The 144,179-nt window shown below is 50.2% G+C and overlaps 1 protein-coding gene across 1 annotated transcript; it reads right to left on the bottom strand.

The window, feature by feature from the left end:
* Positions 1 to 51,771: 51,771 nt before the first annotated feature.
* Positions 51,772 to 122,371, bottom strand: LOC121293399 (NACHT, LRR and PYD domains-containing protein 3-like). The gene is given in 14 exon segments (XM_041216449.1): positions 51,772 to 52,119; positions 52,930 to 53,063; positions 65,405 to 65,569; positions 71,447 to 71,617; positions 74,546 to 74,597; positions 81,231 to 81,399; positions 81,401 to 81,449; positions 81,814 to 81,967; positions 83,739 to 84,776; positions 89,907 to 89,972; positions 90,078 to 90,249; positions 96,246 to 96,412; positions 99,737 to 99,832; positions 122,250 to 122,371. Coding segments are annotated over 12 exon segments (2,376 nt in total). The 5' UTR covers positions 99,801 to 99,832; positions 122,250 to 122,371; the 3' UTR covers positions 51,772 to 52,119; positions 52,930 to 52,954.
* Between the last annotated feature and the right edge of the window lie 21,808 nt (positions 122,372 to 144,179).

Raw genomic sequence — 144,179 nt, 5'->3', positions numbered from 1 at the left:
GCTGCACTGTCAGATGTTAAGGACTGAGGGAGCGCTGCACTGTCAGATGTTAAGGACTGAGGGAGCGCTGCACTGTCAGATGTTAAGGACTGAGGGAGCGCTGCACTGTCAGATGTTAAGGACTGAGGGAGCGCTGCACTGTCAGATGTTAAGGACTGAGGGAGCGCTGCACTGTCAGATGTTAAGGACTGAGGGAGCGCTGCACTGTCAGATGTTAAGGACTGAGGGAGCGCTGCACTGTCAGATGTTAAGGACTGAGGGAGCGCTGCACTGTCAGATGTTAAGGACTGAGGGAGCGCTGCACTGTCAGATGTTAAGGACTGAGGGAGCGCTGCACTGTCAGATGTTAAGGACTGAGGGAGCGCTGCACTGTCAGATGTTAAGGACTGAGGGAGCGCTGCACTGTCAGATGTTAAGGACTGAGGGAGCGCTGCACTGTCAGATGTTAAGGACTGAGGGAGCGCTGCACTGTCAGATGTTAAGGACTGAGGGAGCGCTGCACTGTCAGATGTTAAGGACTGAGGGAGCGCTGCACTGTCAGATGTTAAGGACTGAGGGAGCGCTGCACTGTCAGATGTTAAGGACTGAGGGAGCGCTGCACTGTCAGATGTTAAGGACTGAGGGAGCGCTGCACTGTCAGATGTTAAGGACTGAGGGAGCGCTGCACTGTCAGATGTTAAGGACTGAGGGAGCGCTGCACTGTCAGATGTTAAGGACTGAGGGAGCGCTGCACTGTCAGATGTTAAGGACTGAGGGAGCGCTGCACTGTCAGATGTTAAGGACTGAGGGAGCGCTGCACTGTCAGATGTTAAGGACTGAGGGAGCGCTGCACTGTCAGATGTTAAGGACTGAGGGAGCGCTGCACTGTCAGATGTTAAGGACTGAGGGAGCGCTGCACTGTCAGATGTTAAGGACTGAGGGAGCGCTGCACTGTCAGATGTTAAGGACTGAGGGAGCGCTGCACTGTCAGATGTTAAGGACTGAGGGAGCGCTGCACTGTCAGATGTTAAGGACTGAGGGAGCGCTGCACTGTCAGATGTTAAGGACTGAGGGAGCGCTGCACTGTCAGATGTTAAGGACTGAGGGAGCGCTGCACTGTCAGATGTTAAGGACTGAGGGAGCGCTGCACTGTCAGATGTTAAGGACTGAGGGAGCGCTGCACTGTCAGATGTTAAGGACTGAGGGAGCGCTGCACTGTCAGATGTTAAGGACTGAGGGAGCGCTGCACTGTCAGATGTTAAGGACTGAGGGAGCGCTGCACTGTCAGATGTTAAGGACTGAGGGAGCGCTGCACTGTCAGATGTTAAGGACTGAGGGAGCGCTGCACTGTCAGATGTTAAGGACTGAGGGAGCGCTGCACTGTCAGATGTTAAGGACTGAGGGAGCGCTGCACTGTCAGATGTTAAGGACTGAGGGAGCGCTGCACTGTCAGATGTTAAGGACTGAGGGAGCGCTGCACTGTCAGATGTTAAGGACTGAGGGAGCGCTGCACTGTCAGATGTTAAGGACTGAGGGAGCGCTGCACTGTCAGATGTTAAGGACTGAGGGAGCGCTGCACTGTCAGATGTTAAGGACTGAGGGAGCGCTGCACTGTCAGATGTTAAGGACTGAGGGAGCGCTGCACTGTCAGATGTTAAGGACTGAGGGAGCGCTGCACTGTCAGATGTTAAGGACTGAGGGAGCGCTGCACTGTCAGATGTTAAGGACTGAGGGAGCGCTGCACTGTCAGATGTTAAGGACTGAGGGAGCGCTGCACTGTCAGATGTTAAGGACTGAGGGAGCGCTGCACTGTCAGATGTTAAGGACTGAGGGAGCGCTGCACTGTCAGATGTTAAGGACTGAGGGAGCGCTGCACTGTCAGATGTTAAGGACTGAGGGAGCGCTGCACTGTCAGATGTTAAGGACTGAGGGAGCGCTGCACTGTCAGATGTTAAGGACTGAGGGAGCGCTGCACTGTCAGATGTTAAGGACTGAGGGAGCGCTGCACTGTCAGATGTTAAGGACTGAGGGAGCGCTGCACTGTCAGATGTTAAGGACTGAGGGAGCGCTGCACTGTCAGATGTTAAGGACTGAGGGAGCGCTGCACTGTCAGATGTTAAGGACTGAGGGAGCGCTGCACTGTCAGATGTTAAGGACTGAGGGAGCGCTGCACTGTCAGATGTTAAGGACTGAGGGAGCGCTGCACTGTCAGATGTTAAGGACTGAGGGAGCGCTGCACTGTCAGATGTTAAGGACTGAGGGAGCGCTGCACTGTCAGATGTTAAGGACTGAGGGAGCGCTGCACTGTCAGATGTTAAGGACTGAGGGAGCGCTGCACTGTCAGATGTTAAGGACTGAGGGAGCGCTGCACTGTCAGATGTTAAGGACTGAGGGAGCGCTGCACTGTCAGATGTTAAGGACTGAGGGAGCGCTGCACTGTCAGATGTTAAGGACTGAGGGAGCGCTGCACTGTCAGATGTTAAGGACTGAGGGAGCGCTGCACTGTCAGATGTTAAGGACTGAGGGAGCGCTGCACTGTCAGATGTTAAGGACTGAGGGAGCGCTGCACTGTCAGATGTTAAGGACTGAGGGAGCGCTGCACTGTCAGATGTTAAGGACTGAGGGAGCGCTGCACTGTCAGATGTTAAGGACTGAGGGAGCGCTGCACTGTCAGATGTTAAGGACTGAGGGAGCGCTGCACTGTCAGATGTTAAGGACTGAGGGAGCGCTGCACTGTCAGATGTTAAGGACTGAGGGAGCGCTGCACTGTCAGATGTTAAGGACTGAGGGAGCGCTGCACTGTCAGATGTTAAGGACTGAGGGAGCGCTGCACTGTCAGATGTTAAGGACTGAGGGAGCGCTGCACTGTCAGATGTTAAGGACTGAGGGAGCGCTGCACTGTCAGATGTTAAGGACTGAGGGAGCGCTGCACTGTCAGATGTTAAGGACTGAGGGAGCGCTGCACTGTCAGATGTTAAGGACTGAGGGAGCGCTGCACTGTCAGATGTTAAGGACTGAGGGAGCGCTGCACTGTCAGATGTTAAGGACTGAGGGAGCGCTGCACTGTCAGATGTTAAGGACTGAGGGAGCGCTGCACTGTCAGATGTTAAGGACTGAGGGAGCGCTGCACTGTCAGATGTTAAGGACTGAGGGAGCGCTGCACTGTCAGATGTTAAGGACTGAGGGAGCGCTGCACTGTCAGATGTTAAGGACTGAGGGAGCGCTGCACTGTCAGATGTTAAGGACTGAGGGAGCGCTGCACTGTCAGATGTTAAGGACTGAGGGAGCGCTGCACTGTCAGATGTTAAGGACTGAGGGAGCGCTGCACTGTCAGATGTTAAGGACTGAGGGAGCGCTGCACTGTCAGATGTTAAGGACTGAGGGAGCGCTGCACTGTCAGATGTTAAGGACTGAGGGAGCGCTGCACTGTCAGATGTTAAGGACTGAGGGAGCGCTGCACTGTCAGATGTTAAGGACTGAGGGAGCGCTGCACTGTCAGATGTTAAGGACTGAGGGAGCGCTGCACTGTCAGATGTTAAGGACTGAGGGAGCGCTGCACTGTCAGATGTTAAGGACTGAGGGAGCGCTGCACTGTCAGATGTTAAGGACTGAGGGAGCGCTGCACTGTCAGATGTTAAGGACTGAGGGAGCGCTGCACTGTCAGATGTTAAGGACTGAGGGAGCGCTGCACTGTCAGATGTTAAGGACTGAGGGAGCGCTGCACTGTCAGATGTTAAGGACTGAGGGAGCGCTGCACTGTCAGATGTTAAGGACTGAGGGAGCGCTGCACTGTCAGATGTTAAGGACTGAGGGAGCGCTGCACTGTCAGATGTTAAGGACTGAGGGAGCGCTGCACTGTCAGATGTTAAGGACTGAGGGAGCGCTGCACTGTCAGATGTTAAGGACTGAGGGAGCGCTGCACTGTCAGATGTTAAGGACTGAGGGAGCGCTGCACTGTCAGATGTTAAGGACTGAGGGAGCGCTGCACTGTCAGATGTTAAGGACTGAGGGAGCGCTGCACTGTCAGATGTTAAGGACTGAGGGAGCGCTGCACTGTCAGATGTTAAGGACTGAGGGAGCGCTGCACTGTCAGATGTTAAGGACTGAGGGAGCGCTGCACTGTCAGATGTTAAGGACTGAGGGAGCGCTGCACTGTCAGATGTTAAGGACTGAGGGAGCGCTGCACTGTCAGATGTTAAGGACTGAGGGAGCGCTGCACTGTCAGATGTTAAGGACTGAGGGAGCGCTGCACTGTCAGATGTTAAGGACTGAGGGAGCGCTGCACTGTCAGATGTTAAGGACTGAGGGAGCGCTGCACTGTCAGATGTTAAGGACTGAGGGAGCGCTGCACTGTCAGATGTTAAGGACTGAGGGAGCGCTGCACTGTCAGATGTTAAGGACTGAGGGAGCGCTGCACTGTCAGATGTTAAGGACTGAGGGAGCGCTGCACTGTCAGATGTTAAGGACTGAGGGAGCGCTGCACTGTCAGATGTTAAGGACTGAGGGAGCGCTGCACTGTCAGATGTTAAGGACTGAGGGAGCGCTGCACTGTCAGATGTTAAGGACTGAGGGAGCGCTGCACTGTCAGATGTTAAGGACTGAGGGAGCGCTGCACTGTCAGATGTTAAGGACTGAGGGAGCGCTGCACTGTCAGATGTTAAGGACTGAGGGAGCGCTGCACTGTCAGATGTTAAGGACTGAGGGAGCGCTGCACTGTCAGATGTTAAGGACTGAGGGAGCGCTGCACTGTCAGATGTTAAGGACTGAGGGAGCGCTGCACTGTCAGATGTTAAGGACTGAGGGAGCGCTGCACTGTCAGATGTTAAGGACTGAGGGAGCGCTGCACTGTCAGATGTTAAGGACTGAGGGAGCGCTGCACTGTCAGATGTTAAGGACTGAGGGAGCGCTGCACTGTCAGATGTTAAGGACTGAGGGAGCGCTGCACTGTCAGATGTTAAGGACTGAGGGAGCGCTGCACTGTCAGATGTTAAGGACTGAGGGAGCGCTGCACTGTCAGATGTTAAGGACTGAGGGAGCGCTGCACTGTCAGATGTTAAGGACTGAGGGAGCGCTGCACTGTCAGATGTTAAGGACTGAGGGAGCGCTGCACTGTCAGATGTTAAGGACTGAGGGAGCGCTGCACTGTCAGATGTTAAGGACTGAGGGAGCGCTGCACTGTCAGATGTTAAGGACTGAGGGAGCGCTGCACTGTCAGATGTTAAGGACTGAGGGAGCGCTGCACTGTCAGATGTTAAGGACTGAGGGAGCGCTGCACTGTCAGATGTTAAGGACTGAGGGAGCGCTGCACTGTCAGATGTTAAGGACTGAGGGAGCGCTGCACTGTCAGATGTTAAGGACTGAGGGAGCGCTGCACTGTCAGATGTTAAGGACTGAGGGAGCGCTGCACTGTCAGATGTTAAGGACTGAGGGAGCGCTGCACTGTCAGATGTTAAGGACTGAGGGAGCGCTGCACTGTCAGATGTTAAGGACTGAGGGAGCGCTGCACTGTCAGATGTTAAGGACTGAGGGAGCGCTGCACTGTCAGATGTTAAGGACTGAGGGAGCGCTGCACTGTCAGATGTTAAGGACTGAGGGAGCGCTGCACTGTCAGATGTTAAGGACTGAGGGAGCGCTGCACTGTCAGATGTTAAGGACTGAGGGAGCGCTGCACTGTCAGATGTTAAGGACTGAGGGAGCGCTGCACTGTCAGATGTTAAGGACTGAGGGAGCGCTGCACTGTCAGATGTTAAGGACTGAGGGAGCGCTGCACTGTCAGATGTTAAGGACTGAGGGAGCGCTGCACTGTCAGATGTTAAGGACTGAGGGAGCGCTGCACTGTCAGATGTTAAGGACTGAGGGAGCGCTGCACTGTCAGATGTTAAGGACTGAGGGAGCGCTGCACTGTCAGATGTTAAGGACTGAGGGAGCGCTGCACTGTCAGATGTTAAGGACTGAGGGAGCGCTGCACTGTCAGATGTTAAGGACTGAGGGAGCGCTGCACTGTCAGATGTTAAGGACTGAGGGAGCGCTGCACTGTCAGATGTTAAGGACTGAGGGAGCGCTGCACTGTCAGATGTTAAGGACTGAGGGAGCGCTGCACTGTCAGATGTTAAGGACTGAGGGAGCGCTGCACTGTCAGATGTTAAGGACTGAGGGAGCGCTGCACTGTCAGATGTTAAGGACTGAGGGAGCGCTGCACTGTCAGATGTTAAGGACTGAGGGAGCGCTGCACTGTCAGATGTTAAGGACTGAGGGAGCGCTGCACTGTCAGATGTTAAGGACTGAGGGAGCGCTGCACTGTCAGATGTTAAGGACTGAGGGAGCGCTGCACTGTCAGATGTTAAGGACTGAGGGAGCGCTGCACTGTCAGATGTTAAGGACTGAGGGAGCGCTGCACTGTCAGATGTTAAGGACTGAGGGAGCGCTGCACTGTCAGATGTTAAGGACTGAGGGAGCGCTGCACTGTCAGATGTTAAGGACTGAGGGAGCGCTGCACTGTCAGATGTTAAGGACTGAGGGAGCGCTGCACTGTCAGATGTTAAGGACTGAGGGAGCGCTGCACTGTCAGATGTTAAGGACTGAGGGAGCGCTGCACTGTCAGATGTTAAGGACTGAGGGAGCGCTGCACTGTCAGATGTTAAGGACTGAGGGAGCGCTGCACTGTCAGATGTTAAGGACTGAGGGAGCGCTGCACTGTCAGATGTTAAGGACTGAGGGAGCGCTGCACTGTCAGATGTTAAGGACTGAGGGAGCGCTGCACTGTCAGATGTTAAGGACTGAGGGAGCGCTGCACTGTCAGATGTTAAGGACTGAGGGAGCGCTGCACTGTCAGATGTTAAGGACTGAGGGAGCGCTGCACTGTCAGATGTTAAGGACTGAGGGAGCGCTGCACTGTCAGATGTTAAGGACTGAGGGAGCGCTGCACTGTCAGATGTTAAGGACTGAGGGAGCGCTGCACTGTCAGATGTTAAGGACTGAGGGAGCGCTGCACTGTCAGATGTTAAGGACTGAGGGAGCGCTGCACTGTCAGATGTTAAGGACTGAGGGAGCGCTGCACTGTCAGATGTTAAGGACTGAGGGAGCGCTGCACTGTCAGATGTTAAGGACTGAGGGAGCGCTGCACTGTCAGATGTTAAGGACTGAGGGAGCGCTGCACTGTCAGATGTTAAGGACTGAGGGAGCGCTGCACTGTCAGATGTTAAGGACTGAGGGAGCGCTGCACTGTCAGATGTTAAGGACTGAGGGAGCGCTGCACTGTCAGATGTTAAGGACTGAGGGAGCGCTGCACTGTCAGATGTTAAGGACTGAGGGATTGCTGCACTGTCAGATGTTAAGGACTGAGGGAGTGCTGCAATGTCAGATGTTAAGGACTGAGGGAGCGCTGCACTGTCAGATGTTAAGGACAGAGGGAGCACGGCACTGTCAGATGTTAGGGACTGAGGGAACGATGTTAAGGACTGAGGGAGCGCACTGTCAGATGTTAAGGACTGAGGGAGCGCTGCACTGTCAGATGTTAAGGACTGAGGGAGCGCTGCACTGTCAGATGTTAAGGACTGAGGGAGCGCTGCACTGTCAGATGTTAAGGACTGAGGGAGCGCTGCACTGTCAGATGTTAAGGACTGAGGGAGCGCTGCACTGTCAGATGTTAAGGACTGAGGGAGCGCTGCACTGTCAGATGTTAAGGACTGAGGGAGCGCTGCACTGTCAGATGTTAAGGACTGAGGGAGCGCTGCACTGTCAGATGTTAAGGACTGAGGGAGCGCTGCACTGTCAGATGTTAAGGACTGAGGGAGCGCTGCACTGTCAGATGTTAAGGACTGAGGGAGCGCTGCACTGTCAGATGTTAAGGACTGAGGGAGCGCTGCACTGTCAGATGTTAAGGACTGAGGGAGCGCTGCACTGTCAGATGTTAAGGACTGAGGGAGCGCTGCACTGTCAGATGTTAAGGACTGAGGGAGCGCTGCACTGTCAGATGTTAAGGACTGAGGGAGCGCTGCACTGTCAGATGTTAAGGACTGAGGGAGCGCTGCACTGTCAGATGTTAAGGACTGAGGGAGCGCTGCACTGTCAGATGTTAAGGACTGAGGGAGCGCTGCACTGTCAGATGTTAAGGACTGAGGGAGCGCTGCACTGTCAGATGTTAAGGACTGAGGGAGCGCTGCACTGTCAGATGTTAAGGACTGAGGGAGCGCTGCACTGTCAGATGTTAAGGACTGAGGGAGCGCTGCACTGTCAGATGTTAGGACTGAGGGAGCGCTGCACTGTCAGATGTTAAGGACTGAGGGAGCGCTGCACTGTCAGATGTTAAGGACTGAGGGAGCGCTGCACTGTCAGATGTTAAGGACTGAGGGAGCGCTGCACTGTCAGATGTTAAGGACTGAGGGAGCGCTGCACTGTCAGATGTTAAGGACTGAGGGAGCGCTGCACTGTCAGATGTTAAGGACTGAGGGAGCGCTGCACTGTCAGATGTTAAGGACTGAGGGAGCGCTGCACTGTCAGATGTTAAGGACTGAGGGAGCGCTGCACTGTCAGATGTTAAGGACTGAGGGAGCGCTGCACTGTCAGATGTTAAGGACTGAGGGAGCGCTGCACTGTCAGATGTTAAGGACTGAGGGAGCGCTGCACTGTCAGATGTTAAGGACTGAGGGAGCGCTGCACTGTCAGATGTTAAGGACTGAGGGAGCGCTGCACTGTCAGATGTTAAGGACTGAGGGAGCGCTGCACTGTCAGATGTTAAGGACTGAGGGAGCGCTGCACTGTCAGATGTTAAGGACTGAGGGAGCGCTGCACTGTCAGATGTTAAGGACTGAGGGAGCGCTGCACTGTCAGATGTTAAGGACTGAGGGAGCGCTGCACTGTCAGATGTTAAGGACTGAGGGAGCGCTGCACTGTCAGATGTTAAGGACTGAGGGAGCGCTGCACTGTCAGATGTTAAGGACTGAGGGAGCGCTGCACTGTCAGATGTTAAGGACTGAGGGAGCGCTGCACTGTCAGATGTTAGGGACTGAGGGAGGGCTGCACTGTCAGATGTTAAGGACTGAGGGAGCGCTGCACTGTCAGATGTTAAGGACTGAGGGAGCGCTGCACTGTCAGATGTTAAGGACTGAGGGAGCGCTGCACTGTCAGATGTTAAGGACTGAGGGAGCGCTGCACTGTCAGATGTTAGGGACTGAGGGAGCGCTGCACTGTCAGATGTTAAGGACTGAGGGAGCGCTGCACTGTCAGATGTTAAGGACTGAGGGAGCGCTGCACTGTCAGATGTTAAGGACTGAGGGAGCGCTGCACTGTCAGATGTTAGGGACTGAGGGAGCGCTGCACTGTCAGATGTTAAGGACTGAGGGAGCGCTGCACTGTCAGATGTTAAGGACTGAGGGAGCGCTGCACTGTCAGATGTTAGGGACTGAGGGAGCGCTGCACTGTCAGATGTTAAGGACTGAGGGAGCGCTGCACTGTCAGATGTTAAGGACTGAGGGAGCGCTGCACTGTCAGATGTTAAGGACTGAGGGAGGGCTGCACTGTCAGATGTTAAGGACTGAGGGAGCGCTGCACTGTCAGATGTTAAGGACTGAGGGAGCGCTGCACTGTCAGATGTTAGGGACTGAGGGAGCGCTGCACTGTCAGATGTTAAGGACTGAGGGAGTGCTGCACTGTCAGATGTTAAGGACTGAGGGAGCGCTGCACTGTCAGATGTTAAGGACTGAGGGAGCGCTGCACTGTCAGATGTTAAGGACTGAGGGAGCGCTGCACTGTCAGATGTTAAGGACTGAGGGAGCGCTGCACTGTCAGATGTTAAGGACTGAGGGAGCGCTGCACTGTCAGATGTTAAGGACTGAGGGAGCGCTGCACTGTCAGATGTTAAGGACTGAGGGAGCGCTGCACTGTCAGATGTTAAGGACTGAGGGAGCGCTGCACTGTCAGATGTTAAGGACTGAGGGAGCGCTGCACTGTCAGATGTTAAGGACTGAGGGAGCGCTGCACTGTCAGATGTTAAGGACTGAGGGAGCGCTGCACTGTCAGATGTTAAGGACTGAGGGAGCGCTGCACTGTCAGATGTTAAGGACTGAGGGAGCGCTGCACTGTCAGATGTTAAGGACTGAGGGAGCGCTGCACTGTCAGATGTTAAGGACTGAGGGAGCGCTGCACTGTCAGATGTTAAGGACTGAGGGAGCGCTGCACTGTCAGATGTTAAGGACTGAGGGAGCGCTGCACTGTCAGATGTTAAGGACTGAGGGAGCGCTGCACTGTCAGATGTTAAGGACTGAGGGAGCGCTGCACTGTCAGATGTTAAGGACTGAGGGAGCGCTGCACTGTCAGATGTTAAGGACTGAGGGAGCGCTGCACTGTCAGATGTTAAGGACTGAGGGAGCGCTGCACTGTCAGATGTTAAGGACTGAGGGAGCGCTGCACTGTCAGATGTTAAGGACTGAGGGAGCGCTGCACTGTCAGATGTTAAGGACTGAGGGAGCGCTGCACTGTCAGATGTTAAGGACTGAGGGAGCGCTGCACTGTCAGATGTTAAGGACTGAGGGAGCGCTGCACTGTCAGATGTTAAGGACTGAGGGAGCGCTGCACTGTCAGATGTTAAGGACTGAGGGAGCGCTGCACTGTCAGATGTTAAGGACTGAGGGAGCGCTGCACTGTCAGATGTTAAGGACTGAGGGAGCGCTGCACTGTCAGATGTTAAGGACTGAGGGAGCGCTGCACTGTCAGATGTTAAGGACTGAGGGAGCGCTGCACTGTCAGATGTTAAGGACTGAGGGAGCGCTGCACTGTCAGATGTTAAGGACTGAGGGAGCGCTGCACTGTCAGATGTTAAGGACTGAGGGAGCGCTGCACTGTCAGATGTTAAGGACTGAGGGAGCGCTGCACTGTCAGATGTTAAGGACTGAGGGAGCGCTGCACTGTCAGATGTTAAGGACTGAGGGAGCGCTGCACTGTCAGATGTTAAGGACTGAGGGAGCGCTGCACTGTCAGATGTTAAGGACTGAGGGAGCGCTGCACTGTCAGATGTTAAGGACTGAGGGAGCGCTGCACTGTCAGATGTTAAGGACTGAGGGAGCGCTGCACTGTCAGATGTTAAGGACTGAGGGAGCGCTGCACTGTCAGATGTTAAGGACTGAGGGAGCGCTGCACTGTCAGATGTTAAGGACTGAGGGAGCGCTGCACTGTCAGATGTTAAGGACTGAGGGAGCGCTGCACTGTCAGATGTTAGGGACTGAGGGAGCGCTGCACTGTCAGATGTTAAGGACTGAGGGAGCGCTGCACTGTCAGATGTTAAGGACTGAGGGAGCGCTGCACTGTCAGATGTTAAGGACTGAGGGAGCGCTGCACTGTCAGATGTTAAGGACTGAGGGAGCGCTGCACTGTCAGATGTTAAGGACTGAGGGAGCGCTGCACTGTCAGATGTTAAGGACTGAGGGAGCGCTGCACTGTCAGATGTTAAGGACTGAGGGAGCGCTGCACTGTCAGATGTTAAGGACTGAGGGAGCGCTGCACTGTCAGATGTTAAGGACTGAGGGAGCGCTGCACTGTCAGATGTTAAGGACTGAGGGAGCGCTGCACTGTCAGATGTTAAGGACTGAGGGAGCGCTGCACTGTCAGATGTTAAGGACTGAGGGAGCGCTGCACTGTCAGATGTTAAGGACTGAGGGAGCGCTGCACTGTCAGATGTTAAGGACTGAGGGAGCGCTGCACTGTCAGATGTTAAGGACTGAGGGAGCGCTGCACTGTCAGATGTTAAGGACTGAGGGAGCGCTGCACTGTCAGATGTTAAGGACTGAGGGAGCGCTGCACTGTCAGATGTTAAGGACTGAGGGAGCGCTGCACTGTCAGATGTTAAGGACTGAGGGAGCGCTGCACTGTCAGATGTTAAGGACTGAGGGAGCGCTGCACTGTCAGATGTTAAGGACTGAGGGAGCGCTGCACTGTCAGATGTTAAGGACTGAGGGAGCGCTGCACTGTCAGATGTTAAGGACTGAGGGAGCGCTGCACTGTCAGATGTTAAGGACTGAGGGAGCGCTGCACTGTCAGATGTTAAGGACTGAGGGAGCGCTGCACTGTCAGATGTTAAGGACTGAGGGAGCGCTGCACTGTCAGATGTTAAGGACTGAGGGAGCGCTGCACTGTCAGATGTTAAGGACTGAGGGAGCGCTGCACTGTCAGATGTTAAGGACTGAGGGAGCGCTGCACTGTCAGATGTTAAGGACTGAGGGAGCGCTGCACTGTCAGATGTTAAGGACTGAGGGAGCGCTGCACTGTCAGATGTTAAGGACTGAGGGAGCGCTGCACTGTCAGATGTTAAGGACTGAGGGAGCGCTGCACTGTCAGATGTTAAGGACTGAGGGAGCGCTGCACTGTCAGATGTTAAGGACTGAGGGAGCGCTGCACTGTCAGATGTTAAGGACTGAGGGAGCGCTGCACTGTCAGATGTTAAGGACTGAGGGAGCGCTGCACTGTCAGATGTTAAGGACTGAGGGAGCGCTGCACTGTCAGATGTTAAGGACTGAGGGAGCGCTGCACTGTCAGATGTTAAGGACTGAGGGAGCGCTGCACTGTCAGATGTTAAGGACTGAGGGAGCGCTGCACTGTCAGATATTAGGGACTGAGGGAGCGCTGCACTGCGAAATGTTAAGGCCTGAGGGATCGCTGCACTGTCAGATGCTTAGAACTGAGGGAGCGCTGCACTTTCAAGATGTTAAGGACTGAGGGAGCGCTGCACTGTCAGATGTTAAGGACTGAGGGAGCGCTGCACTGTCAGATGTTAAGGACTGAGGGAGCGCTGCACTGTCAGATGTTAAGGACTGAGGGAGCGCTGCACTGTCAGATGTTAAGGACTGAGGGAGCGCTGCACTGTCAGATGTTAAGGACTGAGGGAGCGCTGCACTGTCAGATGTTAAGGACTGAGGGAGCGCTGCACTGTCAGATGTTAAGGACTGAGGGAGCGCTGCACTGTCAGATGTTAAGGACTGAGGGAGCGCTGCACTGTCAGATGTTAAGGACTGAGGGAGCGCTGCACTGTCAGATGTTAAGGACTGAGGGAGCGCTGCACTGTCAGATGTTAAGGACTGAGGGAGCGCTGCACTGTCAGATGTTAAGGACTGAGGGAGCGCTGCACTGTCAGATGTTAAGGACTGAGGGAGCGCTGCACTGTCAGATGTTAAGGACTGAGGGAGCGCTGCACTGTCAGATGTTAAGGACTGAGGGAGCGCTGCACTGTCAGATGTTAAGGACTGAGGGAGCGCTGCACTGTCAGATGTTAAGGACTGAGGGAGCGCTGCACTGTCAGATGTTAAGGACTGAGGGAGCGCTGCACTGTCAGATGTTAAGGACTGAGGGAGCGCTGCACTGTCAGATGTTAAGGACTGAGGGAGCGCTGCACTGTCAGATGTTAAGGACTGAGGGAGCGCTGCACTGTCAGATGTTAAGGACTGAGGGAGCGCTGCACTGTCAGATGTTAAGGACTGAGGGAGCGCTGCACTGTCAGATGTTAAGGACTGAGGGAGCGCTGCACTGTCAGATGTTAAGGACTGAGGGAGCGCTGCACTGTCAGATGTTAAGGACTGAGGGAGCGCTGCACTGTCAGATGTTAAGGACTGAGGGAGCGCTGCACTGTCAGATGTTAAGGACTGAGGGAGCGCTGCACTGTCAGATGTTAAGGACTGAGGGAGCGCTGCACTGTCAGATGTTAAGGACTGAGGGAGCGCTGCACTGTCAGATGTTAAGGACTGAGGGAGCGCTGCACTGTCAGATGTTAAGGACTGAGGGAGCGCTGCACTGTCAGATGTTAAGGACTGAGGGAGCGCTGCACTGTCAGATGTTAAGGACTGAGGGAGCGCTGCACTGTCAGATGTTAAGGACTGAGGGAGCGCTGCACTGTCAGATGTTAAGGACTGAGGGAGCGCTGCACTGTCAGATGTTAAGGACTGAGGGAGCGCTGCACTGTCAGATGTTAAGGACTGAGGGAGCGCTGCACTGTCAGATGTTAAGGACTGAGGGAGCGCTGCACTGTCAGATGTTAAGGACTGAGGGAGCGCTGCACTGTCAGATGTTAAGGACTGAGGGAGCGCTGCACTGTCAGATGTTAAGGACTGAGGGAGCGCTGCACTGTCAGATGTTAAGGACTGAGGGAGCGCTGCACTGTCAGATGTTAAGGACTGAGGGAGCGCTGCACTGTCAGATGTTAAGGACTGAGGGAGCGCTGCACTGTCAGATGTTAAGGACTGAGGGAGCGCTGCACTGTCAGATGTTAAGGACTGAGGGAGCGCTGCACTGTCAGATGTTAAGGACTGAGGGAGCGCTGCACTGTCAGATGTTAAGGACTGAGGGAGCGCTGCACTGTCAGATGTTAAGGACTGAGGGAGCGCTGCACTGTCAGATGTTAAGGACTGAGGGAGCGCTGCACTGTCAGATGTTAAGGACTGAGGGAGCGCTGCACTGTCAGATGTTAAGGACTGAGGGAGCGCTGCACTGTCAGATGTTAAGGACTGAGGGAGCGCTGCACTGTCAGATGTTAAGGACTGAGGGAGCGCTGCACTGTCAGATGTTAAGGACTGAGGGAGCGCTGCACTGTCAGATGTTAAGGACTGAGGGAGCGCTGCACTGTCAGATGTTAAGGACTGAGGGAGCGCTGCACTGTCAGATGTTAAGGACTGAGGGAGCGCTGCACTGTCAGATGTTAAGGACTGAGGGAGCGCTGCACTGTCAGATGTTAAGGACTGAGGGAGCGCTGCACTGTCAGATGTTAAGGACTGAGGGAGCGCTGCACTGTCAGATGTTAAGGACTGAGGGAGCGCTGCACTGTCAGATGTTAAGGACTGAGGGAGCGCTGCACTGTCAGATGTTAAGGACTGAGGGAGCGCTGCACTGTCAGATGTTAAGGACTGAGGGAGCGCTGCACTGTCAGATGTTAAGGACTGAGGGAGCGCTGCACTGTCAGATGTTAAGGACTGAGGGAGCGCTGCACTGTCAGATGTTAAGGACTGAGGGAGCGCTGCACTGTCAGATGTTAAGGACTGAGGGAGCGCTGCACTGTCAGATGTTAAGGACTGAGGGAGCGCTGCACTGTCAGATGTTAAGGACTGAGGGAGCGCTGCACTGTCAGATGTTAAGGACTGAGGGAGCGCTGCACTGTCAGATGTTAAGGACTGAGGGAGCGCTGCACTGTCAGATGTTAAGGACTGAGGGAGCGCTGCACTGTCAGATGTTAAGGACTGAGGGAGCGCTGCACTGTCAGATGTTAAGGACTGAGGGAGCGCTGCACTGTCAGATGTTAAGGACTGAGGGAGCGCTGCACTGTCAGATGTTAAGGACTGAGGGAGCGCTGCACTGTCAGATGTTAAGGACTGAGGGAGCGCTGCACTGTCAGATGTTAAGGACTGAGGGAGCGCTGCACTGTCAGATGTTAAGGACTGAGGGAGCGCTGCACTGTCAGATGTTAAGGACTGAGGGAGCGCTGCACTGTCAGATGTTAAGGACTGAGGGAGCGCTGCACTGTCAGATGTTAAGGACTGAGGGAGCGCTGCACTGTCAGATGTTAAGGACTGAGGGAGCGCTGCACTGTCAGATGTTAAGGACTGAGGGAGCGCTGCACTGTCAGATGTTAAGGACTGAGGGAGCGCTGCACTGTCAGATGTTAAGGACTGAGGGAGCGCTGCACTGTCAGATGTTAAGGACTGAGGGAGCGCTGCACTGTCAGATGTTAAGGACTGAGGGAGCGCTGCACTGTCAGATGTTAAGGACTGAGGGAGCGCTGCACTGTCAGATGTTAAGGACTGAGGGAGCGCTGCACTGTCAGATGTTAAGGACTGAGGGAGCGCTGCACTGTCAGATGTTAAGGACTGAGGGAGCGCTGCACTGTCAGATGTTAAGGACTGAGGGAGCGCTGCACTGTCAGATGTTAAGGACTGAGGGAGCGCTGCACTGTCAGATGTTAAGGACTGAGGGAGCGCTGCACTGTCAGATGTTAAGGACTGAGGGAGCGCTGCACTGTCAGATGTTAAGGACTGAGGGAGCGCTGCACTGTCAGATGTTAAGGACTGAGGGAGCGCTGCACTGTCAGATGTTAAGGACTGAGGGAGCGCTGCACTGTCAGATGTTAAGGACTGAGGGAGCGCTGCACTGTCAGATGTTAAGGACTGAGGGAGCGCTGCACTGTCAGATGTTAAGGACTGAGGGAGCGCTGCACTGTCAGATGTTAAGGACTGAGGGAGCGCTGCACTGTCAGATGTTAAGGACTGAGGGAGCGCTGCACTGTCAGATGTTAAGGACTGAGGGAGCGCTGCACTGTCAGATGTTAAGGACTGAGGGAGCGCTGCACTGTCAGATGTTAAGGACTGAGGGAGCGCTGCACTGTCAGATGTTAAGGACTGAGGGAGCGCTGCACTGTCAGATGTTAAGGACTGAGGGAGCGCTGCACTGTCAGATGTTAAGGACTGAGGGAGTGCTGCACTGTCAGATGTTAAGGACTGAGGGAGCGCTGCACTGTCAGATGTTAGGGACTGAGGGAGGGCTGCACTGTCAGATGTTAAGGACTGAGGGAGCGCTGCACTGTCAGATGTTAAGGACTGAGGGAGCGCTGCACTGTCAGATGTTAAGGACTGAGGGAGCGCTGCACTGTCAGATGTTAAGGACTGAGGGAGCGCTGCACTGTCAGATGTTAAGGACTGAGGGAGCGCTGCACTGTCAGATGTTAAGGACTGAGGGAGCGCTGCACTGTCAGATGTTAAGGACTGAGGGAGCGCTGCACTGTCAGATGTTAAGGACTGAGGGAGCGCTGCACTGTCAGATGTTAAGGACTGAGGGAGCGCTGCACTGTCAGATGTTAAGGACTGAGGGAGCGCTGCACTGTCAGATGTTAAGGACTGAGGGAGCGCTGCACTGTCAGATGTTAAGGACTGAGGGAGCGCTGCACTGTCAGATGTTAAGGACTGAGGGAGCGCTGCACTGTCAGATGTTAAGGACTGAGGGAGCGCTGCACTGTCAGATGTTAAGGACTGAGGGAGCGCTGCACTGTCAGATGTTAAGGACTGAGGGAGCGCTGCACTGTCAGATGTTAAGGACTGAGGGAGCGCTGCACTGTCAGATGTTAAGGACTGAGGGAGCGCTGCACTGTCAGATGTTAAGGACTGAGGGAGCGCTGCACTGTCAGATGTTAAGGACTGAGGGAGCGCTGCACTGTCAGATGTTAAGGACTGAGGGAGCGCTGCACTGTCAGATGTTAAGGACTGAGGGAGCGCTGCACTGTCAGATGTTAAGGACTGAGGGAGCGCTGCACTGTCAGATGTTAAGGACTGAGGGAGCGCTGCACTGTCAGATGTTAAGGACTGAGGGAGCGCTGCACTGTCAGATGTTAAGGACTGAGGGAGCGCTGCACTGTCAGATGTTAAGGACTGAGGGAGCGCTGCACTGTCAGATGTTAAGGACTGAGGGAGCGCTGCACTGTCAGATGTTAAGGACTGAGGGAGCGCTGCACTGTCAGATGTTAAGGACTGAGGGAGCGCTGCACTGTCAGATGTTAAGGACTGAGGGAGCGCTGCACTGTCAGATGTTAAGGACTGAGGGAGCGCTGCACTGTCAGATGTTAAGGACTGAGGGAGCGCTGCACTGTCAGATGTTAAGGACTGAGGGAGCGCTGCACTGTCAGATGTTAAGGACTGAGGGAGCGCTGCACTGTCAGATGTTAAGGACTGAGGGAGCGCTGCACTGTCAGATGTTAGGACTGAGGGAGCGCTGCACTGTCAGATGTTAAGGACTGAGGGAGCGCTGCACTGTCAGATGTTAAGGACTGAGGGAGCGCTGCACTGTCAGATGTTAAGGACTGAGGGAGCGCTGCACTGTCAGATGTTAAGGACTGAGGGAGCGCTGCACTGTCAGATGTTAAGGACTGAGGGAGCGCTGCACTGTCAGATGTTAAGGACTGAGGGAGCGCTGCACTGTCAGATGTTAAGGACTGAGGGAGCGCTGCACTGTCAGATGTTAAGGACTGAGGGAGCGCTGCACTGTCAGATGTTAAGGACTGAGGGAGCGCTGCACTGTCAGATGTTAAGGACTGAGGGAGCGCTGCACTGTCAGATGTTAAGGACTGAGGGAGCGCTGCACTGTCAGATGTTAAGGACTGAGGGAGCGCTGCACTGTCAGATGTTAAGGACTGAGGGAGCGCTGCACTGTCAGATGTTAAGGACTGAGGGAGCGCTGCACTGTCAGATGTTAAGGACTGAGGGAGCGCTGCACTGTCAGATGTTAAGGACTGAGGGAGCGCTGCACTGTCAGATGTTAAGGACTGAGGGAGCGCTGCACTGTCAGATGTTAAGGACTGAGGGAGCGCTGCACTGTCAGATGTTAAGGACTGAGGGAGCGCTGCACTGTCAGATGTTAAGGACTGAGGGAGCGCTGCACTGTCAGATGTTAAGGACTGAGGGAGCGCTGCACTGTCAGATGTTAAGGACTGAGGGAGCGCTGCACTGTCAGATGTTAAGGACTGAGGGAGCGCTGCACTGTCAGATGTTAAGGACTGAGGGTGCGCTGCACTGTCAGATGTTAAGGACTGAGGGAGCGCTGCACTGTCAGATGTTAAGGACTGAGGGAGCGCTGCACTGTCAGATGTTAAGGACTGAGGGAGCGCTGCACTGTCAGATGTTAAGGACTGAGGGAGCACTGCACTGTCAGATGTTAAGGACTGAGGGAGCGCTGCACTGTCAGATGTTAAGGACTGAGGGAGCGCTGCACTGTCAGATGTTAAGGACTGAGGGAGCGCTGCACTGTCAGATGTTAAGGACTGAGGGAGCGCTGCACTGTCAGATGTTAAGGACTGAGGGAGCGCTGCACTGTCAGATGTTAAGGACTGAGGGAGCGCTGCACTGTCAGATGTTAAGGACTGAGGGAGCGCTGCACTGTCAGATGTTAAGGACTGAGGGAGCGCTGCACTGTCAGATGTTAAGGACTGAGGGAGCGCTGCACTGTCAGATGTTAAGGACTGAGGGAGCGCTGCACTGTCAGATGTTAAGGACTGAGGGAGCGCTGCACTGTCAGATGTTAAGGACTGAGGGAGCGCTGCACTGTCAGATGTTAAGGACTGAGGGAGCGCTGCACTGTCAGATGTTAAGGACTGAGGGAGCGCTGCACTGTCAGATGTTAAGGACTGAGGGAGCGCTGCACTGTCAGATGTTAAGGACTGAGGGAGCGCTGCACTGTCAGATGTTAAGGACTGAGGGAGCGCTGCACTGTCAGATGTTAAGGACTGAGGGAGCGCTGCACTGTCAGATGTTAAGGACTGAGGGAGCGCTGCACTGTCAGATGTTAAGGACTGAGGGAGCGCTGCACTGTCAGATGTTAAGGACTGAGGGAGCGCTGCACTGTCAGATGTTAAGGACTGAGGGAGCGCTGCACTGTCAGATGTTAAGGACTGAGGGAGCGCTGCACTGTCAGATGTTAAGGACTGAGGGAGCGCTGCACTGTCAGATGTTAAGGACTGAGGGAGCGCTGCACTGTCAGATGTTAAGGACTGAGGGAGCGCTGCACTGTCAGATGTTAAGGACTGAGGGAGCGCTGCACTGTCAGATGTTAAGGACTGAGGGAGCGCTGCACTGTCAGATGTTAAGGACTGAGGGAGCGCTGCACTGTCAGATGTTAAGGACTGAGGGAGCGCTGCACTGTCAGATGTTAAGGACTGAGGGAGCGCTGCACTGTCAGATGTTAAGGACTGAGGGAGCGCTGCACTGTCAGATGTTAAGGACTGAGGGAGCGCTGCACTGTCAGATGTTAAGGACTGAGGGAGCGCTGCACTGTCAGATGTTAAGGACTGAGGGAGCGCTGCACTGTCAGATGTTAAGGACTGAGGGAGCGCTGCACTGTCAGATGTTAAGGACTGAGGGAGCGCTGCACTGTCAGATGTTAAGGACTGAGGGAGCGCTGCACTGTCAGATGTTAAGGACTGAGGGAGCGCTGCACTGTCAGATGTTAAGGACTGAGGGAGCGCTGCACTGTCAGATGTTAAGGACTGAGGGAGCGCTGCACTGTCAGATGTTAAGGACTGAGGGAGCGCTGCACTGTCAGATGTTAAGGACTGAGGGAGCGCTGCACTGTCAGATGTTAGGACTGAGGGAGCGCTGCACTGTCAGATGTTAAGGACTGAGGGAGCGCTGCACTGTCAGATGTTAAGGACTGAGGGAGCGCTGCACTGTCAGATGTTAAGGACTGAGGGAGCGCTGCACTGTCAGATGTTAAGGACTGAGGGAGCGCTGCACTGTCAGATGTTAAGGACTGAGGGAGCGCTGCACTGTCAGATGTTAAGGACTGAGGGAGCGCTGCACTGTCAGATGTTAAGGACTGAGGGAGCGCTGCACTGTCAGATGTTAAGGACTGAGGGAGCGCTGCACTGTCAGATGTTAAGGACTGAGGGAGCGCTGCACTGTCAGATGTTAAGGACTGAGGGAGCGCTGCACTGTCAGATGTTAAGGACTGAGGGAGCGCTGCACTGTCAGATGTTAAGGACTGAGGGAGCGCTGCACTGTCAGATGTTAAGGACTGAGGGAGCGCTGCACTGTCAGATGTTAAGGACTGAGGGAGCGCTGCACTGTCAGATGTTAAGGACTGAGGGAGCGCTGCACTGTCAGATGTTAAGGACTGAGGGAGCGCTGCACTGTCAGATGTTAAGGACTGAGGGAGCGCTGCACTGTCAGATGTTAGGGACTGAGGGAGCGCTGCACTGTCAGATGTTAAGGACTGAGGGAGCGCTGCACTGTCAGATGTTAAGGACTGAGGGAGCGCTGCACTGTCAGATGTTAAGGACTGAGGGAGCGCTGCACTGTCAGATGTTAAGGACTGAGGGAGCGCTGCACTGTCAGATGTTAAGGACTGAGGGAGCGCTGCACTGTCAGATGTTAAGGACTGAGGGAGCGCTGCACTGTCAGATGTTAAGGACTGAGGGAGCGCTGCACTGTCAGATGTTAAGGACTGAGGGAGCGCTGCACTGTCAGATGTTAGGACTGAGGGAGCGCTGCACTGTCAGATGTTAGGACTGAGGGAGCGCTGCACTGTCAGATGTTAAGGACTGAGGGAGCGCTGCACTGTCAGATGTTAGGGACTGAGGGAGCGCTGCACTGTCAGATGTTAAGGACTGAGGGAGCGCTGCACTGTCAGATGTTAAGGACTGAGGGAGCGCTGCACTGTCAGATGTTAAGGACTGAGGGAGCGCTGCACTGTCAGATGTTAAGGACTGAGGGAGCGCTGCACTGTCAGATGTTAAGGACTGAGGGAGCGCTGCACTGTCAGATGTTAAGGACTGAGGGAGCGCTGCACTGTCAGATGTTAAGGACTGAGGGAGCGCTGCACTGTCAGATGTTAAGGACTGAGGGAGCGCTGCACTGTCAGATGTTAAGGACTGAGGGAGCGCTGCACTGTCAGATGTTAAGGACTGAGGGAGCGCTGCACTGTCAGATGTTAAGGACTGAGGGAGCGCTGCACTGTCAGATGTTAAGGACTGAGGGAGCGCTGCACTGTCAGATGTTAGGACTGAGGGAGCGCTGCACTGTCAGATGTTAAGGACTGAGGGAGCGCTGCACTGTCAGATGTTAAGGACTGAGGGAGCGCTGCACTGTCAGATGTTAAGGACTGAGGGAGCGCTGCACTGTCAGATGTTAAGGACTGAGGGAGCGCTGCACTGTCAGATGTTAAGGACTGAGGGAGCGCTGCACTGTCAGATGTTAAGGACTGAGGGAGCGCTGCACTGTCAGATGTTAAGGACTGAGGGAGCGCTGCACTGTCAGATGTTAAGGACTGAGGGAGCGCTGCACTGTCAGATGTTAAGGACTGAGGGAGCGCTGCACTGTCAGATGTTAAGGACTGAGGGAGCGCTGCACTGTCAGATGTTAAGGACTGAGGGAGCGCTGCACTGTCAGATGTTAAGGACTGAGGGAGCGCTGCACTGTCAGATGTTAAGGACTGAGGGAGCGCTGCACTGTCAGATGTTAAGGACTGAGGGAGCGCTGCACTGTCAGATGTTAAGGACTGAGGGAGCGCTGCACTGTCAGATGTTAAGGACTGAGGGAGCGCTGCACTGTCAGATGTTAAGGACTGAGGGAGCGCTGCACTGTCAGATGTTAAGGACTGAGGGAGCGCTGCACTGTCAGATGTTAAGGACTGAGGGAGCGCTGCACTGTCAGATGTTAAGGACTGAGGGAGCGCTGCACTGTCAGATGTTAGGACTGAGGGAGCGCTGCACTGTCAGATGTTAAGGACTGAGGGAGCGCTGCACTGTCAGATGTTAAGGACTGAGGGAGCGCTGCACTGTCAGATGTTAAGGACTGAGGGAGCGCTGCACTGTCAGATGTTAAGGACTGAGGGAGCGCTGCACTGTCAGATGTTAAGGACTGAGGGAGCGCTGCACTGTCAGATGTTAAGGACTGAGGGAGCGCTGCACTGTCAGATGTTAAGGACTGAGGGAGCGCTGCACTGTCAGATGTTAAGGACTGAGGGAGCGCTGCACTGTCAGATGTTAAGGACTGAGGGAGCGCTGCACTGTCAGATGTTAAGGACTGAGGGAGCGCTGCACTGTCAGATGTTAGGACTGAGGGAGCGCTGCACTGTCAGATGTTAAGGACTGAGGGAGCGCTGCACTGTCAGATGTTAAGGACTGAGGGAGCGCTGCACTGTCAGATGTTAAGGACTGAGGGAGCGCTGCACTGTCAGATGTTAGGGACTGAGGGAGCGCTGCACTGTCAGATGTTAAGGACTGAGGGAGCGCTGCACTGTCAGATGTTAAGGACTGAGGGAGCGCTGCACTGTCAGATGTTAAGGACTGAGGGAGCGCTGCACTGTCAGATGTTAAGGACTGAGGGAGCGCTGCACTGTCAGATGTTAAGGACTGAGGGAGCGCTGCACTGTCAGATGTTAAGGACTGAGGGAGCGCTGCACTGTCAGATGTTAAGGACTGAGGGAGCGCTGGACTGTCAGATGTTAGGGACTGAGGGAGCGCTGCACTGTCAGATGTTAAGGACTGAGGGAGCGCTGCACTGTCAGATGTTAAGGACTGAGGGAGCGCTGCACTGTCAGATGTTAAGGACTGAGGGAGCGCTGCACTGTCAGATGTTAGGACTGAGGGAGCGCTGCACTGTCAGATGTTAAGGACTGAGGGAGCGCTGCACTGTCAGATGTTAAGGACTGAGGGAGCGCTGCACTGTCAGATGTTAAGGACTGAGGGAGCGCTGCACTGTCAGATGTTAAGGACTGAGGGAGCGCTGCACTGTCAGATGTTAGGACTGAGGGAGCGCTGCACTGTCAGATGTTAAGGACTGAGGGAGCGCTGCACTGTCAGATGTTAGGGACTGAGGGAGCGCTGCACTGTCAGATGTTAAGGACTGAGGGAGCGCTGCACTGTCAGATGTTAAGGACTGAGGGAGCGCTGCACTGTCAGATGTTAAGGACTGAGGGAGCGCTGCACTGTCAGATGTTAAGGACTGAGGGAGCGCTGCACTGTCAGATGTTAAGGACTGAGGGAGCGCTGCACTGTCAGATGTTAAGGACTGAGGGAGCGCTGCACTGTCAGATGTTAAGGACTGAGGGAGCACTGCACTGTCAGATGTTAAGGACTGAGGGAGCGCTGCACTGTCAGATGTTAAGGACTGAGGGAGCGCTGCACTGTCAGATGTTAAGGACTGAGGGAGCGCTGCACTGTCAGATGTTAAGGACTGAGGGAGCGCTGCACTGTCAGATGTTAAGGACTGAGGGAGCGCTGCACTGTCAGATGTTAAGGACTGAGGGAGCGCTGCACTGTCAGATGTTAAGGACTGAGGGAGCGCTGCACTGTCAGATGTTAAGGACTGAGGGAGCGCTGCACTGTCAGATGTTAAGGACTGAGGGAGCGCTGCACTGTCAGATGTTAAGGACTGAGGGAGCGCTGCACTGTCAGATGTTAGGGACTGAGGGAGCGCTGCACTGTCAGATGTTAGGGACTGAGGGAGCGCTGCACTGTCAGATATTAAGGGATGAGGGAGCGCTGCACTGTCAGATGTTAGGGACTGAGGGAGCGCTGCACTGTCAGATGTTAAGGACTGAGGGAGCGCTGCACTGTCAGATGTTAAGGACTGAGGGAGCGCTGCACTGTCAGATGTTAAGGACTGAGGGAGCGCTGCACTGTCAGATGTTAAGGACTGAGGGAGCGCTGCACTGTCAGATGTTAAGTACTGAGGGAGCGCTGCACTGTCAGATGTTAAGGACTGAGGGAGGGCTGCACTGTCAGATGTTAGGGACTGAGGGAGCGCTGCACTGTCAGATGTTAAGGACTGAGGGAGCGCTGCACTGTCAGATGTTAGAGACTGAGGGAGCGCTGCACTGTCAGATGTTAAGGACTGAGGGAGCGCTGCACTGTCAGATGTTACGTACTGAGGGAGCGCTGCACTGTCAGATGTTAAGGACTAAGGGAGCGCTGCACTGTCAGATGTTCATGACTGAGGGAGCGCTGCACTGTCAGATTTTAGGGACTGAGGGAGCACTGCACTGTCAGATGTTAAGGACTGAGGGAGCACTGCACTGTCAGATGTTAAGGACTGAGGGAGCGCTGCACTGTCAGATGTTAAGGACTGAGGGAGCACTGCACTGTCAGATGTTAAGGACTGAGGGAGCGCTGCACTGTCAGATGTTAGGATCTGAGGTTGTGCTGCACTGTCAGATGTTAAGGACTGAGGGAGCGCTGCACTGTCAGATGTTAAGGACTGAGGGAGCGCTGCACTGTCACATGTTAAGGACTGAGGGAGCGCTGCACTGTCAGATGTTAAGGACTGAGGGAGCGCTGCACTGTCACATGTTAAGGACTGAGGGAGCGCTGCACTGTCAGATGTTAAGGACTGAGGGAGCGCTGCACTGTCAGATGTTAAGGACTGAGGGAGCGCTGCACTGTCAGATGTTAAGGACTGAGGGAGCGCTGCACTGTCAGATGTTAAGGACTGAGGGAGCGCTGCACTGTCAGATGTTAAGGACTGAGGGAGCGCTGCACTGTCAGATGTTAAGGACTGAGGGAGCGCTGCACTGTCAGATGTTAAGGACTGAGGGAGCGCTGCACTGTCAGATGTTAAGGACTGAGGGAGCGCTGCACTGTCGGATGTTAAGGACTGAGGGAGCGCTGCACTGTCAGATGTTAAGGACTGAGGGAGCACTGCACTGTTAGATGTTAAGGACTGAGGGAGCGCTGCACTGTCAGATGTTAAGGACTGAGGGAGCGCTGCACTGTCAGATGTTAAGGACTGAGGGAGCGCTGCACTGTCAGATGTTAGGACTGAGGGAGCGCTGCACTGTCAGATGTTAGGGACTGAGGGAGCACTGCACTGTCAGATGTTAAGGACTGAGGGAGTGCTGCACTGTCAGATGTTAAGGACTGAGGGAGCGCTGCACTGTCAGATGTTAAGGACTGAGGGAGCGCTGCACTGTCAGATGTTAAGGACTGAGGGAGCGCTGCACTGTCAGATGTTAAGGACTGAGGGAGCGCTGCACTGTCAGATGTTAGGGACTGAGGGAGCGCTGCACTGTCAGATGTTAAGGACTGAGGGAGCGCTGCACTGTCAGATGTTAAGGACTGAGGGAGCGCTGCACTGTCAGATGTTAAGGACTGAGGGAGCACTGCACTGTCAGATGTTAAGGACTGAGGGAGCGCTGCACTGTCAGATGTTAAGGACTGAGGGAGCGCTGCACTGTCAGATGTTAAGGACTGAGGGAGCGCTGCACTGTCAGATGTTAAGGACTGAGGGAGCGCTGCACTGTCAGATGTTAAGGACTGAGGGAGCGCTGCACTGTCAGATGTTAAGGACTGAGGGAGCGCTGCACTGTCAGATGTTAAGGACTGAGGGAGCGCTGCACTGTCAGATGTTAGGACTGAGGGAGCGCTGCACTGTCAGATGTTAAGGACTGAGGGAGCGCTGCACTGTCAGATGTTAAGGACTGAGGGAGCGCTGCACTGTCAGATGTTAAGGACTGAGGGAGCGCTGCACTGTCAGATGTTAAGGACTGAGGGAGCGCTGCACTGTCAGATGTTAAGGACTGAGGGAGCGCTGCACTGTCAGATGTTAAGGACTGAGGGAGCGCTGCACTGTCAGATGTTAAGGACTGAGGGAGCGCTGCACTGTCAGATGTTAAGGACTGAGGGAGCGCTGCACTGTCAGATGTTAAGGACTGAGGGAGCGCTGCACTGTCAGATGTTAAGGACTGAGGGAGCGCTGCACTGTCAGATGTTAGGGACTGAGGGAGCGCTGCACTGTCAGATGTTAAGGACTGAGGGAGCGCTGCACTGTCAGATGTTAAGGACTGAGGGAGCGCTGCACTGTCAGATGTTAAGGACTGAGGGAGCGCTGCACTGTCAGATGTTAAGGACTGAGGGAGCGCTGCACTGTCAGATGTTAAGGACTGAGGGAGCGCTGCACTGTCAGATGTTAAGGACTGAGGGAGCGCTGCACTGTCAGATGTTAAGGACTGAGGGAGCGCTGCACTGTCAGATGTTGAGGACTGAGGGAGCGCTGCACTGTCAGATGTTAAGGACTGAGGGAGCGCTGCACTGTCAGATGTTAGGGACTGAGGGAGCGCTGCACTGTCAGATGTTAAGGACTGAGGGAGCGCTGCACTGTCAGATGTTAAGGACTGAGGGAGCGCTGCACTGTCAGATGTTAAGGACTGAGGGAGCGCTGCACTGTCAGATGTTAAGGACTGAGGGAGCGCTGCACTGTCAGATGTTAGGACTGAGGGAGCGCTGCACTGTCAGATGTTAAGGACTGAGGGAGCGCTGCACTGTCAGATGTTAGGACTGAGGGAGCGCTGCACTGTCAGATGTTAGGCACTGAGGGAGCGCTGCACTGTCAGATGTTAGAGACTGAGGGAGGGCTGCGCTGTCAGATGTTAAGGACTGAGGGAGCGCTGCAATGTCAGACGTTAAGGACTGAGGGAGCGCTGCACTGTTATATGTTATGGACTGAGGGAGCACTGCACTGTCAGATGTTACGGACAGAGGGAGCGCTGCAATGTCAGATGTTAAGGACTGAGGGAGCACTGCACTGTCAGATGTTAAGGACTGAGGGAGCACTGCACTGTCAGATGTTAAGGACTGAGGGAGCACTGCACTGTCAGATGTTAAGGACTGAGGGAGCACTGCACTGTCAGATGTTAAGGACTGAGGGAGCGCTGCACTGTCAGATGTTAAGGACTGAGGGAGCGCTGCACTGTCAGATGTTAAGGACTGAGGGAGCGCTGCACTGTCAGATGTTAAGGACTGAGGGAGCGCTGCACTGTCAGATGTTAAGGACTGAGGGAGCGCTGCACTGTCAGATGTTAAGGACTGAGGGAGCGCTGCACTGTCAGATGTTAAGGACTGAGGGAGCGCTGCACTGTCAGATGTTAGGGACTGAGAGAGTGCTGCACTGTCAGATGTTAAGGACTGAGGGAGCGCTGCACTGTCAGATGTTAAGGACTGAGGGAGCGCTGCACTGTCACATGTTAAGGACTGAGGGAGCGCTGCACTGTCAGATGTTAAGGACTGAGGGAGCGCTGCACTGTCAGATGTTAAGGACTGAGGGAGCGCTGCACTGTCAGATGTTAAGGACTGAGGGAGCGCTGCACTGTCAGATGTTAGGGACTGAGGGAGCGCTGCACTGTCAGATGTTAAGGACTGAGGGAGCGCTGCACTGTCAGATGTTAGGGACTGAGGGAGCGCTGCACTGTCAGATGTTAAGGACTGAGGGAGCGCTGCACTGTCAGATGTTAAGGACTGAGGGAGCGCTGCACTGTCAGATGTTAAGGACTGAGGGAGCGCTGCACTGTCAGATGTTAAGGACTGAGGGAGCGCTGCACTGTCAGATGTTAAGGACTGAGGGAGCGCTGCACTGTCAGATGTTAGGGACTGAGGGAGCGCTGCACTGTCAGATGTTAGGGACTGAGGGAGCGCTGCACTGTCAGATGTTAAGGACTGAGGGAGCGCTGCACTGTCAGATGTTAAGGACTGAGGGAGCGCTGCACTGTCAGATGTTAAGGACTGAGGGAGCGCTGCACTGTCAGATGTTAAGGACTGAGGGAGCGCTGCACTGTCAGCTGTTAGGGACTGAGGGAGATTTGCACTATCAGATGTTAAGGGCTGAGGGAGTGCAGATATGTCAGATGTTAAGGACTGAGGGAGCGCTGCACGGTCAGATGTTAGGGACTGAGGGAGGGCTGCACTGGCAGATGTTAGGGACTGAAGGACCGCTGCATGTCAGATGTTAGGGACTGAGGGAGGGCTGCACTGCCAGATGTTAATGACTGAGGGAGCGCTGCACTGTCAGATGTTAGGGACTGAGGGAGGGCTGCACTGTCAGATGTTAAGGACTGTGTTAGCAATGTACTGTCAGATGTTAAGGACTGAGGGAGTGCTGCACTGTCAGATGTTAAGGACTGAGGGAGCACTGCACTGTCAGATGTTAATGACTGAGGGAGGGTTGCACTGTCAGATGTTAAGGTCTGAGGGAGCGCTGCACTGTCAGATGTTGAGGACTGAGGGAGTGCTGCACTGTCAGATGTTAAGGACTGAGGGAGCGCTGCACTGTCAGATGTTAAGGACTGAGGGAGCGCTGCACTGTCAGATGTTAAGGACTGAGGGAACGCTGCACTGTCAGATGTTAGAGACTGAGGGATCGCTGCACTTTCAGATGTTAATGACTGAAGGAGCACTGCACTGTCAGATGTTAATGACTGAGGGAGCACTGCACTGTCAGATGTTGAGGACTGAGGGAGATTTGCACTGTCAGATGTTAGAGACTGAGGGATCGCTGCACTGTCAGATGTTAATGACTGAGGGAGCACTGCACTGTCAGATGTTAAGGACTGAGGGAGCACTGCACTGTCAGATGTTAATGACTGAGGGAGCACTGCACTGTCAGATGTTAAGGACTGAGGGAGCACTGCACTGTCAGATGTTAAGGACTGAGGGAGCGCTGCACTGTCAGATGTTAGGGACTGAGGGAGCGCTGCACTGTCAGATGTTAGGGACTGAGGGAGCGCTGCACTGTCAGATGTTAAGGACTGAGGGAGCGCTGCACTGTCAGATGTTAGGGACTGAGGGAGCGCTGCACTGTCAGATGTTAAGGACTGAGGGAGCGCTGCACTGTCAGATGTTAAGGACTGAGGGCGCGCTGCACTGTCAGATGTTAAGGACTGAGGGCGCGCTGCACTGTCAGATGTTAAGGACTGAGGGCGCGCTGCACTGTCAGATGTTAAGGACTGAGGGAGCACTGCACTGTCAGATGTTAAGGACTGAGGGAGCACTGCACTGTCAGATGTTAATGTCTGAGGGAGCGCTGCACTGTCAGATGTTACGTACTGAGGGAGCGCTGCACTGTCAGATGTTAAGGACTAAGGGAGCACTGCACTGTCAGATGTTAAGGACTGAGGGAGCGCTGCACTGTCACATGTTGAGGACTGAGGGATATTTGCACTGTCAGATGTTAAGGACTGAGGGAGTGCTGCACTGTCAGATGTTAAGGACTGAGTGAGCGCTGCACTTTCACATGTTACGGACTGAGGGAGCGCTGCACTGTCACATGTTAAGGACTGAGGGAGGGCTGAACTGTCAGATGTTAAGGTCTGAGGGAGCGCTTCACTGTCAGATGTTAGGGACTGAGGGAGCGCTGCACTGTCACATGTTAAGGACTGAGGGAACGCTGCACTGTCAGATGTTAAGGACTGAGGCAGCGCTGCACTGTCAGCTGTTAGGGACTGAGGGAGCGCTGCACTGTCAGATGTTAAGGACTAAGGGAGCGCTGCACTGTCAGATGTTGAGGACTGAGGGAGATTTGCACTATCAGATGTTAAGGGCTGAGGGAGTGCAGATATGTCAGATGTTAAGGACTGAGGGAGCGCTGCACTGTCAGATGTTAGGGACTTAGCGAGGGCTGCACTGGCAGATGTTAGGGACTGTGGGATCGTTGCAATGTCAGATATTAAGGACTGAGGCACCGCTGCATGTCAGATGTTAGGGACTGAGGGAGGGTGCACTGTCAGATGTTAGGGACTGAGGAGCGCTGCACTGTCAGATGTTAAGGTCTGAGGGAGCGCTGCACTGTCAGATGTTAAGGTCTGAGGGAGCGCTGCACTGTCAGATGTTAGGGTCTGAGGGAGGGCTGCACTGTCAGATGTTAAGGACTGAGGGAGCAATGTACTGTCAGATGTTAGGGACTGTGGGAGTGCTGTACTGTCAGATGTTAAGGACTGAGGGAGTGCTGCACCTTCAGATGTTAAGGACTGAGGGAACGCTGCACTGTCTGATGTTGAGGACTGAGGGAGATTTGCACTGTCAGATGTTAGAGACTGAGGGATCGCTGCACAGTCAGATGTTAATGACTGAGGGAGCACTACACTGTCAGATGTCAATGACTGAGGGAGCACTGCACTGTCAGATGTTAATGACTGAGGGAGCACTGCACTGTCAGATGTTAATGTCTGAGGGAGCACTGCACTGTCAGATGTTAGGGACTGAGGGAGCGCTGCGCTGTCAATTGTTAAGGACTGATGGAGCGCTGCACTGTCAGATGTTAGGGACTGAGGGAGCGCTGCACTGTCAGATGTTAAGGACTGAGGGAGCGCTGCACTGTCAGATGTTAAGGACTGAGGGAGCACTGCACTGTCAGATGTTAAGGACTGAGGGAGCGCTGCACTGTCAGATGTTAAGGACTGAGGGAGCGCTGCACTGTCAGATGTTAAGGACTGAGGGAGCGCTGCACTGTCAGATGTTAAGGACTGAGGGAGCGCTGCACTGTCAGATGTTAAGGACTGAGGGAGCGCTGCACTGTCAGATGTTAGGACTGAGGGAGCGCTGCACTGTCAGATGTTAAGGACTGAGGGAGCGCTGCACTGTCAGATGTTAGGGACTGAGGGAGCGCTGCACTGTCAGATGTTAAGGACTGAGGGAGCGCTGCACTGTCAGATGTTAAGGACTGAGGGAGCGCTGCACTGTCAGATGTTAAGGACTGAGGGAGCGCTGCACTGTCAGATGTTAAGGACTGAGGGAGCGCTGCACTGTCAGATGTTAAGGACTGAGGGAGCACTGCACTGTCAGATGTTAAGGACTGAGGGAGCACTGCACTGTCAGATGTTAATGTCTGAGGGAGCGCTGCACTGTCAGATGTTACGTACTGAGGGAGCGCTGCACTGTCAGATGTTAAGGACTAAGGGAGCGCTGCACTGTCAGATGTTGAGGACTGAGGGAGCGCTGCACTGTCACATGTTGAGGACTGAGGGATATTTGCACTGTCAGATGTTAAGGACTGAGGGAGTGCTGCACTGTCAGATGTTAAGGACTGAGTGAGCGCTGCACTGTCACATGTTACGGACTGAGGGAGCGCTGCACTGTCACATGTTAAGGACTGAGGGAGGGCTGAACTGTCAGATGTTAAGGTCTGAGGGAGCGCTTCACTGTCAGATGTTAGGGACTGAGGGAGCGCTGCACTGTCACATGTTAAGGACTGAGGCAGCGCTGCACTGTCAGATGTTAAGGACTGAGGCAGCGCTGCACTGTCAGCTGTTAGGGACTGAGGGAGCGCTGCACTGTCAGATGTTAAGGACTAAGGGAGCGCTGCACTGTCAGATGTTGAGGACTGAGGGAGATTTGCACTATCAGATGTTAAGGGCTGAGGGAGTGCAGATATGTCAGATGTTAAGGACTGAGGGAGCGCTGCACTGTCAGATGTTAGGGACTTAGCGAGGGCTGCACTGGCAGATGTTAGGGACTGTGGGATCGTTGCAATGTCAGATATTAAGGACTGAGGCACCGCTGCATGTCAGATGTTAGGGACTGAGGGAGGGTGCACTGTCAGATGTTAGGGACTGAGGGAGCGCTGCACTGTCAGATGTTAAGGTCTGAGGGAGCGCTGCACTGTCAGATGTTAAGGTCTGAGGGAGCGCTGCACTGTCAGATGTTAGGGTCTGAGGGAGGGCTGCACTGTCAGATGTTAAGGACTGAGGGAGCAATGTACTGTCAGATGTTAGGGACTGTGGGAGTGCTGTACTGTCAGATGTTAAGGACTGAGGGAGTGCTGCACCTTCAGATGTTAAGGACTGAGGGAACGCTGCACTGTCTGATGTTGAGGACTGAGGGAGATTTGCACTGTCAGATGTTAGAGACTGAGGGATCGCTGCACAGTCAGATGTTAATGACTGAGGGAGCACTACACTGTCAGATGTCAATGACTGAGGGAGCACTGCACTGTCAGATGTTAATGACTGAGGGAGCCCTGCACTGTCAGATGTTAATGTCTGAGGGAGCACTGCACTGTCAGATGTTAGGGACTGAGGGAGCGCTGCGCTGTCAATTGTTAAGGACTGATGGAGCGCTGCACTGTCAGATGTTAGGGACTGAGGGAGCACTGCACTGTCAGATGTTAAGGACTGAGGGAGCAATGCACTGTCAGATGTTAAGGACTGACGGAGCACTGCACTGTCAGATGTTAAGGACTGAGGGAGCGCTGCACTGTCACATGTTAAGGACTGAGGGAGCGCTGCACTGTCACATGTTACGGACTGAGGGAGCGCTGCACTGTCTGATGTTAAGGACTGAGGGATGGCTGAACTGTCAGATGTTAAGGACTGAGGGAGCGCTGCACTGTCAGATGTTAAGGACTGAGGGAGCGCTGCACTGTCAGATGTTAAGGACTGAGGGAGCGCTGCACTGTCAGATGTTAGGGACTGAGGGAGCGCTTCACTGTCAGATGTTAGGGACTGAGGGAGCGCTGCACTGTCACATGTTAAGGACTGAGGGAGCGCTGCACTGTCACATGTTAAGGACTCAGGGAGCGGTACACTGTCAGATGTTAAGGACTGAGGGAGCGCTGCACTGTCAGCTGTTAGGGACTGAGGGAGCGCTGCACTGTCAGATGTTAAGGACTAAGGGAGCGCTGCACTGTCAGATGTTGAGGACTGAGGGAGATTTGCACTGTCAGATGTTAGAGACTGAGGGATCGCTGCACAGTCAGATGTTAATGACTGAGGGAGCACTACACTGTCAGATGTCAATGACTGAGGGAGCACTGCACTGTCAGATGTTAATGACTGAGGGAGCCCTGCACTGTCAGATGTTAATGTCTGAGGGAGCACTGCACTGTCAGATGTTAGGGACTGAGGGAGCGCTGCGCTGTCAATTGTTAAGGACTGATGGAGCGCTGCACTGTCAGATGTTAGGGACTGAGGGAGCACTGCACTGTCAGATGTTAAGGACTGAGGGAGCAATGCACTGTCAGATGTTAAGGACTGACGGAGCACTGCACTGTCAGATGTTAACGACTGAGGGAGCGCTGCACTGTCACATGTTAAGGACTGAGGGAGCGCTGCACTGTCACATGTTACGGACTGAGGGAGCGCTGCACTGTCTGATGTTAAGGACTGACGGATGGCTGAACTGTCAGATGTTAAGGACTGAGGGAGCGCTGCACTGTCAGATGTTAAGGACTGAGGGAGCGCTGCACTGTCAGATGTTAAGGACTGAGGGAGCGCTGCACTGTCAGATGTTAGGGACTGAGGGAGCGCTTCACTGTCAGATGTTAGGGACTGAGGGAGCGCTGCACTGTCACATGTTAAGGACTGAGGGAGCGCTGCACTGTCACATGTTAAGGACTCAGGGAGCGGTACACTGTCAGATGTTAAGGACTGAGGGAGCGCTGCACTGTCAGCTGTTAGGGACTGAGGGAGCGCTGGACTGTCAGATGTTAAGGACTAAGGGAGCGCTGCACTGTCAGATGTTGAGGACTGAGGGAGATTTGCACTATCAGATGTTAAGGGCTGAGGGAGTGCAGATATGTCAAATGTTAGGGACTGAGGGAGGGCTGCACTGTCAGATGTTAAGGACTAAGGGAGCGCTGCACTGTCACATGTAAAGGACTGAGGCACGGCTGCACTGTCAGATGTTAGGGACTGAAGGAGCGCTGCACTGTCAGATGTTAAGGACTGAGGGAGTGCTGCACTGTCAGATGTTAGGGACTGAGGGAGCGCTGCACTGTCAGATGTTTAGGACTGAGGGAGCGCTGCACTGTCAGATGTTAGGGACTGAGGGAGCGCTGCACTGTCAGATGTTAGGGACTGAGGGAGCGCTGCACTGCCAGATGTTAGGGACTAAGGGAGGGTGCACTGTCAGATGTTAGGGACTGAGGGAGCGCTGCACTGTCAGATGTTAAGGACTGAGGGAGCAATGTACTGTCAGATGTTAGGGACTGTGGGAGTGCTGTACTGTCACATGTTAAGGACTGAGGGAGTGCTGCACTGTCAGATGTTAAGGACTGAGGGAACGCTGCATTGTCTGATGTTGAGGACTGAGGGAGATTTGCACTGTCAGATGTTAGAGACTGAGGGATCGCTGCACTGTCAGATGTTAATGACTGAGGGAGCACTGCACTGTCAGATGTTAATGACTGAGGGAGCACTGCACTGTCAGATGTTAATGACTGAGGGAGCACTGCACTGTCAGATGTTAATGACTGAGGGAGCACTGCACTGTCAGATGTTAATGACTGAGGGAGCACTGCACTGTCAGATGTTAATGTCTGAGGGAGCACTGCACTGTCAGATGTTAGGGACTGAGGGAGCGCTGCGCTGTCAAATGTTAAGGACTGATGGAGCGCTGCACTGTCAGATGTCAGGGACTGAGGGAGCACTGCACTGTCAGATGTTAAGGACTGACGGAGCAATGCACTGTCAGATGTTTAGGACTGACGGAGCACTGCACTGTCAGATGTTAAGGACTGAGGGAGCGCTGCACTGTCAGATGTTAAGGACTGAGGGAGCGCTGCACTGTCACATCTTACGGACTGAGGGAGCGCTGCACTGTCTGATGTTAAGGACTGAGGGAGGGCTGAACTGTCAGATGTTAAGGACTGAGGGATCGCTGCACTGTCAGATGTTAAGGACTGAGGGAGCGCTGCACTGTCAGACGTTAAGGACTGAGGGAGCGCTGCACTGTCAGATGTTAAGGACTGAGGGAGGGCTGCACTGTCAGATGTTAAGGACTGAGGGAGCGCTGCACTGTCAGATGTTAGGGACTGAGGGGGCGATTCACTGTCAGATGTTAGGGACTGAGGGAGCGCTGCACTGTCACATGTTAAGGACTGAGGGAGCGCTGCACTGTCACATGTTAAGGACTCAGGGAGCGCTACACTGTCAGATGTTAAGGACTGAGGGAGCGCTGCACTGTCAGATGTTAAGGACTGAGGGAGCGCTGCACTGTCAGCTGTTAGGGACTGAGGGAGATTTGCACTATCAGATGTTAAGGGCTGAGGGAGTGCAGATATGTCAGATGTTAAGGACTGAGGGAGCGCTGCACGGTCAGATGTTAGGGACTGAGGGAGGGCTGCACTGGCAGATGTTAGGGACTGAAGGACCGCTGCATGTCAGATGTTAGGGACTGAGGGAGGGCTGCACTGCCAGATGTTAATGACTGAGGGAGCGCTGCACTGTCAGATGTTAAGGTCTGAGGGAGGGCTGCACTGTCAGATGTTAAGGACTGTGTTAGCAATGTACTGTCAGATGTTAAGGACTGAGGGAGTGCTGCACTGTCAGATGTTAAGGACTGAGGGAGCACTGCACTGTCAGATGTTAAGGACTGAGGGAGCACTGCACTGTCAGATGTTAATGACTGAGGGAGGGCTGCACTGTCAGATGTTAAGGTCTGAGGGAGTGCTGCACTGTCAGATGTTAAGGACTGAGGGAGTGCTGCACTGTCAGATGTTAAGGACTGAGGGAGCGCTGCACTGTCAGATGTTAAGGACTGAGGGAGCGATGCACTGTCAGATGTTAAGGACTGAGGGAACGCTGCACTGTCAGATGTTAGAGACTGAGGGATCGCTGCACTTTCACATGTTAATGACTGAAGGAGCACTGCACTGTCAGATGTTAATGTCTGAGGGAGCGCTGCACTGTCAGATGTTAGGGACTGAGGGAGCGCTGCACTGTCAGATGTTAGGGACTGAGGGAGGGTGCACTGTCAGATGTTAGGGACTGAGGGAGCGCTGCACTGTCAGATGTTAAGGTCTGAGGGAGCGCTGCACTGTCAGATGTTAGGGACTGAGGTAGGGCTGCACTGTCAGATGTTAAGGACTGAGGGAGCAATGTACTGTCAGATGTTAGGGACTGTGGGAGTGCTGTACTGTCAGATGTTAAGGACTGAGGGAGTGCTGCACTGTCAGATGTTAAGGACTGAGGGAACGCTGCATTGTCTGATGTTGAGGACTGAGGGAGATTTGCACTGTCAGATGTTAGAGACTGAGGGATCGCTGCACTGTCAGATGTTAATGACTGAGGGAGCACTGCACTGTCAGATGTTAATGACTGAGGGAGCACTGCACTGTCAGATGTTAATGACTGAGGGAGCACTGCACTGTCAGATGTTAATGACTGAGGGAGCACTGCACTGTCAGATGTTAATGACTGAGGGAGCACTGCGCTGTCAGATGTTAATGTCTGAGGGAGCACTGCACTGTCAGATGTTAGGGACTGAGGGAGCGCTGCGCTGTCAAATGTTAAGGACTGATGGAGCGCTGCACTGTCAGATGTCAGGGACTGAGGGAGCACTGCACTGTCAGATGTTAAGGACTGACGGAGCACTGCACTGTCAGATGTTTAGGACTGACGGAGCACTGCACTGTCAGATGTTAAGGACTGAGGGAGCGCTGCACTGTCAGATGTTAAGGACTGAGGGAGCGCTGCACTGTCACATGTTACGGACTGAGGGAGCGCTGCACTGTCTGATGTTAAGGACTGAGGGAGGGCTGAACTGTCAGATGTTAAGGACTGAGGGATCGCTGCACTGTCAGATGTTAAGGACTGAGGGATCGCTGCACTGTCAGATGTTAAGGACTGAGGGAGCGCTGCACTGTCAGATGTTAAGGACTGAGGGAGGGCTGCACTGTCAGATGTTAAGGACTGAGGGAGCGCTGCACTGTCAGATGTTAGGGACTGAGGGGGCGATTCACTGTCAGATGTTAGGGACTGAGGGAGCGCTGCACTGTCACATGTTAAGGACTGAGGGAGCGCTGCACTGTCACATGTTAAGGACTCAGGGAGTGCAGATATGTCAGATGTTAAGGACTGAGGGAGCGCTGCACGGTCAGATGTTAGGGACTGAGGGAGGGCTGCACTGGCAGATGTTAGGGACTGAAGGACCGCTGCATGTCAGATGTTAGGGACTGAGGGAGGGCTGCACTGCCAGATGTTAATGACTGAGGGAGCGCTGCACTGTCAGATGTTAGGGACTGAGGGAGGGCTGCACTGTCAGATGTTAAGGACTGTGTTAGCAATGTACTGTCAGATGTTAAGGACTGAGGGAGTGCTGCACTGTCAGATGTTAACGACTGAGGGAGCACTGCACTGTCAGATGTTAATGACTGAGGGAGGGCTGCACTGTCAGATGTTAAGGTCTGAGGGAGCGCTGCACTGTCTGATGTTGAGGACTGAGGGAGTGCTGCACTGTCAGATGTTAAGGACTGAGGGAGCGCTGCACTGTCAGATGTTAAGGACTGAGGGAGCGCTGCACTGTCAGATGTTAAGGACTGAGGGAACGCTGCACTGTCAGATGTTAGAGACTGAGGGATCGCTGCACTTTCACATGTTAATGACTGAAGGAGCACTGCACTGTCAGATGTTAATGACTGAGGGAGCACTGCACTGTCAGATGTTGAGGACTGAGGGAGATTTGCACTGTCAGATGTTAGAGACTGAGGGATCGCTGCACTGTCAGATGTTAATGACTAAGGGAGCACTGCACTGTCAGATGTTAATGACTGAGGGAGCACTGCACTGTCAGATGTTAATGACTGAGGGAGCACTGCACTGTCAGATGTTAATGTCTGATGGAGCACTGCACTGTCAGATGTTAATGTCTGAGGGAGCACTGCACTGTCAGATGTTAGGGACTAAGGGACCGCTGCACTGTCAGATGTTAGGGACTGAGGGAGCGCTGCACTGTCAGATGTTAAGGACTGAGGGAGCGCTGCACTGTCAGATGTTAGGGACTGAGGGAGCGCTGCACTGTCAGATGTTAAGGACTGAGGGAGCGCTGCACTGTCAGATGTTAAGGACTGAGGGCGCGCTGCACTGTCAGATGTTAAGGACTGAGGGCGCGCTGCACTGTCAGATGTTAAGGACTGAGGGCGCGCTGCACTGTCAGATGTTAAGGACTGAGGGAGCACTGCACTGTCAGATGTTAAGGACTGAGGGAGCACTGCACTGTCAGATGTTAAGGACTGAGGGAGCGCTGCACTGTCAGATGTTACGTACTGAGGGAGCGCTGCACTGTCAGATGTTAAGGACTAAGGGACCGCTGCACTGTCACATGTTGAGGACTGAGTGAGCGCTGCACTGTCACATGTTACGGACTGAGGGATATTTGCACTGTCAGATGTTAAGGACTGAGGGAGTGCTGCACTGTCAGATGTTAAGGACTGAGTGAGCGCTGCACTTTCACATGTTACGGACTGAGGGAGCGCTGCACTGTCAGTTGTTAGGGACTGAGGGAGCGCTGCACTGTCAGATGTTAAGGATTGGGGGCGCGCTGCACTGTCAGATATAAGGGACTGAGGGAGCGCTGCACTGTCAGATGTTAAAGGCTGAGGGAGCGCTGCACTGTCAGATGTTAGGGACTGGGGGAGCGCTGCACTGTCAGCTGTTAGGGATTGAGGGAGCGCTGCACTGTCAGATGTTAAGGACTGAGGGAGCGCTGCACTGTCACATGTTAATGACTGAGGGAGCGCTGCACTGTCAGATGTTAAGGACTGAGGGAGCGCTGCACTTTCAGATGTTAAGGACTGAGGGAGCGCTGCACTGTCAGATGTTAATGACTGAGGGAGCGCTGCACTGTCAGATGTTAGGAACTGAGGGAGCGCTGCACTGTCAGATGTTAAGGACTGTGGGAGCACTGCACTGTCAGATGTTAAGGACTGAGGGAGCGCTGCACTGTCAGATGTTAAGGACTGAGGGAGCGCTGCACTGTCAGATGTTAAGGACTGAGGGAGCACTGTACTCTCAGATGTTAAGGACTGAGGGAGTGCAGCACTGTCAGATGTTAAGGAGTGAGGGAGCACTGCACTGTCAGATGTTAAGGACTGAGGGAGCTCTGCACTGTCAGATGTTAAGGACTGAGGGAGCGCTGCACTGTCAGATGCTTAGGACTGAGGGAGATTTGCACTGTCAGATGTTAGAGACTGAGGGAGCGCTGCACTGTCACATCTTAAGGACTGATGGAGCGCTACACTGTCAGATGTTAAGGACTGAGGGAGCGCTGCACTTTCAGATGTTAAGGACTGAGGGAACGCTGCACTGTCAGATGTTAAGGACTGAGGGAGCGCTGCACTGTCAGATGTTAGGAACTGAGGGAGCGCTGCACTGTCAGATGTTAAGGACTGTGGGAGCACTGCACTGTCAGATGTTAAGGACTGAGGGAGCGCTGCACTGTCAGATGTTAAGGACTGAGGGAGCGCTGCACTGTTAGATGTTAAGGACTGAGGGAGCGCTGCACTGTCAGATGTTAAGGACTGAGGGAGCGCTGTACTGTCAGATGTTAAGGACTGAGGGAGTGCAGCACTGTCAGATGTTAAGGAGTGAGGGAGCACTGCACTGTCAGATGTTAAGGACTGAGGGAGCTCTGCACTGTCAGATGTTAAGGACTGAGGGAGCGCTGCACTGTCAGATGCTTAGGACTGAGGGAGATCTGCTCTGTCAGATGTTAAGGACTGAGGGAGCGCTGCACTGTCAGATGTTAAGGACTGAGGGAGTGCTGCACTGTCAGATGTTAAGGACTGAGGGGGTGCTACAGTTTCAGGCTGTTAGCATTGAGGGGTGCCACACGGTCAGAGGCTTAGCCTGAGGTGATCTACAGCATCATATGGTCAGTGCTGATGGAGCAATGCTCTGTCAGCATGTCATGAATGGGGGAGTGCTGCACTGTCAGAGGATGGACTGATCGAGTGCTGCACTGTGACAGGTTTGTGCATGAAGGAGTTCTGCATTTTCAGAGGGACAGGAACCAGGGGGTGCAGCACTGCTAGGGGATACTGACTGCGACAACACTGCACTGTCAAAAGGTCAGTGTTGAGGGCGCGCTGCATTGACAGGGGTCAGGACTGGTGGAGCCCTGCACTATCTGAGGGTCAGGACTGAGGGAGATCTTCATTGCCAGAGGATGTGGATTGTGGGAGCGCTACACTGTCAGATGGTAGGGACTGAGGTATCTCAGCATTGTAAAAGTGACAGGGCTAACAAATGCTGCACGGTCGAGCATCAGGACTGCAGGAGCATTTCACTGTCAAAGCTTCAGGGCTGAGTGTGTGCTGCAATGTCAGAGAATTTGGACTGAGGGAGAGCTTCACAGTTGGATGGTCAAGACTGAGGCAGTGTTACACTGTCAGAGTGTCAGGACTGAGTGAGCGCTGCATTGTCTGAGGTCCAGGACTGAGGCATTGTTGCACTGTGAGATTCTCACAACTGAGGGAGCCCTGTGTTGTCAGTGGGTGAGGAGTCCGGGAGCTCTGCACTGTCAGAAGTTCAGTATTGATCAAGCGCTGCACTGTCAGAGGGCTAGGCATGAGGGAGCACTGCAGTGTCAGAGGTTCTACAATGAGGGAGCGCTGCAGTGTCAGAGGGTCAGGACTGATGGAGCCCAATGCTGTCTGAGGGTCAAAGCCGATGGAATGCTGCGCAGTCAGTGGGTGAGGACTCAGAGTGACACTGAGAGTGCATCAGGACTAATCGAGCACTGCACTGTCAGAGAGTTAGGCTTGAGGGAACACTGCACTCTCAGAGGGTCAGGAATGAGGTAGTTGTGAATTATCAGTGAATCAGGAAAATGGGAGCGCTGCAATGTCAGAGAGTCAGGGCTGCAGCACTGCTGCACTGTCAAAGGCCCAGGATTGAGGGAGTGCAGCACAGTCAGAGGGTCAGGAATGAGGGAACGCTTCACTGTCAGAGGCTCTGGCATGAAGGAAGTGCCACATAGTCAGTGGGTCAGAACGGAGGGAGCGCTGCACTCTTTGAGTCATGACTGGATGAGCGCTGCACTGTCATTGGGAAAGGTCTGAGGGAGGGCTGCATTGTCAGCCAGTCAGGACTGAAGGAGCACTGCACTTTCAGAGGGACAGTACTGAGGGAGCGCTGCATTGTCTGAGAACCAGCACTGAGGGAGCGCCACATTGTCTGAGAACCAGGACTGAGGGAGTGCCACATTGTCTGAGAACCAGGACTGAGGGAGCACCACATTGCCTGATAACAGGGACTGAGGGCGCACCACATTGTCTGAGAACCAGTACCGAGGGAGCGCCACATTGTCTGAGAACCAGCACCGAGAGAGCACCACATTGCCTGAGAACAGGGACTGAGGGAGCGCCACATTGTCTGAGAACCAGAACCGAGGGAGCACCACATTGTCTGAGAACCAGGACTGAGGGAGCGCCACATTGTCTGAGAACCAGGACTGAGGGAGCGCCATATTGTCTGAGAGTCAGGACTGAGGGTTTGCTGCATTGGCAGTGTATGAGGACTGAGGGATTGCTGCACAGTCAGTGTGTGAGGATTGAGGGAGAGCTGCACTGTCAGGTGCTCAGGATTGAGAGAGCGCTACACTTTCAGAGGGTTAGGACTGAGGGAGTGATGCACTGTCGGAGAGTCAGGACTGATCAAGCGCTGCACTGTCAGATGGTTAGGCATGAACGAACGCTGCACTGCCAGAGAGTCAGGCATAAGAGAGAGCTATGCTGTCAGATGGTCAAAACACGGAGAAAGCTGCACTCAGTGGGTCAGAAACTGGCCGAGATTCCCACAGCTTCTGAGCTGCAAACAAAAGGCCTGAATTTCATGCTCCCTGGCTGGCTGGGTTGTAGGTGGTTGGCCGGGCAAGGGAGGGGGCGAAGGGGAGCAGAGGGGGTGGGGGGCGAAGGGAAGTGAAGGGTGGGGGGGGGGCGAAGGGGAGCGGGGGGGGAGGAGGGGTGCGGCTTGTTCACCGTGCAGTATCACAGATAGGCTTCCCATTGCATTCACACCTGCCCAATCTCTCAGCAATTTAATGCTGGGGTGGACGAGGTCTCAGATGGGCTGCCCACCCCTGCCCCAATTGAGAAACATAGGAAATAGGAGCAGGACTCAGTTATTCGGCCCTTCCAGCCTGCTCCACCATTCAGTATGATCATGGCTGGTCCTCCATCTCAACACCATCCTCCCGCTCTCTCCCCATAACACTGGACACCTTTAGAGCCCAGAAACCTATCAATTTCCTTCTTAAATATATTCACTTAACGGCCCTTTCCTACCCAGCCTCAATTTTTAATCTGTCGGGAGGACTTCCCGAGTCTGGAAGATCCCGACAATGATCCAGTTCAGGCCTTGGGTGAGGGATGGGGGCGGAGTGAAGGTTCCTCCATCAGGGATGGGTATGGTGCTGTAGTGGTATTGTCGCTGGGCTAGTAATCCCTATTCCTAGGCTACTGCTCAGGGGATACGGGTTCAAATCCCACGACAGCAGCTGGTGGAGTTTGTGTTTACATTACACAATTTCTGGAATAGAAACTAGTCTCAGTGATCGTGACTATGAAACCATTGTCTATTGTTGTAAAGCCCCATCTGGTGCACGAATGTCCTTCAGGGAGGGAAATCTCTCATCCGTAATCCTTACCTGGTCTGGCCTACATGTGACTCCAAACTCCTACATGACTCCAGAGTAATGGGGTTGACTCTGAAATGCCCTGGGAAGTGGCCTGGTCAGCTCCTCTGTTAAGGGGCAATTACAGATGGGCAATAAATTCTTTCTTTCCTGGGACACGCACACCCCATGAACCAATAAAGAAAAACTTTGCCCCCACCCCTTAATCCCGGTAGGTGCAAGGGCGCCCCCCACCCGGCCTGAGACCCCCAAAACTTACCTGTTGCTGGAATTCTGGGACTTAGGCTCTGGGAGCTGGTTCCAGTCCCGGTCCTTTCCACTCCTGGAGCCTCAGGGACCAGAGACTTCTCGGCCAATCAGAATAGCCAGCAGCTCTCTAAGGGCGGGACCTCCTCCCAGTGAGGGGCGGAAGTTCCACCTGCAGCCAATTGACGCTCATCCCAGAGTGAAGTGGCTGCGGGGCAGGGGGGGGGGCGTTGGTAGGGGTGTGTTCACCACCAACTCTTCGGATGGAGGGAAGGGAATCCTGGCCCTGATCAGATGAAATAGCGGAGCAGGCTGGACGGACTGTGCAGTTTACACCTGCTCCTATTTACTCTGTTCTTGTGTCAAATTTGTCTGTAACCCTCCTGCAACTTGTGTCATTTTACTTTGTTAAAGGCGCCCTATAAATGGAAGTTATTGTTGTTGCTGTAGTTATGTATCTTTTATGTTTTATTTATGGTCGTTAATGATGAACTGACGAGAGTGCCTGAATCGCCCTTGTGGATAACCATTAGGAAAAGGCTGTTATCGGTTAGGGTCACTGATTCCTTCCTAACCTGGTTAATAATCTTAGAGACAATGGAAAAGAGAGCAACAGTTCAGACCTTGTGAGTGTGACAATAAAACAGGATTAACAGGAAGAGTCCCAATCAGACAACTCACAGGCAAGAAAGAAGCAGAGAGTTCCTATTTACTGTCTAATGTCATTCCCAAGACACCGGGGAAGAACAACACATGGTTTGGAAACGGGAAAAAAGCCTGTTCAGCTCCCTTGACCTATTTAATAAGGAAAGTCCCCGAGTCAGGAGTTGCGCAGGATCCTAACACACATCTTCTCACAACGCCTCATTTCTGACCATCCGGAGACAGGAAGGTTTGGGCCCATGGAATTTATAAAAGAATATTTCAATACAAAATAAGCAACTCTGAAACCAAAAGAAAGCATTATTAAAATAAAGATGGAGAAAGTTCAAATCTCTCTGTGGAGAAGCTGGATTATCTTTTCAGGTCTAGAGAAGGTTCAGGGCCCTGAACTGTTGACCCGAACTTCTCCACAGATATTTCAGGATCAGCCTGTCCAGCATTTTCATATTTATTTCATTTTATTCTGTTTGTATTTCACCCCCATCACCCCCATTTCCTGTGAAGCTATCAGCTTAGTTTTTATTGATATTTGTGTTCGTTTTATTTAGTCATGTAAACCTGAGAAATCAGACAGAAATGGTGCTTAATGTCTAGTATAGGATAATATGGTTAATTTATAATAATCCAATGAGTGAAACAACATCGTTATTATTTCCCGATTCTACTCATTTCTCACTATAACATGTGGAACAATATAACATAATTAACAGACAGAAACTATTTGCTTACGTTGCACATTGTGGCTGTTTTTGTAACACTGACAGTAAATGTGAATCTGAGCCTCTCTGTTACAGTTCTCAGTTCCGGCCAGTAGATGTCCCCACACTCCGGAACAATGAAGTTTACAGATCAGAGAAGAACACAACACAATAATTGAATTGGCAGCATCGGCGGAGAAGAAAAGAGTTGACATTTCGAGTCCTCATGACCCTTCGACAGAACTTGAGTTCGAGTCCAAGAAAGAGTTGAAATATAAGCTGGTTTAAGGTGTGTGTGTGGGGGGCGGAGAGATAGAGAGACAGCGAGGTGGTGGGGGGGGGTGGGTGTGGTTGTAGGGACAAACAAGCAGTGATAGAAGCAGATCATCAAAAGATGTCAACGACAATAGTGCAATAGAACACATAGGTGTTAAAGTTAAAGTTGGTGATATCTAAACGAATGTGCTCATTAAGAATGGATGGTAGGGCACTCAAGGTATAGCTCTAGGGGTTTTTTTATATAATGGAAATAGGTGGGAAAAGGAAAATCTTTATAATTTATTGGAAAAAAAAAGGAAGGGGGAAACAGAAAGGGGGTGGGGATGGGGGAGGGAGCTCACGACCTAAAGTTGTTGAATTCAATATTCAGTCCGGAAGGCTGTAAAGTCCCTAGTCGGAAGATGAGGTGCTGTTCCTCCAGTTTGCGTTGGGCTTCACTGGAACAATGCAGCAAGCCAAGGACAGACATGTGGGCAAGAGAGCAGGGTGCGGTGTTAAAATGGCAAGCGACAGGGAGGTTTGGGTCATTCTTGCGGACAGACCGCAGGTGTTCTGCAAAGCGGTCGCCCAGTTTATGTTTGGTCTCTCCAATGTAGAGGAGATCACATTGGGAGCAACGAATGCAGTAGACTAAGTTGGGGGAAATGCAAGTGAAATGCTGCTTCACTTGAAAGGAGTGTTTGGGTCCTTGGACGGTGAGGAAAGAGGAAGTGATGGGGCAGGTGTTGCATCTTTTGCGTGGGCATGGGGTGGTGCCATAGGAGGGGGTTGAGGAGTAGGGGGTGATGGAGGAGTGGACCAGGGTGTCCCAGAGGGAACGATCCCTACGGAATGACGATAAGGGGGGTGAAGGGAAAATGTGTTTGGTGGTGGCATCATGCTGGAGTTGGCGGAAATGGTGGAGGATGATCCTTTGAATGCGGAGGCTGGTGGGGTGATAAGTGAGGACAAGGGGGACCCTATCATGTTTCTGGGAGGGAGCAGAAGGCGTGAGGGTGGATGCGCGGGAGATGGGCCGGACACGGTTGAGGGCCCTGTCAACGACCGTGGGTGGAAAACCTCGGTTAAGGAAGAAGGAGGACATGTCAGAGGAACTGTTTTTGAAGGTAGCATCATCGGAACAGATGCAACGGAGGCGAAGGAACTGAGAGAATGGGATGGAGTCCTTACAGGAAGCGGGGTGTGAGGAGCTGTAGTCGAGATAGCTGTGGGAGTCGGTGGGTTTGTAATGGATCTTTTGATGATCTGCTTCTATCACTGCTTGTTTGTCCCTACAACCACATCCCCCCTCAACCCCCACCTCTCTGTCTCTCTATCTATCTCTCCGCCCCCCACATACACACCTTAAACCAACTCTTTCTTGGACTCGAACTCAAGTTCTGTCGAATGGTCATGAGGACTCAAAACGTCAACTCTTTTCTTCTCCACCGATGCTGCCAGACCTGCTGAGTTTTTCCAGGTAATTCTGTTTTTGTTTTGGATTTCCAGCATCCGCAGTTTTTCTGTTTTTACAATACAATAATTGTTCACATTGTATTGGACAGGGGAAATTTGGGAATAATAGGGAAGAAGACTAGCTCTAGGTCCATTAAGTAGGAGATACAACACACAATAATTGTTCACATTGTACTGGACAGGGGAAATTTGGGATTAATAGGGAAGAAGACTAGCTCTAGGTCCATTAAACAGGAGACACAACACACAATAATTGTTCAGATCTGGCAAAGAGATAGCGCGGGTGTAACACATGTTTCTTACTGATCTCTATTGAGAATGAGCTGGGCCGCAGTGCCATTTTCTTGTGGTCTCAGCTCTTTTAAGAGTGATGTGGTGATGTGAAGAAGAGCCTCCAAGGTCTGAATTTAATAAGTTACATATTTTTATTTGCATCTTTTTGGACGTTGCTTTCGTTGGCTTTGCCGATTTCGGCATGGGCTTGACCCTCTATGGGGGTTGAGGGGAGGTGGTTGGTCTGGCGACAACTCATCCGAGACTCATGTCTGCAGCCGCAGAAAGGCCGCCGGTCTCCCTGAACTACAGAATCCCCAATTATTGCACCTCCTCACGCCCGGACAGCTGAACAATCCGTGGTACTATGGGTTTGGCTCTGTCTGCACTCCCCAGTGAATCAGTCATTCTCACCAGTGTTCAGGGCTGAATAAATGTTATAGAGCGAGATGCACTGAGGGGATTAGTGCACTACTGGCCTTGTCCTCCTTGACAGCCTGGCACTCACCCATTTCCTATGGGGAAAGACTGGATAGGCTGGGGTTGATTTCTTTAGAACAGAGGAGACTAAGGGACCATTTATTTGAGGTGTTGACAATTATGACAGGAGAGCTGGAGTGGATAGGAAGGACCTATTCTGTATAGTTGCAGACAGGGGCACCCAGGAACATTAATTACACAATTAATGGGTAGGTAAGTAGCACAATGAATGAAAGGCTGCTAACTCAGTCTATCACCATCAAAAAGTATTCACTAGATCACTGATTATAAAATTATAGTTGAGATCAGTGTCTGAGTTTGCTGCAATTGGGGAGATTCATTTATTATGGACCATTCAGGAATCTAATTCCTCCATTCCGTAACAAAAACAGAATTACCTGGAAAAACTCAGCAGGTCTGGCAGCATCGCCGGAGAAGAAAAGAGTTGACGTTTCGAGTCCTCATGACCCTTCAACCAAACTGTTAGGGCAGGAGTCCTCTCCCCATTCAACGGATCCTTTCACCCACCTCCAATACTCTCCCTCCACCTGGACCCCTCCCTCTGGATTCTTACCTTCTCTTGATCTTTTCATTGAGAACAGTCGATGCGACATTAGTCATCTCAATTTCTCTGCTCCTCTCACCCATTCTAATCTCTCCCTCTGAACTTACTGCACTCCGCTCTCTCAGGTCCAACCCTGACTTTGTCATCAAACCCGCTGACAAGGGTGGTGCTGTTGTTGTCTGGCGCACTGACCTCTACCTCGCGGAGGCTGAGCGTCAACTCGCAGACACTGCTTCCTACTTCTCCCTGGACCATGACCCCACCACTGAACATCAAGCCATTGTTTCCAGGACTGTCACTGACCTCATCTCCTCTGGGGATCTTCCTCCCACAGCTTCCAACCTGATAGTCACCCAACCTTGGATGGCCCGCTTCTACCTCCTACCCAAAATCCACAAACAGAACTGTCCTGGTAGACCGATCGTGTCAGTTTGCTCCTGCCCCACAGAACTCATTTGTCGTTATCTTGACTCCCTTCTCTCTCCCCTTGTCCAGTCCCTTCCCATCTACATCCGTGATTCCTCTGACACTTTTCGTCACATCAATAATTTCCAGTTCCCTGGCCCCAACCGCTTCCTCTTCACCATGGACGGCCAATCCCTCTACACCTCCATCCCCCACCAGGATGGTCTGAGGGCCCTTAGCTTCTTCCTCGAACAGATGCCCGACCAATCCCCATCCACCACTACTCTCCTCCGTCTGGTTGAACTTGTTCTCACACTGAACAATTTCTCCTTCAACTCCTCTCACTTCCTCCAAATAAAAGGTGTGGCTATGGGTACCCGCATGGGCCCCAGCTATGCCTGTATCTTTATGGGGTATGTGGAACATTCCTTGTTCCAGTCCTACTCCGGCCACCTTCTACAACTCTTTCTCCGGTACATTGATGATTACTTCGGTGCTGCTTCATGCTCTCGTCGGGACTTGGAAAAATTTATTAATTTTGCATCCAATCTCCACCCCTCCATCATTTTCACGTGGTCCATCTCTGACACTTCCCTTCCCTTCATTGACTTCTCTGTCTCAATCTCTGGTGATAGACTGTCCACCAATATCCATTACAAACCTACCGACTCCCACAGCTACCTCGACTACAGCTCCTCACACCCCGCTTCCTGTAAGGACTCCATCCCATTCTCTCAGTTCCTTCGCCTCCGTCGCATCTGTTCCGATGACGCTACCTTCAAAAACAGTTCCTCTGACATGTCCTCCTTCTTTTGTCCTCCTTTTTCCTTAACCGAGGTTTGCCACCCACAGTCGTTGCCAGGGCCCTCAACCGTGTCTGGCCCATCTCCCGCACATCCGCCCTCACGCCTCCTCCTCCCTCCCAGAAACATGATAGGGTCCCCCTTGTCCTCACTTATCACCCCACCAGCCTCCGCATTCAAAGGATCATCCTCCACCATTTCCACCAACTCCAGCATGATGCCACCACCAAACACATCTTCCCTTCACCTCCCCTATCAGCATTCTCCCCTATCAGTAGGGATCATTCCCTCCGGGACACCCTGGTCCACTCCTCCATCACCCCCTACTCCTCAACCCCCTCCTATGGCACCACCCCATGCCCACGCAAAATATGTAAAACCTGCCCCTTCACCTCCTCTCTCCTCACCGTCCAAGGGCCCAAACACTCCTTTCAAGTGAAGCACATTTCACTTGCATTTCCCCCAACTTAGTCTACTGCATTCGTTGCTCCCAATGTGGTCTCCTCTACATTGGAGAGACCAAAAGTAAACTGGGCGACCGCTTTGCAGAACACCTGCGGTCTGTCCTCAAGAATGATCCAAGCCTCCCTGTCGCTTGCCATTTTAACAATCCACCCTGCTCTCTTGCCCACATATCTGTCCTTGGCTTGCTGTATTGTTCCAGTGAAGCCCAACGCAAATTGGAGGAACAACACCTCATCTTCCGACTAGGCACTTTACAGCCTTCCGGACTGAATATTGAATTCAACAACTTTAGGTCTTGACCACCCTCCTCCATCCCCACCCCCTTTCTGTTTGTTCCCTCTTCTTTTTGTTTTTTCCAATAAATTATATAGATTTTTCTTTTCCAACCTATTTCCATTGTTTTTAAATATTTTTACGTCTTTTATGCTCTCCCCCACCCCCACCAGAGGTATACCTTGAGTGCCCTACTGTCCATTCTTAATTAGCACATTCGTTTAGATAATATCACCAACTTTAACACCTATGTGTTCTTTTGTTCTGTTGTCTGTGACATCTTTTGATGATCTGCTTCTATCACTGCTTGTTTGTCCCTACAACCACACCAACCCCATCCACTTCTCTCCCCCCACCCAACACCCGCCCCCCACACCTCCCCCCCCCACCCCCCCCACCCCCCCCCCATCACCTTAAACCAGCTTATATTTCACCCCTTCCTTGGATTCACCTAGTTCTGTTGAAGGGTCATGAGGACTCGAAACGTCAACTCTTTTCTTCTCCGCCAATGCTGCCAGACCTGCTGAGTTTTTCCAGGTAATTGTTTTTGCTTTGGATTTCCAGCATCGGCAGCTTTTTTTTTTTTGTTTTTATCTCTTTTCCATTTTTTGTTGCTTTCACTGATGAGGTGTTAATCCCTGGCGCTCTGTCTGTTCCAGTGGATACAACACATCCCAGCCGCTCTAATACAAGAAGATATGGGGAGCTCCCCGGTGTCTGCATGAACATTTATCCCCCAACTTGCTCCTCTGGTGAGAAACTGCCATTAGAAATCAGCGGCCTCACAGAAAACTTTCAATTTCCATTTTAAAGATCTGACTCACCAGTTTTACACCCAAGTGACACGTTCCACCCACTTCCCAGCTGTGGCTGTTGCTGGTGAAGTCACTATATTTGTCGACTCAAATTACCCTGAGATGTCGCTGTTGGGGCATCTCCTTGAATGATCGATGTGACTGTTTGATACAACTAAGCGGAATACTGGGCACTTCAGAGACCGCGAACATGACAATCACATTGGAGAGTCTGGAGTCAGAGAAAGAACAGGCCAGATAAGGACGGCACGTTTCCTTTACAAACACTCGGGCAGATTAATGATCAATGACAACAGTTTCTATTTAAAGTCCAGCTTCTGTTAAACTGAATTAAAATTCTCAAACTATCATCTAAACTCATGTTCTCTGGGTTATCAGCAAAACCCCTGGATTGTTCGTCCAACAACATAACCCAATACACAATCCTCCCCTGATGGTTGAAATCGATTCCATTAAATGGGCCACTTATCTCATTGCAATTTGTGGGTTATGAGCGTTAATTGGGTGTCAGTGGCAACATCATAAAAGCATGTAAAAGCTTTTACAAAGTGTTTTTTTGTCCCTGTTACCTGTTCTTTCCACTATATCAGTATCAATCTCTCGTTACTGTATGGTGATTATGTTGACATTTCTGAGCTGATTCCTACATTAAACCTTATCTCTCTGTGCCCTGATCTGTCGGTCTGTGGCCCCAGGAGATATCTAATACCCGATCATCTTTCTTGTGTGAGTCTGTTGTTCGAATCTGGTCATTACTGATTTCAAATTATTGGTTCCCATTCCTTGATTTTTTGAAGCCTGATGAACACAGTGAAACTTCACCATTTATTGTACCAGAGTGAGGGGAGAATAAACAAACTGTATATGATGGGCAATGTAAAATAAATCAGGAAATAATGTAATGTACAACAGGTCCATCAGTATCTGGAAAATAATATCAATCCAACAAAGTTACATCTTAAGGAACCTGACCCAGAACATCAAACTATCTTCTCTCTGTTTAAATGCTGGTGATCCTGCTTTGTGTTTAGACCACAATCCATGCATTAGGCCCACAGAGGTTCAAGCTGTGGGTTACTACATGGATCCTGTCCATTTACTGCAGTGTAGTTTCCACTGGGTCACTTAACTTCCACAACTTGTTACTCTTTGAGCGGGTGGGTGAATTTACCAGATCAACTTCTTTATTTGACAGACTCCAGTCTTCTTTGTCATTCCAGCTGTTTAGAAACTCACCCTTCAGTGTGTAAATTACAGCAATATCAATAGGACAGAGTCTAAATTCAACACATTGTTTCAACAACTGATGCTTTCTTTCTTAGGAATGACAGAAAAGCATTGATACTTTCAGTCCAATCCCTCGGTTACAGAATCCGCTGGAACCTTCCCAATAGGATCCTCTGTCTGGGACGCCCCATGCACTGGGTGTTTGTCTCTATTGGACAGTGGGATCTATCCCAGCTGAACAGACCCTGTACCCACCCTGAACCCACACAGGGTCACCCTGCACCCACCCTGAACCCACACAGGGTCACACTGTACCCACCCTGAACCCACACAGGGTCACCCTGTACCCACCCTGAACCCACACAGGGTCACTGCCCGGAAGGGTCACTGGGCAGTGATACTGAGCAGGAGCCCTAGGGGCTTTACTCCCAATCCCAGGAATCCTGAGTGTAATTGTCAATGTCCCACTGCAGCCCAGACTGATCCCCACCCTGGGCCCCTCCCTGTCTGTACATTTGCCCAGTGCCCCATTGGGGAACATTCAGCCCTGGATATCCTGCAGAAGCAGCGCCTGCGGGGACGGGGCCGGGCGGCTGAGTCACGTGACCCGGTCGCTGGGCCTCTGATGTCACAATGGGAGATGACGCTCACTCAGCTCGAGCTGGAAACTGGGAACCAGCCAATAGGATTTAAACCTGGAGCGCGGCCGGTTAAAGGGGGGGGACAGAAACTCGGGTAAACATGTCCCTTTAATGAGAACAGGAATGTTTATCAATCCAAAGTGTCACATTTCAATCTCAGTCCAGATCTGGTTTCCTGCAGCGACTTCAGCTGATTTTTCCCATTGAAACTGAACTGATTCCGCCACAGCCTGAAAGAAATGAAAGATTAGAGAGGAATAAACAGATTGAACAACAGTGTCAATAACAGGGAGACTGGAGTTAATGGGACAAATCTCCTGCTCACTGGCTCAGCAGAGACCAGACATGAGGCTGAAGATGGCCAGCGGGTCCCTGTCATGTCCTGACTCGCGGGCCTACGTGGGAATTGCCCCAGAGGTTTAAATTTCCACTGGGTAACAGCCCTGCTGCCCGGGGCCCTGTGTGAATGTCTCTGACTCTGGGGTAGAATTGGAGACTTGGGACAAATCCACAGGACTTACCTGGGTAGTTCCCCAGGAAATGTTAGACTGTAAAACCTGGTCTAATACCTGGGTAACTCCACAACCCAGTCCCCCAATCACCCCCCACTGACCATCATACTACACCCACACTACCCCATTAACCCCTCCAACCACCCCCACCAACCCCACTCCCTCCTGACCCTCCCAACTCTGTCCTTGACCAAATCTGACCAAACCCCCGGCTTTACAGCCCGTCCCAACAACGCGGCTGACCCAGCTCCATTAGCCGTCACCCTGACCGCATTAACCCCCCGACCCCGCCGACCCCACCACTCTCCCCTTGAGCCGACTAGACTCTGCTCGGATGGAGATCCCCCGGGGGGAGGGGGTTACTGCTGAAGGTCCCGGGAGGAAAATGAAGCAGTTTCAGTTTGGGAGAATCTTGTTGAGCAGCGGCTCTGCTTTTCATTGCTGCTGTTTGATAGATTCAGCACCATTTATATTTTAAATCCCATTTATATTTTAATTATTACACTAAACATGAACACAAACACTCACTCGATCAGATTCAGAGTCCTGCAGGTCAGGATGAGGTGGCGGAGAGCGGGGACAGATTGGTCAGTGACCGCTTTGTACTGAGAGCAGAGGCGAGATCCTCGGCACAAGAATCACTGAGATCATTATCGCTTAGACTAAGGAACAGGGGGAGAAAAATAACAGGAATCGGGGTAAATCCAGAGTGTTTTAACGAATACTATTAATAATAATATACAGTAAGAGGCAATCCAAAAGCACAACATCCATTTATAAAGGAAAATGAAAACACTATTAATGTTGCAAATTAAATATAAATATAACATACTGGAAATACTCAGCAGATCAGGCAAGTATTTGCAAAGAGAGAAATAGAGTTAAACATAGAAACATGAGCAGGAACAGGCCATTCAGCCCTTCGAGCCTGCTCCGCCATTCATTATGATCATGGCTGATCATCCAACTCAATAGTCTGCTCCTATTTTCTCCCCATATCCTTTGATCCCTTTCGCCCCAAGAGCTATATCTAACTCCTTCTTCAACACATGCAATGCTTTGGCCTCAACTATTTTCTGTGTTCGTGAATTCCATAGGCTCACCACTCTCTGGGTGAAGAAATTTCTCATCTCAGTCCTAAATAGTCTACCCTGTATCCTCAGAGTTGACCCCTGGTTCTGAACTCCGCCACCATCGGGAACATCCTTCCTGCATCTACCCTGTCTAGTCATGTTACAATTTTATAGCTTTCTACGTGATCCCCCCTCATTCTTCTGAACTCTAGCGAAAATAATCCTAACCGACTCAATCTCTCCTCATATGTCAGTCCCGCCAACCCAGGAATCAGTCTGGTAAACCTTCGCTGCCCTCCCTCTATAGCAAGAACATCTTTCCTTAGGTAAGGAGAGGCCTGAAGGCAGGGCTGATGGTTGGTGGAGCTGAGAGATCGCGTGGCCTAATGAACGGGCACAGAAGAGCCTCTGGGGTCCACAAAACATAATGCTTCTCTATCCATCACTGGTCACAGATTGTAGTCTGAAGAATGTGTTGGAATATGAACAGAATAACTAGGAGCAGGAGTAGGCCATTCAGCCCCGAAGCCTTCTCCGTCATTTGATAAGATGATGGCTAATCTGATTCTGGCTGATCTGATTCTGACCTAAACTCCACTTTCCTGTCGGTCTGCTGTAACCCTCGATTCTCTTGTCAATCAAAAATCTACCTTAACTCAGCCCTGAATATATTCAATGACCCAGCCTCCATTTGCCTCTTTATGAGAGAAGTCCACAGACCAACTAAATTTCTTCTCATCTCAATCTTAAATGGGAGATGGCTATTTTTTTAAAACAGTGTCCCTAAGTTCTCAGATATAAAAACAAAAAAACTGCAGATGCTGGAAATCCAAAACAAAAACAGAATTACCTGGAAAAACTCAGCCTGTCTGGCAGCATCGGTGGAGAAGAAAAGAGTTGACGTTTCGAGTCCTCATGACCCTTCAACAGAACTGGGTGAATCCACGGAGACGGGTGAAATATAAGCTGGTTTAAGGTGGGGGGGAGGGTTTGGGTGGGGGGAGAGAAGTGGAGGGGGGGTGTGGTTGTAGAGACAAGCAAGCAGTGATAGGAGCAGATCATCAAATGATGTCACAGACAAAAGAACAAAGAAGTGTTGAAAGTTGGTGATATTATCTAAAGGAATGTGCTAATTAAGAATGGATGGTGGGGCACTCAATGTACAGCTCTAGTGGGGGTGGGGGGCATAAATGATTTAAAAATAATGGAAATAGGTGAGAGAAGAAAAACCTATGTAAATGATTGGAAAAAAACAAAAGGAAGGGGGGTTATCTGCTCCTATCACTGCTTGCTTGTCCCTACAACCACACCACACCCCCCCCAACTTCTCTCCCCCCACCCAAACCCATTCCCCCCCCACCCTGACCTAAAACCAGCTTACATTTCACCCCTCTCCTTGGATTCACCCAGTTCTGTGGAAGGGTCATGAGGACTCGAAACGTCAACTCTTTTCTTCTCCACTGATGCTGCCAGACAGGCTGAGTTTTTCCAGGTAATTCTGTTTTTGTTTCCCTAAGTTCTCCTCCCACAAGAGGAAAGATCCTCTCAGCATTTACCCTGTTGAGACCCCTCAGGATCTTATGTGTTCAATTAGATCACCTTTCAGCCTCCTGAACACCAATGAGTATAGTCCCAATCTGCTTAACTTTTCATCATAAAATAAACCCCTTCATCCCAGCAATCAGTCGAGTGAACCTTCTCTGAACTGGTATTCATGCAATTATACCCTTTCTTAAGTAAATAGACCAAAACTGTATAGTTTACTCCAGATGCTGTCTGACTAAGGCCCTGTACAGCTGCAGCAAAACTTCCCTACTTTTACAATGCATTCCCCTTGCAATAAAAACATATGAAATAGGAGCAGGAACCAGCTATTCAGCCCTTCGAGCCCGCTCCGCCATTCACTGAGATCATGGTTCATCTTCCACTTCAAAAACATTTCCTTCTATTAACCACATGTTCCATGATGCTTTCAATGTGTAGAAATCTATAAATCTCAGTCTTGAACATACTAAATGACCTACCCTCCTCTGGGGCAGTCAATTCCAAAGATTTACCACCCTCTGAGTGAAGAAATTCCTCCACATCTCAGTCCTAAATGGCCTGCCCCTTATTCCGAGACTGTGTCTCCTGGTTCTAGACACCCCCAGCCTGGGGCAACCTCCTACCTGCATCTACACTGTCAAAAACAAAAACAGAATTACCTGGAAAAACTCAGCAGGTCTGGCAGCATCGGCGGAGAAGAAAAGAGTTGACGTTTCGAGTCCTCATGACCCTTCGACAGAACTTGAGTTCGAGTCCAGGAAAGAGCTGAAATATAAGCTGGTTTAAGGTGTGTGTGTGGGGGGCGGAGAGATAGAGAGACAGAGAGGTGGAGGGGGTTGGTGTGGTTGTAGCGACAAACAAGCAGTGATAGAAGCAGATCATCAAAAGATGTCAACAACAATAGTACAATAGAACACATAGGTGTTAAAGATAAAGTTGGTGATATTATCTAAACGAATGTGCTAATTAAGAATGGATGGTAGGGCACTCAAGGTATAGCTCTAGTGGGTTTTTTTTTTTTATTTTTTTATTTTATATAATGGAAATAGGTGGGAAAAGGAAAATCTTTATAATTTATTGGGAAAAAAAAAGAGAAGGGGGAAACAGAAAGGGGGTGGGGATGGGGGAGGGGACTCACGACCTAAAGTTGTTGAATTCAATATTCAGTCCGGAAGGCTGTAAAGTCCCTAGTCGGAAGATGAGGTGTTGTTCCTCCAGTTTGCGTTGGGCTTCACTGGAACAATGCAGCAAGCCAAGGACAGACATGTGGGCAAGAGAGCAGGGTGGAGTGTTAAAATGGCAAGCGACAGGGAGGTTTGGGTCATTCTTGCGGACAGACCGCAGGTGTTCTGCAAAGCGGTCGCCCAGTTTACGTTTGGTCTCTCCAATGTAGAGGAGACCACATTGGGAGCAACGAATGCAGTAGACTAAGTTGGGGGAAATGCAAGTGAAATGCTGCTTCACTTGAAAGGAGTGTTTGGGTCCTTGGACGGTGAGGAGAGAGGAAGTGAAGGGGCAGGTGTTGCATCTTTTGCGTGGGCAAGGGGTTGTGCCATAGGAGGGGGTTGAGGAGTAGGGGGTGATGGAGGAGTGGACCAGGGTGTCCCGGAGGGAGCGATCCCTACGGAATGCCGATAAGGGGGGTGAAGGGAAGATGTGTTTGGTAGTGGCATCATGCTGGAGTTGGCGGAAATGGCGGAGGATGATCCTTTGAATGCGGAGGCTGGTGGGGTGATAAGTGAGGACAAGGGGGACCCTATCATGTTTCTGGGAGGGAGGAGAAGGAGTGAGGGCGGATGCGCGGGAGATGGGCCGGACACGGTTGAGGGCCCTGTCAACGACCGTGGGTGGAAAACCTCGGTTAAGGAAGAAGGAGGACATGTCAGAGGAACTGTTTTTGAATGTAGCATCATCGGAACAGATGCGACGGAGGCGAAGGAACTGAGAGAATGGGATGGAGTCCTTACAGGAAGTGGGGTGTGAGGAGCTGTAGTCGAGATAGCTGTGGGTGTCGGTGGGTTTGTAATGGATATTGGTGGACAGTCTATCACCAGAGATTGAGACAGAGAGGTCAAGGAAGGGAAGGGAAGTGTCAGAGATGGACCACGTGAAAATGATGGAGGGGTGGAGATTGGAAGCAAAATTAATAAATTTTTCCAAGTCCTGACGAGAGCATGAAGCAGCACCGAAATAATCATCGATGTACCGGAGAAAGAGTTGTGGAAGGGGGCCGGAGTAGGACTGCAACAAGGAATGTTCCACATACCCCATAAAGAGACAGGCATAGCTGGGGCCCATGCGGGTACCCATAGCCACACCTTTTATTTGGAGGAAGTGAGAGGAGTTGAAGGAGAAATTGTTCAGCGTGAGAACAAGTTCAGCCAGACGGAGGAGAGTAGTGGTGGATGGGGATTGTTCGGGCCTCTGTTCGAGGAAGAAGCTAAGGGCCCTCAGACCATCCTGGTGGGGGATGGAGGTGTAGAGGGATTGGACGTCCATGGTGAAGAGGAAGCGGTAGGGGCCAGGGAACTGGAAATTGTTGATGTGACGTAAGGTGTCAGAGGAATCACGGATGTAGGTGGGAAGGGACTGGACAAGGGGAGAGAGAAGGGAGTCAAGATAACGAGAAATGAGTTCTGTGGGGCAGGAGCAAGCTGAGACGATCGGTCTACCGGGGCAGTTCTGTTTGTGGATTTTGGGTAGGAGATAGAAGCGGGCCGTCCGAGGTTGGGCAACTATCAGGTTGGAAGCTGTGGGAGGGAGATCCCCAGAGGAGATGAGGTCAGTGACAGTCCTGGAAACAATGGCTTGATGTTCAGTGGTGGGGTCATGGTCCAGGGAGAGGTAGGAGGAAGTGTCTGCGAGTTGACGCTCAGCCTCCGCGTGGTAGAGGTCAGTGCGCCAGACAACAACAGCACCACCCTTGTCAGCGGGTTTGATGACAATGTCAGGGTTGGACCTGAGAGAATGGAGTGCAGTAAGTTCAGAGAGAGACAGGTTAGAATGGGTGAGAGGAGCAGAGAAATTGAGACGACTAATGTCGCGCCGACAGTTCTCAATGAAAAGATCGAGAGAAGGTAAGAATCCAGAGGGAGGGGTCCAGGTGGAGGGAGAATATTGAAGATGGGTAAAAGGATCCGTTGAACTGGGAGAGGACTCCTGCCCAAAGAAGTGAGCCCGGAGACGAAGACGGCGGAAGAAGAGTTCAGTATCATGCCGAGCCCGAAATTCATTGAGGTGAGGGCGTAAGGGTATGAAACTAAGTCCTTTGCTGAGCACTGAACGTTCAGCATCGGAGAGGGGAAGGTCAGGGGGTATAGTGAATACACGGCTGGGGTTGGGATTGGAAGATGGGGTGGGGACGGAGGGACAGGCAGGGGTGGAGGGTCCTAGATGGGTGTTGGTGTCGATGAGTTGTTGGAGCTTGCGTTCCTTAGCACTTGAGAGAAAGAGAAAAAGTTTCTTGTTGAGGCGTCGGATGAGCCGAAGGATAAAATGAAACTGGGGGCACGCGCAGCTTTGAAAAAGGGTACGGCGGTGCTGCTGGAGGGAGAGGTCGAGTGTGTTCATATGGCGGCGCATGGCACTGAGAGTGGATTTCAGAATGTGACGGGAACAGCAGTCCGAGAAACGTTTTATGTCCCGGAGATACCTATAATCCTGGGTGGGTTCGAAACATGAGGGGTGGAATTTCAGTTGAAATCCATGTGGGGTAAGTCGGAGACGGAGACAGTCACTGAGAAAGGAGATATGGCTGTGAAAGCGGGTTTTAGTAAACACCTTGTCAAACACTAGGAGAGAAATGGAAAGCAATGAAGGTGAACAAGGCAACAGAGAAATCCGGAAATCTTGTCGCAGAGAGGAACAGAACTTCTTCAAGGAGGTAGGCATTTCTTGAAGAGCAGTGGCAGTCAATTAAACACAGAGATAAAAACAAAAAAACTGCAGATGCTGGAAATCCAAAACAAAAACAGAATTACCTGGAAAAACTCAGCAGGTCTGGCAGCATCGGCGGAGAAGAAAAGAGTTGACGTTTCGAGTCCTCATGACCCTTCGACAGAACTTGAGTTCGAGTCCAGGAAAGAGCTGAAATATAAGCTGGTTTAAGGTGTGTGTGTGGGGGGCGGAGAGATAGAGAGACAGAGAGGTGGAGGGGGTTGGTGTGGTTGTAGCGACAAACAAGCAGTGATAGAAGCAGATCATCAAAAGATGTCAACAACAATAGTACAATAGAACACATAGGTGTTAAAGATAAAGTTGGTGATATTATCTAAACGAATGTGCTAATTAAGAATGGATGGTAGGGCACTCAAGGTATAGCTCTAGTGGGTTTTTTTTTTTATTTTATATAATGGAAATAGGTGGGAAAAGGAAAATCTTTATAATTTATTGGGAAAAAAAAAGAGAAGGGGGAAACAGAAAGGGGGTGGGGATGGGGGAGGGGACTCACGACCTAAAGTTGTTGAATTCAATATTCAGTCCGGAAGGCTGTAAAGTCCCTAGTCGGAAGATGAGGTGTTGTTCCTCCAGTTTGCGTTGGGCTTCACTGGAACAATGCAGCAAGCCAAGGACAGACATGTGGGCAAGAGAGCAGGGTGGAGTGTTAAAATGGCAAGCGACAGGGAGGTTTGGGTCATTCTTGCGGACAGACCGCAGGTGTTCTGCAAAGCGGTCGCCCAGTTTACGTTTGGTCTCTCCAATGTAGAGGAGACCACATTGGGAGCAACGAATGCAGTAGACTAAGTTGGGGGAAATGCAAGTGAAATGCTGCTTCACTTGAAAGGAGTGTTTGGGTCCTTGGACGGTGAGGAGAGAGGAAGTGAAGGGGCAGGTGTTGCATCTTTTGCGTGGGCAAGGGGTTGTGCCATAGGAGGGGGTTGAGGAGTAGGGGGTGATGGAGGAGTGGACCAGGGTGTCCCGGAGGGAGCGATCCCTACGGAATGCCGATAAGGGGGGTGAAGGGAAGATGTGTTTGGTAGTGGCATCATGCTGGAGTTGGCGGAAATGGCGGAGGATGATCCTTTGAATGCGGAGGCTGGTGGGGTGATAAGTGAGGACAAGGGGGACCCTATCATGTTTCTGGGAGGGAGGAGAAGGAGTGAGGGCGGATGCGCGGGAGATGGGCCGGACACGGTTGAGGGCCCTGTCAACGACCGTGGGTGGAAAACCTCGGTTAAGGAAGAAGGAGGACATGTCAGAGGAACTGTTTTTGAATGTAGCATCATCGGAACAGATGCGACGGAGGCGAAGGAACTGAGAGAATGGGATGGAGTCCTTACAGGAAGTGGGGTGTGAGGAGCTGTAGTCGAGATAGCTGTGGGTGTCGGTGGGTTTGTAATGGATATTGGTGGACAGTCTATCACCAGAGATTGAGACAGAGAGGTCAAGGAAGGGAAGGGAAGTGTCAGAGATGGACCACGTGAAAATGATGGAGGGGTGGAGATTGGAAGCAAAATTAATAAATTTTTCCAAGTCCTGACGAGAGCATGAAGCAGCACCGAAATAATCATCGATGTACCGGAGAAAGAGTTGTGGAAGGGGGCCGGAGTAGGACTGCAACAAGGAATGTTCCACATACCCCATAAAGAGACAGGCATAGCTGGGGCCCATGCGGGTACCCATAGCCACACCTTTTATTTGGAGGAAGTGAGAGGAGTTGAAGGAGAAATTGTTCAGCGTGAGAACAAGTTCAGCCAGACGGAGGAGAGTAGTGGTGGATGGGGATTGTTCGGGCCTCTGTTCGAGGAAGAAGCTAAGGGCCCTCAGACCATCCTGGTGGGGGATGGAGGTGTAGAGGGATTGGACGTCCATGGTGAAGAGGAAGCGGTAGGGGCCAGGGAACTGGAAATTGTTGATGTGACGTAAGGTGTCAGAGGAATCACGGATGTAGGTGGGAAGGGACTGGACAAGGGGAGAGAGAAGGGAGTCAAGATAACGAGAAATGAGTTCTGTGGGGCAGGAGCAAGCTGAGACGATCGGTCTACCGGGGCAGTTCTGTTTGTGGATTTTGGGTAGGAGATAGAAGCGGGCCGTCCGAGGTTGGGCAACTATCAGGTTGGAAGCTGTGGGAGGGAGATCCCCAGAGGAGATGAGGTCAGTGACAGTCCTGGAAACAATGGCTTGATGTTCAGTGGTGGGGTCATGGTCCAGGGAGAGGTAGGAGGAAGTGTCTGCGAGTTGACGCTCAGCCTCCGCGTGGTAGAGGTCAGTGCGCCAGACAACAACAGCACCACCCTTGTCAGCGGGTTTGATGACAATGTCAGGGTTGGACCTGAGAGAATGGAGTGCAGTAAGTTCAGAGAGAGACAGGTTAGAATGGGTGAGAGGAGCAGAGAAATTGAGACGACTAATGTCGCGCCGACAGTTCTCAATGAAAAGATCGAGAGAAGGTAAGAATCCAGAGGGAGGGGTCCAGGTGGAGGGAGAATATTGAAGATGGGTAAAAGGATCCGTTGAACTGGGAGAGGACTCCTGCCCAAAGAAGTGAGCCCGGAGACGAAGACGGCGGAAGAAGAGTTCAGTATCATGCCGAGCCCGAAATTCATTGAGGTGAGGGCGTAAGGGTATGAAACTAAGTCCTTTGCTGAGCACTGAACGTTCAGCATCGGAGAGGGGAAGGTCAGGGGGTATAGTGAATACACGGCTGGGGTTGGGATTGGAAGATCCCTGTAAGAATTTTGTATGCCTGAATGAGTTCACCTCTCATTCTTCTAAACTCCAGAGAATAAAGGCCCAGTCTATTTAATTTTTCCCCAGCATGCATTGCTCCAGGAATTATTTTAGTGGAACCTTCATTGCACTCAGTCTAAGACAAGTATATCTTTCCTTAGGTAAGAAGACAAAAACTGCATAGAATGCTACTGTTGCCGTCTCACCAAGGCAGTGAGACATCTTTACTCCTCAACTCAAACCCACTTGTAATAAAAGCCAACATACCATTTACCTTTTTAACTGTTTGCTCTACCTGCATGTTAGCTTTAAGTGAGTCATGAATAAGGACATTGAAATACATTTGAAGATCAACACTTCCCACTCTCTCACCATTTAACAAATGGTCTGTATGTGGATAACCTCACATTTCTCCATATTGTATTCTATCTGCCAAATTTTGGCCACCCTCTTATCCTCTCCAGATCCACTTGAAGCATCTTTGCATCCTCCTCACAACTCACACTTCTACCTAATTTCCTGTCACCTGCAAACTTCTAAATATTACATTTAATCTCCACGTCCAAATCATTGATACAGATTGTGAACAGCTGCGGCTGTGATCCTTGCGCTACCTCACTGTACCACATCCACGGATCTCCCCTTATCTATTCTGCTGAGTGCATCCTCTAAAAACCCCAACAGGTATGTTAAACATGATTTCCCTTTCATAAATCCATGTTGAATCTGCACAATGCTACCATTATTTTCTAAGTGTTCTATTATCACATCCTGTATTGTCAAATCTAGCATTTTCCCTACTACTTATGTCAGGCTAACAGGTCTCTAGTTCCCAGTTTACTCTCTCCCTCCTTTCTTAAATAATTGGGTTATATTTTCCACCTTCCAATCTACAGGAACCATTCCAGAGGCTACAGAATTTTGAAATATGATCACCAATGCATCTCCTATCTCTGCAGCTACATCCGTCAACACTCTGGGATGTAGATCATCATGTTCAGGGAATTTATAATACATGAATAGGATGGGAATAGAGGGAAACAGATCCCGGAAGGGCAAAATGTTTTAGTCGACGGGCAATATGATCGGCGCAGGCTTGGAGGGCCGAAGGGCCTGTTCCTGTGCTGTACTTTCCTTTGTTATTTTCTTTCTATATTCTTCTCTACTTTAAGTCCCATTAATTTCTAAAAAATTTTTTTAACAATTATGAATATCTTGCAGTTCCTCGTTTACACTAGTCCCTTGATTCTCCTTTATTTCTGAGCAATTTTTAGTATTTTTCTCTGTGAAGACAGACACAAAGTATTTATTTAATTTCTCTGCCATTTCCTTATTCTGCATTGTAAATTTTCCTGACTTTGCTTGAAATGAACCCACATTTACTTTTACTAATATTTTCCTTTCTACATACCTACAGAAGCATTTACAATCAGTCTTTGTGTTTCTTGCTAATTTACTCTCATATTCTATCTTTTCTTTCTTCATCCATTTCTATGTCCTCCTCTGCAGATTTCTAAAATGCTCCCAATTCTCAGGCTTTCCTTTTTCTGGCAACATTATACATCTCTTCCCTTGATCTAATACAATTCTTGATTTCTTTAGTTGGGACACTTTGGTTACCGGGTTTCTGTGCATCAAAGGAATGTATTTTTGTTGTAAACATGTCACATTTCAAAGCCTCGAATGGAAATTGGGGTAAAGACACCACTGAGATTCACACTCAGGATCTTCGGTTTATTAGACAGTCGTTGGAACTGCTTTATCCACAGCATCTACATAAACACCAGCATACCAATTGTCTTCCTAATCACTTGCTCCACTGCATGCTGACTTTTAGTGATTCATGGACTGGGGCTCCCAGATCCCTCAGTACCATTCAGTCTGCAGTCTTTCTCCATTCAGGTAATGTACTGCTTTTCTATTCTTACAGCCAAAGTGGACAAATTCACATTGTCGCACATTAACCTCGATCTGCCAATTTTTTGCCCATTCACTACACCTATCTAAATCCCTTAATAGACTCTTTTTGTCCACTTGACAAGTTACTTTCCTACCTTTGTGCCATCGGCAAATTTAGCTACCAAGCATTCAGTTCCTTCACCCAAGTAATTTACACAGGTATTTGAGGCCCCAGCACTGACCTCTGTGTCACTCCACTAGTACCAATTTGCCAAACTGAAAATGGCCCTTTACCCCAACTCTCTGTTTGCTGTTAGCTAATCAATCGTCTATACATACAAATATGCTACCACCTGCATAACAAATTCTTATCTAATCTTTTTCATCTTTAAGGTCACACCTTATCAAATTGCTTTTGGAAATCCAAGTGCACCAAATCTACAGATTCTCCTTCATCAATTTTCATGATACTTCCTCAAAGAAATCGAATACATTCGCCCCGTGTGATTTTCAATCCGCTGGGCCTTCCAAGAATCTAGGGAATTTTGGAAGATCAAAAACCAATGCCTCTACTATGTCTGCAGCCACTTCCTTTAAGACTCTATGATGAAGGCCAGTAAGTCAAGGGACTTGTTAACCTTTGATTCTAATCGTTTCCCTAATACCTTTTCCCTCATAACCCTGACTGTTTTAAGTTCCTCCTTTCTTTTTACCTCTTGATTTTCAACTATTCTTGGGATGTTTCTTGTGTTTTCTACAGTGAAGAGAGACACAAAATACCTGTTCAAGGCTTCTGCCATTTCCTCATTTCCCAGTATTAATTTCCCGGCCTCTTTTTCTAAGGGACCTATGCACACTATATATTATGTACACTAACTATCATTTCCTATATAAATATTTGGAGAACCTCTATCAGCTTTTATACTTCTAAGTAGCTTTCTCTCATACTCTGCTGATAAAAGGCACCTTTACTATGATGTCATTAATTAATCCAGTCTCATTGAACATTCCCAGGTCTAAAATAGCCATTCTGCGGTTGGCACTGGAACATACTCACTAAGAAACTGTCTTGAATACACTCTACAAACTCATCTTCCAGGCAACCTTTGCCATTCTGCTTCATCCAATATGGATGAAGATTAAAATAACCCGCGATTATTGCAGCAACTTTCTTACAAGCGCCGGTTATTTTTTCCTGTATATTCTGTCAGAAAGTGTGAAGGTATTAGGGGCCTATAAGCTTCTCCCACGTGGACTGCTACGGTTCAAGAAGGCAGCTCACCACGACTTTCCTAAGGACAATTAGGGATGGGCAATTAATGTTGGCCTAGCCAGTGATGCCTGGATCCCATGATTGAATAAAAAAGTGACATGTTACCTTTGCTAATTCTTATTTCTACTCAAACTAATTCTACATCTTGATCTTCTGAACAAAGTTCATCTCTGACTACTGTACTCATGTCATCAGTTATTAACAGAGGAACCCCACCACCTTTTCCTAGCTTCTGCCATCTAAACACTTTTCTCTTTTTTGCAAATTAATTGCCACAGTGACCGGGGACAGCCACCCAACTCTGAGGAGGAGGGGAGACCTCGCAATATTCCCCTAAACCCTCGACACAAAGATCTTTGTGACTGGCATCCCATTGCCTAGTGCTCAGAGAGAGAAATAACATGAATCAAAGTAAATGCTTCTTTTTATTCATAGCTAACAATAATAATAATGGGCAGTGTTTTTTAACACTAGTAACAGTGCTCATATATATTGTTAAGTATTAAGTTTTTCCAAACACAATCTCACACTCTCTGGTACTTACTCCAGTTTCTGTATTTTACAGTCTGATCCCCTCAGAGCTACAGACAGTCTTTTCACTCCTGAATCTCCCAGTTTGTTATCAGCCAGGTTCAGATGTGTCAGTGAGTGATTAAACACAGAGGCAAGATCCTCAGCACAGGAATCTGTCAGAGTGTTATCCCCTAGACTGGGGGGTGGGGGGAGGGTTCGAGAGAGAAAAAATAACAGGAATCAGAATAAATTTCCAGTTTCTTTACAAAGAATGTAACTGATTAAAATAATAATATACAGTGTGAAACATTCCAGAAACACAGCTACAAAACATAACAGCAATCTATAATTGATGCTGTGGGTGTGAAATATAAAGGGATGTTCTGTAAATAGTCAGCCTGGGAGACAGTATCTGTGACGGGACAAACAGAGCCCAGAGTCCCGCAGGGGGGCGCGCGCGTGCCTGACCCAAGCAGGCGGGGAATCGCGCGAGATGATGTCGGACCAGCGTCCTGACGTCATCGCGCACACGGGCGATATTTGGTTGGGCGCGCACGCGCAGACGTTGAAGAGTTCCCGCGGACAATGAGGCGGGAAATTAAACACATTCACGTCCCAATTGTCAGCGGGTTTTCGTGGCCCATCCAACCTGACGTTGGGGGAGCAGCCAATCGGTCAAAAAACCTTTACATTCTTGATGAAACCTCATCCAAGGGAGGGACGGAATCTCCGTTAGGATTTATAATAAAAATAAATATCTGGCTCTGTGTGTTTTGTGTGAGAGCTGCTTTCAGGAGCTTGATTGTGCTGCAGGGACAGTTTGGCAGCACCTTTTGTGCTTTGTTTTATTATTTGGAGGTCTGCAGCTCTCGGAGGCATCTGTCTGCCTTCAGGGAGCTGACTGGAAGCGCTCACCAGCACTTACAGTGAGGTCGGTGCCGCCCTCTTCCCTCCCCCAGCGGCAGTGCTGAGCCTCTCCCGGGGTCCGCTTCACACTGGCTGCCTCTCCATCGGCCAAGCAGCATAAGATCATGGTCGCGGGGCAGATCGGGCAGAAGCGCATTTCACATCCGCTCCCAGGCTCCCCGATCGTGCACCCGACAAGGGAAACATTCAGGACAGGTTCATGTTTCAGTATAAAAACAGAATTACCTGGAAAAACTCCGCAGGTCTGGCAGCATCGGCGGAGAAGAAAAGAGTTGACGTTTCGAGTCCTCATGACCCTTCAACAGAACTGGGTGAATCCGAGGAAGGGGTGAAATATAAACTGGTTTAAGGTGGTGGAGGGGGGGGGGGGGGGGTTGGCTGGGGGAGAGAAGTGGAGGGGGGGTGTGGTTGTAGGGATAAACAAGCAGTGATAGGAGCAGATCATCAAAATATGTCACAGACAAAAGAACAAAAGAACACAAAGGTGTTGAAGTTGGTGATATTATCTAAACGAATGTGCTCATTAAGAATGGATGGTTGGGCACTCAAGGTATAGCTCTAGTGGGGGTGGGGGGTGCATAAAAGATTTAAAAATAATGGAAATAGGTGGGAAAAGAAAAATCTATATAAATCATTGGAAAAAAATCAAAATGAAGGGGGAATATACGGAAAGTGGGTGGGGATGGAGGAGGGAGTTCCAGATCTAAAGTTGTTGAATTCAATATTCAGTCCGGAAGGCTGTAAAGTGCCTAGTCGGAAGATGAGGTGCTGTTCCTCCAGTTTGCGTTGGGTTTCACTGGAACAAAGCAGCAAGCCAAAAGGACAGACATGTGGGCAAGAGATCAGGGTGGAGTGTTAAAATGGCAAGCGACAGGGAGGTTTGGGTCATTCTTGCGGACAGACCGCAGGTGTTCTGCAAAGCGGTCGCCCAGTTTACGTTTGGTCTCTCCAATGTGAAAGGACTGTTTGGGCCATTGGATGGTGAAGAGAGAGGAAGTGAAGGGGCAGGTGTTGCATCTTTTGCATGGGCATTGGGAGGTGCCATACGTGGGGGTTGAGGAGTAGAGGGTGATGGAGGAGTGGACCAGAGTGTCCCGGAGGGAATGATCCCTTTGGAATGCCGATAGGGGGGGTGAAGGGAAGATGTGTTTAGTGGTGGCATCATGCTGGAGTTGGCGGAAATGGCGGAGGATGATCCTTTGAATGCGGAGGCTGGTGGGGTGATAAGTGAGGACAAGGGGGACCCTATCATGTTTCTGGGAGGGAGGAGAAGGCGTGAGGGTGGATGCGCAGGAGATGGGCCGGACACGGTTGAGCACCTTGTCAACGACTGTGGGTGGAAAACCTCGGTTAAGGAAGAAGGAGGGCATGTCAGAGGAACTGTTTTTGAAGGTAGCATCATCGGAACAGATGCGATGGAGGCGAAGGAACTGAGAGAATGGGATGGAGTCCTTACAGGAAGCAGGTGTGAGGAGCAGTAGTCGAGGTAGCTGTGGGAGTCGGTAGGCTTGTAATGGATATTGGTGGACAGTCTATCACCAGAGATTGAGACAGAGAGGTCAAGGAAGGGAAGGGAAGTGTCAGAGATGGACCACGTGAAAATGATGGAGGTGTGGAGATTGGAAGCAAAATTAATAAATTCTTCCAAGTTCCGACAAGAGCATGAAGCAGAACTGAAGTAATCATCGATGTACCGGAGAAAGTGTTGTGGAAGTGGGCTGGAGTAGGACTGGAACAAGGAATGTTCCACATACCCCATAAAGAGACAGGCGTAGTTGGGTCTCACACACACCTTAAACCAGCTTATATTTCAACTCTTCCTTGGACTCGAACTCAAGTTCTGTCGAAGGGTCATGAGGACTCGAAACGTCAACTCTTTTCTTCTCCGCCGATGCTGCCAGACCTGCTGAGTTTTTCCAGGTAATTCTGTTTTTGTTTAGGCATAGCTGGGGCCCATGCGGGTACCCATAGCCAGACCTTTTATTTGGAGGAAGTGAGAGGAGTTGAAGGAGAAATTGTTCAGTGTGAGAACAAGTTCAGCCAGACGGAGGAGAGTAGTGGTGGATGGGGATTTTTCGGGCCTCTGTTCGAGGAAGAATCTAAGGAACCTCAGACCATCCTGGTGGGGGATGGAGGTGTAGAGGGATTGGATTTCTATGGTAAAGAGGAAGCGTTTGGGGCTAGGGAACTGGAAATTGTTGACGTGACGTAAGGTGTCAGAGGAATCATGGATGTAGGTGGGAAGGGACTGGACAAGGGGAGACTCCATCCCCACCTTCTTTCCATTTCTTCCCCCTTACTTTTGTTTTTGTCCAATAATGTATATAGATTTTTCTTTTCCCAACTATTTCCATTATTTTTAAATCTTTTATGCCCCCCCACCACCACTAGAGCTGTACCTTGAGTGCCCTACCATCCATTCTTAATTAGCACATTAGTTTAGATAATATCACCAACTTCAACACCTCTGCGTTCTTTTGTTCTTTTGTCTGTGACATATTTTGATGATCTGCTCCCATCACTTCTTGCTTGTCTCTACAACCATACCACCCCCTCTACTTCTCTCCCCCTACCGAACCACCCTCCACCCCCCACCTTTACCAGTTAATATTTCACCCCTCTCCTTGGATTCACCCAGTTCTGTTGAAGGGTCATAAGGACTTGAAACGTCAACTCTTTTCTTCTCCGCTGTTGCTGCCAGACTTGCTGAGTTTTCCAGGTAATTCTGTTTTTGTTTTGGATTTCCAGCATCCTCAGTTTTTTGTTTTTATGTTTATGATTCAGTATGATGAGCTTACATTAGAACTGGGAAAAGCTGCGTCTTGACTGGTTTTAAGAGAAGGTGAAATCTGGTGGCAAGGGCAGGTACAAAATGGAAGTGCACGGATGATTAATGTGACAAAACTGGTGAGGGTACAAAACAAATCACCTGACTCCACACCTTAAACCCGTGTCACTCGTGTCTGGACGTGGGGGGAGAATGGTAAAGGAATGGAGTTTGTGATGGGTAGAAAGATAATGGCTGTGAGGTCAGTACACAGTGTTAGCCTTACAGCCTTGTATGTGACTAAGGATGAAAGTAAACTTGGTCAAAAGGTCTTGCACACCCAGCCCCTGGCAATGCCCAGGCAGCAGCATTGGCTGTCAGAAGCATGTCAGCCTCTCTGTGGAGAGCTCCGGTCAGTCAGAGTTGACTCCTGTGCTGCTGTGGCTCAGTGGGTGTAAGCAGGAAGCATCCCTGTGTCTCCATGTTGGACAGTCAGGCTGTCACCAGCGTAGGCTCGTGTATGTCTTTGATGGGTGAGTAACAATGGACAGTTAGGTGCTTGTAGAAGAGAGCACACAATGTCAGGGAATGATCCAAGATGGGTGGCTACATCCAGATCTTGTCATCCTTAAACCAATGGAAGATGAAATGCTGGAGCTGGGAGATTGGCAGCAGGGCGGGCAATCACTGACGGTGAGATGGTTGTGGAGCTGAGAGAGTGAATAGCCTAATGGATGGACAAAGGAGAGCCTATGGAGACCACAAAACAAAGTGCTCATGTATCAGTCCCTAGTCACATGGAGTAGTATGAAGGAAAGGACAAAAGGTATGATGGGGCATGAAGGACAGCAATCATTCACTCCTGGGGTGAGACTTTGCTTTTTGAGAGCCAAGTTGCAGCAAGAAATGTGGTCAAACATCTGTTTCAGGTGAATATTAACACCTGAGTAGGAAAACTGGTTTGCCGTCGGCTAACATTATAATCAGACAATGGGACAGATAAGCCATCAGCAGGAACAAACTGGCTTTTGTGCCTCTTGATTAAAGATCAACAACTGTTTCCAGTGAGAGAACATAAGCTAACAAGATCAGCCAAGTTGGCCACCAGAGAAAGAGCAATCACCATTTTGTGCAGAGGGCTGTTTTAGTATGAACTGAGATCGGCAGTATAATACACACACCTGCAGCCAGAGACAGTCACCGGAAACAGGATCTACATCCTCATCAGAAGACCAGCCGAGGGGTGATTGTAAGTGTTATACAAGAAGCTTTGGGAATAGCTAGCTCAGACAGGGATAGTCTAGGGACTTGATATCACATATATATCACATGTGCGACTAAGTGTAAGCTTACTGTAAATGGAAGTAAAGTGGGAACAGTTCAGTACAGATTGAGAGTTGATTCTGAATGTCACGTTTGTGTTGTTCTGTTGGGCGTTGAACCACGTCATACTCGCTGTAATTCTAGCGTCACGAACTCAAAGGGATAATTTCCCTGTTTGCAAGACAAAAGCACAGCATCCCCAAGTCCTTGCCCGGGGTCGCTAGAGGACATGGAGCATCAGTGATCAGGGGATGGAGTTTCTTTTGGGGATGAGGATAATGGCCGTGAATGCAGCACACAAGGTGAAGCTTACAGCTTCATGATGAAAGTGAAATTGGTAGAAAGGTCATCCCCACCCAGCCACTGGCAATGCCCAGGCAGCAGATTGGCTGTTAGAGACATGTCAGCCTCTCTGGAGGGCCCAGTCAGTGTTTATTTGTCAAGACCAAATGGCTCCATGCAGGAGCCATCCCTGTGGTGTCATGATGGACATTCAGTCTGCACCAGCCGAGGCTAATTTAGGACTTTGATGGAAGGTGAAGGGCTGGAACTGGGTTGCCTAGAGGCTGGGCTGCAATCACTGATGGTGAGATGGGTTGTGGAGTTTAGAGAGTGAATGGTCTAATGGATGGACACAGGAGAGCCTCTGACCACAAAGCTTTTTGTTCATGTGTCCATCACTGCTCACAACAATCGTCTGAGGGTGTGTTTTAATGTGGAATTCCCTCTAATCACTCTTCTCACTCTCACAAATCAAGGACTCCTGTGACTGGGGGACAGCCCACCTCTGAGGAGGAGCAGGGGTCCTCAGAGGCTGCATCATCACTTTATTCCCCTGCACCATCAGCACAAACATCTGTGGGACAGATATACCATAGACTGGATTACTGACAGAAATAACATCAATCAGAGTAAATATAGATTTTTTTTATCAATAACTTTATCACCAGCACTGAAAAATTGGAAGCGTTTATTTATTATACCAGTAACAGTGCTGACATTGTTTTGTTGCATATCCTGCTATTATAAACACAATATCACACAGTCTGTACTTACCACAGTTTCTGTATTTTACAGTCCGGATCCCTCAAAGCCACAGAGAATAGTTTCACACCTGAATCACCCAGTTTGTTATTACTCAGCTTCAGATCCGTCAGTGACCGGTTTGTACTGAGAGCAGAGGCGAGATCCTCAGCATCAGAATCTGTGAGATCATTACCATACAGGCTGAAGATCAGAGGGAGAAAGATAACCGGATCAGGGTAAAGTCAGTGTTTTAAAGACCATTAATGACAATAATAATATATAGTGTGAGAAATTCAAGAAACAACTTCCATTTATCTAGAAGGTAAAATACTATCGTTGGTATAAATCTGAAATCTAAATAGAAGATGCTGGAAATACTCAGCAGGTCAGGCAATATCTGTTCAGAAAGAAAAAAGAGTTAAATGTTTCTATCAATGCGCTTTCATTAGAATTGAAAAAAAAAAATCAGCGAATCAGCAGGTTTTAAGCAACAAGGAAATGGGGATGGGAGGGCGGCAAGGAAAGGACAATATGAAAAAGGATGATGATACAGAACAAAAGCACAGGATTCCCATGTCCTTATCTGGGTTGCTAGGGAGGGGCATGGGATGGTCAATGGCTCCGGAATGGAGTTTGTGATGGGGCTGAAGACAATGACTGGAATTTTACCAGAGGCAGTGAAGGCCTGATCAGATTGTAAGTGGGTGTTTGGACGTAGGGTCAGGGTACTCAGAGTTACCAATGCGATATTATCAGAGCTGACAGGTGGGAGGAGCCGTCCACTTCGGTGGTGCAGACAGTGGACGTCCCGGTTCAGACAATGCTGGCACCATCTGTAAAGGCAGCCAGCAGTACTTTCAAACACAGCAGCTCTGGAGGGACTAGCGAGGGAGCCCTGGTTACTGAATGAAGAGCTGAAATGGAAGAAGACAGATCAAGGGTTGCAGGCTGATGAGTGCTGCATGCAGGAGACATGCATGTGGTGCCATACGAGACAGTCAGGCTGTCACCAGTATAGGCTAGTGTGTCTCTTTGATGGGCGAGGTACATGAAGATTTCTAAGCTTGCAGATGAAAACAGCTGACAAGAGGGCCTGAGCCAAGATGGGTCACTGTGTCCCAGATCTTCTCATCCTTACACCCATGGAAATTCAGACACATGAACTGGGAGATCAGGAGGCAGGGTGGGCAATCACTGATGTTGAGGTGGGTTGTGGAGCTGAGAGAATGAGTGCCCTAATGGATGGACACAGGAGACCCTCTGGCGAGCACAAAACAAACATTTCCCTAGAAACACTATTTTTTCTTTCACATATCGAGACCCGTGACTGGGTGACAGCCATCCACCTCTGAGGGAGAGAAGGGGACCTCAGAGGGTGCACCGGCATATTATTCCCCTCGCACCCTCCACCAGTGCAGGTACTATCACGTCGGGAGATAATCACATTCCATTAGTAAAGGAATCACAATCTGGTGAACAGCACAGACACGCCCAAGCAGCTGATGGAGACAGTAATAGCCAAGGTCACTCACACTGGAGGATTATGGGAGGGAAAGGCAATGTCAAGCTTCAGGCTGATGACATGTCACCAACGTCTTCAACCAGGCAGCAGATGTTTGAACTGTAGCATGAGGTATGTGAACATCTGGCAGAGCTTAAAGAAACTATGTGTAACCAGACACAAAGGATGTAGGAGTTAATCCAAGTTATGAGTATTGCTGTGTCTCCTCTACTGAGAGATTGGTGACCTTGATGGACAGTCAATCCAGCATGCCAACGATTGGAGATACACACTGACCTGCATGTCATCACCACCTCCATGAGCAATGGCTGGGTGAGAGGGGGGTGAGGTTACCAGAGTCACCACCAAGTCCTCGGACTCCTCAGGTGAGCAGGGAGGGTCCAGTGTGCCATGAAAGTATATAGGAGTGACTGCCTGCAGCATCTGGGGGCTCCTCTCAGGGAGCTCCTGGATTTGGCAGCGGGTCCTCCACTGCTCTGACCAGAACACCAGCACCTCACAAACCCACGATAACAGAGCCGATTCCAGTATCTGTGCAGGAGGCCCTCAGAATGCTGGGGCCCTCCAGACCTCAGGGAACCAGAGGACAACCACCATCTTCATTGAAATCCTCGGAGGAGAAAGGTCAGCACCCTGCCTCCACCTCAGCTGACAGCACAAGGGGAGTGCAATGTAGGAGCCCCCATCATCACTCTCAAAGATTCATCTCATTGGACTTGGGTTTCACAGGGTTATATTTTGTTGTGACATATCACCATGCTGTGTATGTGTCTTCAATGAATTTAAAGTTGGTGCATCACAAAATTAATCTTTCACCATTATTTTAAAGAACATTACTGGGCCTTTAACAGTTCACTGGCTCCTGGAAAGGGTGAGAATGGAAGGGCAACAACGAATGAGTGCAATTCACTTCCAACATTTTTGCCTCATGTGCTAACGGTTCCAGGGAAATGTTAAGGACATTCAAAGAAACAGCAACAGAGCTGTACAAGGTGGAAGATTAATTATATTAAATGGGCGTCTAAGTAAAGACTCATATGGAACACGTCTGTATGTTGAATCTCAAGCTTCACTTGCAGATTTTGACCAGGTGACAGTTCAGGGATGGGGATATAGTTCCAAGTCAGGATGGTGTGTGACTTCGAGGGCCACTTGCAGTTTCTGATGCATCTGCTGACCTTGCCCTTCCAGGTGGTAGAGGCCACGGTTTTGGAAGCTGCTGTTGAAGGAGTCTTGGTGTGATGCTGCCGCCAGTGTGGGTCGGTGGTGGAGGGAATGGATGTTAAGTTGATCAATGGGATTCTGTTCAAGCATGCTCATTTGCCCTGGATGGTGGCGAGCTTCTTGATTGTTGTTAGAGCTGCACTGATCCAGGCAAGTGGAGAGCATTCCTTCATATTCTTGACTTGTGGCCTTCTAGATAGTTAAGAGATTTTGGGGTGTCAGGAGGTGAGTTAATCACTGCAGAATTCCCAGCCTCTGTGGGGTGGGAGTGGGGTGGTGGTGGTGGAGTCGTGGTGAGGTTAGATTCTCTCTTGTTGGAGATGGTAATTGCCTGGCTCTTGTGTGGTGCATTTGTTACTTACCACTTACCAGGCCAAGCCTACAAATTCTCCAGGTCTTGCTGCACAAGAACAAAGAAATAGGATCCATAGTAGCCTGCTCAGACAATATGATCATGGATAACCTAGGGCTTCAACTCCACTTTCCCACCCACTCCCCATGTTGCTCAATCCCATGAGGGACCAAAAACCTGTCTCTCTCAGCCTTAGAATTATTTATTCAACGATAGGGATCCACAACCCTCTGTGATCGAGAATTCCAAAGATTCATAACCACTTAAGTGAAGCATTAGCACTTAAATTTCAGTAGCCTACACTGAGACTGTTTCCCTGCAGAGAGAAGTTAGGGAGCTAGGTAAGAAATTAGCAAGCGCGGCCTGAAAAGCAGTAATCTCTGGATAACACCTTGTGTCCCACACAAGTGAACATAGAAGTAGCAGGGTAAGCAGATGAATTAGTGGCTGGAAAGATGGTGCAGGGGAAAGGGATTTAGAATTGCTGGGACTTTGTAACCAGCTCAGAGGGAACTGGGACCTCTACAGGCCAGATAGATTGCACCTAAACAGAGCTGGAACTGAGTTCCTGGTGATTTGCTCCTGGTATTGAGGAGGGTTTAAACTAACATGGCAGAAGTGTGGGAACCAGGATGTAATATGAGAGAGGAACACAAAGGAATACTGGGAGAAAGTTTAGCACTAGAGTAGGAAATAGTAAGGGAGAAGACAATATAGTCTAAATCAGGATTACAGGGCATGTTTGTGAATGCATGGAGTGTGGTAAATAAGATTGGTGAGTTCTAGGTGCCCTTACCATGTGGAAACATGGTGCTGTGGCAGTAACAGAGGCCTCACTCAGCGAATGGCAGGGCTGGAAAGATAGGATAGGGAGAAAATGGAATGGGATGGTTGGAATGATTAAAAAGAATACTTCAGTGCTGAAGAAAGGGGATGATCCAAAGAGGTCAAGGACAGAATTTAAATGGCTGGATCTATGGAATAAAAAAGTGCAATTACATTGCTAGTCTATAGGCCACCAACTAGGGGAAAGATGGAGAAGAACAAATTTGCAAGGAAATTCCAGAGAGGTGCAAGAATTATAGAGTAGTTATAATGGGGAAATTTAATTATCCAAATATAGACTGTGATAGTATTAATGTGACATGCAGAGAGGGGCCAGAATTCTTAGAGTGACCAGGAAATTGTTCTACAGCAACGTGTTTCTAGTGTGAGAAAGGATGGACAGCTTGACATGGTTCTTTGGAATGAGATGGGCCAAGTGGATCAAGTATAAAGGAGTGATCACTGTATCGTAAGGTTTAGGCTGACTATGGGATAAAACAAAGAACAGTCCAGAGTAAGAATAATTAATATGGGGAACGCCAACTTTAATGGTCTAAGAATGGGTCTGATCCAGTTAAATTGGACTGTTTGAGCCAATAATCGTCAGATGTGGTTGGACTCCCCCATTGAGGTTGGGAATATTGATGGAGCCTTTTCCTCCAGTGAGCTGTTTATTCACCCGTCACCATTCACAACTGGATGTGACAGGTGTACAAAACTTTAATCGTGTCGGTTGGTTGTGGGATCACGTGCTTCTCCCATTGGTTGGCCTGCAAGTTGTCCTGGGATTGCAGAGCGGCCGACCTTGCTGGGAGTGGGAGGGGAGCTGCAGGGGGCAGTGGGAGCTGAGGAATGCACCGTTTCAGCTGCTGTCAGGCAGAAGTGTGGGGGGGAAAGGTAATTGTGACATCACAGGAAGCCAGTGCGTTGATTGGCCAGTAAGTGCCCAGTGGAAGGGACAGTGTTTGCGCTTATACTGGTGTGGGTGTTAAGGTAGATCCATAAATAGAAATAACTGAGAGTTTGAAATTAAAAAACTCGATACTTTAAAACCATAAAATTAAAATTTAAACATGCATTAAAAAAATAATTAAATCAAACACCCAATACACATACTTGTGTATTCAAGAAACATATAACTTTTAGTTGTCAGTGGTACTCACATTCAATAAGCACAGTAAGTTGTAGCACACATAGGAATAAAGTCATTCGGTTTAGTTAACTAAATATCATAGGTTAGAATGGCAGGACAGGTGTTACATTGCAGCTGTGGGATGTGAGAACGCTTGGGTGCCAAGGCGATCCATGACAAACAGGCCTGAAGAATCTGTAAGCAGCTAGAGGAATTCCAGACCAGGCTTATTGACCTGGAAGCCGAACTGCAGGCTCTGCTCAACACAAGGGAGGGGGAAAAATGACTGGGCTCTTTATTCCAAAAGATGGTCACACCTCTTAGAATAGGGTCACCTGTTTTGCTCAACAGTGAGGGACAGGATGACGTGACTGTGGCAAAAACAGGTATAGGGACCAAGCATACAGCAGTGGAGGAGCCTCAGACTTTGCAATTATCAAACAGGTTTGAGGTGCTCACAACCTGTGTGGACGAAAGCGAGGCCTGCAAGGTGGATGAGCAGGCTGGCCATGGTATCATGGTACAGGAAGCCGTTCATGTGTGTGGGTGCAAACAGGAATGTACTTATAATAGGACATAGTTTAGTGAGGGGAATTGACACTCTTCTCTGTAGCAAGGAGTGAGGTTCCAGACAGCTGTGCTCCCTGCCCAGTGCCAATGTTCGGGACATCTGTTCAGAGCTTGAGAGAATGTTGGTGGGAGAGGAAGGAACCAATTGTCGTAGACCATGTAAGTACTAACGACATAGGCAGGAAAAGGAAAGAGGTTCTGCAAAGTCAGTGTGAAGATCTAGGTACCGAATTAAGAAGCAGAGCCTCAAAGGTACTACTTTCTGCGATATTACCTGAGTCACGTGCAAACTGGCAGAGGGAAAATGAAATTAGAGAGATGAATGTGTGGCTCAAAGACTGGTGTGGGGAGGAATGGGTTCCGGGTTGTGGGGCACCGGCAATGGCACCAGTACTGGGGAAAGTGGGGGATGTACCATGGAACGGTCCACACCTGAACCATGCTGGGATGAGTGTTCCTGTGAGTTGTGTAATTCGGGAAGTAGAGAGGGCTCTGTACCAAACAGGGTGCTTGGGGAAGGGTGGGGGCAGTGAGTGAGGGATCAAACTTGGCCAGATGTAGCAAATCAAGGGGTAGACGCAAGACAGGAAAACAAATTAGTAATATGAGAAATGAGGGACAGAGAATGGCAGGAAAGGCCTAAGGGAAAGGACAGAGAATGCACCAACGGTCAAGACGAGATGTTACAAAGGTAACAAAGGCAAAACTATTGGCTTTGTATCTGAATGCATGGAGAACTCATAACAAAGTAAATGAATTGATAGAGCACACTGAAGTAAATAAATATGACCTGATAGCCATTATGGAGACGTGGCTGCAGGATGACAAGGATTCAGTCCTGAATACTGAGGGTGCATGACATTGAAGAAGAATAGGAAGCTCGGTAAAGGTGGAGGGGTAGTACTGGTAATCAAAGATGGCATTGGTGCAACAGTTAGAGATGACCTTGCTTCAGGAGATCAGGATATCGAATCGGTTTGAGTGGGGATGAGAAATATTAGGGGAAAAAGTCACTAGTGGGAGTGTTCTACAGGCCCCCTAACAGTAACCACAATGGAGGACAAGAAGAAATATTGGGTGGTTATGTTAAAGGGACGGCAATAATCATGGGTGATTGTAATCTACATATAAACTGGAAAAATCAGACTGGCAGTGTAGCCTGGATGAGGAGTCCTTACAATACTTTCGAGATAGTTTCTTAGAGCAGCATGTTCTGGAACCAACCAGGGAGCAGCTTATATTAGACTTGGTATTGTGTAACATGACAAGATTAATTAGTGACCTGAAAGTGAAGGCACAACTAAGTAGCAGCGACCACAATATGATTGTATTTTACATCCAGCTTGAAAGGGAGGAGAATGGGTCTGAGACTAGTACCTTAAATTTAAATAAGGGTAACTATGTGGGCATGAAAGCTGAGCAAGCAGAAGTGAACTGGGATACTTAGTTTTAGGATATGTCAATAGAGAAATGTTTAAGGGGATATTTCAGATAATTCAGAATAAGTATATTCCTACGATAAAGAAAAAACATCCTTAACTTATTTAGATAACCATCCATGGTAACTAAAGAAGTTCAGGTAAGCATCAAACATATGGAAAATGAACATAACAGTGCAAAGATGAATGGCAGGACAGCTGATTGGTCAGAATATAAAGAATGGCAAAGAATGACTAAAAGGTTAAACAGGAGAAATAAATTAGCACATGAGAGGAAGCTAGCTAGAAATGTAAAAATGGGCAAGAGTTTCTACAGGTACTCAAAAGGGAAAAGACTAAGTAAAGTAAGTGTTGGTCCTCTAGAGAGAGGCAGTGAGGAGTTATTTGTAGATAATAAGGAAATGGCGAATGAAATAAACAAATATTTTATTTCTGTGTTCACGACAGGGAATACAAAAAATATTCCAGTAATAGCTGCTAATCAGAAGGTGAAAGGGAGATAGGAACTTGGTGAAAATTCAATCACTAAGGAAGTGGTACTGAGCAACCTGATGGAGCTGTGGGATGACAAGTCTCCTCCCCCTGATGGACGACAACCTCACATCTTAAAAGTGGTGTGGAATGAGGTAGATGGTGTGTTGGTGCCAATTTTCCAAAATTCACTAGATTCTGGAAATGTTCCATCAGACTGGAAAGTTGGAAATATAACCTGTCTATTCAAGAAGGGAGTGAGGCACGAAACAGGAAACTATCGGTATTTGTGGTGGGGAAGTTGTTAAAATTGATCACTAAGGGGGTTACAGCTAAACACTGAGAAAAACTCGGGTAATCAGGTAGAGTCAGCATGGTTTTGTGAAAGGAAAAACATGGGCAGAAAGGGATGGGGGTTGGGTGGGGTCGGGTGCGATCCCAATGAGCACCCCAGATCGAGGCTGTGCCGCCATTTTAGGTGGGCGGGACAATTAAAGCCCGCCCAGTGTGACGCACGCCCCCAAAGCGCTGAACGCTCCCTGTGGGGGCAGCGGGAGTGGGGCTGGGGTTGGATTCCCTGAGTCGGGGTCTGTGCTCTTTCACACATGCGCGGGTGAAAGAGGCAGAAATCACCCTCAGGCACGCAGCGGCCTCACGCAGATTACTTGCTGAATGGAAGTTTTTATTAAAGACACAAAAAACTATTTAGATATGTCCCCTCATGTGACAGCGTTTATCAAATGTTTAAAAATGTTTTATTTAATTAATAAACCCTTCATGAAACCTCATCCCGCCCATGGATGAAATTTTATGGAAAATGTGAAGGCCACCTGGACTCTTTGCCTGCCCTCCAACCTTAAGGTTGGACAAGCAGCATTCTGAACTACTTTAATCACTTTCTTAATGGCCTCAATAGGCCTTTGACAGTTTGGCTGCTCACCCGCCAAACTGAAAATCTAAATAGCACGCAGTGAAGCTGAGACTCCCGTCCAATGTCACCGTGCGTCATTTTATGCATCAGCGACAGGCCCACCTACACTCACCAACCCGAAAATTCTGCCCATATTTAACCAGTTTATTGGGAATTATTTGAAGGAGTAATATGCACTGTGGATAAAGGGAGCTTGTAGACATACTGCACTTGAATTTCCAGAAGGCGTTTGATAAGGTGCCATGCCAAAGGTTACTGTGGACAATAAATGCTCGTGGTGTAGGGTTAACATATTAGCATGGATAGGAGATTGGTTGGCTGGTAGAAAGCAGAATATGTATAAATGGGTCTTTTTTTCCAAAAAGAAGGATATGTTGAGTGGAGTCTCACAGGGATGTGTGCTGGGGTTACAACCTTTTACAATTTATATCAATGATTTACATGAAGGGAGTGATGGCATTGTCGCTAAATTTTCAGATGACACAAAGAATTGGTTGGAAAGTATGTTGTGAAGAGGATGGAAGGAGGTTGCAGATGGATAGAGATAAGTTGAGTGAGTGAGCAAAAATCTGGTGAACGGATTATAACATGGGAAAATGTGAAGATGTTCACATTGGCAGGAATAATAAAAAAGTAAATTATTATTTAAACAGAGAACGACTGCGGAATTCCAAGGTGCAGGTGGATCTAGGTGTTCTAGTACATGAGTCATAAAAAGTTAGTATGCAGGTACAGCAAGTAATTCAGGAGGCTAATGGAATGCTGACCTTTATTAAAGGGGAATTGAACAGAGAGGTAAGGATGTTATGCTTCAGTTACATGGGGCATTGGTAAGACCGTATCTTGAATAGTGTGTAGTTTTGGTCTCCTTATTTAAGGAAGGATGTAAATGCGTTGGAGGCAGTTCATAGGTTGTTCCCTAGATTGATACCTGGAATGAGTGGGTTGTCTTATGAGGAAAGGTTGGATAGACTGTGCTTGTTTCCACTGAAGTTTAAAAGCGTGAGGGATGATTTGATTTAAGTGTATAAGATGCTGAATGGTCTTGATGAGGTGGAGATGGAAAAGATTTTTCCTCCTGTGGGTGAGTCCAGAACTTGGGGTCACTTTTTAAAATTAAGGTTTTTCATTTATGGACAGATATGAGAATTTTTTTTCTCTCAGACAGTTGTGAGACTGGATCTCTCCACCTCAGAAGGTGGTGGAGGCGGGGTTATTGAATATTTTAAGGAGCAGCTGGATAGATTCTTGTTAGACAAGGGAATCACAGATTATCAGCAGCAGATAGGAACGTGAAATTCAAAACACAATCAGATCAGCCATGATCTTATTGAATAGCAGGGCAGGCTAGTGGGTCCAAATGATCTACACCCACTCATATTTCTTATGTTCTTACGTAGTTTCTGTATTTTACTACCCAGATTCCTCACAGCTGCAGACAGTAGTTTCACTCCAGAATCTTTCAGTTTATTATTACTTAGGTCCAGTTTTGTCAGTGACTGGTTTGTACTGACAAGCGGAGGCAACATCCTTAGCACAAGAATGTGTGAGAGGATTGTTACACAGTCTGGAGTTCACAGGGAGGGAAAACAGTGGAAATCTGGAGAAAATACAGGCAGGGGTGAAATTGGACATGTATGAAGTTGCAGAATAGTCAGCACTGCATCGGTCATCTGCAATATGGGTCTACTTCAATAGACCTCAATATCGGGTGTTCCTATAGACACCAGAAAATGTGTTTTTACCTGTTTTACATCCCTACCATTTCCATGTCCATTTTCACCCCACTGATTAATATTAATCCTATTACTGACGCTCACAATAACGTACATAGAGCTGTTAATAACCTAATTCCTGATACTAATAATAATAATATACAGTGTCAGACATCTGGTTATTATAAACACAAACTCACAGAGTCTGGTACTTACTCCAATTCCTGTATTTTACAGCCTGGATTCCTCAGGGCTGCAGACAGTAGTTTCACTCCTAAATCTCCCAGATTATTAGAACTCAATCTAAACAGAGAAGTGAGAACTACATTAAAACAGGCTGAATTTTCACAATGGAGGTGAGGAACAGGAGCTGGGGTTATTTTGGGTCAGAAACCCACAACCGGTGAGAAAGTGATTAAAGTTATGATTTTTACATGGGGACGTGATTATTTGTCATGGAGACAGATTTCCTGTTCACTTGGCAGCTATCACTGAGGCTGCTGGTTGTCCTGAAGGAGAGATCAGGGGTTTATACCAAAGCCTTCCACAGCAGCAGAGGGAAGTGAGATGTCACAGGGAAGCCCGAGGCTTGGCACCCAGGGCAGGGAATCCCCTGACTTTATCGCTGCCAAACTGGAGGCCATGAGGGAGGGGGCGGGGGCGAGCTACTCTTCCCCGAGGGTGGCAGGAGGAAGCCGCCTCATCATGCAGCAGGGGCTCCACTTTGTTCAGCGTCCTCTCCCTTCACCTCCTCTCTCACAGCCTGCTGTTCCCTCGATGAGCTGTGTCATCCCAGTGCCTCATTGTTCTCAAGGTCCACACCTCTCTGGAGAGCCATGTAATGCAGAATGCAGCAGAGACACTGACAGAGACACGTGCAACAGGGGATTGGAGGTCACCACCCGACTGGCCCAGGCACTGGAATCACATCTTCAGAAGCCTGATGTCCTGTTCAATGGTTATCCAACCATTGAGCCTCTTTCTGGGACTCCCACAGAGAGCTCAGTAACATCACTTTGAGGAATATCCGTTATCCTCTAGCACACACACTTTGGAGGATGAAGTATCCTGGCAGCTGCCAGGAAAGTGAGTGCACACATGGAGGAAGTTTTTGTTGTGGTCACAGACGAGCCATTGAGGGAGTGGAAGCCCTTCCTGTATGGATTTCCCTGACCAGTCACTGGGTGCCTTGATGGCCAATGGGTACAATCAGTGATACCCTGCTCCTGGGGGAATCCCTGTGTCCCTGCAAGGCCTCCCTGTTATTAAATGAATGCGCTGTCCAGCTCTGGCAAAAAGTGAATCCATGACCTGTGAGATGGCCTGGTGAGCAGCCACATGCGACATGTCTCTAAGGTCCACACCTGATCCTTGGAAGGAGCTAGAAGTGAAGCAGTTCAATGCCACAATAACTGTGACCAGCGCTGCGAGGTATTCAGCATTGAGAACACAGATATATGTGGCCACTGCCTGAAGGGTCACAATACCCACCATCACTGGGCCTTGATAGCTCCGTCTTCAGCAATAGTTTCTGTATTGAATGTTTGGCCTCTGTTGCCTTCCTGCCCCTCTTTCCTCTCCCGTGCCCAACTGATGCCTGGGGTTCTGCCCTTCCTGCGGAGGGTTTTGCCCCTCATTCAACATCTGACAGCTGGAGCTTTCCTTTTGGGAAGGTGGCCTCTCAATTGTTCTTGGCAGCATTTCTCCCTACTCTTTTCCCTCTGCACTGCTGGGACTGCCAACCCCATTCAAATCCTGAGTTTCCACTCTCCCTGCCACTTCCACAGCACCACGGAACCCCCTTGCTAAGTCTCTGCCCCACTGGCCTTATTGGAGTGTGGCAGCCATGGCTGGCTCCCACTCTGTGCCCACTTTCCTTCAGGTGAACAGATAAACTGTCCGCTCCATTAGAAGTTCAAATCTCAAACCTTATTATGTGCTTAAAAAAGTTCTCAACTGTCTTACTTGAGATTCCTGTCTCAACCCGCCTCCTCTTGGTGATTCATGATGAAACGAGCATCAGCATCTTGAAATTGACACACTGCCGGTGTCAGTATTCTTGGCACTTTCGCTTCCTCCCTCCACTGCCTCTGTTTCCCTCCTTCGGGAAGCCCCGAAATGTAATTACATTCAATAAAAACTCAGATCAGATTTAATTGTTTTGCCCAATATCACAGGAAACATGGAAACAACATCAGAAATCAATGCAGAGGTTTTACTGTGAATTTGCAGTTGTTTCCTGTCTCTTTGTGTAAAGAAGGGGCCTAGTGACAGACCGAGGATCCAGCAGTAGGAAGGGTTGTAGCACAAGGCGTACAGGATCTCGTTCTCCTCCACATATTTGAAAACAGCTGCTGCCACTGCCTGATCTTCAAAATACTTGTTGAAATATTCCTTCCGCTCTTCACCAACAAATCCCAGGATTTCAGCCCAGACACTGATCTCAGCCTTTTTCAATAAATGTAGTGCAGTGGGACGACTGGTCACTAGCACTGTACATCCTGGGAGCAGCTTGTGCTGTATTAAACTGTACACAATGTCAGACACTTTACACCTGCATTCAGGATCAGTGCACATGGACTGAGGCTCTGTATTTCTCCGATTATCAGCAAAATCAATCCTGTCCTTGAATTCATCCAAACCATCGAATATAAACAGCAATCCCTCTGGGTTCTTCCAGAGCTCTCCCAGGACACTCCCAAAGTAAGGATAGAAAAACAGTATCAGATTCCTCAGGTTTATTCTGCAGTTAATGGTGTTCAAATCCCGGAATTTAAAACTGAAAACAAATTGAAAGTGTGGGTATATTTTCCCAGTGGCCCAACCATAAACTATCTTTTGTACCATTGTTGTTTTTCGGATCCCTGGGACTCCACTCACTGCTGCGGAACTCCCAGATTTGGATTTTCTCAGGGAAAAACTGCTCTGGAACAATTGATCAGTTCGGATTTTTTCCAGTTCTCTCCGGAGATGTTTCTCTCTCCACTCTTCATGGTCTCGGCCTCTTGCCAGCAGTTCATGTTCTACAAGTGTCCGATCTCGAACATTAGAAATGATCGTTAGCTCAGTGTATCGATCAATCAGCTGGAAAATCTTAACCTTCTCCTTTATTAGGATAGTGTTCTCTCTCAATGTTTCAGTTTGAACCCGGAGGATCTCCTTGTGTTTCTGTTGAACACCTTCAATTAGAGTAGACAGAAAATGTTAGTTGTAGTAACATAAAAGGCTTCTCAATATGATCTTGCTGAATAGATAGATTCATTTTATGGTTTTAATCGAAGTTTGTGCAGGAATTAAAGCTCAATTATTGGAAACCTCGCTTGAGAGTGAGCAATGGCCAAGGAAAATTTAAAGTCGTCACTTGGTTCTAATATTTACTGAACATGGAGATTTTATAAAGGTGATATTTTCTCTGATGGTTAACACTCTCTGACCTGCCCTTACTCTGGACACCTCATTACAAATCCACAAAGGCCCTGGTTATTTGGTGGTAGATGTTCTTGTCAATCAGTTTATGAAATCCTCAGCCAAGCCAATCTTCTGCAGCAATGGTAAATAGGACATTGGATATGAATGGGAGAGGGAGTGACTGTGATTGTTCGGGATTCCCACTGTTACTGTAACCTGCCTTCAGCAAGTTATCTTTGATATCACTGTGCACTTGGAGAGCAAGAGTCCTTCTGGTATTCTCTCAGGCTGTGGGCAGGTTATCTGAGATATTAGGGCCGATTGGCTCAGTTTTCTGGGCAGCCAGTGTGGATCAGGTTGGTGCCGACAGCATGGGGTTCGATTCCACTCCAGCTGGGGTGGATCTTGGACCTGCCTCCTTGCCCTACCATGGTTTAGCTGTGAGTCAGACATGCCTTCGGACAGAGAACTCAAAAACAATAATCCTTTTCCTGTAGTACTACGTTTCAGAAATCGCTAACAATTTTCAGGAGTTTTTCACATGGATACATTGATTGTGTTTTTACAACAGTCCTCTCATCTTACTGATCAGAACTAGAAATAGAACAACTACCTACTTCACTCCATGAAACATTAGAGCAGTAACATTCACAGTTCATTTGAACTGTTTACAAATAGTTAATTTTGCTTCTACTTTCCCACAATGTAGTTTTGGGAAATTAAAAAATATATTTATTGTAATTATTACATTGGGTTCAAACACAACCCATAAATTGTCGGATTATTCTTTGAGTAGAATAGTGAGCTCTCTTTCACCGCCATGAGGAAATGGGTCAGTAGATTCCTAGTCACCCTGAATATTCCCTTTTCCTCACATTTCTCCACATTAATGTTCTGTTGTGTGAATATCTGTAGATATTCTCATTTCAGATCAAAGACTTTATGACCTCTCATTCTGATCCGTGAAATAATAAAAATGTAACATTGCAAATTTCTTTAACATTATCTGTACAATTTAAAAAGGGACAAATGGTGGCAGGGATAATTAGGGAAGTTCTTTATGATCACTGGGAAAGTGAAGAGGCCATTAGAAATTCACAACACAACTTCAAAAAAATTAGCTTGTGTCCAACAAATTTGGTAGAGTTTATTGAGGAAGTCACTAGGATAGGGCATGGGAGAAATCTGCTGGACATTGTCACTCTAGACTTTCAAAAAGCCTTCGATAAGCATCCTCACACTAGGTTACTTCATTTGATGGAGTGAGAGTTGAAATTTGAAACTCTGGATTAGGAAGTCTCTTCAATCCCGAACCTCAAATTTAATTGGAAGATATGTGACAAGTGATCTCTCCCGAGGGTTGGTCCTACACCCATGACTTTTGACAATCTGTAGTCATGAGCTGGACAAGGGTGAAAATATGAATCAGGAGCACAAGTTGTAGGGTGTTAGGAGTACAATATATACATTTTCAGATGACAAAAACATCGATTTGAAGATTAAGATCGGAGAGGGCGATCAAATCCAATAAAGCATTTAGATGTGCTACAACTGTGGACACACATTGGCAAACAATGTTCCTTTCAGATAACTGTACCTCAGACATATTGATTGGGCCAATATTGAATCCAAGCATCATTTTCAGGGAACAATACTGAGACAGGGTGAGAGATAAAAGAGATCTTGGTGCTACTGTGTACCGATCACTGAAGGTTCATGATCAGTGCAGAAAAACTGTAGTTAAAGCTAACAAAGTATTGAGTTTATATTAATTGAACCAATCAGTGTTAAACAAGGGCTATCACACTGCCTGTCCAGGTTCCCGGTCAGACCACATCTCAATAGTGTGCGCAGTTTTGGTTATCCCTACATTTTGGATAATATAGTGTCATTGGAAAAGTTCCAAAGGAGAGCTGCAGGAATGATTCCCAGCTTAGAGAAGCTCAGCTACTCAGACAGGCTCAAGAATTTTAATTTGTTTAATTTCAAGCAGCAAAGATTTACGCTAATTTACAAAGGCCTAGTAAATACATGGATGCCTGGATAGAGGCCCGATTGATAGATTATGCTAGTTTATCAAATTGGGGAGGATTAGTATAAACTATGTAAGTGTAAGAATGGCCAGCATATTCAGTGTTTCTTTTCTCTGCCCGGAGAACTGAGAGCCTTTGGAATGAGTTTCCAGTTGCTATGGTCGATGCTGACTCAGAAGAGGGAGCTGGCCCAGTTCATGACTTGGATAGAGATCGCGTCATGGAGAAAGTAACTGACTTTTTGGTAACAACTGGACAACGTGATTTCCTGAATTGGATTCGATCAACTGAGGAGATTAGAGAAGAATACGAGGGAACGTTTTCCTACACTGGCTCTGGGCTTTTCTATTTTTGCCTCTACCAGGAGACTGCATGATCCTTGAGAGTAGCAGGGGTGGGGGAGTGGGAGGCAGCAGCGAGAAGAACTGTTTAGCCATCATGGTTGAGCCATTGTGGTGTGGAATTGGCTTGATGGACCTTCTACGATCTTCCTGCTCAGCATTTGATTTGTTAATGATGGGAATGATTTCTTGGATGCAGGGAACCTGTAAAATCTGGCTCAAGGCCCAGCTCTTCACTGTGAGCCCAGAGAATCAGTGCACACACAGGTTTGCATTCTGATTCACAGAATAGTGGGATTCTGGCAGGTGTGTATAAAATATCAGAATAGCAAACAGCAGCTGGACTAAGTCAAAAAATGCCCACACATTTACACAATACTACAGAAATCATATCATATGAATTGTAAATTGAATATGTCCATAGTTGAGGATCAATGACAAATCCTCATCATGTTCAATCTCCTGTTTCCCAGCACTTGATTCACTGATTTTCAGAATCTGAGAATCTCTAAAACAAAGGTTCCAATCATTCAGATTCTCAGAAAGGAGGCGATGGTATTGTCACTGAACTAGTAACCCAGAGACCCAGAGTACTGCTCTGGGAGCCTGGGTTCGAATCCCGCCATGGTGGATGGTAGAATTTGAATTCAATACAAATCTGGAATTAAAAGCCTAATGATGACCATGAAACCATTGTCGATTGTTGTAAAAACCCAACTGGTTCAACCCATCTGCCGTCCTTACCTTGTCTGGCCTACATGCACCTTCAGACCCACAGCAATTAGCTCTTTGCAGTTAGCTCTGAAATGACCTCACACGCAGTTGTAACACAAGAAAGGAATGAAACCAGATGCTGCACCCGGTATCGACCAAGGAAACAACAACAACAATCACAGCCCTGTCGACGCTGCAAAGTCCTCCTTATTGGGAGAGCTGCCTCACAGGCTAGTCAATCCTCATGGAGATAATGTCCCACATTATCAGATAATATCCATCCTTATCCCTGGGTCTGGGATAATACAGGTGTCCTGTCAGCAGAGGTGGCAGCACAGTGGTATTTACCCTGGGTGTCCTCAACATCGACTCCACACCCCAAGAATTCTCATGGCATCAGGTCAAACGTGGGCAAGGAAACCTCCTGCTGAGAACCACATACCGCTCTCCCTCAGCTGATTCGGTTCTCCTCTATGTTGAACCAAGGAATCACTGAGGGTGGCAACAGCACATTACTCTGGGTGGGGGACTTCAATGTCCATCTCCAAGAGTGGCTCGGTAGCACCACTACTCACCGACCTGGCCGAGTCCTAACTGACATAGCTGATAGTCTGGGTCTGCAGCAGGCGGTGAGGGAATCAACAAGAGGGGAAACACTTGACCTCATCCCCACCAACCTGCCTGCCGCTAATGCATCTGCCCATGACAGTATCGGTAGGAGTGATCATCGCACAGTCATTATGCAGACAAAGTCCCACCTTCACATTGAGGATATCCTCCTTTGTGTTGTGTGGCACTACCACCGTGCTAAATGGGATAGATTTCAGTCAGATCCAGCCAACTCAAGACTGGGCATCGATGTGGGCCATCAGCAGCAGCAGAATTGTACTCAAAATCAATCTGTAACCTCATGGCCCGGCGTATCCCCCACTCTACAAATACCATCAAGCCAGGGGTTCAATGAAGAGTGCAGGAGGGCATGGTTAACAAGTAGCAAGTAACATTCACGCCACACAAGTGTCAGAAAATGACGATGTCCAACAAGAGGGAATCCAACCATCGCCCCTTGATGTTCAATGGTAGTACCATCATTGAATACCCCACTACCAACATCGCGGGGGTTACCATTGACCAGTAACTGAACTGGACTAGCCACAAAAATACTCTGGCTACAAGAGCAGATCAGAGGCTAAGAATCATGCAATAAGTAACTCACCTCCTACTCCACAAAACTGTCCACCATCTACAAGGCACAAGTCAGGAGTGTGATGGAATACTCCCCACTTGCCTGGATGAGTGCAGCTCCCACAACACTCAAGAAGCTTGACACCGTCCAGGACAAAGCAGTCCGCTTCATTGGCACCACATCCACAAACATTCACTCCCTCCACCACTGACACACAGTAGCAGCAGTGTGTACCATCTACAAGGTGCACTGCAGGAATTTGCCAAGTCTCCTTAGACAGTATCTTCCAAACCCACGACCACTACCACCTATGAGGACCAGGGCAGCAGATAGATGGGAAAACCACCACCTGGCGGTTGCCCTCCAAGTCATTCACCATCCTGACTTGGAAATATATCGCTGTTCCTTCACTGTCGATGGGTCATAATCCTTGAACTCCCTTCCTAACAACACTGTGGGCATACCTACACCACATGGACTGCAGTGGCTCAAGAAGGCAGGTCACCACCACCATCTCAAGGGCAACTAGGGATGGGGCAATAAATGCTGGCCCTGCCAGCGAAGCCCACATCCTGTGAATGAATTTAAAAAAGTGAAATGGTTTTAAATGTCCATTTCATCTCTTACCTTTCAGGTGACTGGGTATTTCAGATAAACCTCTTCCAATGTTCATGTAATCAAATGGATCAGAACCTGTTTAAAGCAATTAACTTTCATGAAATCAGATCTGTGTAATGTTATAGCAAAATCTGCAATGTTTGATTCTGAAATTGAGTTCACTGTGTGATTTTACTGTACCAAGTTCCTGTATTTCTTTTATTATTTTATCCAACTTTGGGACCCCATGATGCACTTTCACAAAGGATTCCCACATCACCCTTCGGGCCCGAGAGCCTTTCTCCATCACCAGACTTAGGAGAAGCTTGGAACTGTCCGCCCGGTTTCCCTTATCCGTGAGCTCGGTGACTTTCTGCAAAGAATAATAATGAATATATTGAGGATCAGAGTGAAAGATAAACACCGAGAATGAGGAGGAAAGGATCTGCTCAGTGATGGCATTTCCAATTGTTTTGAGCACAATAAACAGTCACTGGGCCGAGAACTGATGCATAATGAACATTCACTAAAATCATCTTCATCTCATTTCAGTCATTAACAGCAAATAAGTGTGAATAAACTAAGCCAGAAGTCTGAAATACATTTTGGGGAGAGTGAGGAATCATTGACAATCTGTAGTATTTTAATGTGATCAGTGTGATGAGTTTTCTTTGTCAAATTATTGATTGACAATATGATCCACTTGTTTCCTCACACTGACTTCTTGCTGTCACAGTTTCTCATTTACTCAGCAAGAAAATAGCAGCAAATCAGATCTCTGGTGGAAGGGAAGGGAAGATTCTGGTCATTAAGTTATATTAACAGAAGAATGGGAATCTTAAAATGAAAACTGGCAGAGAAATCACCATTGACTGAATCAAACCAGTACTGTTGATTTATCTGTCAGGAGAATCGACCAATAATAATGGTGAAAAATCCAATCAATCCGATCAATTTCCCCCTCAGTAACTGAAAGATCAGAAGCTTGATATTTTTGCAAATTTGCCATGAGTATGAAAACTTGGTAAGGAGTGAGAAGTGGATAGGTTTTGAGAGTGAGTTGGACCCAAGATAACTGAACACTGTGGTGGTGTGAAGGAGAGGCTGATCATAAGGCAAGAGTCAGAGCAATGTAGAATTCCAATGGGAGGTTTCAGGACTCGAGCTGCTTACAAGGAACGAAAGGGTCAAGGTCATTAAGTTATTTGAATAGAAGAATGGGAATTTGAAATTGAAGGCATCTGAGTACTGGGAGATATTATAGGTTTGTGAGCACACAAGTGATACCTGGGACCTGGAGTGCAACAGGGTAAAGACAGCAGAATCCGAGTAGTTTAACATTCCAGAGGTTGCAAGTTTACCTTGGTTACCTCCACACTCAACTGTTCCAAATACATGGATGAAGGTTCAGGAGAAGTGTTGTGATAGGGGTAGAGACTTGCAGTGTTATGTGGAGAGAAGTAGGACATTATTGTGCTGGCAAGTTTGCAGCAAATTGAGTTCAGCTTGAAGCTGGACACTGAAATCACAGATAGCCTGGCTAAGCTTTAGTCAGTGACCAGGGGGAGAAATAAAATCAAGTGGTGAGAAGATGGAGTTTGTGGCAGGGATAGCAGACAATGGGGTCAATTTTTCCAATGTCTAACAGTAGGAAAAGGGAGTTACGTTCCACACCAAGACTATAGAGGCAGGAAATTACACAGTGAATGAACTCAATTACCTGATGTTCACCCATGAGGGGTGACTGTCAGAGCGAGAAACAGGGGCAGGAGTTTTAAAATATTATTTGACGAGATGTGGGCATCACTGGCTAAGTCAGCATTTGTTACTCATTCTTAATTACCCTGGAGAAGGTGAGCGACCTTCTTGAACTGCTGCAGTCCATCTGGTACCAGTACACCCACAGTGCTGCTGGGAAGGACATTCTCGTTTTGACCTAGTGACAGTGAGGGAATGGCGATAGAGTTCCAAGTCAGATTGGTTGGAGAGGAAGTTGCGGATTGAATGAGTTTATTTTGCTGATGCTCCTATGAGGAGTGATGGGTCACACCAAGAGGGCAGAGAAAAATAATTTATTCCAGTTGTGTGCAGTTTTGAACACTCCATTATTGAATGAAATATAAACACTGAAGGAACTGTCCTGCAGATTCATCAGGATATTACCAGGGATGAGGAGTTATTGTTAATGTGGGTATTTGAGAATTTAGCATTCAAGGTGAGCAGATTAAAGGATGAATTTATTGAAATCTTCAAGCATCTGAAGCATGAGATAAAATCACAGTATCGATGAGGGAAACAATTGTTTTTTTCTGACCCACAGATTTTTCTTTTGGCTTTCTTTCTTAGTTTGGGTTTTGCACATTTTCAGCTCTCCCCTGTTTTCAAATGTCTTTTGTTTAACCCACAGGCTTAATTTTGTCATCTACCGTTTCTCAATTTACTGTTTAGAAGTTTCCTGGTAGTTCATTGCTTTCCCACTATACTCTCCCTGTTCCCTCCTTTTCCCAGCCTCATCAAACTCTTTCCTTTTATTGTCAGTCCACACTAGAGATAAACCTGAATCATTCCCCTATCCTTTTACATATAATGATGGATCTGCTGGGTGTTTTCAGTTTCATATCATTGTGTCAGATTCACAATATTTACAGTTCAATCCATTTTCCTGTTCCTATTCTGTTCCATTGTTTTTCTGATGACTGAGAGTAGGCTGATGGAATTGCAATTGCTGGCTTAGATTTGTCCTGCTTTCATGGATAGGTTATTCCCATGCAATTTTACACATTGTCAGGTACATGCCAGTGTTGCACTGAAACAACTTGACTAGAATTGCGGCTAGTCCTGGAGCACTAATCTCCAGCATTACAGCCTGGAAGTTGTTGGGGACCTTGCATCCAGTGAGCTCGGTTGCTCCTTTACATCATGTGGAGGGATTTAAATTGCCTGAAGACTTGTTTCAGTGATGATGGGAACCAGAACCTAGTGGATGAATCATCCACTAAACACTTCGGACTGAAGATCGTGGCAAAAGCTTCAACCTTATCTTTTGCACTCATGTGCTGGGCTCCCCATTATTGATTATGTGAATGTTTGGGGAATCTTCTCCTCCAGTTAGTTGTTTAGCTGTTCACCACAATATTACTGGTCTGGCAGGAATGCAAAGCGAGATGCACTGTTGGTTGTGGGATCACTTGCTTCTGAATATCACAGAATCACAAAGTGCAGAAGAGGCTCTTCGGCTCATCGAGTCTGCATCCAAACATGAGAAACACCTGACCTACCTTCCTAATCCCATTTACCAGCCCATAGCTTTGAATTTTAAGATGTGCCAAGTGCTCATCCAGGTACATTTTAAAGGATGTGAGGCAACCCACCTCCACCACCCTCCCAGGCAGTGCATTCCAGACTGTCACCACCCTTTGGGAAAAAAAGTGTTTCCTTACATCAGCCCTAAACCTCCTGCCCCTCACCTTGAACTTATGTCCCCTCATGACTGACCCTTCAACTAAGGGGAACAGCTGCTCCCTATCCATTCTGTCCGTGCCCCTCATAATCTTGTACACCTCAATCAGGTCACCCCTCAGGTCTTCTCTGCTCCAACGAAAACAATCCAAGTCTATCCAACCTCTCTTCATAACTTAAATTTTTCATCCCAGGCAACATCCTGGTGTATCTCCTCTGCACCCCCACCAGTGCAAAGACATCTTTCCTATAATGTGGCGACCAGAACTGCACACAGTACTCCAGCTATGGCCTCACCAAAGTTCTATACAACTCCAACAGGACCTCCCCACCTTTGTAATCTATGCCTCGAATGATAAAGGCAAGTGTCCCATATGCTTTTTTCACCACCCCATTAATATGCCTCTCCTATTTCAGAGATCAATGGTCATATACGCCAAGGTCCCTTTGTTCCTCAGAACTTCCTAGTTTCATGCCGTTCATTGAATACTTCCTTGTCAAATTACTCCTTCCACAGTGTATCACCTCATACTTTACAGGGTTAAATTCCATCTGCCATTTATCTGCCGATTTGACCACCTGTCTATCTTCCTGAAGCCCAAGACACTCAACCTCACTGTTAACCACCCGGCCAATCTTTGTGTCATCCACAAACTTACTAATCCTCCCCGCTACATAGTCATCTATGTCGCTTATATAAATGATGAATAATAGGGGACCCAGCATACATCCCTGTGCTACGCCACTGGACACTGGCTTCCAGTCACTAAAACATCCTTCTGTCATCACCCTCTGTCACCTACAACTAAGCCAATTTTGAATCCACCTCGTCAAATTACCCTGTCTCCCATGTGCATTTGCCTTCTTTATAAATCTCCCATATGGGACCTTGTCAAAGGCTTTGCTGAAATCCCTACAAACTACATCAACTGCACTACCCTCATCTACACACCTGGACATCTCCTCAAAAATTAAATTAAATTTGTTAGGCATGACCTCCCTCTGACAAAGCCATGCTGATTATCCCTGATCAAACTTTGCCTCTCCAAGTGGAGATAGATTCTCTCTTTCAGAATTTTCTCCAATAGTTTCCCTACCACTGACGTGAGACTCACTGGCCTGTAGTCCCCTGGCTTCTCTCTACAACCCTTCTTAAATAGCAGAACCACATTAGCTGTTCTGCAGTCCTCTGGAACCTCCCCCGTGGCCAGAGAGGATTTAAAAATTTGGGTCAGAGCCCCTGTGATCTCCCCCCTTGAATCCCTCAGCAGTCTGGGACACACATCATCCGGACCTGGAGATTTGTCCACTTTTAAGCCTGCCAACACCTCCAATACCTTGACACTCCCGATAGCAATTTGCTCAAGAACATTGCAGTCTCTCTCCCTGAGTTCGATACCTTCATCCTCATTCTCTTGGGTGAAGACAGATGTGAAGTATATATGTTATGGTGATGTGTTGTAGCCTCACCCAGGTTGGCATCTCATGTTTATAGACCCCTGATGCTGATCCTGCAACTCTCTCCTACACATTAATTGAACCAGGGTTGAGCCCCTGGTTTGATTGAAATGGTGAAGTGATGGATATGCCTTACCACAATTCTGCAGCTGATGGCCCACAGCGTTTTGTGGACAGTGAGTTTAGAGACAGTAGATCTATTGTGTATCCATCACATTCAGCACAGTGATACTATCGCACAACACAATGAGAGGTGTCTTCAATTTGAAGATGGTTCTTCATTTCCTACGAGGACTGTGTGGTGGTCACTCCTATAGTGTCATAGACAGATGCATCTGCAATAGGTAGATGGGTGAGGACAAATAGGGTTTCACCTCCTGTTGGTTCTCTGGCCAACTGCTGCAAGCCCAGTCTGGCAGATATGTCTTTCAAGACCCAGAAAGCACTGTCATTAATGGTGCTACCGAGCCATTCTTGATGGGAGAAATTAAGTCACCACCTATAGTGAATTCTCTGCCCTTGCTTTTTCTAATTAACCTGGAGGAGTCCAAATTCATCAACTGAAGGAGGGCAATAATCAGCAGGTGGTTTTATTGCCTATCTTTGGCCCCATGCCAAGAGATTTCCTGGGGTTCTGAGTCTATATTGAGGACTCTCTCTGGTTACTGTATACCCCTAGGCTGCCATCTCTGGTGGATCCATCTAGTGGGAAAGGGCATACCCAGCAATAGTAGCAGAAGAGTCTGGGATGTTGTTTGATGGTCATATTGACAGGATTATTCTTATGTCAGGCTGTTGTTTTATTAGTCACATTTGCTACAAGTCCTTAAATGTTAGTGGGGACTTTGCATGGTCGACTGAGCTGTGACTGAATCCAATGCTGGGTGCTCTTATTACACCTTTTTATAGCTGTGTTGCATGTTGATCTAGACCATTTCAGAGGGCAGTAAAGAGTCAGCCATGTTGCTGGGTGTCTGGAGCCATATACAGGTCAGGATGTGTAAGAATGGCAGGTTTCCTTCCCTATAGGACATGAGTGACCCATATGGCTTTTGACGACAATTCAATATTATCTAATTACCTTAGATCAAATTCACAAACTGTCACAGTGAGATCTAAGCTTAAGTCTCTGGAGTATGAGTCCAGGCTACTAGTTTGTTAATTCAGTAACATAACCACAATGCTGCTGTATCTGTATGTGGTAAGTGTTGTATGCTTGGAAGGTTCAGGTCACTTTGGGTCTACGGTTCCCAAAGCTCTGAGGCTTTCCTCACCTCATGCTTGGTTCTGGTGTGGACTAATTATTGGAGGTTGATTTATCACCATTATCAGCATGTGACTGCCCGGGTGTTAGAAGATGATCTAGATAGATCTTGGTTTTCTATCATCCTTACATTCTGCAACTTCTGTAATGTTTAAATAATCCAAACTCATTGTAACCCTCCCACTTACCCGATGTTCTTGTCCATTGAAAATCTGCTCGTATGTTAACAATGAGCTGACTCCATCCACCCCTTCTTCAATCGCCTGGTCTAGTCTGTCCCAGTAAAATTTTGTCAACTGGAACAGCTGGAAATCATCCCACTTTGTCAAGAACTCAGTGATTCTGGAGTTTGGATCTGTGAACACAAAATGGAGAAAAACAAACATCATTGAATTTCTAGCCACGTTGTTCTATTTCCAGGAAGCGACTGAATCCTCCTGTGAGACACATTATCAAACAAAGTGTGAAAATCCAGAAACATTAAGTGATAACATAGCTGATTTGTGACCTAATTCCTAACCTTGCCCCAAATCCCTTCATACCCATGGTTAACAAGAAGCTATCAATCTCAAATTTAAAACCAGCAATTTTCTTTATTGTTTGCTGGATGTGGGAGTCATTGGAAAGGCCAGAATTTGTTGTCTATCCCAAATTGCCCCAGAGAAGGAGGTGGTGAGACACCTCCTTGAGGCACTTGCAGGTTATGGTGCTCCCATGCATCTGTTGCCCTTGTTCTTCTTGATGGTAAAGGTCATGGATTTGGAAGATGGAGTCAAAGGAGCCTTGGTGAGTTGCTGCGGAGCATCTTGTAGACACTACACACTGCTGCCGCTGTGCGTAAGTGGTGGAAGGAGCTAATGTCTTTACATTGAGGACACCCTCCATCTTCGTGCTAATTGGGATAGATTTCAAACAGATCTAGCAACTCAAGACAGGGCAACATTGAGGCGCTGTGGGAGATCAGCAGTAGCAGAACTGTACTCAGCCACAATCTATAACCACATGGCCCGGTATTTCCCACACTCTACCATTACCACAAAGCCAGGGGTTTAACGCTGGTTCAATGAAAAGTGCAGGAGGGCACACCTGGAGCAGCATCTGGCATACCTAAAACTGAAGTGTCAACCTGATGAAGCTATAACACAGGACTACTTGTGTGCCAAGCAGCATTAGCAGCAAGTAACAGACAGAGCTAAGTGATTCCACAACCAATGGATCACATCTAAGCTCTGCAATCCTGCCACGTCCAGTCAAGAATGATGGCGGACAATTAAACTACTCACTGGAGGAGGAGGCTCCACAAATATCCCCATCCTCAATGATGGGGGAGTCCAGTACATCAGTGCAAAAGATAAGGCTGAAGCATTTGCTACAATCTTCAGCCAGAAGTGCCGAGTGGATGATCCATCTCGGCCTCCACCAGATGCCCCGAGCATCACAGATGCCAGTCTTCAGCCAATTCAATTCACTCCATGTGATAAAGAAACAGATGCAGACACTAGATACTGCAAAGGCTATGGGCCCTGACAATATTCCAGCAACAGTATTGAAGACTTGTGCTCCAGAGCTTGCCGCGCCCCTAGCCAAGCTGTTTCAGTGCAGCTACAATACTGGCATCTGTCCAACAATGTGAAAAATCACTTAGGCATGTCCTGTACGCAAAAAGCAGGACAAATCCAACCCGGGCAATTACCCATCAGTCTACTCACAACCTTCAGAAAAGTGAAGGAAGGGGTCTTCAACAGTGCTTTCAAGCGGCAATTGCTCAGCAATAACCTGCTCACTGACACTCATTTGGGTCACCCAGGGTCACTCAACTCCTTACCTCATTACAGTCTTGTTTCAAACATGGACAAAAGAGCTGAGCTCCAGAGGTGGGATGAAAGTGACTGCCCTTGACATCAATGCAGCATTTGACTGGGTGTGGCATCAGGAAACCTTAGCAAAACTGTAGTCAATGGAAATCAGTGGGAAAACTCTCCGCTGGTTGGAGTCAGACCAAGCACAAATGTAGATGGATGTGGTTGTTGGAGGTCAGTCATCTCAGTTCCAGGACATCACTGCAGGAGTTCCTCAGGGTAGTGTCCTAGGCCCAACCATCTCCAGCTGCTTTATCAATGACCTTCATTTCATCATAAGGTCTGAATTGGAGATGTTCACTGATGATTGCGCAATGTTCAGCATCATTCGCAACTCCTCAGATACTGAAGCAGTCCATGTCCACATGCAGCAAGACCTGGGTGATATCCAGGCTTGGGCTGACAAGTGCCATCTAACATTTGTGCCACACAAGTATCAGGCAATGACCATCTCCAACAAGAGATAATCTAGCCATCGCCCCTTGACATTCAATGTCATTAGCATTGCTGAATTCTCCACCATCAACATCCTGGGGGTTACAATTGACCAGAAAGTGAACTGAACTAGCCACATAAATACTGCGGCTGGAAGAGCAGGTCAGAGGCTAGGAATGCTGCAGTGAATAACTCAGCTCCTGACTCCCCAAAGCCTGTCCACCATCTACAAGGCACAAGACAGCAGTGTGATGGAATACTCTCCACTTGCCTGGATGAGTGCAGCTCCATGAATACTCACGAAGCTTGACAGCATCCAGAACAAAGTAACCCGGTTGATTGGCACCCCATCCACAAACATTCACTCCCTCCACCACCGACACACAGTGGCAGCAGTGTGCACGATCTACAAGATGCACTGCAGGAACTCACCAAGGCTCCTTAGACAGCACCTTCCCACCCACGGCCGCTACCATCTCAGAGGGCAAGGGCAGCAATAGATGGGAACACCACCATCTGGAAGTTCTCCTCCAAGCCACTCAGCATCTTGGCTTGAAAATATGTCACCATTCCTTCACTGTTGCTGGAACTCCCTCCCTAACAGCACTGTGGATATACCTGCACCATATGGACTACAGCAGTTCAAGGCAGGAGCTCACCACCATCATCTCAAGGGCTATTTAGAACTCAGGATGGGCAATACATGCTGGCCTATCCAGTGAAGCCAAGAACCCATGAAAGAATAATTTCTTTAATGTTTTAAGTGGTGGATGGGATGCCGATCAATTGGGCTCTTTGTTCTGGATGGTATAGGTTTTCTTGAGTGTTGTTGGAGCTGCAGACATCTAGGCAAGGGGAGAATATTCCATTGCACTCCCAAGTTGTGCTTTGCAGATGGTGGGCAGATTTTGAGAAGACAGGAGTGAGTTACTCTGCTCATATTTCCCAGCTTCTGACATGCTCTTGTCGCTACAGTATTTATATGGCGAATCCAGTTCAGTTACTGGTCAATGGTAACCCCCAGGATGTTGAGAGCAGGTGATTCAATGATGGTGATGCCATTAAATGTCAAGTGGAGATGTTTATATTCCATCTAGTTGGAGATCATCATTGCTTGGCACTTGTATGGCATGAATGCTACTTGCCATTTTATTAGCAGGTAGCTCTCGGAGGTGGGAAATCCATTCTAATAGCAGCTTAAGTCTTGTTCTGAGCCAATTAATGGTCCTATGGCTGTTAATTTGGCTCGGACACTCCCAGTCACATGGAGCTTGGTGCAGCTAAATTTTAAGCCAGGGAGGTGGTGCAGGTCACTGCCTTGGTGTGGAAGATAAGCTCAATCGATAAGCATAGAAGTTTTATTCTGAAGTATTTTGTGAACCTACCTGTGGCCATTCTCATTCTTTTTGTAGTCATTGGATATTCTGTCTCGTTTTGTCCTTCAGCCATGGTGCTGACAGATGTTCCCAGATTAGGATGTTCTGTAATAAATATTACATTAATACAAGGATTAGATGGATATATGAAAATCAAAAGAACATTGACAGCTTCAAACAGTGAGGCGATGCACAGCATTTATTTGCAGGATATCTTTGGGGATTTTACAATCTCACAAATGCCACGGTGATACAGATGGTAGATTTGTTGGCTGCTAGGCAATGTATGACCCGCTCTCACTCTTCTGCTCAAAAAATCCACACTTGACCCCGTTGTCCTTGCAAACAACTGCCCTCCAGTCTCCTTTTCCCTCTCAAAGTCCTTGAGCATGTTATTATCTCTAAATCCATGCCCATCTTTCTTGGAATTCCATGTTTCACTCCCTCCAGTCAAGATGCAACCATTCCACAGGACCAAAACAGTTCTTACTGAAGTCACAAATAACACCCTTCCTGGCTCTGACAGTAGGAAATGAAGCATTTTCATCCTTCTCGACCTGTCTACAGCCTTTCACATGGTTGACCACATCATCCTTCTCCAACTCCTCTCTGCTGTCACCAAGCTGGGTGAAAATGCGGCAAAAGTTCCCGGATCAATTCTTATCTAGTAAATTGCAGCCAAAGAATCTCTTCCCACTCCCACACCATTAGTTCTGGAGTCTCCCAATGATGTCTCGTTGGCCCTCTTCTATTTCTCATCAATACGCTGTCCCTTGGCGATCTGGTTCCACATGTAAGCTGAGAACACCCAGCTCTACTTCATCACTGCTTCCTGTATCCTGACTCTAAACAAGTCTCTTTTACCCATCATCTGTGCATACTGGTCGAAGCTTGCTCCTAGTCTCACAACATCTCATTTTCAAATCCCCAACCTAGCTTTTCAAATTTCTCCATGGCCCCTCTCTTCCTATCTATATAACCTCGAACAGCTCTGGGAGCCATCAATATCTCTGCCCTCCATCTCTCCAAGTCTGACAGGTTTCACATCCTGATGATAATCATCCAGAACTGGGGGCCACGTTCTGAGCTCTGGAATTCCCTTCCTGAGCCTCTCAGCCTCTGTTACTTTTCTCTCCTCCTTTAAACTTCTCCTTAAGAACACTAACATGAACAAAATTTTGGGTCACGTGCTCTGGTACACCTCCAGTATCTCGGGGCCTTTTTAAAAAGGAATTGTACTGCTTTTGTTAAACAGCACGGGATGTTTTGCTAATGAAAGATGCTATACAAATGCTATTTGTTGCATTTTCTCCGGTTGTGTGTCTCACTGAATGTCTGCCCACACCCTTGTGCCCTATCAAACTATCAGCCAGTGTCATATCATTTCTTCACTGTAGAAGAATAATAATGATTCAGTCTTGGATCAGTCTTTTAACAAATTACAAATTAAATTATTCTCCACATTAATTTATAATGAAGTTTGAAAAATGTAAAATTTAGTTATCTGCTGTTTAACCCACCCCCCACTGACCCAGCCCCACACCCACCCCCCACTGACCCAGCCCCCACTGACCCAGCCCCACACCCACCCCCCACTGACCCAGCCCCCACTGACCCAGCCCCACACCCACCCCCCACTGACCCAGCCCCACACCCACCCCCCACTGACCCAGCCCCCCACTGACCCAGCCCCCACTGACCCAGCCCCCACTGACCCAGCCCCCACCCCCCACTGACCCAGCCCCCACCCCCCACTGACCCAGCCCCCCACCCCCCACTGACCCAGCCCCCACTGACCCAGCCCCCACTGACCCAGCCCCACACCCCCCACTGACCCACCCCCCACTGACCCAGCCCCCACTGACCCAGCCCCCACCCCCCACTGACCCAGCCCCCCACTGACCCAGCCCCCACCCCCCACTGACCCAGCCCCCACCCCCCACTGACCCAGCCCCCACCCCCCACTGACCCACCCCCCACTGACCCAGCCCCCACCCCCCACTGACCCAGCCCCCCACTGACCCAGCCCCCACCCCCCACTGACCCACCCCCCACTGACCCAGCCCCCACCCCCCACTGACCCAGCCCCCCACTGACCCAGCCCCCACCCCCCACTGACCCACCCCCCACTGACCCAGCCCCCACCCCCCACTGACCCAGCCCCACACCCCCCACTGACCCAGCCCCCACTGACCCAGCCCCCCACTGACCCAGCCCCCACCCCCCACTGACCCAGCCCCCACCCCCCACTGACCCAGCCCCCACCCCCCACTGACCCAGCCCCCACTGACCCAGCCCCCACCCCCCACTGACCCAGCCCCCACCCCCCACTGACCCAGCCCCCCACCCCCCACTGACCCAGCCCCCACTGACCCAGCCCCCACTGACCCAGCCCCACACCCCCCACTGACCCACCCCCCACTGACCCAGCCCCCACTGACCCAGCCCCCACCCCCCACTGACCCAGCCCCCCACTGACCCAGCCCCCACCCCCCACTGACCCAGCCCCCACCCCCCACTGACCCAGCCCCCACCCCCCACTGACCCACCCCCCACTGACCCAGCCCCCACCCCCCACTGACCCAGCCCCCCACTGACCCAGCCCCCACCCCCCACTGACCCACCCCCCACTGACCCAGCCCCCACCCCCCACTGACCCAGCCCCCCACTGACCCAGCCCCCACCCCCCACTGACCCACCCCCCACTGACCCAGCCCCCACCCCCCACTGACCCAGCCCCACACCCCCCACTGACCCAGCCCCCACTGACCCAGCCCCCCACTGACCCAGCCCCCACCCCCCACTGACCCAGCCCCCACCCCCCACTGACCCAGCCCCCACCCCCCACTGACCCAGCCCCCACCCCCCACTGACCCAGCCCCCACCCCCCACTGACCCAGCCCCCCACCCCCCACTGACCCACCCCCCACTGACCCAGCCCCCACTGACCCAGCCCCCACCCCCCACTGACCCAGCCCCCACCCCCCACTGACCCAGCCCCCACCCCCCACTGACCCAGCCCCCACCCCCCACTGACCCAGCCCCCACCCCCCACTGACCCAGCCCCCACCCCCCACTGACCCAGCCCCCACCCCCCACTGACCCAGCCCCCCACCCCCCACTGACCCACCCCCCACTGACCCAGCCCCCACTGACCCAGCCCCCACCCCCCACTGACCCAGCCCCCACTGACCCAGCCCCCACTGACCCAGCCCCCACTGACCCAGCCCCCACCCCCCACTGACCCAGCCCCCCACCCCCCACTGACCCAGCCCCCACTGACCCAGCCCCACACCCACCCCCCACTGACCCAGCGCCCACTGACCCAGCCCCCACCCCCCACTGACCCAGCCCCCCACCCCCCACCCCCCACTGACCCAGCCCCCCACCCCCCACTGACCCAGCCCCCCACCCCCACCCCACTGACCCAGCCCCACACCCCCACTGACCCAGCCCCACACCCCCCACTGACCCAGCCCCCACACCCCCCCACTGACCCAGCCCCACACCCCCCCACTGACCCAGCCCCACACCCCCCCACTGACCCAGCCCCACACCCCCCACTGACCCAGCCCACACCCCACTGACCCAGCCCCACACCCCCCACAGACCCAGCCCCACACCCCCCACTGACCCAGCCCCACACCCCACTGACCAGCCCCACTGACCCAGCCCCCACACCCCCACTGACCCAGCCCGCACCCCCACTGACCCAGCCCCACACCCCCCACTGACCCAGCCCCACACCCACTGACCCAGCCCCACACCCCCCACTGACCCAGCCCCACACCCCCCACTGACCCAGCCCCACACCCCCCACTGACCCAGCCCACACCCCCCCACTGACCCAGCCCCGCACCCCCCACTGACCCAGCCCCACACCCCCCACTGACCCAGCCCCACACCCCCCCACTGACCCAGCCCCCCACTGACCCAGCCCCCACCCCCCACTGACCCAGCCCCCACCCCCCACTGACCCAGCCCCCACCCCCCACTGACCCAGCCCCCACCCCCCACTGACCCAGCCCCCACCCCCCACTGACCCAGCCCCCACCCCCCACTGACCCAGCCCCCACCCCCCACTGACCCAGCCCCCACCCCCCACTGACCCAGCCCCCACTGACCCAGCCCCACACCCCCCACTGACCCAGCCCCCACTGACCCAGCCCCCACCCCCCACTGACCCAGCCCCCCACCCCCCACTGACCCAGCCCCCACCCCCCACTGACCCAGCCCCCACCCCCCACTGACCCAGCCCCCACTGACCCAGCCCCCACCCCCCACTGACCCAGCCCCCACTGACCCAGCCCCACACCCCCCACAGACCCAGCCCCCACCCCCCACTGACCCACCCCCCACTGACCCAGCCCCCACTGACCCAGCCCCCACCCCCCACTGACCCACCCCCCACTGACCCAGCCCCACACCCCCCACAGACCCAGCCCCCACCCCCCACTGACCCAGCCCCACACCCACCCCCCACTGACCCAGCCCCCACTGACCCAGCCCCCACCCCCCACTGACCCACCCCCCACTGACCCACCCCCCACTGACCCAACCCCCACTGACCCAGCCCCACACCCCCCACTGACCCAGCCCCCACTGACCCAGCCCCACACCCCCCACTGACCCAGCCCCCACCCCCCACTGACCCAGCCCCACACCCCCCACTGACCCAGCCCCCACTGACCCAGCCCCCACCCCCCACTGACCCAGCCCCCACTGACCCAGCCCCACACCCCCCACTGACCCAGCCCCCACCCCCCACTGACCCAGCCCCACACCCCCCACTGACCCAGCCCCCACCCCCCACTGACCCAGCCCCCACCCCCCACTGACCCAGCCCCCACCCCCCACTGACCCAGCCCCCACCCCCCACTGACCCAGCCCCACACCCCCCACTGACCCAGCCCCCACCCCCCACTGACCCAGCCCCCACCCCCCACTGACCCAGCCCCCACCCCCCACTGACCCAGCCCCCACCCCCCACTGACCCAGCCCCCCACCCCCCACTGACCCAGCCCCCACTGACCCAGCCCCCACCCCCCACTGACCCAGCCCCCACCCCCCACTGACCCAGCCCCCACCCCCCACTGACCCAGCCCCCCACCCCCCACTGACCCAGCCCCCACTGACCCAGCCCCCACCCCCCACTGACCCAGCCCCCACCCCCCACTGACCCAGCCCCCACTGACCCAGCCCCCACCCCCCACTGACCCAGCGCCCACCCCCCACTGACCCAGCGCCCACCCCCCACTGACCCAGCCCCCACTGACCCAGCCCCCACCCCCCACTGACCCAGCCCCACACCCCCCACTGACCCAGCCCCCACCCCCCACTGACCCAGCCCCACACCCCCCACTGACCCAGCCCCACACCCCCCACTGACCCAGCCCCCACCCCCCACTGACCCAGCCCCACACCTCCCACTGACCCAACCCCCACTGACCCAGCCCCCACCCCCCACTGACCCAGCCCCCCACCCCCCACTGACCCAGCCCCCACTGACCCAGCCCCCACCCCCCACTGACCCAGCCCCCACCCCCCACTGACCCAGCCCCCACCCCCCACTGACCCAGCCCCCACCCCCCACTGACCCAGCCCCCACTGACCCAGCCCCCACTGACCCAACCCCCACTGACCCAGCCCCACACCCCCCACTGACCCAGCCCCCACTGACCCAGCCCCCCACTGACCCAGCCCCACACCCACCCCCCACTGACCCAGCCCCCCACCCCCCACTGACCCAGCCCCACAATGACCCAGACCCGCACCCCCCACTGACCCACCCCCCACTGACCCAGCCCCCACCCCCCACTGACCCAGCCCCCACTGACCCAGCCCCCACCCCCCACTGACCCAGCCCCCCACTGACCCAGCCCCCACCCCCCACTGACCCAGCCCCCCACTGACCCAGCCCCCACCCCCCACTGACCCACCCCCCACCCCCCACTGACCCAGCCCCCCACTGACCCAGACCCGCACCCCCCACTGACCCACCCCCCACTGACCCACCCCCCACTGACCCAGCCCCCACTGACCCAACCCCCACTGACCCAGCCCCCACTGACCCAGCCCCCCACCCCCCACTGACCCAGCCCCACACCCCCCACTGACCCAGCCCCCCACTGACCCAGCCCCCACTGACCCAACCCCCACTGACCCAGCCCCCACCCCCCACTGACCCAGCCCCACACCCACCCCCCACTGACCCAGCCCCCCACCCCCCACTGACCCAGCCCCCCCTGACCCAACCCCCACTGACCCAGCCCCACTGACCCAGCCCCCCACCCCCCACTGACCCAGCCCCACACCCCCCCACTGACCCAGCCCCACACCCCCCCACTGACCCAGCCCCCACTGACCCAGCCCCCACCCCCACTGACCCAGCCCCACTGACCCAGACCCCACCCCCCACTGACCCAGCCCCCAACCCCCCACTGACCCACCCCCCACTGACCCAGCCCCCCACCCCCCACTGGACCCCGCCCCACCCCCCACTGACCCAGCCCCACACCACACCCCCACTGACCCAGCCCCACAAACCCCCACTGACCCAGCCCCACAACCCCCACTGACCCAGCCCCACAACCCCCCACTGACCCACCCCCACTGACCCAGCCCCCACCCCCCACTGACACCAGCCCCCCAACCCCCCCCCACTGACCCCAGCCCCCCACCCCCCACTGACCACCCCCCACTGACCCAGCCCCACCCCCACTGACCCAGCCCCCCCACCACTGACCAGCCCCTCTCTGACCCAGCCCCCACCCCCCACTGACCCAGCCCCACACCCCCACTGACCCAGTCCCCCACTGACCCAGCCCCACACTGACCCAGCCCCACACTGACCCAGCCCCCAACTGACCCAGACCCGCACCCCCCACTGACCCAGCCCCCCTCTGACCCAGCCCCACACTGACCCAGCCCCCCACTGACCCAGCCCCCCACTGACCCAGACCCCCACTGACCCAGACCCGCACCCCCCCACTGACCCAGCCCCACACTGACCCAAGCCCCCCACTGACCCAGACCCCCACTGACCAGACCCGCACCCCCCACTGACCCAGCCCCCCCTGACCCAGCCCCCCACTGACCCAGACCCGCGCCCCCCACTGACCCAGCCCCCACTGACCCAAGCCCTCCACTGACCCAGACCCGCACCCCCACTGACCCAGCCCCCCACTGACCCAGCCCCCCCCCACTGACCCCAGACCCGCAACCCCCCACAGACCCAGCCCCACACCCCCCACTGACCCAGCCCCCACCCCCCACTGACCCAGCCCCACACCCCCACTGACCCAGCCCCACCCCCCACTGACCCAGACCCCCCACCCCGCACTGACCCAGCCCCACCCCCAACTGACCCAGCCCCCACTGACCCAGCCCCACACCCCCCACTGACCCAGCCCCACACCCCCCACTGACCCAGCCCCCACCCCCCACTGACCCAGCCCCCCACTGACCCAGCCCCCCACTGACCCAGCCCCACACTGACCCAGCCCCACACCCCCCACTGACCCAGCCCCCCACTGACCCAGCCCCCACCCCCCACTGTCCCAGCCCCCCACCCCCCACTGACCCGCACCCCCCACTGACCCAGACCCCACCCCCCACTGACCCAGACCCCACCCCCCACTGACCCAGCCCCACACCCCCCACTGACCCAGCCCCGCACCCCCTACTCACCCAGCCCCCCACTGACCCAGCCCCACACCCCCCACTCATCCAGCCCCACACCCCCCACTCACCCAGCCCCACACCCCCCACTCACCCAGCCTCGCTCCCGTCTCCCACTGACCCAGGAAGATATGTCAGGGGGACTAGTTCCCACATTTCTGTCTTCACGCCTTCCCCTGTCTCCCAGAACCCTGATAGGGTCCCACGTGTCCTGACTTTTCACCCCAACAGGATCCATATTCAAAGGATCATCCCCTACCATTTTTGTCATCTCCAGCATGGGGCCACCACAAAACACATCTTTTCCTCACCCTCCTGTCAGCATTCCGTGGGGAGCATTCCCTCCGTGACACCCTGGTCCACTCCTCCATCACCCCCAAATCCTCATCGCCTTTCAATGGCACCTTCCCATGCAATTGCAGATGGTGCAACACCTAGCCATTTACTTCTTCCGTTCTCATGGTCCAAGGCCCCAAACACTCCTTTCAGGAGAAAGGACGCTTCACTTGCACCTCCCTCAGTTTTGCCTGCTGTATTCGCTGATCCCGAAGCAGTCTCCTCTATACTGGGGAGACTAAACGCAGACTGAGGGACCGCTTTGCGGAACACCTTCGCTCAGTCCACAAGCATGACCCAGACCTTCCTGTTGTTGCCAATTCAACACCACCTTGCTCCGATGCCCACATGTCCGTCCATGGCTCCTGCAATGCTCCAGTGAAGCCCAAGGCAAACTGGAGGAAAGGCACCTCATCTTTTGATTGGGTAATTTACGGCCTTTTGAAGTTAACATTAAGCACAACAACTTCAGACCATGAACTTTGTGCGGGTGAGTATAGGAATAGGAGGATAGAAAGGATGAATGTGTGGCTGAAGAGATGGTGCAAGAGGGAGAGCTTTAATTTCCTGAATTATTGGGTCTGTTTCTGGCGAAGTTGGGGCCTGTACAAGTCAGAGAGTTGCTCATGAACTGGAACAGGACAAACATCCCTCTGGGGAGGTTTGCTAGTGCTGCTGGCAGGTGCCGGGGTGGGGGGGGCAGCTTTTAACTGATCTGGCAGGGCGATGGGATGCAGAGTGGAGGTACAGTAGGGGGTGATGCACAGCCAAAAATAGAAGGGAAACGAATCAGTCTGGAAGACAGAGCAAATATAGACCTTCTAAGGCACAAGGCTGGATTGCATTTACTTTAATCCAAGGAGTTTTACCAGTAAGGCAGATGAATTGAGGGCATTGATTAACACATAGGAATGTAATGTTGGTGCTATCAGAGAGAGATGGTTGAGGGGAGGGCAGGGATGGCAGCTAAATATTACTGTGTAGAATCTTCAGCTGTGACAGGGCAGGGTGTAAAAGAGGAGGTGGCATTGCACTATTGATCAAGGGTCAATTGCTGCAGTGAAGTGGGATGGTATCATAGAAGGTTCCTCAAATGAGGCCATATGGGCACAACTTAAAAAAACAAAAAGGAGGGGGGGAATCTCTTCGCTGGGAGTGTACTTTAGGCCTCCAAACATTCAGGGGGAGATAGAGGAGCAGATATGTAGGGAAATCTCAGTGAAGTATAAAAGTAATAGGGCAATAATAGTAGGGGATTTCAATTCCCCAATATTAACTGGGCTGGTCATGATGTGAATGGTGGAATTCTTAAGGTGCATCCAGGAGAGCTTTTTGAGCCCGCATGTAGAAAGTCCTACAAGAGAAGGGGTGGTCCTGGCCCTAATCTTAAGGAATGAAGCCAGGCAAGTGGTAGAAGTGTCAGTGGGGGAGCATTTTGGCGATAGTGACCACAACTCTAAAATTTAAGGTAGTTATGGAAAAGGACAAAGATGGGCTGGAAAGAAAGTTACTGAACTGGGTGAAGGCCAATTTCAATGCGATAAGTCAGGATCTGGCCAAAGTGGAGTGGGAGCAGCTACTTGTATAAAAGTCTACATCAGAGCAGTGGGAGTCATTCAAAAAGGCAATAGTGAGAGTTCAGGGCCAACATGTTCCCCTGAAGGTGAAGGGTAGGACCAACAATTCCAAGAAACCTGCATGTCAAAGCGATATAGCACATTGAATAGGTAGAATAAGGAGGCTTATGTCAGATACAGAGGGCTAAAAACAATGGAAGCTCTCGAGGAGTAAAGTAAGTGTGGATGGGTGTGGGTTGGGGCGCAGGAGTAATTAAATAATTAGGAGAGCAAAGCAGGGGCATGATAAAACACGGGCAGGCAAGATAAAGTAAAATCCGAAGCATTTTGTATATATATTAAGGGCAAGAGGATAACCACGGGAAGAATAGAGCCCACTTGGGGCCAAAGTGGCAATCTGCGAGGAGCCGGAGAGTGAGGTTTTGAACGATTACTTTTCAGCCTTGTTCACTATGGAGAAGGACAATGTAGGTGTCGAAATCAGGGAAGGGCACTGTGATATGCTTGAGGAAATTAACATTGAAGAAAAAGGTGTTAGTGGTTTTAGCGAGCTTAAAAGTAGATAAATTCCCAGGCCCAGGTGTGATGTACCCAAGGCTGCTTTGTGAGGCAAGGCAGGAGATTGCAGGGGCTCTGGCACTAATTTTCAAATCCTCTCTGGCCACAAGAGAGGCTCCAGAGGACTAGAGGACAGCGAATCTGGCACCATTATCCATGAAGCATAGTATGGATAAACCAGGTAATGACAGGGCAGTGAGTCTAACATCAGTGGTAGGGAAACTATTGGGAAAAAAATCTGAGGCCCAGGATTAATTTCCACTCGCAGAGGCAGGGATTAATCTGGGAAAGTCAGTATAGCTTTGTCAGGGGGAGATCATGTCTAACAAATTTGTTTGAATTTTTCGAGGAGGTGACTAGTTGTGTAGATGAGGGTAGTGAAGTTGATGTAGTCTACGTGGATTTAAGTAAGGACTTGGACAAGGCTCCACATGGGAGAATGGGCAAGAAAGTAAGAGTCCATTGGATCCAGGGCAATTTGGCAAATTGGATCCGAAATTGGCTTAGTGCCAGGAGGCAGAGTGTCAGGGTCAAAGGTTGTTTTTGCAATTGGAATCCTGTGACGAGTGATGTACTGCAGGGATCAGTTATGGGACTCTTGCTGTTTGTTCTGTACATTAATAATTTAGATGTGAATATAGGAAGTATGATCAGTAAGTTTGAAGATGACGTGAAAATTGGTGGTGTCATAAATAGTAAGGAGGAAAGTGTGATATAGATGGGCTGGTAAGATGGGCAGAGCAGTGGCAAATGGAATCTAATCCTGAGGAGTGTGAGGTGATGCATTTTGGGAGGACTAACATGGCAAAGGAATACACAATGAATGGTAGGACCCTAGGAATTACAGAGAATCAGAGGGACCTTGGTGTACATGTCCAAAGATCCCTGAAGGCAGCAGCACAGGTAGATAAGGGGGATTAGAAGGCATATGGCATACTTGCCTTTATTAGCCGAGCCATAGAGTATAAGAAGAGGGTGGTAATGTTGGAGCTGTGAAAGCGCGAGTTAGACCACAGCTGGATTATTGTGTGCACTTCTGGTTGCCATAGGAAGAATGTGATTGCACTGGAGAGGGTGCAGACCAGATTCACCAGAGTGTTGCCTAGGCTGCAGCATTTCAGCTTTGGAGAGAAACTGGATAAGCTCGTGTTGTTTTCCTCAGATCAGAGAAGGTTGAGGGGGTTCCCGATAGAGGTAGACAAAATAATGAGGGTCGTAGATAGGGTAGATAGGAAGAAACTTTTCCCCTTAGCAGAGTTGTCAATAATGAGGGGGCATCAATTTAACGTGAGGTGCAGGAGGTTTAGAGGGGATTTGAGGATTTTTTTTTCACCAAGAGGGTGGTTGGAATCTGGAACACACTGCCTGAGGGGGTGGTAGAGACAGGAACCCTCACACCATTGAAGTAGTGTTTAGATAAGCACTAGAAACACCAGAGCAGACAGGGCTACAGGCCAAGTGCTGGGAAATGGGATTAGAATAGACAGGTGCTTGATGGCCAGCACGGACACGAAGGGCCTGTTTCTGTGTAACTCTGTCTCTCTCTCTCTCCTCCATCTTTACCCCCTTTTTACTCACTTTTAAAAAAAATACTTCTTTACTTTTATTTATTTTTAAAACTATATATATTTTTTTTATCCTTTTTCCACAACCATCGCACCTCCCCCACAGGGACCATCAGTCACTGTTTTCTGTTTATGTTGTGCTTTCACACAGCGCTATGCCTTCTTCTTCTATTACCTTTATGCCATGATCAGCACCTTCTTTAGCTCTTACCACGACCATTAACACTCCCTTTGTTTTCTGTCCATGACATCCTCGTCAATCTGTCCTGAGCTCCCACCTAACCCTAACCTTCTATTTTGCTCCACCTGCTCTGCCCCCTCTTAAATAGTATAAAATCCATAAGACACAGGAGCAGAAATTAGGCTATTCGGCCCATCGAGTCTGCTCCGCCATTATCATGGCTGATAAATTTCTCAACCCCATTCTCCCGCCTTCTCCCCGTAACCTTTGATCCCCTTACCAATCAAGAAGCTATCTATCTCGGTCTTAAATACACTCAATGAACTGGCCTCCACAGCCTTCTGTGGCAATGAATTCCATAGATTCACCACTCTGGCTAAGGAAGTTTCTCCTCGTCCCTGTTCTAAAAGGTCTTCCCTTTACTCTGAGGCTGTGCCTTCGGGTCCTAGTCTCTCCTACTAATGGAAACATCTTCCCTACGTTACAGAATACTGAAAGGCCTGGATCGAGTGTAAGTTTCAATGAGATCCCCCCTCATCCTGCTAAACTCCATCGAGTTTAGATCCAGAGTCCTCAAACGTTCCTCATATGTTAAGCCTTTCATTCCTGGGATCGTTCTCGTGAACCTCCTCTGGACTCTCCCCTGGGCCAGAATATCCTTCCTGAGATACGGGGCCCAAATGTGCTCGCAATATTCTAAACGTGGCCTGACCAGAGCCTTATAAAGCCTCAGCAGCACATCCCTGCTTTTATATTCTAGTCCTTTTGAAATAAATGCCAACATTGCATTAGCCTTCATAACTACTGCATCAACCTGCAAGTTAACCTTAAGAGAATCCTAGTCTAGGGCTTCCAAGTCCCTTTGCACTCCAGATTTCTGAATTCTCTCCCCATTTAGAAAATAGTCTATGTCTCTATTCTTCCTATCAAAGTGCATGACCTCACACTTCCCCACGTTGTATTCCATCTGCCACTACTTTGCCCATTCTCCTAACCTGTCCAAATCCTTCTGAAGCTTCCCCACCTCCTCAATACTACCTGGCCCTCCACCTATCTTTGTGTCATCTGCAAACTTAGCCAGGATGCCCTCAGTTCCTTCATCTAGATCATTAATATGTAAAGTGAAAAGTTGTGGTCCCAACACTGATCCCTGCGGAACTCCACGAGTCACCGGCCGCCATCCTGAGAAGGACCCCCTTATCCACACTCTCTGCCTCCGGCCAGACAGCCAATCTTCTATCCATGCTAGTACCTTGCCTCTAACACCATGGGCTCTTATCTTACTGAGCAGCTTCCTGTGCGGCACCTGGTCAAAGGCCTTCTCGAAGTCCAAGTAGATAACATCCATTGGCTCTCCTTTGTCTAACCTACTTGTTACCTCCTCAAAGAATGCTAACAGATTTGTCAAGTATCGCCTCCCCTTGATGAAACCATGATGACTTTGCCAGATTTTACCATGCACTTCCAAGTATTCTGAAATCTCATCCTTAATAATGATCTCTAAAATCTTACCAACGACCGAGGTCAGGCTAATCGGCCTGTAATTTCCCGTCTTTTGCCTCACTCCCTTCTTAAACGGGGGGGGGGGGGTTACATTAGCGATTTTCCAGTCCTCTGGGACCCTCCCTGACTCCAGTGATTCCTGAAAGATCACCAGTAACGCCTCCACTATCTCCTTCAGAACTCTGGGGTGTAATCCATCTGGTCCAGGTGATTTATCCACCTTCAGACCGTTCAGTTTTCCTAGCATCTTCTCCTTGGTAATGACCACCATACTTACCTCTGCCTCCCAACTCTCTTGAACTTTGGGGAGGTCACTCAGTAAGATTGAAATAGTGCAGAAAAGATTTACTAGGATGTTGCCGGGTCTTCAGGAGTTGAGTTACAGGGAAATATTAAACAGGTTAGGACTTTATTCCTTGGAGCATAGAAGAATGAGGGGAGATTTGATAGAAGTTTACAAAATTATGAGGGGTATAGACAGAGTAAATGCGAGTAGGCTCTTTCCACTTTGATTAGGAGAGATAAATATGAGAGGACATGGCTTTAGGGTGAAAGGGGAAAGGTTTAGGGGGAACATTAAGGGGAACTTCTTCACTCAGAGAGTGGTGAGAGTGTGGAACGAGCTGCCATCTGACATGGTAAATGCAGGCTCACTCTTAATTTTTAAGAATAAATTGGACAGATACATGGATGGAAGAGGTCTGGAGGGTTATGGACTGGGTGCAGGTCAATGGGACTAGCAGAATAATATTTCGGCACAGACTAGAAGGGCCGAATGGCCTGTTTTTCTGTGCTGTGGTGTTCTATGGTTCTATGGTTTGTGTCTTCCACTGTGAAGACTGACGCAAAGTACCTATTCAGTTCCACCGCCATTTCCTTGTTCCCCATTACTACTTCTCCAGCATCATTTTCCAGCGGCCCAATGTCCACTTTTGCCTCTCTCTTACCCTTTATATATCTAAAAACACTCTTGCAATCTTTTTTTTATATTACTGGCTAGTTTACCCTCATAGTTAATCTTCCCCCTCCTTATTTCTTTTTTAGTTGTCCTCTGTTGGTCTTTGTAGGCTTCCCAATCCCCTGGTTTCTCACTGCTCTTCGCCGCATTGTATGCTTTCTCTTTAGCTTTTATGCTGTCCCTGACTTCCCTTGTCAGCCATGGTTGCCTCGTCCTCCCTTTAGTATGCTTCTTCTTCCTAGGGATGAATTTTTGCTGTGTCTCCCAAATTACTCCCAGAAACTCCTGCCATTGCTGTTCCACTGTCTTTCCTGCTAGGCTCATCTCCCAGTCAATTCTGGCCAGCTCCTCCCTCATGCCTCTGTAATACCGTTACAACTGATTCCAGCCTTTCCTCTCAAATTGCAGGGTAACTTCTATCATATTATGGTCACTTCCTCCTAAGGGTTCCTTCACCTTAAGCTCCCTTATCAAATCTGCCTCATTAAACATCACTAAATCTAGAATTGCCTGTTCCCTAGTGGGCTCCACCACAAGCTGCTCCAAAAAGCCATCTTGTAGACATTCCACAAATTCCTTTTCTTGGGATCCACTACCAACCTGATTTTCCCAGTCTACCTGCATATTGAAATCCCCCATGATCACTGTAACCTTGCCTTTCTTACACACCTTTTCTATCTCCTGGTGTATCTTGTGCCCCACATCCTGACTACTGTTCGGAGGCCTGTAAATAACTCCCATTATGGTTTTTTTACCTTTGCGATTCCTCAACTCTACCCACACAGATTCTACATCATCTGACCCTACATCATTTCTTGCTATCGATTTAATTTAATTTCTTAATAACAAAGCAACCCCACCCCCTCTGCCTACCTGCCTATCTTTTCAATGTATATAGATTACCCTCATATGTATATGATGTATATCCTTGGATATTTAGCTCCCAGTCCTGATCCCCTTGCAGCCATGTCTCCGTGATACCCACCACATCATACCTGCCAATTTCAATCTGCGCCACAAGCTCTTTTACCTTATTTCGTATACTGCGTGCATTCAGATACAACACCTTCAGTCCTGTATTTCCCGTCCCCTTTCTCATTGTCGTCCCTTTATCTGATGTGCTTGAAGTTAGATTCCTATCCTTCTCCAAACACTCTGTCCTATTTTGTGTTCTGGAGACTTTAATAGCCTCTCCTGGGCTCTCCTTTCTTTTCAGTTTTTTCATAATTTTCCATGAAGTTGAATCCACCCCACCGCTGCCCCCCCACCCCACACCCCCCCACACCCCCCTCACACTCTAACCTGCTGCTTTGTTTCCCATTGATCATACTTCTTGGAGCTTTACCCTTTCCACCCCCCCCCCCCACCCCACTTTCTAGTTTAAAGTCCTGTTGACCACCTTATTTACCCTTTTCACTAGAACATTGGTCCCAGATCGGTTCAGGTGGTGACCATCCCAACGGTACAGATCCCTCCTGTTCCAATACTGATGCCAGTGCCCCACGAAATGGAACCTCTCTTTCCCGCATCACTCCTTTAGCCACGTGTTTATTTCCCTTATTCTCACGTCTCTATGCCAATTTGCACGTGGCTCAGGTAGTAATCCAGAGATTATAACCCTTGAGGACCTGTTCTTTAGTTTAGTTCCTAGTTCCTGATAATCCCCAAACAATTCCTCTTTCCTAGTCTTACCTATGTTATTTGTCCCGACAGTGACCACAACAACTGGATCCTCCCCCTCCCTCTCCAATATCAGAGATGTCCCTCACCCTGGCACCGGGCAGGCAACATACCATGCGGGACTCTCGATCCTGCTTACAAAGGAAGCTATCAATTCCCCTAATTATAGAATCCCCTACAACTACCACTTGTCTTTTTGCTCCCCCCTCTTGAATGGCCTCCTGTGCCACAGTGCTGTGTCAGCTGGCTCATCCTCCCTACAGCCCTGTTCCTCATTCACACAGGGAGCAAGTACCTTGTACCTGTTGGACAAGGTCAAGAGGTGAGGCTCCTCTGTTCCTGAACACAGGATCCCTCTACCTGCCTCACTTGCAGTCACACCCTGCTGACCCTGACCAATGACCGAACTTGAGGTACTTAAACTACCGGGTGTGACCGCCTCCTGAAACAAAGCGTCCAGGTAACTCTCCCCCTCCGGATGTGCCGCAGTGTCCGGAGCTCGGACTCCAGCTCATCAATTCTGAGCCAGAGTGACTCCAGCAACCAACACTTGCTGCAGATGTGGTCACTGTGGCTCACAATGGGATCTGCCAGCTCCCACATCATACAGCTACAGCACATCACCTGCCCAGCCATCTCTACTTAGATAATTAATTGATCAATTAGCTTTGCAGTGTTTTTTTTTTCAAATTTGGTGCAGATTTCCTACCAAACAATCAGGTCACAGCTTTCCTGTGACTTCACTTTCCACTTCTCTTTAGCTCTGAAAAAGTCATATGGACTGGAAATGTTAACTCTGTTTCTCTCTCCACAGGTGATACCAGAGCTGCTGAGTTTTTCCAGGATTTTCTGTTTTTACCTCCAACCTGGTTCTGAGAGTTAATCTATGCAGATGTCATCTGCAGTGTCATACAGATTCATACCCCGAAGCTCGAAGATTCATTTAACTATGGTGCAGCAAAGCTGGGTGACAACCACAAGAGGTGGTGCCTATAACCGAGCACCAGTAAAACAGTTTCTAGCATATTCCACCTGCAATGCCAACACAACAGCATAGTGATATTCCCGCTATACTTGTAATACAGAGACCCAGGCGGCAGATATTGTAGTTTGAATCCAATAAACACCTGGAATTAAAAGTTTATTGAGCACAGAACCATTGACGAAATGTTGTGAAAGCCCACTTGGTTCACTAATAACCTTTAGGGATGGAAATCTGCCGTCCTTACCTGGTCTGGCCTACATGTGACTCCAGACCCACAGCAATGTGGTTGACTGTTAAATGCCCTCTAGCAAGCCATTCAGCTGAACCAAACTGCTCCAAATCCCCAAAAAAGGATTGAAACTGGACGGACCACCTGGCATCGATCTGGGCACCAGAAGTAACAATGGCAAACTCAGCCCTCACAATCCTGCAGAGTCCTCCTTGCCAGCAGACTGCGGCTAGTGCCAAAATTGGGAGAGCTGTCTCACAGGCTGGTCAAGCAACAGCCCTGACATAGTCATCCTGACGGAATCATATCTTACAGATAATGTCCCAGACTCCATCAGCATCCCTGGGTATGCCCTGCCCTGCTCTACTGGAAGGACAGGCCCAGCAGAGGTGGTAGTACGGTGGTATACAATCAGCAGGGAGTTGCCCTGGGATTCCTCAACATCATCTCCAGACATCATGAAGTCTCCTGGTCAAACATGGGCAAGGAAACCTCCTGCTGATTACCACGTCCCGCCCTCCCTCAGCTGATGAATCAGTGCTTCCATCATGTTGAACACCAATTGGAGGAACCACTGAGGGTGGAAAGGGTGCAAAAGGTGCCCTGGGAGGGAAACTTCAACGTTCATCACCAAGAGTGGCTCGGTAGCTCCTGACCAAGCTGGCCGAATATAAAAGGACGTGAATGGTGGCAGACAGTTAAACAATTCACTAGAGGCTGCACAAATATCCCCATCATCACATGATGGGGATGCCAAGCACATCAGTGCATAAGAAAAGGCTGCAGCATTTGCTACAATCTTCAGCCAGGTGATCCATCTCAGCCTCCTCGGGTGCTCCCCAGCATCACAGATGCCAGTCTACAGCCAACTGAATTCACCCCACGTGATATCAAGAAACGGCTGAAAGCACTGGATACTGCAAAGAGTATGTACCCCGACAACATTCCGGCAACAGTACTGGAAATTATGCTCCAGAACTTGCCCTGCCCCTAGCCAAGCTATTCCAGTACAATTACAACACTAGCATCAACCCAGCTATGTGGAACATTGCCCAGGCATATCCTGTACACAAAAAACAGGACAAATCCAACTCGGCCAATTCCCTCCCCATCAGTCTACTCTCGATCAATAGTAAAGTAATGGAAGGGGTCGGTAACAGTGCTATCAAGCAGCACTTACTTAGCTGTAACCTGCACAGTGATGCCAGTTTGAGTTCCGCCAGGGCCACTCAGCTCCTGACCTCATTCCAGCCTTGATTCAAACATGGACAAAGGAGCTGAAGTCGAGGTGAAATGAAAGTGACTCCTCTTGACATCAAGGCCACATTTGACAGTGTGTTACATCAAGGAGCCCTAGCAAAACTGGTGTCAATGGGAATCAGGGGGAAACTCTCCACTGGTTGGAGTCATGCCTAGCACAAAAGAAGATGGTTGTGGTTGTTGGAGATCAGTCATCTCGGCTCGAGGACATCACTGCAGGAGTTTCTCAGGATAGTGTCCTCGGACCAACCATCTTCAGCTGCTTCATCAATGACCTTCCTTCCATGATAAGGCCAGAAGTGGGGATGTTTGCTGATGATTGCACAATGTTCAGCACCATTCACGATAATGGAACAGTCCACGTCCAAATGCAGGAAGACTAGGACAATATCCAGACTTGGGCTGACAAGTGGCAAGTAACACTCACACCATATAAGTGCCAGGACATGACCATCTCCAACAAGAGAGAATCTAACCACTTGACGGTCAATGGCATTACATTCACGTAACCCCCCCTATCAATGTCCTTGGGGGTTTGGGGAGGGAGGTTGGCGGGGTTACCATTGACCAGAAACTGAACTGGACTAGCCATATAAATACGATGGCTACAAGAGCAGGTCAGAGGCTGGGAATCCTGTGACGAGTAACTCACCTTCTGACACCTCGATGCCTGTCCACCATCTACAAGGTACAAGTCAGGAGTGTGATGGAATGCTCCCTGGATGATTGCAGCTCCCAGGACACCCAAGACACCATCCAGGACAAAGCAGCCCACTTGAATGGCACCACATCTAAAAATGATTCACTCCCTCCACCACTGACACACAGTAGCAGCTGTGTGTACCATCTACAAGGTGCACTGCAGGAATTCACCAAGGCTCCTTCAACAGCACCTTCCAAGCACACAGTCATTGACATCTAGATGGACAATGGCAGCAGATAGCTGGGAGCACCACCAGCTGGAAGTTCCCCTCCAAGTCACTCACCATCCTGACTTGGAAAAGCCACCATTCCTTCACTATCACTGGGTCAAAATCCTGGAACTCCCTCCCTAACAGCACTGTGGGTGCACATATACCACATGGAATGCAGCAGTTCAAGAAGGCAGCTCATCACCACCTTCTCATGGGAAATTAGGGATGAGTAATAAATACTTGCCCAGCCAGCGAAGCCCACTTCCCATGAATGAATTTTTAAAAATGCCAGCGCTAAGAGGAAACTGAACATCCCCCTGGATGGCCAGAGTCTGAACCATTCCCACCTTTTCTATCTCGGCGTCATCCTTGACAGAAGTCTTACATACAAGCAGCACGTCATCAAGACAGCAGAACAATAACCTGCAACAGGCTCACAGTAAACTGACAAGTTCCTCATGGGGATTACAGGCCAACATCCTGAGGATCTCTACTCTTACCACCATGTACTCAGCTGCAGAATACTGCGGTCCAGTAAGATACCAATCTGACCAAAACAAACGTACCAATGTACATTATGCAGGACTCTTTGCCCAAATCACCTCCCCTGGTTCCCTGCTCTGAACAGGAGCACCCCAGTCCCCAGCACCCCACACCATTCACAACATTAGAAGGATAACTGCGACTGGCAAGCAATTGGCAAAAGTCTAGTCTAACTCAGAATGCTCTAATTCAACAACTTCTCAACCCACCAGCAGTATGCCTTCCATCAAGCCTCCCCATATGGTTCACCAGACAACAGCGAGAAGTAACATCGGTGGACCCATAGCAGGAGGCTTAGCAGGAGAAAACATCCTTCAGAAACCACTCTTGTTGTAGACCCCACTGCTCATCCACCCAGCTTTGAGCTCCTAGAGTGGGTCTCTTAAGCCGTTTCTAGACTGACCAATGCTCTGTGCAGCACCCAACATTAGTGAGGTTGCCAAGACCACCCAGTGTGCTGTGGTGTGGTCCAAACAATGACTCGTATTTTTGAGGAATGTCCACTGACTAAACAAGAAGGTGGCTAAAAGAACTCCCTCTAGCCACTAACAAAGCTATTGCTTGGCTCTTTGATTATACAAACACTAAATAAATAAACTTAAAATCTTGGATGAATGACAGGTGCTCTCATTGAAACATAGAAGAATCTGAAGGGGCATGACCGTGTAGACACTGAAAAGCTGCTTCCCATGGCTGGGAATCTAGAAGATGGGATTACAGATTATTCAGGACTGAGATAAGGAGGAACTGATTCACTCAGAGTTGTGAATCTTTGGAATTCTCTTCCCTAGAGATTGTGGATGCTCACTGGATGGACAGCAGTGGTTAAAGAAGGGGCCTCACCAGCACCTTCTCAATTGGGGATGGGCAATAAAAACGCTGACGAGACAGTGACACCCACATCCAATGAAATATTAAAAGGAAGGATATAAGGAGCAGGCAGGAAAGCAGAGTTGAGGCAGAAGAGTGATTATGATCAGGCATCGTGCAACAGGCTCAAGAGGCCAAAGGGTCCACAGCTTATATCCACAGCTACTTATGTTCCTATGTTAAAATCACGGCATTGCCAAATCAGGAGCCAATGCAGTAACACACAAAGAACAAAGAACAAAGAAACGTACAGCACAGGAACAGGCCCTTCGGCCCTCCAAGCCTGCGCCCATCTTATTGCCCATCAGCTAAAACATTTTGCACTTCCGAGGTCCATATCCCTCTACTCCCATCCTATTCATGTATTTGTCAAGCTGCCTCTTAAACACCACTATCATACCTGCTTCCACCACCTCCTCTGGCAGCGAATTCCAGACACTCACTACCGTCTCCGTAAAAGACTTGCCCCGCACATCTCCTCTATAGTTTTCTCTTCTCATCTTAAATCTATATCCCCCTAGTAATTGACTCTTCCACCCTGGGAAAAAGCTTCTGACTATCTACTCTGTCCATGCCACTCATAATTTTGTAAACTTCTATCAAGTCACCCCTCAATCTCCGTCGCTCTAGTGAAAACAGTCCGAGTTTCTCCCACCTCTCCTCATAGCTAATAATCTCCAGACCAGGCAGCATCCTGGTAAACCTCCTCTGCACCCTCTCCAACACCTCCATATCCTTCTGGTAATTCGGATACCACAATTGCACGCAATATTCCAAGTGTGGCCTAACCAAGGTTCTATACAGCTGCAGCATGACTTCCCAGCTTTTATACTCAATACCCCTGCCAATGAAGGCAAGCATGCCATATGCCTTCCTGACTACCTTATCCACCTGCATTGCCACTTTCAGTGACCTGTGGACCTGTACACCCAGATCCCTCTCCCCATAGAGGCACTTAAGGGTTCTGCCATTTACTGTATAATTCCTGCCAGTATTAGACCTTCCAAAATGCATTACCTCGCATTTGTCAGGATTAAACTCCATCTGCCATTTCTCCGCCCAAGTCTCCAACCGATCTGTATCCCGTTGTATCCTTTGACAATCCTCTTCACTATCTGCAACTCCTCCAAACTTAGTGTCGTCTGCAAACATAATAATTAGCCCAGTTACATTTTCCTCCAAATAATTTATGTATACTACAAACAGCAAAGGTCCCAGCACTGATCCCTGCGGAAATCCACTAGTCACAGCTCTCCATTCAGAAAAGCAGCCTTCCACTGCTACCCTCTGTCTTCTATGACCAAACCAATTCCGTATCCATCTTGCCAGCTCACCTCTGATCCCATGCGACTTTACCTTCTGTACCAGTCTGCCATGAGGGACCTTGTCAAAGGCCTTACTGAAATCCATGTATATAACATCCATTGCCCTTCCATCGTCGAACATCTTTGTCACTTCCTTGAAAAACTCGATCAAGTTAGTAAGACATGACCTCCCCTTCACAAAACCATGCTGCCTGTCACTAATATGCCCATTTGCTTCCAAATGGTAGTAAATCCTGGCACGAAGAATCTTCTCCAATAATTTCCCTACCACTGACGTAAGGCTCACCAGCCTGTAATTTCCTGGATTATCCCTGCTACCTTTCATAAACAATGGAACAACACACTAACAGAGACTTACAGTTCACTGCCCTGCAGACAGGAAGTAAAGACACTGATGTCTGTAGAGGAGCAGTCAGGGTCACAGCAGCAGTCGAGTTCACAGACTCTGCTAATCAGGCCACAGATACAAATGGGAACAGCTGGAGCAAGGCAGAGAGAGAAATGTCTTACCACAGGTCACAGAAAGTATCAAAAACCATCTCCCTCCCATGTCTGAATCCACAAAAATGTTCTTCTCCATTTCCCCATATCAATCTGCAAACTTATTCTCCCATTGCTTTCTACTTATTCAATTACTGGTGCCAGATCTGCTCTCAACCCTTTGAATTAAAAATAATAAGGTGAATTTGTGGTCCAATTTTAATAGTGATGCAGGACCGAAGAGACTTCAAAGAAATCACATACAGATTTTGAGACTTTCTTTCTACGTTATAAACAGAGTTATAGATTACAAAAATGAGGAAGTTATGTTCAATTTTTATCAGTCACAGGTTGGGCCTGAGCGAGAGCTTCCAGGTCCCACACTTAAAGAGCTGGAGCAAAATTAACAGAATGGTAGCAAGAATGTGCAACTTTACAAGATAGACTGCAGCAGTTCAAGAAGGAGGCTAACCACCAGCTTGTCAAAGGCATTTAGGAACATGCAACAGATGCTGGCCTTGTCAGTGACTCCCAAATCCCATGTAGGAATTTTTAAAAGAATGTCAGTTATGTGAAGCCCTGGGAAAACTATTGCTGTTTCCCTTAGAGCGGAGAAGGCTAAAGGGAGATTGAACAGAGGAATTCAAAATGAGGAAGGTTTTGATAGTGAGGGAGGAATTGTTTCCATTGGCAGAGGGCTCAGAAGCAGAGGAGGACAGATTTATGGAATCTATAATTGATAAAGGAACCAGAAGGGAGATGAGTTTTTATTTTAAACAGCGAGTTATGATGATCTAGAAGGAACGATATGGAGTAGCGGGTGCACAAGTAACTCCACATCCTGCACCACCCCCCACCCCACACCCTGCCAACTACCTGCTCTGATTGAGGATCTTAGGAATGTGAAAAGAATTGATCAGTTGACAGAAACTTTAATGACTGGTGCGGGAGCCCAGGGCAAGGGGACGACTGTCCTATAATCAGAGTCACAATATTCAGGAGAGCAAGATAGGAAACACTTCCTGACACAAAGTGTGGGGGAAGTGGGGAAATCTGTCCCAGAAAATTTGTGCTCGAGAACATTCCGCACCATATCCAAGCTGTTCCAGTAAAGCTACACCAGCTACAGCTACCCGCTATTTGGAAATTGCCCACCTATATCCTGTACACAAAGAGCAGAACAAATCCAAGCTATCTAATTACCACCCCATCACCCTACTCTACGTCATCAGTAAAGTAGCAGAAGGAGTCATCAACCGTGCTATCATGCAATACTTGTTTAGTAATAAGCTGCTCGCTGAACCCGACTAGGGTCACTCAGCTCCTAACCTTATGACAGTGAGATGAGAGTGACTGCCCTTGAGATCAATTCTCCATTTGACTGAGTGTAGCATGAAGGAGCCCAAGCAAAATTGGAGTCAATGGGAATCAGGGGGAAAACTCTCTGCTAGTTGGAGTCATGTCTAGCACAAAGGAAGATGATTCTTGGAGGTCTGTCATTTCAGCTCCAGGAGTTCCTCAGGGTAGTGTCCTCAGCCCAACCATCCTTAGCTGTTTCAATGACCTTCCTTCCACAAGATCAGAAGTGGGGATGTTCGCTGATGCTTACACAGTGTTTAGCACCATTAGTGACTCTTCAGGTACTGATATAGTCCATACCCAAATGCAGCAAGACCTGGACAATATCCAGGCTTGAGCGGACAAGTGGAAGTAACATTCACACGACAAAGCTGTCAGGCAATGACCATCTCCAACAAGAGGGAATCCAACCATCGCCCCTTGATGTGCAATGGCATTCCCATCACTGAATCCCCCACTTTCAACATCCTGGGGTTTAACATTGAGCAGAAACTGAGCAGCACTGGCCACATAAAAACTGTGGCTACAAGAGCAGGTTAGAGGTGGGAAATCCTGCAGCGGGTAACTCTCCTCCCGACACCGCCCCCACCACCCCCCCCCCCCCGCCCCAAAGCCTGTCCACTGAGCGGGGATTTCATGATGGGGACGGGGGCTTTGTGAATGACAGTAAGAATGTCACTGTTTCTGATGAATTTACAGTATTTCTAGAGTGTGAAAGCTTTGTATTGAAGTCATACTGTTCAGTAGAGGGGCGGCCCGGGATTAACCTGCAGCTTTGAAGACAAAAGGGCGCATTTCCGCCTCTCCTGAGGAAAATGGAGCAATGAGAGGCGGGGAGAATGGAGAAAGGCGAAAGGCTGCTTTTCCCTCCCACACCCAGCTTCACTCTCGCTCTGAAGATCGTGTGTCCCAGCCCAAGGTTAAGAATGGGAACAAATAAAAACCACATAACCAGGGCTGAGTGAGGAAATCGCTGCCATGTGGGCAATGCCGTCTTTCCAAGGTCCCAGGAAGATGAGGGGATCCTCCCAGTCCCTGGACTCACATTGAAACATCCGAAACTATTTACAGGCAATTTAAACTCTTCCCGCCTTTTCTCCCAGTCTCCATTTCATTGGAATATCAGCCCCGCCCCCAGCCCCGCACAGGCCCCGCCCCCAGCCCCGCCTCTAGTCCCAGCTCCGCCTCCGGCCCCGCCCCCAGCGGCTCTCGGGTGAAACACACCCTGGATAAGGGAGCAGGAAGTGGGTTGTAAACTGGGATCTCCGGCTGGAGCGGTTACGGATGGAGTCTCTGCAGCTCCAGCCGCCATTCCCGCATTCACATTGGGCCCTAACTTCCCGCTGCCGCCGGAAATTGCTGGCCCGCTGAATTTACAGAGAAAATAAAGGCCCGCTTACCGGGTCCGCAAAACTGCGCCGCTGCTTCCGCTCCCCAGAGCTGCTCGGGGCGGAAAGGGAAAAGGCTCCTCGCGGGCCCAGAGCAGGCCCCGCCCCCGGTTACACTGCACCGGCTGATTGGCTAAAGGGCCAGGGAGATTGACAGGCCAGTGACAAGCTCAGTGGGCAGGAATTGGGGGGAGAGGGGTTGGTCATGTTTGGCGGTGCGGGGGATGGTCATGTCTGGAGTTTGGGGGTGGGGGGGATGGTCATGTCTGGAGTTTGTGGCTGGGGATGCTCATATCTAGCGTTTGCGGGTCGGGGGGATGGTCATATCTGGAGTTTGGGGGTGGGGGGGATGGTCATGTCTGGAGTTTGGGGGTGGGGGGGATGGTCATGTCTGGAGTTAGGGAGTCGGGGGGGATGATCATATCTAGAGTTTGGGGGTGGGGGGGATGCTCGTGTCTGGAGCGTGGGGGTGGGGTCGATGCCCATATCCGGAGTTTGGGGGTGGGGGGTGTGGGGGGGATGGTCATATCTGGAGTTTGGGGGTGGGGGGATGGTCATGTCTGGAGTTTGGGGGTCGGGGGGGTTGGTCATGTCTGGAGTTTGTGGCTGGGGATGCTCATATCTAGAGTTTGCGGGTCGGGGGGATGGTCATATCTGGAGTTTGGGGGTGGGGGGATGGTCATGTCTGGAGTTTGGGGGTGGGGGGGATGGTCATGTCTGGAGTTTGTGGCTGGGGATGCTCATATCTAGAGTTTGCGGGTCGGGGGGATGGTCATGTCTGGAGTTTGGGGGTGGGGGGGAATGGTCATATCTGGAGTTTGGGGGTGGGGGGGATGGTCATGTCTGGAGTTAGGGAGTCGGGGGGGATGATCATATCTAGAGTTTGGGGGTGGGGGGGATGCTCGTGTCTGGAGCGTGGGGGTGGGGTCGATGCCCATATCCGGAGTTTGGGGGTGGGGGGTGTGGGGGGGATGGTCATATCTGGAGTTTGGGGGTGGGGGGATGGTCATGTCTGGAGTTTGGGGGTCGGGGGGGGGTTGGTCATGTCTGGAGTTTGTGGCTGGGGATGCTCATATCTAGAGTTTGCGGGTCGGGGGGATGGTCATATCTGGAGTTTGGGGGTGGGGGGATGGTCATGTCTGGAGTTTGGGGATGGGGGGGATGGTCATGTCTGGAGTTTGTGGCTGGGGATGCTCATATCTAGAGTTTGCGGGTCGGGGGGATGGTCATGTCTGGAGTTTGGGGGTCGGGGGGGATGGTCATATCTAGAGTTTGGGGGTGGGGGGGATGTTCGTGTCTGGAGCGTGGGGGTGGGGTCGATGCCCATATCTGGAGTTTGGGGGTGGGGGGGATGGTCATATCTGGAGTTTGCGGGTCGGGGGATGGTCATACCTGAAGTTTGGGGGTGGGGGTATGGTATGTCTGGAGTTTGGGGGTGTGGGGGTTGGTCAAGTCTGGAGTTTGGGGGTGTGGGGGATGGTCGTGTCTGGAGTTTGGGGGAGGGTGGGGATGATCATGTCTGGAGTTTGTGGGTGGGGGGGATACTCATGTTTGGAGTTTGGTGGTGGGGGGGATGGTCATGTCTGGAGTTTGGGGAGGGGGGGATGGTCATGTTTGGAGTTTGGTGGTGGGGGTGTTGGTCATGCCTGGAGTTTGCGGGTGGGGGTGGGATGGTCATGTCTGGAGTTTGGGGGTGAGGGGGATGGTCATGTCTGGAGTTTGATGTGGGAGAGGGATGGCCATGTCTGGAGTTGGGGGTGGGAGTGGGTAGGGAAGGTGTTGTCTGGCGTTTGGGCGTGGAGGGGATGCTCATGTCTGGATTTTGGGGGGGGTGGGATGCTCATATCTGGAGTTTGGGGGTGGGAGGGGGGATGGTCATATCTCGAGTTGGTGGAGATGCTTATGTCTAGAGTTTGGAGGTGGGGTGGATGCTCATGTCTGGAGTTTGGGGGTAGGGGGGATGCTCATGTCTGGAGTTTGGTGGTGGGGGGATGCTCATGTCTGGAGGTTGGGGAAGGGCGTGATGCTCATGTCTGGAGTTTGTGGGTGGGAGTGATGCTCATGTCTGGCGTTTGTGGTGGGTGTGATGCTCATGTCTGGAGTTTGGGGGGAATGCTCTTGTCTGGAATTTTGGGGGTGGGGGATGCTCATGTCTGGAGTTTGGGGGGCAATGCTCATGTCTGGAGTTTGGGGGCGATGCTTATGGCTGTTGTTCAGGATGGGGGTGATGCTCATGGCTGGAGTTTGGCAGTGTGGGGGATGCTCATGTCTGGAGTTTGGGGGAGGATGCTCATGTCTGTAGTTTGGGGGAGTGGTGGATGCTCATGTCTGGAGTCTGGGGGTGTGGAGGATGCTCTTGTCTCGAGTTTTGGGGTGGGGAAAATGCTCATGTTTGGATTCGGGGGTGGGGGGAAGCTCATGTCTGGAGTTTTGGGGTGGGGGGAAGCGCATGCCTGGTGTTTTGGAGTGGGGGGATGCTCATGTCTGGAGTTTGGGGGTGGGGGGGATGCTCATGTCTGGAATTTGGGGGTGGGGGGGATGCTCATGTCTGGAATTTGGAGGTCGGCGTAATGCTCATGTCTGGAGTTTGCGGGTGGGGGTGATGCTCATGTCTGCAGTTTGGATGGTATGCTTATGGCTGGAGTTTGGAGGTGGGGGTGATGCTCATGGCTGGAGTTTGGGGGTGGGCATGATGCTCATGGCTGGAGTTTGGGTGGTATGCTTATGGCTGGAGTTTGGAGGTGGGGGTGATGCTCATGTCTGGAGTTTGGGGTGGGCGTGATGCTCATGTCTGGAGTTTGGGGTGGGCGTGATGCTCATGTCTGGAGTTTGGGGTGGGCGTGATGCTCATGTCTGGAGTTTGGGGGTGGGCGTAATGCTCATGTCTGGAGTTTGGGGTGGGCGTGATGCTCATGTCTGGAGTTTGGGGTGGGCGTGATGCTCATGTCTGGAGTTTGGAGGTGTGGGGGATGCTCATATCTGGAGTTTGGGGGGGTTGCTAATGTCTGGAGTTTGGGTGGGGTTGCTCATGTCTGCAGTTTGGGGTGTGGGTATGCGCATGTCTGTAGTTTGGGGGTGGGGGGGATGATCATGTTTGGGTTTGAGGGTGGGGGGGAAACTCATGTCTGGAGTTTGGGGGTGGAGGGATGCTCATATCTGGAGTTTGGGGGTGGGGGGGAAGCTCATGTCTGGAGTTTGGGGGTGGGGCGATGCTCATGTCTGGAGTTTGGGGGTGGAGGGGAAGCTCATGTCTGGAGTTTGGGGGTGGGGGGTGCTCATGTCTGGAGTTTGGGGGTGGGGGGTGCTCATGCCTGGACTTTGGGGTTGGGGGGATGCTCATTTCTGATGTTTGGGGCTGAGGAATGCTCATGCCTGGAGTTTGGGGTTGGGGGGGGGATGCTCATGCCTGGGGTTTTGGGGTGTGGGGGATGGTCATGGCTGGAGTTTGTGAGTTGGGGGTGATGCTTATGTCTGGAGTTTGGGGTGGGGGCATGCTCATGTCTGGAGTTTGTGGGTAGGGGGTGCTCAGGCCTGGAGCTGGGGTTTGTTGGATGGTCATGTCTGGGGTTTTGTGGTTGGGGGTGATGCTCATTCCTGAAGTTTGGGCGTGGGGGATGCTCATGTCTGGAGTTTGGGGTGGGGGGCATCCTCATGTCTGGAGTCTGTGGGTGGGGCGTGCTCATGTCTGGAGTTTGGGGTTGGGGGGATGGTCATGCCTGGGGTTTTGGGGTGTGGGGGATGGTCATGTCTGGAGTTTGTGGGTTGGGGGTGATGCTCATGTCTGGAGTTTGTGGGTAGGGGGTGCTCAGGTCCGGAGCTGGGGTTGGGTGGATGGTCATGTCTGGGGTTTTGTGGTTGGGGGTGATGCTCATGTCTTGGAGTTTGAGGGTGGGGGGCATGCTCATTCCTGGTGTTTGGGCATGGGGGATGCTCATGTCTGGAGTTTGGGGTGGGGGGCATCCTCATGTCTGGAGTCTGTGGGTGGGGCATGCTCATGTCTGGAGTTTGGGGTTGGGGGGATGGTCAAGTCTGGGGTTTTGGGGTGTGGGGGATGGTCATGTCTGGAGGTTGGGGGTGATGCTCATGTCTGGAGTTTGGGGGTGGGGGGCATGCTCATGTCTGGAGTTGGAGGGGGTGGTCATGTTTGGACTTGTGGGCGAATGCTCATGTCTGGAGTTTGTGGGGGGATGCTCATATCTGGAGTTTGGGGGTGATGCTCTTGTCTGGAGTTTGGGGTGGGGGGGCTGCTCATGTCTGGACTTTTGGCGGCATGCTCATGTCTTGACCTTGGGGCGTGCAGTCCATGGGTAAGTGTGGGAAGCTTCCATGGTATTGGGGGTGTCTGGGAGTTGGAGGATTGTGGGGGTGTCTGGGGGTTATTGTGGGTGTCTGGGGGATGGGTGGTATTGGAGGTGTCTGGGAGTATTGGGGTGCCTAGGGATTTGGGTGTATTGGGCTGTCTGGGGGATTGGGGGGTTGGGATTGCTTGGAGAGGTGAGGGTTGGGTCCCAGGGGAGGGTGTTTGGGGTTTTGTGTTTCTGCGTGGGGATTGTTGTCTGGACTGGGCATCTCCGGGGCTCGGAATTGGGGTTGCCCAGGGGTTTGGGGGTGTCTGGGTGAGTGGTGGTTGCCAGAGGGGATTGGGGGTGTCTGAGTGGGTGGGGGTTACCTGTGGGGATTTGGGGGATTGGAGGCATCTGGGTGGGTGTGGGTTGCCTGAGGAGATTTGGGGGATTGGGTGTGTCTGGTTGGGTGGGGATGTCTGAGGGGATTTTGGGGATTTTAGGTGTTTTTGTGGGTGGGTGTTCCCTGTGGAGATTTGGGGGATGGTGGGTGGGGGTGCCTGTGGGGATTTGGAGGATTGAGGGTGTCTGGGTGGGTGGGGTGGGCCTGTGGGAATTTGGGGGATTGGGGGTGTCTGGGTGGGTAGGGGTTGCCTGTGGGGATTTGGGGGATTGAGGGTGTCTGGGTGGGTGGGGTGGGCCTGTGGGAATTTGGGGGATTGGGGGTGTCTGGGTGGGTGGGGGTTACCTGTGGAGATTTGGAGGATTGGGGATGTCTAAGGGGATTGTGGGTGTTTGTGTGGGTGGGCGTTCCCTGTGGGGATTTGGGGGATTGGGTGTGTCTGGGTGGGTGGGAGGTGCCTGTGGGGATTTGGGGGATTTGGGGTGTCTGGGTGGGGGTTGCCAGTGGCGATTTGGGGGATTGGGGGTGTCTGGGTGGATGGGGGTGCCTGTGGGGATTTGGAGGATTGGATGTCTGGGTGGGTGGGGGTTGCCTGTGGGGATTTGGTTGATTGGGTGGGTGGGTGGGCCTCTGGGAATTTGGGTGATTGTGGGTGTCTGGGTGGGTGTGGGCTGCCTGTGGGGATTTGTGGGATTGCGGGTGTCTGGGTGGGTGTGGGCTGTCTGTGGGGATTTGTGGGATTGCGGGTGTCTGGGTGGGTGGGGGTTGCTGGTGGGGATTTGTGGGATTGGGGTTACTGGAGGTTGAGAGGTTGTGGTTGACTGTGTCCGAGTTGAGGTTGGGGTTTTGGGGTCTCCGCGGGAGCCTGGGTATTGGGGGTGTCCGGATTCTGGGGGTGGGGTTTGGCAGTGTCTGGGGTTGGAGGCTCAGGGTATCTGGGGAGGATTCGGGTTGGTGTTGTCTGGAGGTCCGGTGGGGGGCTGAGTCATAAAGGTGTCTGATGTGGGTTTGGTGGTGTCCGAGTGGGGATTGAGGGTGTCTGATGGGGGTGCAGGTTGGCAGTGCCCGGGTGTACTAAGGTTTTGAGTTGTCCGGGGGTGTAGGGGCTGGGGGTACCCAGAGGTCAGGGAGTGATGGCTGAGGCTTCAGGATGCCGGGGGTGTGGTTGGGGTTAGGGGGAGTGCGGTGGGTGGAGGTGTCCGGTGTTGGTGGTGGGGGAGAGCTTTGGGGTTCGGGGTGCCGACATCGTGGGGTGTGTAGCTGGGGGGATTCTGAACATCTGAGAGGACTGATGTTGGGGGAGGGCCAAGAGTCGTGGAGGCTGGAGGGCAGCCGAATGCTGGCTCCGGGTCTTGGAAGATCAGGGGTGTTTCGGCAGTTGGAGGGGATTGCAGGGGTTGGCAGGTCAGAGTTGTTATACGGGGGGAGGGAGAGGGGCAGGGGGTGTTCTGTAGGTCGGAAAGGGTCGGGGGGTCTGGAGTTCAGGGGGCAGGGGTTGACGTTTGGTGCATCCGGAGATCGGGGGATGAGGTCCGAGGTTCGGGGTTGTCCAAAGAACCGAGATCGGGATGGAGTGGGGCAGTTGGGGGGGTTGGGGGGGGGGGGGGGGGGTGGGGGGGCGGTCCTGAGGTCAAGGTGGATACGGGGCAGTGGGGGGTATCCTGAGGTCGAGGTTGGTCCTGAGGTAAAGGTGGGTTGTGGGCAGTGGTGGGGTGTGGTCCTGAGGTTGAGGTGGGTCCGGGACTGTGGGGGGTTCCTGAGGTCAAGGTGGGTGCTGGGCTGTGGGGGGGTCCTGAGGTCGAGGTGGGTTCGGGGCTGTGGGGGGGTCCTGAGGTCGAGGTGGGTTCGGGACTGTGCGGGGTGGTGCTGAGATCCAGGTGGGTCCGGGGCTGTGGGGGTGGTGCTGAGGTCGAGGTGGGTGCTGGGCTGTGGGGTGGTGCTGAGGTCCAGGTGGGTCCGGGGCTGTGGGGGTGGTGCTGAGGTCGAGGTGGGTTCGGGGCTGTGGGGGTGGTGCTGAGGTCGAGGTGGGTGCTGGGCTGTGGGGGTGGTGCTGAGGTCGAGGTGGGTCCGGGGCTGTGGGGGTGGTGCTGAGGTCGAGGTGGGTTCGGGGCTGTGGGGGTGGTGCTGAGGTCGAGGTGGGTTCAGGGCTGTGGGGGGGTCCTGAGGTCGAGGTGGGTCCGGGGCTGTGGGTGAGTCCTGAGGTCGAGGTGGGTCCGGGGCTGTGGGGGTGGTGCTGAGGTCGAGGTGGGTTCGGGGCTGTGGGGGTGGTGCTGAGGTCGAGGTGGGTTCGGTGCTGTGGGGGTGGTGCTGAGGTCGAGGTGGGTTCGGGGCTGTGGGAGTGGTGCTGAGGTCGAGATGGGTCCGGGGCTGTGGGGGGGTCCTGAGGTCGAGGTGGGTTCGGGACTGTGCGGGGGGGGCCCTGAGGTCGAGCTGGGTCCTGAGGTCGAGCTGGGTCTGGGGTAGTGGGGGTGGTCCTGAGGTCGAGGTGGGTTCAGGGCTGTGGGGGGGTCCTGAGGTCGAGGTGGGTTCGGGACTGTGCGGGGTGGTGCTGAGGTTGAGGTGGGTTCGGGGCTGTGGGGGTGGTCCTGAGGTCGAGGTGGGTTCGGGGCTGTGGGGGTGGTGCTGAGGTTGAGGTGGGTTCGGGGCTGTGGGGGTGGTGCTGAGGTCGAGGTGGGTTCAGGGCTGTGGGGTGGTCCTGAGGTCGAGGTGGGTCCGGGGCTGTGGGGGTGGTGCTGAGGTCGAGGTGGGTTCAGGGCTGTGGGGGGGTCCTGAGGTCGAGGTGGGTTCGGGACTGTGCGGGGGGGGCCCTGAGGTCGAGCTGGGTCCTGAGGTCGAGCTGGGTCTGGGGCATTGGGGGTGGTCCTGAGGTCGAGGTGGGTTCGGGGCTGTGGGGGTGGTGCTGAGGTCGAGGTGGGTCCGGGGCTGTGGGGGTGGTGCTGAGGTCGAGGTGGGTTCGGGGCTGTGGGGGTGGTGCTGAGGTCGAGGTGGGTTCGGGGCTGTGGGGGTGGTGCTGAGGTCGAGGTGGGTCCGGGGCTGTGGGGGTGGTGCTGAGGTCGAGGTGGGTTCGGGGCTGTGGGGGGGTCCTGAGGTCGAGGTGGGTGCTGGGCTGTGGGTGAGTCCTGAGGTCGAGGTGGGTCCGGGGCTGTGGGGGTGGTGCTGAGGTCGAGGTGGGTTCGGGGCTGTGGGGGTGGTGCTGAGGTCGAGGTGGGTTCGGGGCTGTGGGGGTGGTGCTGAGGTCGAGGTGGGTTCGGGGCTGTTGGGGGGTCCTGAGGTCGAGGTGGGTGCTGGGCTGTGGGTGGGTCCTGAGGTCGAGGTGGGTCCGGGGCTGTAGGGGTGGTGCTGAGGTCGAGGTGGGTTCGGGGCTGTGGGGGTGGTGCTGAGGTCGAGGTGGGTTCGGGGCTGTGGGGGGTTCCTGAGGTCGAGGTGGGTTCGGGGCTGTGGGTGGGTCCTGAGGTCGAGGTGGGTCCTGAGGTCAAGGTGATAAGTGAGGACAAGGGGGACCCTATCATGTTTCTGGGAGGGAGGAGAAGGCGTGAGGGCGGATGCGCGGGAGATGGGCCGGACACGGTTGAGGGCCCTGTCAACGACCGTGGGTGGAAAACCTCGGTTAAGGAAGAAGGAGGACATGTCAGAGGAACTGTTTTTGAAGGTAGCATCATCGGAACAGATGCGACGGAGGCGAAGGAACTGAGAGAATGGGATGGAGTCCTTACAGGAAGTGGGGTGTGAGGAGCTGTAGTCGAGGTAGCTGTGGGAGTCGGTGGGCTTGTAATGGATATTGCTGGACAGTGATGCCAGTGATTGATGCCACTTTCAAAAGCAGTTCCTCTGAACACTTATCACCCCACCAGCCTCCGCATTCAAAGGATAATCCTCCGCCATTTCTGCCAACTCCAGCATGATGCCACCACCAAGCACATCTTCCCTTCACACCCCCGGTGGCATTGCGCAGGGATCATTCTCTCCGGAGCACCCTGGTCCACTCCTCATCACCCGCTACAACACAAACCCTTCCCATGCAACCGCAGAAGGTGCAGCACCTGCCCCTTTACTTCCCTTCTCCTCATCATCCAAGGGTCCAAGCACTCCTTTCAAGTGCAGCAGCATTTCACTTGCACTTCCCTCAATTCGTCAACTGCATTCGCTGCTCCCAATGAGGTTTCCTCTACATTGGAGAGACCAAACACAGACTGGGTGACCACTTTGCGGAACATCTTCGGTCTGTCTGCAAGCATGACTCAGACCTCCCTGTCACTTGTCATTTCAACACTCCACCCTGCTCTCATGCCCACATATCCATCCTTGGCTTGCTGCATTGTTCCAGTGAAGCTCAACGCAAACAGGAGGAACAGCACCTCATCTTCCGACTAGGCACTTTACAGCCTTCCGGACTGAATACTGAGTTCAACAATTTTAGATCATGAACTCTCTCCTCCATCCCCACCCCCTTTCCAATCCCCCTTTTTTCCAATAATTTATATAGATTTTTATTTTCCCACGTATTCCCATTATTTTTAAATGTATTTCCATCCATTGTTTTATCTCTACCTTTTAGCCTATTTCGATCCCTTCCCCCCACCCAACCCCCACTAGGGCTATCTGTACCTTGCTCGTCCTGCTTTCTACCCTTAATGTCACCTATTAGCATATTTCTTAGCTATTATCACCACCGTCAACACCTCTTTGTGCTTTTGTCTATGACATCCTTTGGCAAACTCCATTTATCACTGGTCTTCTATCCAGCTCTACTTGTCCAACCTTTAAACCGTTTATTTTTCACCTCTTTTCTATTTTTTCTTAGTTCTGTTGAAGAGTTATATGGACTCGAAATGTTAACTGTCTTCCTCTCCGCAGATGCTGTCAGACCTGCTGAGTTTTTCCAATTATTTTTATTTTTTTGTTTTTATTTTAGATTTCCAGTATCCACAGTTTTTTGCTTTTAGCTTATACCCTCTTTACTGCCTGCTGCAGTTGGATGCTTACCTTCCATGACTGGTATACGAGGACACCCAGGTCTCATTGCACATTCCCCTCTCTCAATTTATAGCCATCCAGATAATAATTTGCTTTCCTGTTTTTGCTACCAAAGTGGATAACCTCACATTTATCCATATTATATTAACATCTGCCATGCATTTGCCCACTCACTCAGCTTATCCAAATCACACTGAAGCAGCTCTGCATCCTCCTCACAGCTCACCCTCCCACCCAGCTTTGTGTCATCTGCAAATTTGGAGATATTACATTTAGCTCCCTCATCTAAACACAAAACAGATGAACTGACAGCGCAAATAGAAATAAATAAGTCTGATCTGATAGAAATCACAGAGACATGGTTACAGGGTGACATGGATTGCGACCTGAATATTGAAGTGTCTGTGACATTGAAGGAGGACAGAAAATGAGGAAATGGTTGAGAGGTGGTTCTGTTAATTAATGATGGTATTAGCACATTAGAGAGAGACGACCTAACTTCAGGAGTCCAGGGTGTAAAAATGGTTTGGGTTGAGATGAGGAATGATAAAGGCAAGAAGTCACTTGTGCTAGTGGTGTTCAGGGTCCCTAATTCTAACTACACCGTGGACAGAGTATAAAAAAAAGGAGATAATGGAAGTTTGCCAGAAAGATGCAACAATAATCAAAGGGGATTTTAATCTACATATGGACTCAAAAATCAGATGGGCAAAGGTAGCGTAGATGAGGAGTTTATAGAATGTTTTCAGTATAGTTTCTTAGAATAGTACATTCTGGTGCCAACCAGACAGCAGGCTATACCAGACCTGGTATTGAGCAATGAGATAGGACTAATTGATAACCTCCTAGTGAAGGCACCCCTAGCTAGCAGCGATCTTAATTTCGCTAGTGTTTAAAGGATTTCATATGATATTTGTTGTGTGAAAGTGTGACACCATCCCATTGAAAGGAAGAAAACTCATTCGGAACTTTGTACAGTTCTGATGGTAAGGCATCATCCTGAACTGTTTGCTTTGTTTGTCTCCGCTGATGTTCCCTCGGTGAGGTTGGAGTGACTGCCCTTGATAACAAGGCAGCATTTGACCGAGTGTGGCCTCAACAAGCCCTAGATAATTTGGAGTAAATGTGAATCAGTGGGACATTTGTTTGCTGCTTGGGGTCATACCTCCCACAAAAGAAGATAGTTATTGTTGCTGGAGGTCAATCATCTCAGTTCCCGAACATCACCAAATGAATTCTTCGGGGTAGCGTTGTCGGCCCAATTAAATTCAGCTGCTTCATCAATGGCTTTCCTTCCATCAGAACGTCAGAAGTGGGGATGTTCGCTAACGATTGCACAATATCCAGCACTATTCACGGCCCCTCGGACACTGAAGCCGTCCACTTCCAAAAGCAGCAAGATCTGAACAATATCCAGGCTTGGACTGACAAGTGTTAATTAAAATTCACGCCACATAAAAGCCAGGCAATGGCCATCTTCGGCAAGAGAGAATCTAACCTTAGCCCCATCGCTTTAACTGGCATTACAATAATTAATTTCCCTGTATCGACTTCCTGGGGATTACTACTGAATAGAAACTGAAGTGCACTAGTGGATTATTACATTGGCCAACAGAACAGATAGAGAGGCTAGAAATCCTGCAGCCAGTAATTCACCTCCTTTCTCCCCAAAGCCTGTCCCCCACCTACAAGGCTTATTACAGTGGTGTGATGGAATACTCTCCGCTTTCCTGGATGAGTGCAGCTCCAAAAGCACTCAAGAAGATTGGCACCATCCAAGTCAAAGTTCCCGCTTGACTGGAGACCCATCCACAAACATTCACTCCCTGCACCATCGAGGCACAGTAGCAGCAGTGTGCAACATAGACAAGATGTAGGAATTCACCAAGGCTCCTTAGCCAGCACCTTCCAAACAAACAGCCACAGCCATCTTGGAAGACAAGTGTAGCAGAAACATGAGAACACCAACAACCGTACGTTCCCCTCAAAGCCACTCACCATCCTGACTTGGATATATATCGCCGGTCCTTCACTGTCACTGAGTCAAAACCCTGGAACTCCCTCCCTAGCAGAACTGTTGTTGCACCTACACCCCAGGGACTGAGGCGGTTCATGAAGGCATCTCACCATCACCTTCTCAAATGTAATTACGGATGGACAATAATTGTTGGACTGGACAGTGAAGCCCGCACTGCATAAATGAATAAAAATATTACTTGGTCATCAATTACTGGATTGGCACTTGAAGCCGGAGTTTGTGGCTGAGTCCAAGCCATCTGGTCGTCTACTATTTTAGAGTTGCGATATAAATGTGATTTGATGGAGGTATTAAAACACTATGACTGATGCAAATGCAGTGGTGAGGTGGGAGATATTGAAGTGAAGGAGCTCGAAGCAAATGAGCTGGTCATATCATTTCGAAATCAACTCTTACACTATTTCCCTCTGTATTAACATTTGAGTCCCCAAATTTGATTGAAACTATGGTTTTCAGTGAACACTATTAGCTCCCAGATGCATTTTATTTGAAAATATATGATGTTGTGAATCTTTAGCCTTTAGCATAGCTAGAACTTGATTATACATAGTCTAATAATTGAATTCAATATAAAAGTTTATTTACTTCTGACTGGGGAGGGGGGAGGAGTTGGGTGTCGGATGCGATGGTGGGTGGTATGTAGCGGGACCACTGCTTTTCTTTTTTGATATCAATAACCTATATCTGGGTGAGCAGGGCATAATGTCAAAATTTCAGTATGGTGCAGGAATTGGAAGATTTGTGAACTCTGAGGAGGATAATGATATAATTCAAAAGGATGTAATTGGGCTGCTGGAATGGGAAGACATGAGACAGATGAAAAGCAATGTACACAATTGTGAAGTGATACATTTTAGTCAGGTGAATGAAGAAGGTGGCAAAAATTGAAGGGTATAATTCTAATTGGACGCAGCAGCTGAAGGACCTGTGTGTATATACGCATAAAACATTGAAGGTATTAGGGCAGCTTTTGAATGCAGTTCTTCGTCGGGAATCCTGGGTTTGATAAATCAGGGCATAGAATACAAAATGATCTAAATTATGAACTATCACAAAATACTGGTTCAACTTAAACGGCGGTTTAAGAAGGGTTCAGAAATGATTGAACAGAATGATTCCGAGGATGGGGGGATTCAGTTATGTTGATAGATTGACGAATCCGGGGCTGCTCTTCTTTGAGATTCGGAGGTTGAGAGATGATTGGTTAGTTTTGCGCAAAGTTACGAGGGGCCTGGTTAGTACAAATGGGGAGAAATTGTTCCCATAGGCATGAAGTGGACAACCCTAAAGTGATTAACAAATAAGAGAGGCGACATGAGGAATAAATTCCGTAAACAACCAATAGTTTGGATGGGGAAACCACTGGCTGAGTGTGTCGTGGAGACTGATTCAATTGCAGTTTTCAAAAGGGAACTGGATAATTATCTGCAAAGACAATATTTTCAGGGCTACATGGAAAAGGCAGAGGGGCAGCACTGACTGAGTTGCGGTTGCAGAGAACCGACACAGAGACAATGTGCTAAGTGGTCTCCTTCTGACCTCTAAACATTCCATGATTCTATGGTTAAACTATTTATAATGCCCTGCCACCAAATCTACTCAATACCTGAGGGAAAAAAAAACCCTTATTTCACCACAAATAATAATCAGGACAATGGAAGACAGCCGCACTCGGAGGATTTAGCAAACATTCTATGTATAAAGTGCATCCACAATATTTGCTTCGAATTATTTATACCCAGCCAAGAGGGAATAATTTGTTCTATAGTTCCATACAACTTAAGACATGACTAGAAATTGTCTCCCCCCCCCCCCCAAAAAAAAACCGTGAAACCTATTTGCGACGAGTAAGTGATTCTGGAGGCTGATGTTTAGAGAATCAGACTTGTGGCATATTACCCACAATATAAATACGTCAGTTCTGACAAAAAGTCATCGTCCTGAAAACGTTAACTCTGTTGTCTCTGTTGACATAAGCTGCCACACCTGTCGAGTATTTCCAGCATTCTCTGGCTCTATATTCAATACCTGTAAGGACAGTTGCGACCAACATTTCCCTGCATGGTTCTTTGGGATGACATATTCTCCAAAACCCCATCCCCTTCTCATTTCTTGATCGGTTTACAAAACAAATCCCTGGGAGGAGTGAAATGCCAGTTTTCTTTCGTTGCTGTGGCCTGTTTTGAGGGCAATAATAATTGTGTAAGACGGGCTATCTGTTTACGAGCTCCATGCGTCACTGCAGAGTTGACAATGAAAATGATATTGACACAGAAACTGATAAAAGTGTTGCCTCCTATGCTGTAAAACCGGTAATAACTTTTGCGAACGCAATTTATATTCGGATGGCACTGGCTACTCACAATGGCTTTGATTTATAGCAGGTGGAATGAAGAAACAGAATTTAAATGAAATAATTAGTGACCGCTCTCTTCTTAAACACAAGGAGTTACTTCACCTGGTTGCAAGATAAAGAAAGTCCTTGAAGTACCTTCTGTCAAATGGCATAAATGTCTGCTTCACAAAAAAACTTAACACATCTAAAGTGATTGTGCATGATTAAGAAACATGTGGATTTTCTGCTCCCAATCCTCTATACCTTGGGTAATGTTGATTGCATGCGGCAGATTGGTGCAGTTGTTCCTTGCATCTGCACTCAGTTTAACAGCTACATTTAGCTCCCCTCTTGCAAGCGAATATTGTGGTTCGTAAGTAAATTGGACTTGTGTTTTTCGCTGTTGACTGGTGTGATTCACAATCGATGTCTCGCCAACTGCAAGCAGTAATATTCTCCAGAAGGTTGAAGCGCCGTTTCATTTTGTGACTCCGATTTGTGTTCAGTTATAAGGTGTAAAAGTCAATATCAGCTGTGCAGATTCGAGGATAAAATGGTTCCCCCTGCATCAATTTGAAAGATTAATAGTTTTCCCTGATCTAGCAGCAATTTTTCAGTGACATGTCATGCCTAACTTTCATTCTCCAAGACCAGTTAAAACCTCAATGTATCTTTGAATTTTCATTATTCCTCATTTACTTATGGCCAAGAGTGTCATGATACTTAAGCAAATCATTAAATATGCTCCCAATCTGAAATGGAGGATTGCAAGAAACATCACCTTTATATAAGAGAGTCTTTCCCATTTTATCCGGAGTACTGATTAAAATATATCTGCAGTAACTCCGGCAATGCGGAACATTACCTTATAAACAGGCGACCTGATTTCGGAAGTAATCAAACAAAACAATGGAAGAAACTTTGTGGCACTGGATCACGTCCAGCATTGTTTGAGTCACGTCATCAAAAATAACTTATAATACAGGCCTCAGCAGTAACGTTAGAGTAGAATTACAGCTACATATATTAGGATGATTCTTTGCACGGACACAACTATTAATGCTCGAGTAGGGGCTTCCTCAGTGAAGTTAAATTCACCATCAGTAAAGTTACGGTGACGTCACCAACAATAATGTTATTGAAAGGATATCACGAGTAAAAGTTGAGTAGCAGCCTGACCTGTCACCCGCCAGTTAGCTTACCACAAGTGTTGTGATGCTAATATCGCCATCATAAGCACTAGAGTCATCGTGAAAATTCTGGAATAGGACCAAAATCAATAATCCGAAAACAAAATACTGAGATGCTGGAAAACTTAAATTAAAAAATGTCAATGCTGATCATTACCTAAAACATTAACTCCGATTCACCCTTCACTGATGCTAAAAGATCTGCTGAGTATTCCCAGCGTTTTCTCTTTGTATTTCATAACACATAATGTTGGAGCAGGGGATCCCTACGATTGAGTGGAGTTTTTATTAGTAATCATCGATTATAATCAGCACGGATGATTTTCGAACATGTTTCCCACTATTCATGTTAAAGTAGAGAGCGAATAGTACAGTTGACTGACAGCAACAGCATAAATATACGGATATCTCTAGTATAGTTAATTTTAGAGCAATATTATCGCCAGCATTAATAACGCCGGGTCATCAAGAGGTGTCGCCACAGAAGACAGCAAGTTTAAGTTACGTAATTACAGATGTTCACATTCTGCAATGTCTGAGTTAATATCGAAGCAGAATAATATGAAGTCTATAGAATCCAACATTGTCCAGGAGGGATGTTCCTTTCAACATTCAAGGGAAGATGCGCAGAATACATTCGCTCTGTGTTTACTTTCCGATCATTAATTTTAATTAACGAAGTTTCTGGAACTGAGCTGATAAATTTCCCCATTGGGGGAATGGGGTCTCTGAACAGTGAAATTATCCACTTGTTTGTGAAGTGACAATAAGTAACCCGAATTATTGTGTAAGCTGATTTCCTCACTGGGAGACAAATTGATCTATAAAGTGGGAAACATTTATGGAATCTCAACACAATCAGAAAACTGTGTGAGCTCTCACATCGTTCTAAGAAAACATGATCCAGCCAACGATTGTACAAGTAACGAATATTTAATACCCAATTCTCGCAGCTTTTGGTATTCCCGGTAAGTCAGTGTTGTCTAATAGCTTTTGAGTATTTCACTGCTGGTGATTATGTGGCTGATTGCGGGAATGTCTCACTGCCGAGACATTTCTCTACCGGGATAAATTGCTGTTCGCAGTGTAGGCAGCGATTCTGCTCAGTAGATTGTGAGCGCCTCACACTCCTCCTCGCACTGAAGAATATTGAGGTTGATTTCCCGCTCTTCCAACAGTTCATAGGCCACTAAAGAAGGTGCTTCTTAGTCTCCAAGGTAACCACTTGATAAGTAATGTTTCCCATTGTCTAAATTACAGTGACAATTCCAACAACTGCAGCGTCCTGCGCCCAGAATGGGACGGGAAGATATTTTGATAAACGGGAAGCTGCTCCTCATTCTTCCCTCGGAAAGGATCTTTGGCGATGTACTGGCTCCAGTTCAGTTCCTGAGCGGGTCCTTCTGATCGATTATGGAAAGGAAAAGGGCACTGTTTTGAATTACTTTAGATAGTTTCTTCTTCAGAAGAAATTTTTATTTGAATTTATTGCTTCCTGTAAAGGCCTGGAAATTATATTGAACACCGCTGTCATCTGATACCCTCCCCAGAATCCACATCTCCAAATTAGCAGACGGAGCAGACTGTAAAATTCTGTAAAATTCTATGTATTGTAACATGGATCCTCAGTGGCAAAATATCAAATCCACTCAGTGCCTCACACGGCACCGGGCTGATGGAAGGAAGTTTGCATGTAAGGAAATCCATTTATTATTTGGCTGTTGAAATTCAGCAAGTTAAAGAATTATCCATTTTTCCCTTTGGGAAAGTTATACTGGTAACTGGGTTGCCTCTGCGAGGCACTCACGGGTAGACTTGCACTGTGCAGTTCCATTGAGCCTCATTCCAGTGCCAGGGGCGAAGTTCATTTAAAGGGAAGAGAGGATTATATATGACGGACGGCTGATCCAATTTAGCCAGGTTTACACTATTGTCCTAAGTCACCTTTAGCCCCATTTGAGGCATCGATGCCCAAAGGCGGTTGTGGTAGCAGGAGTTTGGGGGATACCCTCCAAGACTGAAGGTTCCAGACTGAATTCAAGTGACATTTCTTTCAGCACAATGAAAACTTCAGACTGAAATTCACCGAGAGGACGGCAGAAACCTAGTCCCAAGACATAGTGTTATCGTCTCCACTTGAGGATCAATTACCTGAAAGAACCGAACTTCCCCAAGGAGCCCAATGGAAGAAAACAATGGACAAGATGTTACTTTTTAACACATTTATAATAAACAAACCAAAGTCAAAAAATATATAATTAAATGCTAATTGTATTCAGTAGAAAGTACTAATTATAATTGAAGTAGCTGAAACAACAAAGATAAGTCTCATGCATTTCTCAGCTAGTTCCAAACATATATTTGCCACTGTGTTCAGGCTGTATGTTTCTCCCAACTCCATCATGCTCCAGCAGTGCTCAACTACTCTTCTTCACGCAGGGTCTGATTGTCAAGGGGCCTCCAGCAGCCATATGACTCCATCTCAGCTCCACGGATATGATAATTATCAACAAGGCCTACTTCTGTGGAGCATCTTTCACTCGGGTTACAACAGTCCTGACGGCTGAGGATTCACACAGGCACTCTCACCTAACATCCCATAACACTCTAGTACACACTCTGATCAGCTCTTGGTAAAAAAAAATAACAGCTCTTCAGCGCGCCTGGGTGGCTCATAGCTTTTCATAGCTTATAGACACACAGCTTCAGCAAGAGCCCCTGGACATGGCCCTGTTCTGCTGAAAAGGAATTGAATACATAAACCCCATCTGCAAGTCTCTTTGTACTTCCCAATCAGTTTCCGTTCCCTTAACAATTACATGCACAGCCTCATTTCTCAGATGTCTGATGCCCACTTAGGAGATCCCACCGCCAGAAACATGGTTCTGGTCTCTGTTTCACCTAGGGGCAGTCGCAAAAATACTGCCCTGGAAACTATTTTAACACAATAGAGGGCGTGTTCGTTTATTAATTTAGGGATTTCAAAAACACAGGCCAATATTATAAATCCGATACATGGATATAACGCTGAGGAGCAAAGCACAGTAACATTTCTCATAATGTTCTGTGGAATGTATCTGAGTGTCCATGTCCATTCTCTCCCCTTTTCCCACAGCGAACCTGATTACAATCGTGACTCTCCACAGAGGAAACTGCGGCCTTTCAAAATGCGTTTCTTTCTGTATGGTGTCCATGGCTACAGCCGATCTACTGGTCATGCTCAGCAATGTTCTCGTGCATAAAATCATGGGTGTGCATTTTCCACAAATAATCATGTCCTCTATACCCATTTGCAAGTTCGTAATGTACACAATTAATACCTACTTGTATTTATCGCTGTTGTTTACAGTCTCCTTCACTTTTGACCGGTTTGTCTCCATATGTATTCACAAGTTTAAGACAAAATATTGCACAGTGAGTACAGCGGCTACAGTTCAAACAACAATCTGTGCCCTCTCGTTATTAGAAAACATGCCACATTGGTTTGCATTTGAACCTAAGCGAACACTTAACAATGTTCAATGGGGTTTCCAACCCAGCCTGGAATTTTATACATCTCCTTTTGGTGTAGTATTTACTTGGCTACAAAGTATTTTATTGATTTGGGTTTCTTTCTCTTTGATATTGCTTCTAAATTCTTTGACAGTCAGACGGGTTTTAGTGGCCAGTCGAGACGGAAGGAGCTCCGGGGTCAAAGCAGCGAGAATCAGAGTGATCCAGAAATACAGAACAGAAGGAAATTGATTATTTTACTGTGCACTGTATCAGTTAGTTTTATACTGTTGTGGTTGACAGCCGTTGTTTGTTCCTTAGTCAGTGGTGTGGTCATTCATGTACG

This window comes from Carcharodon carcharias, chromosome 21 (genome assembly GCF_017639515.1).
Source record: "Carcharodon carcharias isolate sCarCar2 chromosome 21, sCarCar2.pri, whole genome shotgun sequence".
Lineage (NCBI taxonomy): Eukaryota > Metazoa > Chordata > Chondrichthyes > Lamniformes > Lamnidae > Carcharodon > Carcharodon carcharias.
The sequence above is the reverse complement of the archived record's forward strand: the minus strand, read 5'-3'. Positions and strand labels throughout refer to the sequence as shown.